General features: G+C 47.0%; 1 protein-coding gene across 1 annotated transcript; it reads right to left on the bottom strand.

Moving 5' to 3' along the window:
- Positions 1-66,274: 66,274 nt before the first annotated feature.
- Positions 66,275-140,562, bottom strand: St8sia2 (ST8 alpha-N-acetyl-neuraminide alpha-2,8-sialyltransferase 2). The gene is made up of 6 exons (XM_087901302.1): positions 140,301-140,562; positions 103,255-103,317; positions 98,543-98,671; positions 93,837-94,094; positions 87,910-88,203; positions 66,275-70,675 (listed from the first exon to the last, which is right to left on the bottom strand). The coding sequence occupies exons 1-6, from the start codon at positions 140,396-140,398 to the stop codon at positions 70,390-70,392; spliced, it is 1,128 nt and encodes a 375-aa protein (XP_087757428.1). The 5' UTR covers positions 140,399-140,562; the 3' UTR covers positions 66,275-70,389.
- Positions 140,563-144,179: the final 3,617 nt, after the last annotated feature.

Here is a 144,179-nt window from a genome sequence, read left to right as displayed (position 1 = left end):
AATTTCTTGCTGCTACTGCTGAGATAGCAACTGCAGATTGAGATATGCGGAGAAACTCAGGGTCGTTAGGAACTCAGGGTCGTTAGGAACACCATCTTGTTTGCATTCTGACACTTGGGGCTACTCCGACATACAGAAGTAGTGGATTTATGGTCCTCAGGTGGGCCCCACATCAACAGATCTCTCTCTGAACCTGGGACTCATATTCTCTCAACTAGACTGTGAGAGAGGAAGCTGTGGTGATCTCCTGTCTCTACCTTCCCCAGCGCTGGGGTTGAAGGTAGTACTGGATGCCCAACTTTGTTACAGGAATGCTGGGATCTGAACTCCACTTCTTATGATGTGTAGCGAGGACTCTAAACTGCAGAGCCATCTTCATTTTACTTATGATTTGCAATTTTGTCTATTCTTTCCTTACACTGAAGGCTACGGTAATGGTCATATGTAGTTCGCTTTTCTTATTTTCTTGTTTTTCAAGGCCAGTATCCGAACTGAGACCATCGAGACTATTCAAGCCCCTTCCTAGACTTTTCTTCTTGTTGCTTTTACTCAGTCCTCCCCTACCCATTCAGGGGCTTACAGTCAAGGGAGTTCATTGCCAAGGACCTGGTAGAACAGGACAGCAAGTAGCAAACATGAACCCTTCATTCACAGGGCATGTTTGTCTCTGTGAACTTTGGAAATCCGTAACTATACTCCTTAGTGCATCTTCTCTCTGAACCCTTGGTCAGCCCTTTAGCTTAGTAGCCCTGAAAGATGTTGTGAAACGGGACTATTCTTGTGAAAGGACAGCCCCTTTAGGAGGAGGAGCTGAAGGAGCCCTGTGTAATTGTGTCTGTCCATATGTGAAGTTAGTCTGGGATAAAGAGGGTAAGTTCCAGAAGGTCAAGCTAATTCTTTTTGTTAGTTTTTGCCAAATAGACTTTGAGAAAAGCTGTATTTTTCTTATCCATTTTATCAGAACATATTAATTGTACAAGACTGCAGGTTTCATTGCGTCACTTTTATACATGCATGTCATGGACTTTGGCCACACTCACCCCTGTTTTCTTCTTGCCTCATCATCCTCCATTCTAACCCTTATTTCCTAATGGTTTCATTCTTATTTTTGTCTTTCCACTAAATTTCACATCTGAGAGAAAACAGGCAAACTGTAGAACACTCTCTATGTCTGGCTCATTTGCTGACCTTGACCTGCAGTTCTGTCCATTTTCCCGCAAACAACCAATTTGTTTCCTCTTTCTGGTTGAGTAACACTTCATTATATATAATATATATTATAAATATAGCCTTTTCTTTAACCATTCATCTATTGATAGTATCTTGGCTAACTTCATGTTGATTGTTGTAACTAGTACTGTAATATACATGTTCAGTTATTCATATAGTGTGATAACTTTGGTTCTTCCAGCTGTATATGTATACAGTGTGCTGCCTAGTTTTTTTCTTAACTCTCTTTTTCTATATTCTTTATGTCTTTCACACCATGCATCTTGATCCCGTTGATTTTCCTGTTCCATTCTATCTGACCTCTGCCCTTCCAACCCCCTCCAATAAAGTAAAATTTAAGAGAAAAAAAGAAAAGGGACAAAAAAGGAAAAATCTTGTCATGGAAGCTGTAGTGTGATACAGTGAATCATGCAGTAAACCCTTTGGTCCAGATAACTTAACTTGCAGGTGGTCATTGCAAAAGTCACTGGTCTGGTTCGAGGCCTCTGGTTTCTGCTACACTATCGATGTTCGATTCTCACTGGCCCTTCTCTTGGATATCCTGTTGTTGCCCTGTGTTGTGGAGATCCTGCAGCTTTGGGTCTCTTCATGTGCTCCTGCAGATCATGCATGGGGTGGATGTTGGGGTGGGCCAACTCATAACCCTGACTCTGGGCCAGGGTAGTTGTAGGGTTGGTCAATCTTCTAGCTCTCCTCCGACCTCACCATTAGGGTAAGCTCTCCAGCATTGTCCCAACCAGTTCACCCTTTGCAGCAAGGAGCAAGAAGCGGGACCAGTTCTCCTGCTTTCATGTCCTCAGGGGCCACTGTCCCATTCTTAAACCGTCAGGGGCAGCTCTGCTGTGTTGCTCAGGTATGGCGCAGGGGCTACTCTCCTGAGTGCTGCAGCTGTGAGGGGCAGGGACAGCTCTCCTGCTCTTATAACCTCAGGGCTGTGCTGTCTTGCTTTATGTTAACTCGACACAAGTCAGAGATACTGGAAACGAGGGAACCTCAGTCAAAAAATGTTTCTATAAGATATGGCTGTAAGGCATTTTCTTTTTTTCTTTTCTTTCTCTCTCTCTCTCTCTCTCTTTCTCTCCTTCCTTCCTTCCTTCCTTCCTTCCTTCCTTCCTTCCTTCCTTCCTTCCATTTTTTGAGACTGGGTTTCTCTGTAGCTTTGGAACCCATCCTAGTGATTGATGGTGAAGGGCTCAGTCCATGGTGGGTGGTGCCATCCTTAAACTGATAGTCCTGGGTTCTATAAGAAAGCAGGCTGAACAAGTGATGGAGAGCAAGGCAGTAAGCAGCACCGCTCCATGGCCTTTGCATCAGCTCCTGCCTCCGGGATCCTGCCCTGCTTGAGTTCCTGTCCTGACGGCCTTTGATGATGAACAGTGATGTGGAAGAATAAGGCAAATCAACCCTTTCCTTCCACATCACTTGTCATGATGCTTCATCACAACAAGAGTAACTAATAGTGACTGAGACATGAGCGGTGTAGCTGGGTGGCATGGTATTTTAGTTCTTTGTGAAGAACTCCATACTGATTTCTATAGTGACTGCACTAATTTACATCCTAATGAATAATGCATAAGGACTTCCTTTCCCCCACACCCTCTCTAGTGTTTGCTTTTTTGTTTCCTTCCTTCCTCAGTTCCTCCCTCCACCTCTCCCTCCCTCCCTCTCTTCCTCCCTCTTCCTTTCCTTCCTTCCTCCCTCCCTCCCTCCCTCCCTTCCTTCTTTCCTGTATGTTGATGTATGTGTGTTTGTGTGTTCAGGTAACACATATGCAGGAGTGATGTAACTGGGTTTTGGGCTTTTGTTTTGAGACAGGGTCTCAGTATTTGGTGTTTCCAGAGAGGATTAACTAAGTGAGAAAAGTCTTCCCCTGAATGATGGTGACTCATTCGATAGGTTGGGCCCTAGCTGGAATAGAAGGGGACACAGAAGAGTCCTGCTATTATAGAATTACTTCTCTTTATTTCCTGGATACTTCAGTGTGAGGTTTCTGTTCCTCTGCACCCTCCATTCCTTGATGTACTGAATTCTCCGAAGGCTCTAAAGCAGTTTTCCTCCCTTATGTTATTTTGTTCATCTGTCGTATTACAGTGATAAGAACCCAATAGACCTACTATTGCTATCTCTTAGACCTACTATTGTTATCTATTAGGGGCCTATCTATTCTTTTATGTCCAGTAAGGTTTGGTTTATGAAATAGCACATAGATGTTTGGCATGACATATTTATAGTTACAATTTCTTGATATATCTATATCTATCTATCTATCTATCTATATAAATATTTAGTGATTTTTTTGTGTTCTAATTTTGGTATGAAGTCTGTTTGTCAGATATGAATATTGTTACTCTCACTTGTTTCTGGATTCCATTTTCAATCCTTGCGTGTTCAGTTTGTATTTATCTTTGCTGGGAAGCTGTGTTTCTTGAAGAAAGCAGACAGTTGGATCTTATTTTTTAAAACCAATCAGATGGACTGTCTTTTTACTAGAGAATTAAAAGCAGATATAGTCAAGGTCAAAATCAAAGGGTAGGGATGAATTCCTCTCAAATGGGTTCTTATTATTCTGCGGTTTTTCTACTGCTTAAGTCTTTCCTGATTTTTTTCCATCATATATTCCTCCTTATACTCTTGTAGATGGACTGATCTTCCTCTTCTCTGTAAGATTCCTTAAAGTGTCTTTTTCAGTGCTGCTTGTCTTAGGGTTTTATTGCTATGAACCATGACCACATGACCACACTATGAACCATAACCACAGCAACTCTTATAAAGGAAAACACTTAATTGGGGCTGGCTTATGGTTGAAAAGTTTAGTCCATTGTCATCACGGTAGGAAGCATGTTGGTGCTCAGGCAGCCCTGAAGGAGTAGAAAGTTCTTCAACTGCATTGGCAGGCAGCATGAAGAGAGAATGCCACTGGGGGCTTGGATTGAGCTTCTGAAACCTCAAAGCCCACCAGTAGTGACACAGTTCCTTCAATAAGGCCACACCTACTCAAGCAAGGTCATACATCAAATAATGTCACTTTCAAGTAATGCCACTCCCTCTTAGTCTATGGGGCCATGACTACTCTCTGCTTGTCTTTCTCCAAAGAAAGCTGTTATTTCTACTTTGATTCTGAAGGATAACTTTGCTCTTTATGGTAACCTGGGTTATTTCTTTTTGTGTTTAAGTTGTTTAATACCACACACTTTGTTCTTCAAATTTCTGTAGAGAAGTTTGTTTTTCTAAAGGCTTTGTCTTTATAAGTGAGTTGGTTCTTTCTTGGAACTTTCAATGTTTTCTGTGTTTAATGGTCTTAACATTTAACCTGTAATGTGATTTTAAGACGTTCTTTCCTGAGCATGCCTGTTTGGGATATTTCATGTTTTCTGTGATTCTTAAGATTTGGGAATTTTTATGCTATTAATTCACTAAATAAATTTTTCTATTCCTTAGTCAATGCTTCAATATCGTCTTTAACCCTTACCTCAAATATGTAACTCTTTCTTATCTTTTGTGTATTCTAGAGGTCTAGGCATATTCTGTCAAAATTTTCTTTTTTTTCTTTTCTTTTTAAAAACATACTTTTCTTTTCCTCCTCCTCTTCTTATTTTTTTGAGACAGGATTTCTCTGTGTAGCCCTGGCTGTCCTGAAACTCACTTTGTAGATCAGACTGGCCTCAAACTCACAGAGATCCACCTGCCTCTGCTTACTGAGTGCTGGGATTAAAGCCACCAATTGGCATGATTTTTTAAAAAAATAAGATTTATGCTTACTTTTAATTATGTTTATATAAATATGTGCATGTGAGTGTGGTTGCTGACAGAGGCCAGAGCCATCAGTTGCCCACAGAGCCAGTGTTATGGGCAGTTTTGAGCCATCTGATATGGATGCTGGGAACTGAATTTTGGTCCTCTCTAAGAGAAGCACACACTCTTAACCACTGAGCCATCTCCCAGCCCACCTATTTATTATCTCTTAATTTTTCTTTATTATTGCTAGATTGTTCTAATTCATCAACATTGTCTTCAAACCCTGAACTTTTGTCTAGTATTTGATCTAATATGTAGGTGGGGCTTTCCTCTGAACTTAGGTGGAGATAGTAGAAGGTAGGTGTGGGGTAGAGGAAGGAATGCAACAGGGAAGAGTCTCACTGTCCTAGGCAGTGTGTTAGTATCTTAGTTAGGGTTTCTATCACTGTGAAGAGACACCATGACCATGACAACTCGTATAAAGGAAAAGCATTCAATTTGGCTGGCTCACATTTCCAGAGGTTTTGTTCATTATCATCATAGTGGTACGTGGAGACATGCAGGTAGACAGGGTGCTGGAGAATTAGCTGGGTATCCTGCATCTTATCCCACAGGCAAGAGGAAGTGGTCTGAGACACTGGGCCGTATCTTGAGCATATATATGAGACCTCAAAGCCTACCTCCTCAGTAACACACATCCTCCAACAAGACCACACCTGCTCAACAGGGCCACACCTCCTAATAGTGCTAATCCCTTTGGGGGCCATTTTGTTTCAAACCACCACAGAGAGTAAGTTGTTGGGCCAGTTCATCAAATAGCTTGAAGACCTACAATAGCCTCAGGAGGAAAGTGCTTAATGTCTGAAGAAATTTCAACAAAAAAATTATATATACAAATTTTATTGTTCTATTGCCATTTGCAGAGGAGACCAATAGATTTTACAGTTTATGGAAATCTTTAGAATTGATGGGAAATCATCAAATATAAACTGTCTATTTGAGTTGTGGAGAAGAGTTCAGCAAGTACCGTTGCCCCCTTTCTCTCCTCTGAGCTTGTCTAAAAGTTCAATTGAAACAATTTTCCAAAAGATAGAAAATGAGGGCTGAGTCGGGGAGCCTGTGAGAGAAATTAGTGCATCCACACTCACTAAAATGGAGACAAAACAAAATTCCACTCTGCCCACTGTCTCTGGTCCTTTAGGAGGTGGGTGGCCATCTTTCCTCTCTCAAGGACTCGTCTCATGGTTAAGAAAGCATTCTTAGGGAGAAAAACGAGCAGGGTGGCAATTGACAAAAAACCTCCCTTATCTGGGAATACTAGGGGGTGTTACAACAGTTACAGCATCTTGAAGGCTGAGGCAGGGTGATCTCAAGTCCAAGGCTGGCTTAGACTAGACTGTAATACCCTGTTGTCAAACAAAACAAAACCTTAAAACCTCAACTACAGCCCCCACCCCACCATGCCCTTTAGAGCATCTGCTCTGTGCAGATGATGTTTCCACAGGACACCACCTACTGATGTTCAGCTCTCTCACTTGCCTGCACGGGCATATAAGCTGCCCATCAGCTGAGGAGATCCACAGGTGCCCATACCCAGTCAGCAGTTGAGAACAATCACCTTGGAGTCTCTGGGGGCAGGGCCTGGACATCAGCTTTCCTTGTCCAAGTTCCATGGAGAACTGTGTACAGATTCCTTCATTTTGGTGCTAGGGACTGAACCCAGGGCTCTGTCTTTGTGAGCACTCTACAGTTCGGCTAAATTCCCAGCTGTCACTGCTCTATTTGGAAGTGTGAACCTGGGAGGGAGGAGCCTAAAAATGAGCCTTTATCCTGCTTCCTGTATACAATTTGCCCCTCCTCCGAGCGCCACATAAACAGAATAATAATACAACAGTTGTTCTTCCTGGCCTGGCTTGTTACAATAAGCATCCTTTTCCTGAGGTCCAGCGCTGAAGTGTGGCAGCATCTCTAAAACCTTTGTTCCCTTTCATGGCTGAATGAGAAGCAAGCCGCGTCTCAAGAGGTACCCCGGGTGATTCTGATGTGTGCTTTGAGTCAGAACTGCTGGCCTAGAGCAATGCCTTTCAGATATTATCCTCCACAGGCACCCTTGAGGAGCTTGTTAAAATGCAGCCCCGATTCATTAACTGACTTATTAGCAGATTCATTAGTGCAGCTGAAGATACTGCGCTTCTGACAAGAGCTACGTGCTGAGTCTGAGAACTGCTGGTTTAGGGCAGCCAGGCTGTACCCAGCTCACCAGGTAACCACTCAAGGGAGGGTCAGTTCCACACAGCGAGGCAGAGACTGGAGTTCATTTCTCACCTTGTTAATTAACTAGACAAGGACAAGGACAAGGCCCTGAGCCTTAGAGCTTCAGCCATGAAGAAGACAGCCATGGGCCAACCCTGGTACTTGGATGAGGGTAAGGCTGGAATCTGGGAGCTTCTTTAGGGAGTGCAATGCTAAGTATCACAAATATGAAAACAATACGGCGAGTGTCCAAACAGTGGCTTGACTCTGTAACTTCTCACATGTGTGGCTGGGAAGGAGGACCAACCGGCAGAGGTAGGATGATTGAGTCCTGGGAAGTGTGATCTCAGAATTGAGGGGGCAGGACTGGATCTGGGCAGGAGGCCTGACTCCTCCATCTTTCTTCCCGGCTGATTATATCTGTCGTGACAGGGTGGCGCAGAGGGAACAAAGACGGTCAAAGCTTCAGGACCACTCTTCCTTGAAATGACGCCAGGCTTAGGTTTCTGAAGATGCAGCTAGTCACCTCTGGGGGGTATCCCCTGTAGATCATCCTCCACCTTGGCTGTCTGCCTGGGGACATCATCAGATAAAACCACCAGGGGCAACCCCAAGCTGCCTCCTCAGCTGTCCTCGATATGTGGTCTCCCTGTTCGGAAGCAGTGTGGGAGGGCAGAATCCTGTAGGAACTTCTCCAGTTTGTAAGGAGAGTGGAGAAAAGGGGAGAGGTGAGCAATGAGAAAATCATGGTTTGTTTCTACAAAACGTTGTTGATCTGGAAGAGGTGCTTTTCAGGAATTTGACGCTGTTGAAAAGTGTTTAGGATAAAAAGAAAAGAAAAAAGAAAAAAAGAAAAGGTGCCCATGCCACATGTTTGCAAAGAAACACACGGCTTTAATTGCACTTACATGTTCTTGGGAAATTTGAAGCATTACACATGAAGGAAAAAGGGAATATACTAAATATAACAGTGGTGTGCCAGATAGTTTTAATGTCAACTTGTCACAAGCTAAAAGAGGACCCCAATTAAGAAAATGCATCTTTGTTTGGGGAATCCTGCAGAAGAGGGGGAAAAGGGATTTTGGGAACCAAAGGGATCAAGGACACTGCAAGAAAACCCACAGAATCAACTAACCTGGGCTCATAGGGGCTCACAGAGACTGAACCTATGACTTTGGAGCCTGGATGGGACTGACCTTTCTTAAAATTCTTTAAGAGATTTATTGATTTCCTCCAATTTTTTTTGTTTTCTCCTTGGTTTCTTTAGGGATTTTTTTTCATTTCCCCTTTAAGGACCTCTATCATCTTCATAAAGTTACTTTTAAGATTATTTTCTTGGGCTTCAGCTGCACTGGAATGTTCAGGTCTTGCTGTTGTGGATAGCTGGGGTCTGGGGTCTGGTGGTGACATATTGCCCTTTCTGTTATTATGTTCTTTTTTTTAAATTTATTTATTTATTATGTATACATAATTCTGTCTGAGTGTATGCCTGCAGGCCAGAAGAGGGCGCCTGACCTCATTACAGATGGTTGTGAGCCACCGTGTGGTTGCTGGGAATTGAACTCAGGACCTTTGGAAGAGCAGGCAATGCTCTTAACCACTGAGCCATCTCTCCAGCCCTGTTATTATGTTCTTATGCTGACATTTAGGCATCTGGATTTGGTGAGTGCTGCACCAGAGCAGTGGAACTCCTCCAGAGTTGGGTCAGTGGTGCTGGTGCTGAGGTGGAAGGTGGTGGGCGACAGGACAGGACGATCACTCACCATTTGTGGTTGATGTGGTCTGTGCCTCAGTGGTGGAAAAGTCCGCTGAGGTTATGGGCAGGGTCCAGAAGCAACAGGGCTAGGGATAAGTTGGGATGGCCATGGGCTGGGTGAAGGGTTCCAGGGGACAGAATCCAGGGATGGGGCAGTTAAGCTGACAGGCAGGTCACTTATCCATTCTGGCTCAAGGCATTATTTCTTAATTGGTAATTGATCGGGGAGGGCCCAGCCCGCGGGTGGGTGGGGCCATCCCTGGATTGGTGGTCCTGGGTTCTATAAGAAAGAAGACTGAACGAGCTACAAGGAGAAAGCCAGTAAACAACACCCCTCCATGGCTTCTGTGTCAGTTCCTGCATCCAGGTTCCTGCCCTGTTTAAGTTCCTGTCCTGCCTTTCTTCAATGATGGGCCAAGATATGGAAGTGTAAGTCAAACAAACCCTTTCCTCTCCAACTCGTTTTTAATCATGGTATTTTATCACAGCAATAGAAACCTTAACTAAGGAAAGTAGTTATCATCAGAGGATGGTAGAAAAGCGTTTGGTTCTACTTCTCCAGTTCGGCAAGCTTGTACTTCCCAGACCTTTATACTGGTCTCATCATGTTTACTAACAATTAAAAGAAGCAGTTGTGTGTGTGTGTGTGTGTGTGTGTGTGTGTGTGTGTGTGTGTACTTTTTATGTATTTTTTTCTTTTTCAAATCTTTTAATTGTCATACACAGCACCAGGTTACCTTATGATATTTCATACATACTTAGTTTTGGTTGATCCCCTTCCCAGGCATCTTCCTGATCTCCCCAAAGATACACACTTTCTTTGTCTCTCTGTCTCTCTTTCCTGCTTGTGATCAAACCCAGGGTCTTTTACATTTTTTCAATCCTAGAAAACATCAGACTGTATCTTTGGAATATTCAGTGGTCATCTAAGCTTTTTGAAGGCTCTTCCTCCCGGAGAGAAAGCTGTTCTTGTTGGCAACCTCAGAGCCCCGCCTGCTCCTCCCTTTCTCCTCATTCATCCAAGCCAGACTGGCTTCCTTGGACTGTACCAACGATTCCTGCTGCTCTTCCGCCCCAGGGCCTTCGCACTAGCTGCACGGTCTTCCATCTTCTCCCAGATGTGGGCTGAGCTGTTACTGTTACTTCCTTCGGGCCTCTTCTGTAACTGCCTTCTCATCAAAGCTGTTCTCAGAAGCCCCAGCACTGTAACATTTTGTATTTCCCCACTCTTATTTCTCTTACCAGCAGGTACTGTTCTCGAACAGTCTCTAGATTTTATCTCTGTATTTCCTTATCACTTCTCCTGCTCACTACAGTATAAGCTCCACCGGTCAGAAATCTTGTCTTTGCTGCCACTCCTATTGCTCTAGAACATTCAAGAATAACGTCTGGTGCTGGCACTAAAATTAGTTGCTGAATGAATGAACAAGAAAACGAAGACTCTACTTTCAGCCTATGAAATCATAAAGGGTAGAGCTCTTGCAAATAACTTCCCCAATTCAACTCCCAAGCTAAACAGGAAACACTCAGAGTCAAGACACTTGCTTTTTTTTTCTGATGGTGTGCATAGTTGCTTCTGCTGCCTTAGTGGCATATGGATTTCATTTTCGAGGACTCAGAATCTATACAGTCATGCCAGGAAAAGAAAGGGCAGCTTAGTTGTGGTGTGACGTCATGGCTTGTCAGTAGGGAGTCAATAATGGCTTCCTGGAAACTTCTTGAGAAAGTTGTAAATACCAGTAAAGCATCGATTCCTTTGGCATGCGTTCATTGAATATCTGTTATGCGATGGGATCTGGTCCATGGAGTGATCAGGAAGCCACGCCTTGCCCGAGGAGGTGCACAGACGGGCAGGGGCTGCAAGTTGCTAAACAAGAGTGGAGCTTCAAGGGTTTGGAGCGGAAGTATCCTGCAAAGGCTTGTTTGTTAAAGGCTTAGTCTCTGGCTTGGTGGTATGTGAAGCTGGTAGGCTCTTTAGGGAACCCTAAATCGCACATCACTGGGGAGCACCCTCAAAGAAGGCACCGGAACCCTAGCTGCTTTCTTGTCCTCTCTCTCTTTACCATCCAGTCATGATTGATCTCCCATGTTTCTATCATGATATAACACTACAGCCCAAAGCCCACCAATTATGGACCGAAGCTTCTAAAACTGAGAGCCCAAGCAAACCCTTCCTTTTCATAAGGTGGTTATCTTGGGTACTTGCTATAGTAATGGAAAGCCAACTAATAGAAGCAATGGGATATTATGGAAGCATAAAAGAAGGTCCACTCACTCAGACTTGGAGCAGGGGGTTTGGGAAGACCATCTGCAAATAAAACTTGGAAGAAGTCAAAGCAATATGTCACATGGTTAGGGCTAAAGCGGTTATGAGTGTGGAGGCCGAGAGAGGTTGTCCCAGAAAAGGCCCAGGAATGAAGCAGAGCACCCTAAAAGTAGCTAGAAGCCTTAGTATGGGTTGAGTATAAAACTATGTGTTATGTTCCAAATTCAATTGCTTCTCATCACCTCCAACCATCATGTGTGCCGGTAACCCTCCTCAGTAGGCTTCTGTCACTTCTGCATAACCAGCTCACTGTTTCTACCTCTATCGCCTTAATACGGTGAGAGGGAAAAACAGCTCCCTGCCCCCGAGAATGAGGAGTTGGCATGTCTCTGTCAGTGGGTCGTTGTGTTTCCGTGCTCTGACCTGGCTCTCAGGACCTTTGGTGTTCTTCTGTGTAACATAAACAAATCACAGAACAGCACCAGGCAAGGCCACTCTTTGACATACCGCTTGTGAAAGTCACGTCTAAACACAGGCAAAAACATATACATCATCCAAATCATAGACATACCAACGAGCCTCTACCTCTGCCACCGAGTTACTGTTAATGTCTTTACCAGTCAGTTTTGGTCTTTATTCCTTTCACTTTGGATAAGATTGATTGATTGTCACTGCTTCCCGGAGACATCTTAGCATGAACCCCAGTTCTTGAACTTCTTTAGAATCCCCTAAGCTAAGGCCAAGTCTTCAGTTTCCTGCTCCTTCCTGTTGTGGCATGCCGCGGCCCATGACCATGCCCTCCAGTGGCCAGGGAGACGGTTTATCTGTACTGTGCTGCCGCACAGGCACGAGACCCTGAGTTACATCCCTTGCATTCACGTAAAAAGCTATGCATAGTGACTCACAGTTGTAATCCCAGAGTTGTGGGATGGAGGAGACATGCAAGTCCTAGGGCTCCCTGGCCAGTCTAGCCTAATTAGTAAGCCCTAGTCCTAGTAAGAGACCCCACTTCAAAACAAAACAAAAGAAAATAAACAATAAAAACCAACAACCAAACAAAACCAAAACAAGATGAATGGCGCCTGAAAGGAAATACCTGATATTGATCTCTAATCTCCATACATAGGTACACACATGTACACAGAAACCCGCACACACAATGAGAACACAGAAACACGCACACACAATGGGAGCAGCATCCATACAATTAAAAAGAATTCTCTCCCTGACAGTCATGAGTTAAATAACTGACTTGGTTAGCCACCAGTGTGCTCATGCTAGGCTTGTGCTAAAGTAGCTTGGCAGTGCTCAAATCAACTGAAGATATTTCTCTATGGGAAATCTTTCACTTTGTGAGTCAAAGCTGAACTCTGTCTCTCCTTCCCTTTTCACTAGACTGGTCTTGAACTTGGTATGTAACCCGTGGATGACCTTGAACTTCTGATCTTCCTGGCTCTAACAGCAAAGTGCCTAGGTCTCTCCGTGCCCGATTTAACAGATGCTGCCTTTCATTCTCCCAAGTCAGTTTGCTCTCTGACTCTAGACTTCCTCACTCTGCACAAACCGTTGCTTTGGGTCTGGGGTATGTCGGGCACCCTTCTCCACACAGGTTCGTGCAGACTGCTGGGTTAAGAACAGGTTGAAGAGAGAAGTGAGGACAGGAGTTGGGCAGGTTAGGTGTGAGGCTCTTTCAGTACACCCAAGTGACAGGAAAGGAAGTGGGTGGGTGCGCGGGCACGTGGGGCGAAAGAGTACTGCATGGCGGACATTTTTCTGGTTGAATGACTGTTCTGATATTGTGTCCTTTGCCGGGAGAGGGAGTGTAGTGAATGTGCTAACAAAGAGCATAAGAAAAGTAGTCCCGCACTGGGCTGTCTTTGGAACCTATCTCCACTCCAGCCCCAGAGACTGGGAAGTAACTAGGTCCTTCCTCTGACCTGTGAACTCGGGCCGGTCGCTGCAGGAAATGAGGGTGAATAATACAGCCATTGCAGGTTCTGGCTTATGTGTTTAAGAGAGACATATTTCAGCGGCGTCAGTAACTTCTTTCTTATGGCCTTCTGGGCTTAAATAAAATGATGATTAGAGTAACTCGGGGTCCATGAAGTACTGCGAGAACAGCTGCCATCTGCCACGGCTCTCATTGGTAGCTCATTTACTTTTTATAATAGGCTTGCACATATATGAATGAGGTTAGAATGTGCCGCTTGAGTTCGGAGGAGCCAATAAATGGCTTAGCTTTTGTGTTACAACTCTCAGAAGTAAATTATTCAGTATTCATTGCTTGTAGGGCTTAAAGAGAAACTAAATTTATTTTGATTCCTCCACCCTTCTCTCTAGGACGTGCTTTAATGTTCCCATCCCAGAGACTTTGCCGAATTGACTAATTGTGTGTTTTGCATATTTATAAACACTTTGTTATTTATTAATGGATCATCTCAGAGATAAAATTAGCACTGTCTTCACATCAGAGTCATTTCTCAAAGGCGCTCTGACTCTCAGCAGCGGGTTTGAGGTTTGAGCGCACATAATGAAAGCCCAGGCGATTGTTTTCTCAAGGAAATCCCAGCAAGGGGCAAGAACTGCCCGGATGTAACATATCAGGCTGGCTCTTCAAAGCTGCGCCGCCCAATATGGCTTTGTCAAATTTAAATTAATTAACGTTAAATAAAATTGAAAAATTCAGCTCCGCCGTCATACCCGTCGCGTGTCAAGTGTTCTGTAGCCATGCGCGCCCAGGGGCTTCCATCTTGGAGAGGGCAGGGCGTGCCTGTCTGTTACAGGGTTTCCAATGCACAGTGCTGCTCTGTGTGTTGTGGGAACTGGTCCTTCTGTGGCTCCCTGGATAGGTGAAACCGGGATGGGGGAGGGTCCTTCTGCACTAGAAGAAGTCCTTCTGGCTAGAAAAGCAGAGGGTTATTGCTTGCCGGATCATGTTTCAAATTCTGACTGTCTAGGGTTTGGTTGCATCCTACTAACTGTTCCCTGGTCCGATTGCTGTTCATTCTCACCTAGGATTAGTGCCACACCCTTCTAACTGGTCTCTATCCTTTGGCCTCTAAGTCCTTCTCCACATGGCCGACCATCCAGCGGCTTTGGGTCTCACTCACAGTAAAGGCTAGAATCCTTCCAGCGACCTCCAAGACATTCTCCAGCTCACAACGATCTCCAGATCTCTCTCTCTACATCCCAGCTTCCATCCTCCAGCCATACTGGCTTTTCCCTTGGCAAGGGCTATACCCTGTGCCCACAGATGCTTCCTTCCCAGACACCTCTGCTTGTCTTATTCTCTGTACACTCCAGATTAGAAGGAAGCTGTCCCTCGGTGCCCTGTCTATAAATTTAGTCCTCCCCTGGCAACTTTGCTCTTCAGCTTTCTTCCAGGCCGTGTGGCATTCTCATTATCACAATGCCATGGTTTACTTACAGTTTTGTTTCTTATTTCTCCACGAGAGTGTAGTCTCCACCGGGCAGGTGTTTTGTCTGTTTTCCTCACTACTCTGCCTCGGTTCTTAATACAGTGTCTGGCACATAGGAGACATTCATCAAATATTTATTAAGCAAATGAAAGAGTCCTGTAATTCAAGAACCCAGAGGGAGAAGAGAGGGAATAGATGAGCGGGGAGGCATGCTACCTCATTCTAGATGTGAAGCTTTAGCTATGCCACTTAAATTCTTGGGGCTCATCTTCTCCCCTGTAAGACAGAGATGGTAAGAGCTGCCTGGAAGGGTTGTCATTGGGATTAATTGGGGCATCCGTGGTAGAGGCTTCACATACAGTGGTAATTCAGGGCCTGTGAGATTGGACCTGGGCTCTTCTTTATCTGTATCCATGTGAAAACAAAACAAAATACATTAGTGTTTCCTCTTACACTGTATTTTCAAACAGCATGCTTTTAAAAAAAATAGAAACAGCATTACATATACAAAAATTGCATCTTCTCAGTGATTACCCTACAGATAAAGTTTGGTTGTGAGATCATGATTCCCATATATGCAATATTTTTTGGATGCAAAGGACTCTTGTTAATGTTTGTATTCAAAAGTTAAAATTACATTTTTTGGTGTGTGTGTGTGTGTATACACCCACAGGTGCCACAGCATGGTTTTGGCAGTCAAGAACTTTAGGAATGAATTCTCTCCTTCCGCCATGTGGTCCTAAGGATCGAACTCTGGTCAGTAGACTTGGTGGAAAGTACCCTCATTCACTAAGCCATCTCTCTTATTCCCATTAAGGTTTTTCTTTTCATGTTGATAGTCTAGAAATGAAAATTCTATTAACGTTCCAACAGGGAAAGGTAGTGGGAGAATGAAGGCATGCCGTATGATGTGGTTCTGTGTGATGCGGTGGCATGAGCCTGTCAAGCCCAGAGATACCTATATCTAGTGGCTTGACCAATACGACGTCTCAAGAGGGAGCTGGGTGCCAGCACAGATGTAGTCTGTTTTCTAGGGTTAATGCCATCTTGAGTAATATCAGTCTTATAGAGTTCTATGCTTGCAGAATTTACACCTAGGGTTGCATTTCTATACATTGGAGAATGTAACAGAATTTCACCAGGGAAACAAAATGAGCCCCTACCCCTTGATACAAAGGCAAAGTGAATGGATGCATGGGAGCTGCATGATAGGAAGGCTATAGGAAGATGAGCTGCAATGGGAAGCCACCCAATAGCAGATTTGAAGGACAAGGGGAGCCAGTACAGGTGTCACTAGGCAGAATCTGAGATGACAAAGGGCCTGTCTGGGAGAACAAGATTCATGCCCGTACTGCTGCTGTTTCCAGAGAAACCACAAAACACCCTGTCTTAGTTAGGGTCTCTATGGCTGCGAAGAGACACCATGACCATGGCAACTCTTATAAAGGAGAAACATTTAATTGGGGTGGCTTGCATTGTCAGAGGTTTAGTCCATTATCATCATGACACAAGATGGTGGCATGCAGACAGAAACAATGCTGGAGAAGCAGCCGAGGGGCCTCCATCTTGACTTGCAGGCTACAGGGCTTGATCTGTCTATCACACTGAGCAAAGCGTGAACAAAGGAGACTCAGATCCAGCCCCCACAGTGACACGCTACCTTCAACAACTCCCATACCCGCTCCAACAAACCACACCTCCTAACAGTGCCACTACCTTTTTTGGGGTCATTTTCTTTCAAACCACCACCTGCCCCAAATCTCACCAAAGCATATCAAGCACAGAGAAGAATTCCCTTCCTCAATAACACTTCCATCGGCTGAATCCTGACATGAGAGATGGGGAACATGGCAGACAGAGAACATGCCTGTAGGGATAAGCCTCTCCCATTGCATATGTTGTATACATGCACGCACACGTATATTCATACACACACACCAGCAATATAGAGTACAACAGGCTGAAGAATGTTTCTAAAGGCAAACTCAGCAAGAAACAGCACAGGCTAAGTCTATAGATGTGGGTTCTGTTTCCTGGCATCCGTTCTCTTCCCATCTATCTCCGTGTAACAGAGTAAGTGGGTTGAACACACCTCTAACTGCATAGGTGGGCTCTGCTTAATGTAGATGTCCAAACCAAATAGGGTGTAGAGCCTCACCCCTTGATAGCAAAAGGCAATGTAAGCAATGGCCTAAGAAAATGACTGCCAGCCTTCCTTCCCCAGACTTGAGTGACAGGTACAGGGATAGTTGGCACAGTGTAGCTCCCCGGACAGGAAAGCAACAATGAAAGGCATCCACACCATACATGCTTCTCCAGGGTTGTTGTGCTAGGGTCTGGACAAGACACAGAAACCAGAGCCAGAGCCTGGCGGTCATTATACCTCAGGGGTTTCAGATGTCCCCTTTCTTGTTGGAGACTGTTAGAGTCTGGCTTTTAGTGTCACTAACACAGTAATAAAAATAATTTAACCAACACCAGAGTAAGGGAAACAACAGGAAGATAGTGGGGCATTTAAGGGGTACTCCTATCATTTGTGTACAGGAAGATGTAGTTGCTCCTTCATCACTGCGCATCTTTGGATCCCCTCAGAAGAGGACCACAGATGCTACATGGAGCAGGGAGGCCAGACAATGAGGGTTGCTGCAGCAGCTGCTCTCAGGTACACCCCATGTTTCTGAACCACAAGGAGAAGCAGAAGCATACTCAGATCTATAACGGCTGACCAGAGAGCTATAGCTGTCTCTTCAAAAGGCACAGATGCGGGGGTGGGGTGGAGTGTGATGTGTGTGTGTGTGTGTGCACGCACATGCACGTGGTGCTCTGCTTTCAGTAATGTGGGCTGAAGATGGGGCCAAGACAAGGGGGAAAGGGGCCACTGCCACCACCATGTGGTCATCCTCCCTGTAGCTGAAAAAAAAATTGCTCTAAACTTTAAACAGCTTAAAGAAGTTGTCTCTCTTAATAGCAGACAAATCATATCGATTGGCTCAAATGTCCGCTCTGAAATCCCCGAAGAGAAAAGCCCCGGTGAATTACTCCCTCCTCCCAAAGAAGGTAACAGGCCCTACAACCCTGGTAAGAGCTTCAAGACTCAGCATGAGGGAGGGGAGACTAGTGGGCTTAAATATCTCTGAAGCCTCTTGTCTCGACCCGGTTTTAGTGGCAGGCTTCTGCCTGCTCTAGAGATTCCAAGTGGAGTCCTTAGGATTTCTGCAAATGATCTTCAAACAGGAGGCAGGGTGACCCTTAGTCCCTGATTCCTCCTGGAGCTAACTGTGGCCAGGGGTCAGCTTGGGGCGGGGTGGGGGGATGTAGAGGCTCCCCTGCTGTTGAGAACAAAAGGTTCTTCTTAGAATTCACTGTAACACACTGGCTGGGCTGGAGCAAGCCGAGTGGCTCTTTCTGTGTTATTTCCAGCAGCTTGCCAGAGAGCATTGGCATTTGGCCTTCAATCCTTCTGAAGGGTGAGCATAGGGGTCTCTCCTCTCTTCCCTGACCTGGGTGCCGCGAATCTCTGTATCAGACCTAATTCTGGAGGGGCAGGAAAGTGGAGACGTGGTTCTGACGTTCTGTGGGGAGCAGCAGGCGTGGCAGGGAGGTTTTTTATGAAGGATCTTTGACCTTATCTTATAGATTTGAGGTCCATTAGGCTGATGGGTGCTGATGGGTGCCTTGGACCAGCTCCCTTATACTGTCCATAGGGAAGGTTCCCAGGTGAAGCACTTCTGAAGTCTCAGTCCCTCCTAATATTTCGTTTCCACTGGGGAGCACTTCTAGGGCAACCAGTGACTAAACCCTGATGTGCCCATTGAATGACACGTGGCATCTGCTAATGCTGGTTTGTTGCTGTCTGGTGGTTGTCAGGGATAGCAGGTGGACAGGCCTTAGCTGTTAGCCCATTCGGTGCTGTGTGAAACTGGGTCACATGGCACAGTGGTACCTGTCCCAGGTGAGTCTGGCCCAGGACTGAGTGTGTGGCTTAGTGTGTAGAATACAGGCGGAACTTCAGTATCTGCAGATGCCCTGGGAGAAGCAGTGTGCAAACCGTGTGGCCATATGCGAGCGCCTTCGTTGTGTGCCTTCTGGTCATTTGTGACTTGCAGAAATGAGGTCACTGCCCACCCCGTGACAATGAGGGACTCAGAAGTGTCTCAGTAACACTCAGAACTAAAGCCACAAGGTTCACTCCTGAAGATTTTATTTGTCCTAGATGTGGTTGGAAGCAGTTTCTGAGCCTTGGATCCTTAGTGTCCCCCATCTGTCAAATGGGAAGAAGGGCACCCAGTCTTCCTTTACATGGATGTAGTTTATGCCAAATGCAGAGAATCTATCGATCTGATTTTGAATGAACTTCATCTACTGAAGTTCTAGGAACCAAAGAAGATGCTAAGAACCTGTTTGAGCAAGGCATGAAGGTCACGGTGTGGGGAGATGGTTAAGGTGTGACAGTGTGTGTAGGGTGGTCGCGAGAAGTGATGTCCGGGCAGTCAGTGACCTCATGGCTGACCTGTGTGGGTCCTTCAGGGCATCCTGGTAGCCCTATGGGCAGGTGAGTGGCTGTTGAGGCAGGCAGTGTCTGCGGTAATAATCACTTGGGTGTTGGCATGAATGGCTCTGAGTGATCTGGCATAAGAGATTGTAGCTTTGGAAATCTGGGTCAGACGCTCAATTGGCGCAGTGTGGGTTCATTCAGGGGATGGGAAATCCCGAATCACTGGATCAAGCAGGAGCTGATGGTTGTGATGAACAGGTAACTGGGGTGAAAGGGAAATCGACCTTGTTCCCAGGGCCGAGGAGACTCAAACGGGAAAGCACTTAGGACCTTGTTGGGCAAGCAGGGTTTTGTCACCGACAGCAGTGGGACTTTTGGTTTGATTCAGATCGATGTAGAGTTGTTTTTTGTGGAGCAACTGGCTGCCCCCTGGAGTCCATGTGGGGAGCATCAATCCATTGCTGAAGAGGGAGGGGAAGTCTAGGTGCTGAGGGGGCAGGAGGACTCCAGAACATGGGACCTGCACATGGGGCTTCCTTACTGTGGTAGTTTGAGTGTAACTGCCCCCCCCCCCATAAGCTCACAGGAAGCGGCACTATTAGGAGGTGTGGCCTTGTTGGAGGAAGTGTGTCATTGGTGGGGGGAGGCTTTGAGATCTCCTATGCTTAAGATACCACCCAGTGTGGGGCCCAGTCTCCTGCTGCTGCCTACAGATCAAGATGTAGAACTCTCAGCTCCTTCTCCAGCACCACGCCTGCCTGTGCACTGCCATGTCCCTTCATGATGATCATGGACCAAACCTATGAAATGGTAAGCCACGGTAACCAAATGCTTTCCTTTAAATGAGTTGCCACGGTCATGGTGTCTCTTCACAGCAATAGAAACCCTAACTGAGACACTTACCCACGTGGAGAGGGCTGTAGAACAGCTGTCGGCAGGCTAAGGCTGCATGGTCACAGACGGCTTTCAGCAAGGTGAGAAGAAGGCCAGGTCACTAAGAACAGACCTGCTTGCCCCTGCCATGCCCCTTTGTGCCTTCTGCTGAGAAAGCTAACCTCAAAGATACTCTGAGAATGGCGTCATGCTTGGCATCCCGCATGGCGAAGGTCCCTGTATCACTCCTCTACTAGCTTCTTGAGATATTTTTTGGGGTGGTGGTAGGTAATTCTAAATGAATTTTTTTTTAAAAAAATGACAACCTATGTCTTTCAGGTGAAATTTATTGAATTCTGTAAGTAATTTTAGAAAAATATCCCAATGTTTCATATGTGCATGTAAACATGTGTGTAGCAAGAACACTTATAGGATTAATGGAGCAAAACAGACCATAGAAAATTATGAATCTGATATCACTAAAATATCCACATATATCCACAAAAATACATAGGAAAATAGGAGAAATGGTGGAGATTTTCTCTGCTAGTATCATGAATAGTTTTCAAGTGAGCTCGTCTCTGGTTTGCAGCTTCCTACTATGGGCTTGGATGACTTATGTGAAGGATGGAGGGAAAGAAGGGATAAATGGAAGAAGGAAGGAGAGGGAGAGAGGGAGTGTGAAGGTCAGCACTGATTGTCACCTTGGCAGCAGCATCTAGATCAGCTGTTCTCAACCTATGTGTCACAGCCTCCTTCACAGGGGTCGCCTAAGGCCATTGGAAACAGATGTTTACATTATGCTTCATAACAGCTGTGAAATTACAGTTACAAAGTGGAAACAAGAATCATTTTTTTTGTTTTTTCGAGACAGGGTTTCTCTGTAGTTTTGGAACCTGTCCTGGAACTAGCTCTTGTAGACCAGGCTGGCCTCGAACTCACAGAGATCCGCCTGCATCTGCCTCCCGGTGTTGGGATTAAAGGCGTGCGACGCCACCGCTGCGGCAACATGAATCATTTTATGTGGGGGCCACCACAACACGAGGAACTGTGTTAAAGGGTCACAGCATTAGGACAGCTGAGAACCGCCGAGCAAGAGTCACTGGAGAAACAAGCCTCTTGGCGTGTCTGTAGGCTTGTCTGGGCTGTTTTAACTGGGGTGTAAAGACCAACTCCGAACACAGGCCGGGCGGTTGCATGAGCTGGGGTCCTGGGCTATGGGATCTCTGGGAAAGAGAAAGAGCTGAGAAAGGAACATTGCTGGGCTCCCTGTTTCACAGTCCTGTCACCACACCCCCCACCGTGACAAACTGCCCCAAAACTGTGAGCTGAAATAGACCCCTTTCATCCTTAAGTTGCCTTTGTCCCAACAGCATATAAAGTAACTAATACAGAAGAAGACAAAAGAAAAGGGGGGGGGAGAGGGAGAAAGAATGGAAGGAGGGCGGAAAGGGAGGGAGGAATGAAATTGGTTGGTAGCGCAAAACTGCAGCTTGATAGGAGGGCGAGTTCTCGCGTCATTTGCGCAATAGGCTGACGATAGTTAGCAGCAAGGAAATGCCTAAGTGCGTACTTTTAAAGCGGGAGAACAGAAGACGTTGAACAGTTACCACAGGAAATGACAAATGTTTGAGGTGACGACTGTGCTACTGACCTTCTGAGATGACTGCGCAGCATGCACAGGAATCAACATGTCCCACCGAATCCCACACGTATGTACGGCGCATGTGCCAATCAAAAATAAAACGGAAAGAAAGGAAGGAAGGGGGAAGGAGGGGGGAAGGAGAGAGGGGGGGACGCCCAGAGCTAGTCCCAAGGGTGGTAAGCCCTGTGAAGGTGCTGGGGTTACTCCGCTAAGCAATGTCTGGTGAGCGTCATTTTATTCTCTTTCCGCTTTAAGGGGCTGAGTGGGAGCTGTCTTGCTCGCCCCATGAGGCCCGATCACTGCACCCTCAGGTGCCTCTGTTTATTTTCAAGCTGATTTTCAGTCTTCCTCAGGCTGCAGGCTACTCTGCCAAGCCTCCCTGGTGGCAGGTTGGCGCGTTGGCAGGGCCTGGCTTGTTTGGCATAGCTAAGCCAGGCTCGACTTTTATTAGCTATCAACCCAGAGAAAAGTCTCCACCTGAAGAAAGGATTCTATTTAGAGCGGAGAAACTGGGCCACGTCTACGATCAGTGACCTACATTCCTCATTCCCTGCGACAGAAGCCGAAGATGAGACGGTAGCGGCTGTCTCAAGTGCAGGCCTTCATCAAAGACTGGCCAGGCAGAGAGAGGGAGGAAGAAAGGGAGGCAGGGAATGATGGCGGGCTAGCATCAAGCTAGGGATGGTTGATAATGAGAGTCCTGACTGTGTATTTATTTTCCTGAAAGACCAGTGTTTGCTCAGTGCTGGCTTCTACAGCAGGTTAAAAAAAAACCACACTCCTGTTCTGAGGCCTGTTGGAAAAATGACAGTTGTCTTTGCCTTCTGTCAGCCACTCACAGAGACAGAGCCCAGGGTCACATGTTGGACACACCAGCTTCTGCTCTTTGCTAGCGACTTCTGAGAAACGGTTTGCTTAATCTCATTGATCTGGCTCTTTAGACCAGCTCCTGCAGAGCAACTGAGGTTAATAGGCTCTCGGGGCCCGAATTCCCATGAATCTTGGTGTGGCGGGAAGGGGTTGTCCAGAGGAACAAAACGATGTTGCTATGTGGTACTTTCTTGCCACCCACAGCTCCTTCACCACAGAGGCTGGAGGGTCAGGCCAACATTTGGTGAATGATAAGGACATAGAAATCTCGCAGGCCTGGGTCGGTTCCTTTATCTTCAGTTCACAGTAGGGCTCTTTGTTATTGTCGAAGTGCGCAGGCCTAGAGGTCAGTGATCCCACAGCTGAGTACCTGTTCCTCGTGCTTCCTGATGTCTGGTTCTCTTCTAATTCAGCTTCGCTGAGCTTTGCAGCGTCCTGTGTCAGCGGGTCAAACATTGATGCTGCAGAAGTCCGTCAATATGCGTATGCATTTAAGTGTTGATGCTGGGTCCTCGTCTCCCTGCCCTGGCGCCGTGGAAGAGGACAGCATCAGAAGAGGGGTGCAGCTGTCATTCTGGGGTCTAGAGTGAAGACCGCATGGAACAGAAACTCCCTACCTCTGAGCAGAGTTGGTGACAAATGGCCCTTACTGTAGCCCGTGAGATGTGGAGGCAACTGATAGGCTTATTGCAGACTGGCATCATGCCCACTCCTTACGATAAGTTATAGTTTTTGTAAATTGGCTAAAAAATAAAGACAAAAGAAGCACATGCCTGCCTAACACAGCACGTGCTTGCTGTTAGACATGACTTGGATATGGTCCATGTTGCCACCCTGGACACATGGGCTATTAGTGACTTTTCAGGCCACTGTAATCAAAATACCGGACAGAAATAACTTACGGGAGAGAAGGCTTATTTTAGTGGGTGGTTTCAGGGAGATACCAGATTATCATGGTAGGGGAAGGCATGGCAGGTGTGTGTGTGTGTGTGTGTGTGTGTGTGTGTGTGTGTGTGATGGGACCTCTTTGGCTCACAGTATCAGGGAGATATCTAATCATCACAGTGGAGGAAGGCATGGCAGGTGTGTGTGTGTGTGTGTGTGTGTGTGTGTGTGTGTGTGTGTGTTGGGACCTCTTTGGCTCACAGTATCAGGGAGATATCTAATCATCACAGTGGAGGAAGGCGTGGCAGGTGTGTGACTGGAGCTCCTCCCTGGTGGCTGCAGTGTAGCTCTGTCCTCTGGATATGACATGGTTGCCACTGTCTTATCATGAGAACAGCAGCGATTACTCACACAAGGCCCTTGCAGATGATGGGAAGGAAAAGGCACCAGCTCCTCACCTGAGGTTTCAGCCCCGCCTCTTCCTCCTGCCCCAGTGGCATGTGGTATAGAGTTTGTAAGGGGCAGGAGGTGGGTGGGGAGGGAACCCTAGCGACACAGTTTTGTGACTTGTCACCCCTGTTGAGGTGGGGCCTTTGCTGTAGTTGCTGAGAGCCACCGTGCTCTCCTAAACAATCCTTCACGAGATTCATTGATTCTCTAAGCTGGACTCCAATGGAATTGTCTCTTTGGCTTGTGGATGTCTGGACGGGAGTCAATAGGCCTTTCTGTGTTTCTCCCCAGGGAAGGTCAGGCAATAACGTTTGACCAGGAAACAGCGAGAGTGGGGGTAGGGGCAGCTATAACCTTCAAAGATCTTCCCCTAGGGCCTTCTTTTGCTAGCCAGGTCCAAACCCTACAAGCTGGGGAGCAAACTCTCAAAACATAAGCTTTGAGTAGGGGTACTTTTCAGATTCAAATTATGGCCTTCTCCTCTGCATCTCAAATATCTTTTGACCTTTCTCTTAACAGAACTTTGTCATTGAATATCAGCCCTCTTTGAAAACCCAGGGTGACCTCAAGACTCTTAACTGTATCTAAAAAGTCCTTTCTCTAAACTATACTAACACCCATAGACCCCATATAGGTGGGCATACCTTTCAGAGGTCACCATTGAACTCAGGCCAGGAATATGCTAAGTCTGTAGGCATATTATTGTGTCCATTTTAACAGCAACAAACTGAGTTTCCATGGGACTTACTGTAGGTCATATAATGGCAGGGGCTAGGAATCATGTCTAGATCTTACTCCTAACTCTGGGATTTAATATAAGCCTGTATGTATGTGTATGATGGTGTTGGTTAATGTTGGTAGCAAACTTGAATCACCTGGGATAGGGCTGTCTGGGCCTGCCTGGTGAGAGAGTACTTGATTGGGTTAATCAATATGAGAGAATCCATCTTAATTGTGGGCAGGAGCGCTCCCTGGGCAAGGTAATCCTGAACTACATATAGTGGGAACAGTAACCAGGATACTAGTATGCCTGCCCTCATCACATTCTGACTGTGGACCTACTGTGAGCAGCTGCTTCAGGCTCCTGCTGCCTTGACCTCTCTACCGTGATGGACTGTGTGTTGAGTTGTGAGCTAAAGTAAGTCCTTCCTTCCTTAACTTGCTTTCGTCAGTGCATTTCATCAAGGCGATGGGAAAAGAACCCAAGACAATGTATATAGTCACAGCTCCACATACATCCATATTCACATAGAGGCTAATAAATGTTCATTCTCTTCACTGTTGCTTAAAAGGCTTCTGGAAACCCCTTGCTTCTAAACTGCATTATAAGCCATGCTGGAAACGTCTGCCTGTTTGCATTATTATCATGATTTGAATACATGTGGTTTTAGGCAGTTTTATTTTCATATCATGTAGCTCCAAGATTAAATTCTGCTTACAATGAAGAGGCCGCGGCATCTGATGGATCGCAGCCTATGGCTCCCTCGAAGGACTAATTACTCAAGATTAAATTAAACTGGTAAAATGGAGCCAACGGCTTTGATATCTAATAGAGAGGTCTAGGTAGAGATGAGAAAACATGAAACACCCATCACAAGGAAGGTGGGCCCTGTGTTAACTCATCAGCCGTGTGCCATGGTGTCAGGAAGGTATGACGATAGGGCCGATTAGTTAAACATGCTGGATCTGTATAGAACACCTCTTTCTTTTTTGCATCAGGTTCACTGTGAGACACCACACAGTGTTGGACCCATCTCCAATGGTGCCCCCAATTCCCTACATACCCCCTGGGATCAGCTCCTGATGAAGAAGTAATGGCTGACCCAAAGGTGCAGAACAGCTGTGCTTGGAACTCCCTGTTGCGAGGAGCTACAGGCAGGTCTGCTTTTCGTCCTGCACGGCTCAGGCACGGCTAGCTTAGCCCCGGAAATAACAACACACAAATTGTATTCATTTAAACACTGCCTGGCCCATTATCTCTAGAGAGTTAGTTACTGGCTAACTCTCACATCTTGATTAACCCATTTCTAATAATCTGTGTAGCACCACGAGGTGGTAGCTTACCGGGAAAAGATTCAGCATGTCTGACCTGGTGGCTGGTTCCATGGCATCTGCCTCATTGCCCTCTTCCCAGCATTCTGTTCTGTTTACTCCACCTACCTAATTTTCTGTCCTATCAAAGGGCCAAGGCAGTCTCTTTATTAACCAATGAAAATAACACGTAGACAGAAGGCCCACCTATATCAACTCCCCACCTCTGGAATCACTGCGAGACAATCCCGGCTTTGTCCGAATCCTATGTTATTTGCTGCACTAGCCTCCTGCCTGATGGATATGGTACCACACGTTGTGTGTGCAAGGAGCCCTTCATAGACGGTTGCATTTAATTCTCACAGTGCGGTAAAGTGGGTGTTCCTATTGTTTCCGTTTTATAGATGAGGGCTCTGAGGTGAGGAGGAGTTAAGTAGTGTTCCAGGAGCGCGCTGTAGGTAAAAGGGTGTCGTTCTAAACAGAATCCTGTCTTTTGTTTGGAGTGCTGTAGAGAGAAGGATGTTTCCGTTCTGATCAGCTAGCCAGGTCTGCAGAGGGCTTGGGCAAGATCAGAGGAAGTGTGTACACTCTCTTAAACCCTGTCTCTCTATTGAGGTCGGATGGCAGTGGAGTGTTCTACTTTGAAGTTGATTTTGCGGTCGTTGCCATTCCACAGGGTGAAAACCAGGATATGTGGTACACAGGACAAGGAGGGGCGCCTGCGTTGGGTGGTTTACGGTATCCCTTCTTGCCATCCTCACATTCAGTTGCTGGAAAAGCCTGGCTGCCGTCACATTAAGGGTGAGCTTTAGCTTCTCCCAAATTAAAGGCTGCAGTGTCATGACTAATTGATTTTGATTAAATGGGATTTTACCACTATCTATCATCTATTTCTATAAACGTTATTTCCCAACGAAGGCATTCTGCGAACTGAGGCTTAGGAGAAAAGGCGATCAATAGCTTACCCAGTCGCTGGATTTCTAGTTTCTCCTGAGCTCCTGGCTGCATTATGCATTACTGTCCCCGTTCTGCGGCATCTTCCCCGAAATGGTCTTTGATTTACTTGTGGTGTCAATCAATGGGAGCTGAGATTCTGGTCATAATGGTTCCTGGAGAAATAATATAGTGAATGGACAGCCCAGGGAAGTACCCAGAATGGGACAGGTTCAGTGGCCTGGAAGTGGGTTTCTTGATAGGGGTATGGCTAGGGTTGTGTGAGGTTTGGTGGTTCCTGAAGTCAGACTCCCATTAACTCAGAACTGTCCCTGTTGTACCCCTCAAGGTCCTGAGTACTTGCCAAAGCACACAGTGCCCTTGCCAAGGCTTGCCCAGGCTTCTCCATCTTCACAGGGCTCCATCTATCTTTACTTCCTTTCTTGGTTTCCTTTCAAGCATCAAAGATCAGGATCTCATTTACTCTCCATGGAAACCATACACTCTTCCTTGGGGAGTTTTCCATTTCTAAGCATCTCCTGTGAATCAGGCTAGCTGGGGGAGTGCATATTCGTGTTTAGACTCATTTTAATTCTCCATGGGTCTCATGCTATTTTAAAAATGGAGGAAACCAAAGCCAGAAGATGGAGTGACGCCGATACTTTCTTCAGTGTGAGAAAGTAGATTCAGTTCAGGTTTGTCTGAAGTCCTACCTGCGAGATGTCCTCATCTGACCCGTGACTCTTGTTTTCTCCTCCTCCCCGCCCGCCACAATAGCTGCCTTTTGCAGGCTATATTTTCCTGGACCATTATCTTTTATTCTTGTTGATTTTTTCAGTCTGTCCTGCTCCTCGATGGCAGTGTTGCCTCTTTAAAATACGAGTTCAGTCAGATTCCTTCCTCAGTACAACCTGTTAGTGTATGCCTATTGCTTTCTGACGGAAGTTCTCGATCTGGTTGGCCTCTGCTCCGTGTGGTCTCTAGCATATTCCTAGAAGCATGCTTGTGCTTGCCTGGATCACTGACCGTCCCAGGACGCCTTTGGTCCTCTTTTACCATCATGCTTTGCCCTTTTTAGCTCTCCTTCCTAAAAACAGACGTTTTCTTCTCATCCTCAACTGTTCTGTCCAAAAGTTACTCTAGGAAGCCATGGGTCATGCTACATAGGACAGCCCTAATGGTAGAACAGTGAGCTATCTCTTCCCTGGGTCCAGTACTGCCCAGACCCCTGTTTACCTATCGCCTGTCTGTGGGGAATCCTTGCAAGCTCTACTGTTGGCCGAGAAACAAACCATTAGAGGCAAGAAGGAAACCTAGTTCAGTACAGCTTAACTGGGCTGCTGGTTCATACTTTGGGAGTCTGACTCATTTATTTAAAGAAAAGCAAACTTTTTTTTGCATATTTCAACACAATGCAACTTTAGAAAAGAGTTCCCTCATGGCAGCTATCACAACAAAGCTGAAGGCATGACTGCATCAGAAGTCCTTTGCAAAGTTCATGTCTTTAGGAAAGCACTTGTGACTTCATCTATAGGAATGGGTTCTTCTGGCTGTTAAGTGGTGCTCAGTATTAAGTCTAGGGAGGAGGGGTTTGTAATAAGCATAAAAGTAAAGACTTTTTGCATTGTTCATGGGACCTCTTTCCTCAGGACGGGCTACATTGACTGAGAAACAATAGCCAGGATAAGGGGGATTTGGAGGAAGGCTGGCTCCACAGAATAGCGAAAGATCGCCAGGCTGTTAGACAACGCCCACGCCCAGCCTTCTGGAAGGAAAACAGAACACACACCCCTTCCATTGATGACAAAAGCCTGCGTGTTCAATAAGTCAGGTTTCTCTATTGCTCTCTGTAAGCCTGGAGGCCTCACGTCCGTTTACACCTGTCCTCTTCAAATAGACCACATCCTGGGTATCAGGACCCAGAATCACCTGTCCAGATGGTCCAGCTTCTTCCTGGGCCTGAAAAATGGGCTGTGCTCTCTAAGGACAGAGGGACAGGCAACTGGAGGCCACATTGAAGAGGACAGGTGTTGTGTGTGAATGGAGCCTGAACTTACAGATACAAGCACGCAGAGGGGGTGTCTCGCCGTGTCTCATCAAGCCCGAGGGAAAAGAAGGAGTTCAGCTGGGGATCAGAGCACCTTGTGTTTAATCTCTAGTTCCAAACTCAGCAGCACCATCCCTGCCTCCTTTTTATGAAGAAAATCTGAATCTTACCGCTCTGGGTCTCTTAGTTCATTTCTGAGCTGAACTTTGATCTTTGGGGAATGGTCAGGGACTTGAAGGGTCCCCTCGACGGCTCTCTTATAAGGATTCACCTGGGTGGTATACTAGTGGGTAGGGGTGACCTGCTGCGGTTGAGTGAAAGGCCCCTGCCTCCTTGTGTGGATAGACTTGGCCATCATGTTCATGCCTAGGCAGAGGTTTCCAGGGGTCATGTCAGCTCTTGTGGGTTGCTGGTTCCTGGGTGCGCATTCCTTTCAGAGGCACAGACTCAGCTCTGTTTAGCCTGAGTGTTGTTTGTAGACATCGTAGGTCCTTTCTGTGCCATTGCTGACAATCAGTGTTCTAAGTCTAATCAAGTAATGCTAGGTCCCTTCCATGGCCCGTGCACTCAGGACGGAGCTGATGGTGGTCCAATAGCCAGCCCTCTGTGCTTACTGGAGAAGAGTGTACTCAAGGAAGACTTCTGCCATCAACATTCAAGGTTAAGCGGAGGCATGGGCACCTGCATTCGGAGACTTGTACAGTCACAGGGAGCAAGGGGAGGAAACATGGGATTCTCAGTCTTCTTTCCAATCAGTGGCTCCCCATCCCCCCACCCCCGCCATCACTGTATATGTATTGTCGTACTGCATGGATTTTTCCTGGTACACTCAGGACAACTAGGTCGTTTGCTTTCTTTATAGATGTTACCTTCAATGCTTCTTGCATGATCTTGTAAATGTGTCCTGGGGCTCGCATGGAAGACTCACTCTAGGGTTGTTGTATAGTAAAGAACTTATTTTCTCAGTTTCTGACACAGAGCTTGGAAAAAAAATAAACAACTCGGAGACTCCCAAGTGTTAGGAATATCTTTGTCATGCTGATACAGTGATTATTGTAGTCCCTGACTTCAGGTGGAGGCTCCCATTCAGCTGGGATGGGAGTGGAACTGCCCGAACTCTGAGGGCAGGAGAGGGTCAAAGAGGCCATTCATGCACACTGCCAAGGGCTTATTGATCACCAGTAAAAATCTCTGGTTGATGAAGCTCACTGGGGCTTCCTGGCTGGGACAATAGGCTCTGGCTCAGAGAGAGGGCTGGAAGGCTCTGATCCCAGGACCCTCCCAGCTCACTTTGTGACCATCCCTCACTGTGAGTGTTAAATCTGCCGCGGACACTATGCTCTGGAAGCCGTTCTAACAAATGGTCAAGCCAGAGAGTGAGTGGGTTTGAAGAATCAGTGCTTCCTAGCCAATTGCTCTTAAGTTCCAGTGGCTTCTGGATTGGGTCCCCTGGTGGATTTTGCCCTTATCCTGTGGGGCTTTGTACTAACTTTGGATGGGTAATGCTGGGGTTGCATTGCAATAGATCCAATTGCAGCACTCAGCTCTGAAGCAATGCAAGCACATATATCTAGGAGTGGAATTGCTGCCAGGAGGGTTCTTAGAACATCCGACCAACTCACAGGCCATCAGTGCAGTGTTCGGCCACTCCCGGCCATTGACAAATGGTGGCTCTTACGATTTATACTGGTCTGGTGGTTTTATTGATTTCCCACTGTGGTTTTTATTTCAATTTCCATATTTCCTATTAGAGGTCGGATGGCTTTTCGCGTTTCTTGACTGTTCAGTTTCTTCTATAAAATGCGTGGTCCTGTTTTATGTTTCTTTATGAAGTTGTCTTTTCGTTGCAAGTGGATGATAGCATTTTCTGTGTTGGCTCTGCACTTTCATTTTGATGCCTTTGGAAGAATTTTAATACACTAGTAATTAGTCATTTCTTTCTGATTTTAGTTCTTGAATTTTTCATATTTAAGTGTTTAATCTACCTGTGATTTATTGTTATGCATGATGTATGGGCCTAACTTTACCACCTTCCACATTAACAATGGCTCTAGTGTGCCCTATTGACCTATCTTTCTTTGCTATGGAAATGCTATTAATCAGCTTTTCATGTATGAGAGTTTGTTTCTGGCTGTGGGCCCTGTCTCACCCTGGGCTCTATTTCATTATGGATTCTATCACTGTGGGCTCTATCTCCCTGTGGGTCTGTCTCCCTGTGGGTTTGTCTCCGGGTGGGTCTGTCTCCCTGTGGGTCTACCTCACTATGGGTCTACCTTCCCATCCTATTTGTCGTTTGGTGCCAGTAATACAGAGAAATTGGAGTCTGCTCTTGGGATTTAGTCTTATTAGTAAAAGGATTTAAGAATGGACTGAGCCCCCCATGGTCCAAATGAGGAGCAGAAGGAGGAAGAACATGAAAAAAAAACTCAGGATCGTGAGGGGTGCGATCACCCACTGATACAAGGGGACTGATCTAATGAGAGTTCACCAAGGCCAGTTGGACTGGGACTGAACGAGCATGTGATCCAACTAGATTTTCTGAATGTGGCCAGATTCTCTGAATGTGGCTGGCCCGGAGCCTTTCTGAAAAGCCATTGACAATGACACTGGGACTTGTTTCCTCTGCATATACTGGATTTTTGGGATCCAGTCTGTTTGGATACTCACCTTCCTGGACCTGGAGGGAGCGGGGAGGAACTTGAACTTCCCACAGGGCTGGAAGCCCTGACTGCTCTTAGGGATGGAGAGGGAGGAGGAGGGGGAGGGGGGAGTGGGAGGGTGTTAGGAGGAGGGGTGGAAATGGAAACTTTCATAATTTAATAAACTTTGAAAAAAAAAAGAATGGACTCAGTTGGAAACTTGAGGACAATTTTATTTAAGTAAAGTACACCCAGGTGGCAGTGCATGCATGTTATAAATCTCCACAGCTGTCTGGAAGAGAGAAGGAAAAAGCCGTGTTGTTTGAGTTATGAGCATGAAGGGCCATCCTATAGTGGAAGGCAGCCACATGAGGGAAGGGGAGCTTTAGAGAAAGAGCAGGGAAGCTCAAGATATCACAAGATATTAGGAAAGGAGTACCTGGGTTCTGGCCAGCATCCACTGTGTGTGTGTGTGTGTGTATGTGTGTGTGTGTGTGTATGTGAGAGAGAGAGAGAGAGAGAGAGAGAGAGAGAGAAGAGAGAGAGAGAGAGAGAGAGAGAGAGAGAGAGAGAGAGAGAAGGGAAAAGTGAATTTTGGGATAATCCTTGATTATTTGATATTAACTGGTACTGTCAATCCATGAATATGGTATGGCTCACCATCTACTCGGGTATTCCTTAGTAACTTTCAAGGTAGCTTTTGCAGTTTTCATTCCTTTTGCTCATTCTTTCACATTGGCCTATGTTGTATAAATTATATCATTTTGCCGATAATAGGCACCCACAATTCCCCTTTCTCTCACAAATAGAACTGTAACAGACATTTCTGAATATACCCAACTACAGAGCTGCCTAAGAATGTATTTGGAATTTATCCCTGGAAGTGGCATTATGGCCTCATGGGAAACGCATATCTAATTCTGTTTCCCCATTGGCCCTCCACAGGGACTCTGCTAGCCTGAGCTGTCTCTTTGTTGTTTTAATTTGTTTTCCTTTGCTTCTTTTGACCACCTATTTAGGAACTTTTTGGTTTCTGGAATTTTTCCCCTCTTTTAAAGTACACGTTCATATCTTTTGTTCATTTTTGCTCTACTTTTTTCTAGTAAAAACGCTCACAAACAATTGTCTATTCTAAATATTTTTGTCTTGATTTTGGTTATTGCATGTATATCCTCCTAAAGTGTCTTCTTCCTATTAAGTTTTTTTTTTTAATGTGCATTGGTGTTTTGCCATGGGTGTCCAGTTGCCTGGAATTGGAATTATAGACAGTTGTGAACTGCCATGTGGGTGCTGGGAATTGAACTCAGGACCTCTGGAAGAGCAGCCTGCGCTCTTAACCACTGAGCCATCTCTCCAGCTCTGAGTTGGTTTTTGATATGCTGTATTTAACACTGTCTATGTTAGGGTTTGTTTCTGTTGCTGTGATGAAACACTATGACCAAAGCAGCTTGGAAGGAAAGGGTTAATTCCATATAACTGTTCATATAAAGAAGTCAGGACAGAGACTCGAACAGGGCAGGAATCTGGAGGCAGGAGTTAATACAGAGGCCATGGAGGAGTGCTGCTTACTGGCTTGCTCTCCATGGCTTGTTCGTCCTGTTTTCTGATAGAACCCAGGACCACCAGCCCAGAGATGGCACCACCCACAGTGGGCTGGGCCTTCCCCCAAAAAATCACTAATTAAGAAAATGCCTTGTAGGTTTTTCTATAGCCATATGTTATGAAGATAGTTTCTTAATTGAGGGTCCCTCCTCTCAGGTGACTCCAGCTTATGTCAAGTTGACATAAAATTAAAACACAAACAATTCACTTTAAGGATATCCGTTTTAGCCTTCGTTTGCCTTTGCCTTATGTTTTTTGCAAATTATCTTACAAAATCCTTCCTTGCTCCATTAAGATCATAAAAGTATCGACCTGCAATTAGGGGATTAATTATATATTTACATTATATTTTACATCTAGGTCTTTGATGTGGAGTCTGTTCTCTGTCTTCAATGGCAAGTTTTTTTTTTTTTTTGTTTTTGTTTTTTGAGACAGGGTTTTTCTGTGGCTTTGGAGCCTGTCCTGGAACTAGCTCTTGTAGACCAGGCCGGCCACGAACTCACAGAGACCCACCTGTCTCTGCCTCCCAAGTGCTGGGATTAAAGGCGTGCGCCACCACTGCCCGGCTTCAATGGCAGGTTTATATGCTAGTTAGTTATGTTGTCGTGTATTAAGAACCCGCATGTGACTTGTATCTGAGTGTATGATGGGTGTGTAGCTGTGTGTATTGCTTGGGCCTACAGCTTTCACTCTGTGCTCCCTGTTTACTTCCAATTAGTTTATTTCCAGTACAGAAAATACTTATTAATATGTTAATATGACAATGTGGGTTGTCTTATTATCTATTGCTAAAAGACACTTTCTTTACTTTTAAAAGATGATTTGCCTGTCCACGAGTCTATATTCTTCCACATACATTTAAAATTTATTTATTACTTTTAAAGCCAAGTGGCAGTGATGCATGCCTTTCATTGCAACACTCGGGAGTCAGAGGCAGGCTGATCTCTGTGAGTTCGAAGTCAGCCTGGTCTACAAGAATGAATTCCAGGACAGGCTCCAAAGCTACAGAGAAACCCTGCCTCGAAAAACCAAAAAAGAAAAAAATATTTATTACTTTTAAAAGTTAAGCTTATTGAGTTTCTATGGAAGTTCAAAAGAATTTTGATATCTCTAGATTTATACATTGGTTTGGGCAGAACATATGTGTGGATAATGTTAAGTAATGCTACTCAGGAAAATGAAATATCACATGTCTGCATTCATTTCAATATTTTAAAGTGTTCTTTATTGGATTAAAAAGTATCTTTGGCACAGCATTTCTTTGGGTTCTTAGATTTTTAAAAACATTTATTATTATTATTTATTAATGCAGGTATGTGTTATAGTGCCTATATGGGGGGTCAGTGGACAGATTGTAGAAGTCAGTTCTCTTCTACCCCATGGGTCCTGGGGATCAAACTCAGGGCATCAGGTTAGTGGTAAGTACCTTGATCCACTCAGCAGTCTTGGCCCTCTAGGTTGGTTTTAGTTGCATTGCTTTGAGGGGCTGTGTCTTATTTCATATGTGTCTAGAAAAGTCATGCCACAAACTGGTGAGTTTTGTAGGTAAAGCCTCTTTTCTGATCTCTACATAGGTATGGTTTTATTTCTTTTGAGAAAATTTCTTTTGAGAAAACCCTTACGATTATTTGATTGGTCGCTGTATTTGCAGAAAATCTATGTTTAATTGAAACCCCACTGCCAGTATGTTTTCTAAAATGACTGACACCACTTTGTAGCAGGAACTCATGAGAGCTCAGGCTGTTCTCTACCTTTGTCAGCCCTTGAGATTGTCCATCTTTTTAAGTTTAGCCATTGAAATGGATGTGTAGTGTTTCTGATATTTGTTTTCAATTTCACTTATCAGAATGGTCATTTGTAGAAGTTCTATTCACACCTTTTCAAATCCACTCCGCCATTTTAAGGTGAGCTTGCTCCTTCCCCATTTCTGCTTTATCTTCTCTGCCTTCCGAGGCCTCTTTGTTTCATTTTTAGAGCAGTTTTTACTCATAGTAGAATTGCCTGCCGTACTCCTGTCCCCGTGCGTGCACAGCCTCGTCAGTTGACATCCTGGACCAGAGATGTACATTTTTTTTTTGGAATCACCTATGGTGATGCATCAGTATCACCCGCTGTCCCAGTCTTGGTCCTGCCCATTACGTAGGCTCTGACAAATACAGAACAGAACCGCCAACCGTTACAGTGCAACACAGAGTATTGCCCACTCATTCCCTTCTCAAAACCTTAGGCCCACCGTTCTTTTTACAGTATCCATAATTATTCTTTCCCTAGTGTTATGAATGTGGAATCAGGCAGTAGATACCCTTTCAGACTGGCTTCGTTCTCTCTGCAGGGTGTATACTAGCCTTAGTTCTCTCCGCAGGGTGTATACTAGCCTTCGTTCTCTCCGCAGGGTGTATACTAGCCTTCTCTCCTTTAAAAACAAAACAGCAAGTGCAGCTGGACCGAGTTGGCTCCATTAGTAAGTGCTTGCCACGTAGACATGAAGACCTGAGTTCAAACCCAGACATCCATTAAAAAGTTTGGCGTAGTGGTGTGTGCTGTGACCCCAGTGCTCAGCTCAGCAGAGACAGGAGGATCCCTGGATCTTGTCGCTCAGCCTGCTGATAGTGAGGGCTGCAGTGAGGACTAGGTTCAGTGAGAGACCTCGCCTCAAAAAGTAAAGTGTGGAGTGAGAGGGGAAGACACCCGAAGTTGACCTCTGGCCTCCAAATAATTTAGCCCAAGCACAAGAATGCATGCATTATATGTACATATGCACACAGGAATCCACACAGACACATACACAGAAGACAAGAAAAAGCAGAAATCATGACCTGTACTTTATATGTGGTATGTGCTAACCCACTAGCGAAGGTGATTTCAACTCTCACTTCCTGTCTATTTTTTTCAACTGCTCTGACTCCCGATTCCTTGTTGACTGTGAGATTATTATTTGGACATTTATCTGAAGGAATGCTTTGAAGGTCGGCTTGAAGATGACTTCCTTCAGATAAAGAAGGTGTTATTTGCTGTCACCGTCCTGAAGAATTACCACCCCAGGACTATTTGAACTGAATTCTCACCTTGAGGTTTTTAAAGTCAACCACACAGTTTGAATTCAGCCTGGGAACTGGAATGCATCTAACCTGAGACTACAAACTCCCGGGGGATGGTTTTCTCTCTTTGGCTCGTCACAGAGTCTTTAAGTTCAACAGAAAGCTTTCCTTGCTCTCCTTGGAGAAGTGGGTTTGCAGACTTGCAGCAGATGAAGTGTGTAAGATCCTAGCTTTTACTTGGGGCAGGGTGAGGGTGAGGGGGCTCTCTTCACACCTGAAGGAGCCCCCGGGGTTTGCTGTCTCTGCTAAGGAAAAGCAGGAAGGATGTGGAATTGGACAAGGGATCAGCATTCCGCGCTGCTAATACTATCATAATAAATCTCCCGCTAGTGTCACAAATGTAATGACATTGGAAAGTGAGGGAAAACATGGGCTTTGGAGCTGCGACCAGTCCCTGAGGACTCAACCTGAAGATGAAGTTGAGTCAACTCTTAGGTCTCACAAACTTCCTTCTCCATTAAGATTCACTGATCATTTCCCCATTCTAGAACAGTCGCTGTGTTTATGTAGCTCATGGAGGTCACGAGTGACACATTTAATTTATATAGCTGTAAATATTCCAGCTGAAGATACAACTTAGTACTCACCCAGCATGCACAAGGCTCTGGATTCACACTCCAGCACCACACACACCAAAAATAAACCAACCCAGACATAGATATTGCTAACATGTGTAAAAAAAACACAGCAGAAATGCATACACCGCAAATCAGATGCGAGCAAGCACCCGGAGTGTCAGTCATTCCCAGTGCTGACAGAGATGGAGTGTGCTCTCAGGGGAACAATGCTCTGTAAGCACTCTCACTCCCTCACTTGCTCGCTCGCTTGCTGCTGTCTGCTCTGGTCCATTTTGCATTGCTGTAACGATATACCCAAGGCTGTACTTCATAAAGAAAACAAGTTTATTCATCTCACTGTTCTGGAGGCGAGGAAATGATCAGGTGCCTGCAACTCAAAAGGGCTTTGTGCCTTATAACCTTGCGTGGATGGAGTTATTACAAGATGAGAGTACGGATGATAGAAGACAGAGAGAGAAAGAGAGAGAGAGAAGACTAATTAGCGTGATAACAACCTGCTCTTGTGGTAACCAGTTCAGTCCTTTGAGACCTAACCCACCCCTATGAGATGGGCATTAATCTTTCCAAGACTGATGCTCCTCAAAAACACATCTCTTAATAACCTCACCTAGTAAAGGCTCCACCCCCTTCTCAGCATAGTTACTTTGAGGACTAAGTCTCCAGCCAGGAGCCTTTAGGGAACAAACCATATCCACGCCCCAGCCCTGTCTTAGGAACTCATTAAAATAAGTTACTAGGTGCGGAATCATGGGGGAAATGTAGGCTGATTTTCAATTTGGAGAGGCATTACTGAGTTTCTCTTCAGTTACTCTCTCATCAGCAGAGTGTGGGAGTTCCCTTTCCTGAATACCCAGCCAATACTGGTTATAATTAATTTTTAAAAAAATCTTTGCTCATCTGCTAGCTGAAATATTGTTTTAATTTCTACCCGTGTTATTACTAGTAAAGTTGAACATTCTTTCCAATTTGTTTTTTCTTTTTTAACTTCCTTGTGCATGCTCTTTGCGAGTTCTTCCATTAGGGTAGGTCTGCCCCGCCCCCCTGCTCCCATTCCATGGGTGATGGCAGATCAGTGTCCTGCTTGAGAGACTCCGTGTTATTCTGGATGAAGTTACTGAAACTTGGCCATTGTGCCCTTGTCATTCAGTCCCCTCTTTTTACCTCACTTCAACTACACCCTCCAGGGATGGGCAGGAGAGGCACAGGACTAGATGACTTGGCATAATGAAGTAGCCAGGGAGCCCAGGTGTACCAGGCTTTCTTTTGGGTGACAAACCAGCTCCCAAATCAAGACATGTAGATTTCTTATTAGTTATGAATGCTTAACTAGCTTTCTCTTAGCTCTTATTTATTATGTTTCTCTTTATATACATTTTGCCTTGGGGCTTTTTCCCTCCCTCCCTCCCTCCCTCCCTCCCTCCCTCCCTCCCTCCCTCCCTTCCTCTCTCCCTCACATTCTTTCTTGTTCCTCTTTCTCTGCTTCTTATATTGGGCTGGCTAGAGACTTCCTGGCTTCTGGCCCCGGGCATGTCCCTCTCTTTCTCCCTCCTTCACCTCCTTCCTTTTCTCTCCCTTTCCTACATTCTTCTTCCTACTTATTCTGTTTGCCCACCAGCCCTGCCTATCCCTCTCCAGCTATTGGATGTTCAACTTCTTATTAGACCAATCAGGTGCCTTAGGCAAGGCAAGGTGAAACAAATGCAACACATCTTTACATGATCAAGCAAACACAGCATAAACAAATGTAACCCATCTTTGCATGCTAACAAAGGCAGCGGAAACAAATGTAACACACCTTTACACAGTTAAAGTAATATTCCACAGCACCCAGGAATCCTGTGAGGAGAGTTAGCCAGTGTTATGGAGGAGCAATGGGGAAGGTGCTTAGGGGCTACTGTTTGACTTTGCAGGGGAGATAGACGTACTGATTATTGTCTTTGTTTGTTTGTTTGTTTTGTTTGTTTTTGGAATGTCCCTGTGAGTCTCATTAACCTTCTTTATCCTTTTTGAGAACTTTTATCTTTGCATTTCACTGGATTAAAAAAAAAAAAAGCACAAAAAGCTCACGTGACCTGATGGTTCACCGAGACAGGTCCACGAAGGACAGGCTGCAAATGTTTTCCCTAATTTATTTTTTGTTTTAGTAAGTACATGACCTCTGGCCACCTAGGATTTTTGTTTTTGTTTTCAGAGACAGGGTTTCTTTTGTGTAGCCCTGGCTGTTCTGGAAATCTCTCTGTTTACCAGGCTGGCCTTGAACTCAGAAATCTGCCTGCCTCTGCCTCCCAAGTGCTGGGGTTAAAGGTTAAAGAGCCACCACTGCCTGGTGGAAAAATGTTTTTGAGCTTTAGCTATTTTAAAATCGTTCTTATTATGCTTTTACAGGTTAGCTTTCACTTGTCTGCCAACAGCGGACCTCATAAATGCCACAGAGGCACTTCGGCCCTCACCAAATGTGTCAGTTCACATAAAAAAGATGTTAAGTGGCCAATGGGCCAAAGTCTCGGATGCCTCCATGTTTCGAATTAGTGACATCTGAAAGCTGATTCTGCTTGTGGTTAGAGGCTGCCTGCCAGTAGTGGTCATCCTTCATTCTCCCTTGCTCATGCTCAGAGGCAAAGGGAGGGAGAGAGAGAGATGTCTTATTTGACTTGTGACTGTTAAGTTTTCTGCTCAGTTCCCATCGTGCATTTCACATGTCTTAGACGGTGCAAGCATCTTCTCTATGTAGCCATTTTAGCAAATAGGAGAGGGTTTCTGTACTCAGATTTTGTCAGGGATCCTCAGAGACTGGTCCAAGGCTGTCAACACCAGTCCTTTGAGATGAAAAGAATTTAGAGCCACGTCTCCAACATACTCAGTAAGAAACACTGTATGAGTTACTTTGTGTGTCACTGTGATAGAACACCTGACGGAAACCATTTAGGGAAGGAAAGATTGATTCCGGTTGTTGGGTCAGAGGATACAGTCCTTCGCAAGTAGGAAATGCATGGCCATGGGTAGCTCTCAGCTGGTGCAGCAGTAGCATGAGGTGGCTGGTTACCTTGCTGTTGACTGTAAGGGTCCAGGATCATCTATAACCCATACGGTCTACTTATTCCAGTTAAGCCCCGCTGCCTACACTTTCCCAAAACAGTGCTACCAGCTGGGGACCACATGTTTGAACACATACGTCTGGGGGGGATACTTTATGTCGAAATCATAACAGGGGCTTCACCGATGCTTCTGATGAGTTGGCTCATTGAGATACATCGACCTCCCATAAGACATAAGTCCCATAAGACTGTGTGTCCCTTGAGTCACATGGTGTACTGGAAGGAGGGCTAGGCTCCAGAACAAAGCGGAAGTTCTGTTGGAAGAGAGAGGGGTGGCAATAATGTCTACTGCATGGATCAAATTGTACTTAATTTCCAGCCCGATCCACCTTGAAGTCTAACCCTTTAAACTGTAAAATGACCATATAACTATTGTACACTTTTCTAATCGTAGAAAAGCATAGGTGGTGGAGGGTGGGGGTTCGGGGGAAGGGGAAGCCAGGGATGGGGTGGGAGCTTGGTCAGTAAATCACTGTCTTACAGGCACAAGGACCAGATTCTAGTTTTCAGAACTCATGTGAGAAGTTGTGTGTGGTGGTGGACGTTTGTCAGTAATATTCCAAAAATCCTGGTGTGCCCTGAGATCCCCGGGCGGTTCCAAATGCTAGCGTGACCCCCACAGGTTCGCAGAGCAGCCCTGAGACGGCTGCCAAAGCAGTGCAGATTCTCAGCGGCGAGCGGCAGACCCATGGCAGTTTATAAGCGGTGGCTCATCCCAGGTAGGCTGGTTCTGCCATGCGACCAGGAAAGCCACCCAAGCAGGCGGATGAGCAGGCGGTGGGTAAAAGGCTTACAAGACACAGTAAATAGACATAAAGCTGAACATTTGTTACTTAAAGAGACAGAGACAGAGAAACGTGTGCACACGCCAAGAGAGGGGACAGTAAGAGATTTAAGATGGCGACGAGAGGTCAGAGGTCGCTGGGAATGGGCGTGGCTTGTCCCTTAAAGGGACCAGAGATCAAAAGAATAACAGCCCAGTACTGGGTAGGCTGAGTTCGGTGGATTCCTGGGGCTCGTCATCCAACCAGCCTACCTTACATGTTGAATTTTAGGCCAGGAAGAGGCTCTCACCTCACAAAAGGGATGCAAGGACCTGAGTAGTGACATCAGGTTGTTCTTTGGCCTTCACACTTCTATGTGTACACACACACACACACACACACACACACACACACACACACCCAGGGGCAGAGGGGGGCTTAAGTGGACACACAGTGCTCATGATTTCACATTTGCTCTCTGTGTTTAATGTGCCAGTGTAGTGAGGGGCTGCGGGCAGGCCTGCTTTTCGCCTCACCCGGCTCCCGCACGGCTAGCTTAGTCCCAGAAATAACAACACATAAATTGTATTCATTTAAGCACTGCCTGGCCCATTATCTCTAGAGAGTTAGTTACTGACTAACTCTCATATCTTGATATTAACCCATTTTTAATAATCTGTATAGCACCACGAGCTGGTGGCTTACCGGAAAAGATTCAGCATGTCTGACCTGGTGGCTGGCTCCATGGCTTTTGCCTCATTGCCCTCTTTCCAGCATTCTGTTCTGTTTACTCCGCCTACCTAATTTTTTGTCCTATCAAAGGGCCAAGGCAGTCTCTTTATTGACCAATGAAAATAACACAATAGACAGATAACCCTCCTCCATCATTTCCCCTTTTTTGTTTAAACAAAAAAGAAAGGCTTTCATTTTAACATAGTAAAATTACATATAACAAAACAGTTATCAAGCAAGAATTACAGTCACAATATTTATAACTATATCTTTATCATAATAATGGAGAACTATAACTATGACTATCCATTCTTCAACTCCATCAAAGACTCCAGAAGGATATATTACCTAAGTAAACAAGAAGTAAGCAACTTCCAAAACTCTAGGAATGACAGAGACATCTCGCTGCCTGGACAGTCACCCAAAGTTTCTCTGTATCGTTGGGGCATCCATTTTTGGCCTTTAGGCCCATAATATCCAGCAGACATTTCCATGAAGCAGGAAATTTTAAAGGCAGTTTAGTCACTATCTGCTGTGTCCTGCAGAATGTCTCGCAGACTCTTTCATGAATCAGGAACCCCGAAAGATCATCTCACCTTTAGGCAAGTTCAGCAGTCCTCTCTCTGCAGGTTCTCTGTGTCCAGTTTATACAACAGTCCAGGCAAGAGCAGTTTCTTGCCCAAAATGGCTATCAAACTCCATAAGGAGCCTCTTCAATGCCTATCTTCCTCTTGAAGTAGATTGGTGCTGCCAGGAGCAGACGTGTCTCATTGTCATGAAAAGTCCTAAGTTATTAAAACATTAAATGCCATGTTCTGTAGTCTTTGAAAGATATGAAGAATGCCTATCTGAAATATATCTATGCACATCTAGAAAATCAAACTAACATTACTACAAGCTTGACTATTATCAATGATTATCCATTAACAACCTATATTTTTAATTATACATTACATTTTTAAATAAACTACACAATCACAATACCTCAATCAAGAACAGAAATATATATACATATAACAAAATTGACCTTAAAAGCCATACCAATGAAATTATTCATATCTATATCATATCCCCCTTTAAATGTAAAAGAACATTTTTAAACAATATTTGGGAATATGGACGTAGTTATTTCTCTCCAAACTTCTTCCTGCTGTATAGGGGCGCTGTTAATCAGGTCTTTCATGGTAAAACCTGTCTGCCAGGTTCATCTCAGTTGGCAGTTGAGTGAAGTAATTTCTTGAGGGTGTTCACAGCAACCTTTCAGGAGGACGTGGTCTATCATACCATATTGGGATAGAAGCAATCCACAGGGTCTCATCCTCTGTGAAAATAAAGAAGAACCTCCTTTCCAAAGCATCATATTCTTAGACCCAAATTCTGAAGTCAAGGTATTTTCAAAATATCTATCTTGGATTAATTCTGCAGCATTTATAAGCAAATGTCTTTTGGCGACTGTTGCTCCTTCCTCAGCATTCAAACAATTAAAAGAGAGCATAATAGCATACAGTATCAAGATTCTCTGCGTATTTTCCATCTTTAGCTTTATTTTTAACCTCTATTTCTTTTATTTTCACTTTTACTTTTTGAGACAGGTTCTCTGTATATCTTTGTCCTGGAATAACTCTGTAGACCAGGCTGTCCTTGAACTCACAGAGATCTGTCTGTCTCTGCTCCCCAGTACTGGGATTAAAGGCGTGTGCTACCAAACCTTGAATTAGAGATGGCGTTGGGCGCCATCTGTAGTGAGGGGCTGTGGGCAGGCCTACTTTCCGCCTCATGCCAGGGAGATTGTTTATGTCAGCGCCCATAAATCTTGCTCTTTGTAACAGCTAATCCTTCTCGCGGGCGTTAGTTACACTGTGTATTCAATTGCTCTTCTGTCGGTGGACCTTTACACCATTCTACTCTTTTACTAACAATGCTGCAGTGACCATCTGTTTCCATAGATTCCACTGTGTGTGTGTGTGGGGTAGATATGTAGAAGTGGAATTTCAGTCTAAAGAGCGATCATTTAAAGATGATCGCTTAGTGTGGTGGCATATGTCTGTAGTTCCAGCACTTAGGAGGCAGAGACAGGCATATCACTGTGAGTTTGAGGCCAGCCTGATCTACATAGTAGTTGCAGGAAGGCAGGATTACACAGCGAGACTCTGTCTAAACAACAACAACCACAAATTGATAGATATTTGCAAATTGTTCCCAAATATAATGGCACCAGTTTACTGTCCTGCCATGAATACATGAATGCTTCTGTTTCTTCATAGGCCCACTCCACTGACTTTGAGTGCTATCCTGTTTCTAGACCTTTGCTTATATGATAAACAAAAGTATGATTATTTTAAGGTACACCTGTTTATTTGTTAATTAAATATACATTTCCTTGTTTATGGAGGAAGTTGACCATTTTTCATAGCTTAAAACTTATTTACTTCCGTTTTTGTCTTTTTCTAGGGACTGGTCACACATAGTTATCTTATGGGTTTTCCTTGAAGGTTTCTGGCTTTCACATCATGCAAAGAAACATTTTCTCAGCACCAAGCTGTAAAGGTAACTTTCTACCAGGATGGAGGCTCCATTGCATCTCGGAAGTAACAGTGGCCAAGGTGACTCTGTCTGCAACTGTGTAGCTTGTTCACAACTTTTCAGGGTTGCATTTCTCCCATTCATGTGTATGATGTTCCCACCCACAGACCTGCTTAGAAAACTTGTCTATCCTTCCATGGGGCAATTAAAGACGGCTTCATTTCTGATTGTTCGGTGGAGGGCAAGGTTCTTGGCAGCTCTAGGCTGCCCAGGGTCTGGTGGAATCCCCTGCAGGACCCCACTCTCTCCTTGATGTTGTTTGTCTCCTACCCGGGCACCTAGTTGATCCTCTGAAGGCGGCTTTCAAATGCCAGCTCCACTGGGTCTTGTTAAAACACCTTATCAATGGCCATCTTTCTCAGCAGGGGTGACCTTTGCCTCAGCTCTGCTGTCACTACCTGACTTGGATAGCCTCCAAAGGCAGGTTGCCATGGCGATTCGCATTCAGTTCAACCAAATCTGGCTTCTGTATCTTATTAAGTGTTCCCTAAAAAGGAAATCACACTGTGTGCCGAAAGAGGGGCGCCATTCACAAGGAGCAATAATGTTCAGCGGCACTGTCCTCCCCCTGTGTCCCACTCTGGGGCAGGTCTGTCCTTTGCCAGAGTTGACTGATTCCCCCCCCCCCGCCCCGTTTTGGTTCTTCCTAATTGCCGTTGTCATGGTAAGTCCTTAGATTTTAGGGGTGAGAGGATGGGAGGGGGTGGCCATGGCAAATGTCAATCAGCCGTTCAAAAGACACTTTTACAGTTCCGATCCAACGGCACTAACAAGCGTCAGGATCAGGTGCATAATGAGGCCGCGCTAGAGACACTAATTGGAAGGGTCTTCTTTTCTTCCCCGTCTTCATTTTGTTGTGATGTTTCCCCCGTTTTCTCAGAATGCAATTTTCATAGTGACTCTCATTAAATCCGAGCGGATAATCTCCTTCAAACTACTGCTCCTGGCCCTGGAAGAGGAGTGGGTGGGACCCAGTGGTTGCTGGGAACTTCCATAAGGTTGCTTTGTGTTCACCCCTGGTTAGAATAGAGGGGAAGGTGAGAAATATTCCACACCCTCACAGCCTGCAGACGGGGCTACACTCTCAGTCCCCCAACAACAGGCAGTCTGGGGAAAGGAAACACTGGATGTCAGAGATAAAGTCACCTGTAGAGTGGGCAGGTGCGGCCACAAATCTCTGGGCATGTCAGTGGCCCTGACCTCTGTAGGCAGAAACCCCAAGTCTGCTTTGAATGGAGGAGAGGTCTGACCGCCATTCATTCACAACGGATTGTCCCTTTTTTGATTAAACCTCTCTGGAAATGCATCCTCTAGGTGATTCTAAATTGGTCAAGCTGACAGTGAAGATTGGCTGTCACAAGGCCGCTCTTCATGTGCCCAGACCAGTGAGGCCTTCTGAGCAGTGTGGACCATACTGCTTGATCCTGAGTCATAGCTGCCATGTGAGCCTCGACTGCCCCCACAAACCCCCTCTCTGGACTATTCTGGCCATCTTCTCTCTTCTCTCCAGATGGCCAGGGGCCTGGGAGATGGTTCTTCTGTATGAATTTTTAACACCCACACCTTGGAGGTCAAGATTGATACAGAAAAATAACTTACCAGTTGGCCATACTCTAACTCCCCAAGTTGATAGAGGAACCCCAAAAGCCTTGGAGGGCCTGTCCTGCTGGTGGAGGAAGGTACCAGTGGTAACGATTGGGGGTTTCTCAAAAGGCACAAGTGACTACACACTCAGACACTAAGGGAAGGGCAGCACTGCTGTGAAGTGTGTGTGTATACACGTGTGTGTATGTGGGTGTATGTGTGTTTGTGTGTATTTGTGTGTGCTTGTGTCAGGGTGTATGTGTGTGTGGTTGTATATCTGTGTGCTTGTGTGTGTGTGTGTGTGTGTGTGCTTGTGTTGGGGTGTGTATGTGTGTGTGTATGTGTATGGGTATATGTATGTGTGCTTGTGTGTGTGTGTGCTTGTGTCGGGGTGTGTATGTGTGGGTGTGCGTATGGGTGTGTGCTTATATGTGGGTGTGTATGTCCAGGCAGGTACATATGTACATTCCTGCTGCCCATTTCAACTCTCATTTTGCATATGAGGATGAGACCTTGGTTATCCCCACCGTGACCACAGCTTCCTTGTCTCCAGCTGGTCTAAGCTTGGCCCACCTTCCTGAAACTGAGTGGAAGCCAGTTTGTCACCAGGCCTCCTAGAGCCTCTAGTAGTGTGGCACCAAGCTTTTAGAGGCTGGGAACAGTTTAAATCCGTGCTAACTCCTGCTATGGCTCCTGCGTGCCTGAGGCCATCCCAATCCTGTGGCAGCTATGAACGGCTTCCACCCACAGCACCTAACAAAGCCTGCCCAGATCCGACTGCATTTTCAGGAGGGGCAGGAATCCCAAGCAGGCATTTTAGAAATGACTTGGTTTTATTTTAGCTTGTGTGTGTGCATGCATGACAGTCGGCTTCAAGGACAAGATGGAGTCCCCACTACTATGCATCATGTGGTCTTCAGGACTGGAGCACATCCCTGAGGACGTGAAAGAATTCTGCACTGACTCAGTTGAACTTTCTTTTACATCCTTACAGTGAAATGATGGCTTCGCACCGAAATTAACTTGACTTCTGATGCAGTGAGGAAATCACCATCAAAGACTATGCTTCGGGCTGCACGCTTTACGATCAAGTCCTTTCCTTCAGGAGGCGGAGCCCCGGGCTTGGTTGTCAATTGGACATTGGAAAAGTGGGGAGCAGCTTGTCTTGGGATTTGGGGGATACAGACATGTAGGGGCAGGGGCGGAGTGTGACCAGAAGAAACAGGCGTCAGAGGCTACTGCTTGGCCTCTCATCCCTGGAAGGGAGTAAGCAAACTGCGGTCAGCGTCTCAGCATAGAGAAAGTTGCCAAGGATATAGGCTTTCTGAAGCCAGTTTTCTTTTAAAAGAAAGAGATGGCTCTGAGTGTGGGCAGCCAGGCCCTCTTGCTGGGATCAGCCTGGCACTGTGTCTCCGACTTCACATTGCTTCTTTACTTTCACATCCGTGCCTAAGCCACCCGCCTACATTGGCACTTGTTGGACCAGTCGCTGGCGAATTACTCCTCAGTGGAGAACTGTGATACATGTGGGCTGATACAGGGGAACCAGAAGTGAATTGTGCTAAGCTTCATACTGAGTGACAAAATGAAGGACACCACCACCAACACCACCACCACACCCACCCACCCACCCACACACACACACACACACACACACCCACACACACCCACACAGAGTTTTCTAGCCAAGAAAGCCCCTGGTTCACTTTCTCATAGAATCCACAGTTTATTCATTGTTTTTCCTTTTGGAATTTCTGAGTCAGGGTCTCACTCTGGAGCGCAGGCTAGCTTCAAGCTTGCAATCCTCCTGCCTCAGCCTCCTGTGTACTGGGTAATGGGCCCACACCATCACGCTCAGCTTTCGTGGCTTGTTCATTGTTTCCTGAGTGTGCACAAGCCTATGTTCACATCCCACACAGCACAGAGGTTGAGGTCGGTGTCTCTCCGCCTTCATTGCTTTCCACCTCACGTTTTTGAGATACGGTTTCTCATTCAGTGTGGGACTTGTTGATTCATCTAGACCAGTGGTTCTCAACCTTTCTGTTGCTGCGACCCTTTAATACAGTTCCTCATGTTGTGATGACCCCTCCCAACCATAATATTATCTCATTGCTACTTCATAACTGTCATCTACTGTTACGAGACTGTCTGACTGGTGGGTACCAGGAATGACCTTGCCTCCACACCCCTAGTGTTAGAATTACAGGCTTGTATCACCATGCCCAGCTTTAGATAATTTTAAAATCATGTATCTGGAGATCTGAACTGAGGTCCACATGCTTATGTGATGAGCATTTTGCTGACTGAGCCATTTCTCTAGCCCCTCTGGTTTGCTATCTTACTCACCCTTTAATATCCTTCTCCTTTCCTGCCCCATCTAGAAAGCAGCACGTAAAAAGCTTTTCACAACTTCCCGCAAATTCAGTGGTAGTGAGGTACAACCGCCTTTTGTATACCATGTGGTCTGCCGTGGAAGAAAGTCCATGCATGACTAGAGGTTCCTCTCCCTTCCACTCCTGGATGCTACATTTCATTTAATGCAGGCCCTTAGGAAGATAATGTTTAACAGCAGGCATGGCAGCTCTCCAAAACAGCTCTGCTGTCTTAGAAGCCGAGCACTAGGTGGCTGTGATGGAGTCTACCAGAATCTTTCCACATGTAAGGTGAAGATGGGTCTAAAATAGTGGATTTCCGGTGATGATGGTAGGAGCTCTTAACTTCCTCAGAGTCTTAAGTGTTTGCTTTCAGTTCTGTTTGCCAGTTTCATTTGTGTAAGAAGGTTGTTGAGATAGGTCTAAACACCATGTAAAAACAAACAAACAACAACAAAACCAGAAAAAGCAGGGTGGTGATAGCACATGCCTTTAATCCTAGCACTCGGGAGGCAAAGGCAGGCAGATCTCTGTGAGTTTGAGGCCAGCCTGGTCTACAAGAGCTAGTTTCAGGACAGGCTGCAAAGCTATACAGAGAAATCCTGTCTTGAAAACAACAATAAATAAAAACATCATGTGATTAAACAACCCATGATGACCCCTAAGAAGCAACAGGTTTCACCCCTTAGGGAAGATTGGCAGGTTGGTGTGTTGTGCAATCTGGCCTGGTGTCAGATTTTAGGACACTAGTATATTGCTCTGAGTCCTACCACAAGCCATTAAGGCCACAGTGCAGAGACTGTCTTCTCAGTCCTGATCCTGTTGGGACTAACGACACTGGGCTTGGGGTCGAGCCCTACCCGTTGTTTTCTGCCAGCCCATCTGGGCTCGCTAGTAAGCTCACACCAGCCCAGCCTGTCCTGAGGAGAGTTGAGGCAGTTCTGGTTGGTGGCATGCATCCGGGAAACCAAGTCATCCTTTCCTGTCATCTCAGCATGGGCTTTGCGGCAGGCTCATCAGAGTTTACGTCCCGCCTAGCGCTGCACTTTGGACAACTCCGAATTTCAGCATCTTCTTCCGTAAAGTGGAGTGCACGGGTGCTTAGCTCCTAAGGGCGTCGCAAGAATGGGAATCAGACACTTCACGTCTAGAGTGGGGTCTCTCTGCTTTAAATTACCACAGCCATCCTGATCATCCCCACTCATGACTGAGCCTAGTGGTCACGTTCCGAGCGGAGTCCAGCAGCCTGTTAAGTTGGAGCTGCACGTGACATTTTAGTGAAATGCGCTACATGGAAGCACAGTGTTGTCTCTCAAAGATGAACTCTCAGCTCACTTCCTCGCCGCATTCAGGAAGGGTCTGTGGGTGACAAGGGGTCCTTGGAGGTTTATGGCTTTCGATAGGGTGTGAACTGATTTCCCACCCACAAGGTGACTCCATTCGGTAAGTTGAAGAAAAGAACGTTTTCTTGGGTTTCCTCTCCCACCATGGATGCTGTGGGCCGTGAAGGAGGAACCAGCTCTGCCCGGTGTTGTGAACCTCTTGATGCCTGGCCCATTAGAGAAGCCAGAATGCTTAGTGGATTTCCTGGGAGAATGGCTCCAAATAACTTAACAGAGAGTGACTTGAGAGAAGGGGAGAAAAGGCGTTTTGTTCTCTCAAGGAGCCTACCGAATGCTCAGTCCAAACACCCCCATAACTAATTCATGACTTTGTACCACACAGACATCTTTTAAATTAGGCAGAATACAGATGAGTCTTGTTTTGTGCCATTAATTTCAATGGTTTTACACAATATTTGAATCGCTGGCTTTTCTTCTTCTTTGGAGGCAGACCAAATCGGGCTGAATCTCCTTGCATTAAAAGCCATTCATGAGACCCAGCCAGCTCCGTCTTGCAGATGGAGCACCATATGTTTTGACTCAGCCGCCATATGGAACGGCAATATGCAATCCAGGGATAGAGAGCCCCGTTTCTTCCCGTTCACGCTCACGGTCACCTCTAACCCACAAGCTCTCTCCATTCTGCACAGAAGTAGACACATTCATCCCCGAAGGAGCCAGACGTATGCTGAACGCTGCAAGGGCTGGGTTTTGTTTTCTCTTGCCCTTTTACACTCAAAGACATCCGTACATCTGGTGCTTCCACGAGGTGGCACTTGGAACAATTCCATTTCCACGTTTCCAGGAATAGGTTAGGCCTTTTTGCTTGAACACACAACACACAACTTTTTGTAAACATCAGGGGACTCTAGAAATAGTGAATTAGGGGTCTGGATCATGCGAAAGCATTTGGATATAATCTAAGGCTTCCTGGAAGGGGTTTAGGGTGGGATAAAGGGTCTGTGGTCTGGGAGAGAGGAGTTAAATAGAATCTGGGCTTCATTGACAACAAGAATAAAGGCTCCAGGTTTTGGAGCATCTTCTAGGGGAAGGTGGGTCAAAGGTTATTAAGAAGTAAGGCTCCTTTTCCCATGTATCCAGGGTGAGGAGGCCAAAAGCACTGAACTGAGAGTCTGGCCTTTTTTCCATTATTAAAGAGCCTTGTGACCTTGAACAAATGTCAGTGTGACATTCTTTTACATGTAAAGGGTTTCGGATGATCTGGTAGGACACAGCTGTGGGGAGGCTCAGTGCTCAGGGTGGTGATGTGAATTTGAGGCTGATCGGATAGTAGATGCACTCACCACGTATTCAAATTGAGATGTCCCTCCCGGCAACAGCATTTGGGAACCATAATTCAGTTTGTTCGCGTGAACCTGTGTGCGGTTACTGGCTCAGGAACCTGAGCATGTGGGCACACCACAAAAGCCTCTGTCCGCACTTGGTATCTGCCTGCCTTTGGCAGTTTTACTTCCTCGCTAGGGAACAGTTGGCAGTAGCGCAGACCCCTGGATGTCACAGTAACACAGGTGCTTCAACCCTGGAGTTTTGATTTTGATGCGATTGTAAACCAGAGGTAAGGGGACAGATAGCAGAATTTCACCTTGCTTTGGCCTGCGAAGATGAGGCCCACATCTTCTAGGTATTTATGTCTCAATATGCTCCAGTTGTGACTGGAGTTACTAAATGTCTTATGCTCTGGGACCCTGGAGACTGAGTTCCAAGAAATCTAGACCTCCGAGATTGCCTGAGCCTTGTTAAATGAGTTTCCAAGCAGCTACCCGTGTAGTTTTCTGTGACTGGAGGTTGCAAGGGGATGCTCTGAATCTCTTCTAGCTGAGCTGTCAAAATACAAGGACAAAAGAAGAACGGCTATGAGCCCTCACATTCCAAGCTCTGAAACCAAGCTTCTATGCAGGACTTCCTCAGATTGACCTGGCACCAGGGTCCTGACCCTTAGCCCTCTATCTCTTGTGTGTGTGTGTGTGTGTGTGTGTGTGTGTGTGTATAATCGAATTTAGAAATTCAAGAAACAAAGGGTATGTTGGTGGGCAGGTTTGTGTGTGGCATGACCCACCCTCAGCCCCATGCACACAGCAGGGAACAGGAAGCAGAAGGAAAAACACCCAGAGTTGGAGGCACAGCAAGCTCTCTGAGGTCTGAGCTGTATCTGAGTTAGGCACGGGTTCTCAGAGAACTGGCGGTGCTGGAAGGCAATGCTGTGAGTTTCCCATGATTCAAATGGACCCAAGGAAGAGAACTGACCTGGAGATGTCTTAGAGGAAGTTTGGGCAAGATGTACGGTTGGAAAAGTACGAGCCCCTTGTTGAGGGTGTCCGGAGGGTAAGCGCTGGGTCCTCAGGAGCTAACACTGGAGACATCAGCCAGAACAGCCGCCTGCCTCAGCTGGGCTTGGGGGAGGCTGTGGAGAGCCAAGAGAGAGGGACGTGGGAGAGAGGGATGCTGAGTGTCCCTTCTCTCTTCGCTTTCTCCCAGTAGGCTGGTTTGTTTGTGGTTTTAGGGTTGGAACCCAGAGCCTCTCCCATGTCTGCCAATGTTTTCCCACTAAGCGACAATCCTAGCTCACACAAAGACTTGAAAGCAGTCAGGATAGGAAAGGACACCTCTAGATAGATTCACCTTTGGGGACAGTTTCTTTTTTAATTGCAGAATAGCCTTCTACAGCAGTACTAGTTAATAATTTGCCTGCCCACTCCGCTATTGATTAAGACACGGATTGTTTTCCGCTTGGGGCTATTAGGATCAGAGCTGCTAAAATCCGAACATTCTTGTGCTAGTTCACTGTGGGGACACCGGTCTCCCTTCCTCTTGATGAGGTACCCTGGAGGGCTCTGCGTGTAACTGTGTTTCTTTGCTCAGTGCAAAGGCCAAGATGTTTCACCCCGCCTTGTCCCACCTCAGTGCACACACTGACAGAGTGAGCTCTGCTTGGTTATTCTTGACTGTTCATTTTCTGGAAAACTTATTTGTGGAGAATCCTTTCTTTAATCTTTTCCAGACGAGAATGAAAGAGCTTTGCTTTGGAGAATATTTACTTAGGCTGTTGCTAGGGGCAGGGGCGTGGGGGACACTGCCAGCCTGGGATCGCTTTCAACTTCCTTGTGGCTGGATGTTTATTTTGGACACTGTCCAGGTGGCGCACATCTGGGCTCACCATCTTGTAAAGGCCAGCTGTGGTCACTCCACTCAACTCAACGAGGGCTTTTAGATTTTTGTCTGTTTTGCTTCACTGAGCATCAGGGTCTCTCTCTCTGCAGCCCTTAGGCAAGAAGGAATAGGTTTCCTTCTACCTCTTCCCTAGCCTGTTGGCCTGACCTTAGTCTTTTTGTGGAAACCGAAGCTCAATTTCACTTACCATGACAAATAGCTTCAGGAAGAAGACAACTTGAATTCACCTCCCTCTGTCTTTACTTCGCCTTTGACTTTACCTCCTCAGAGTGCTTTCGGTTAGGCTTTGGGATGGGACGTTTGCTACTCTCTCACCGCTGCTTGCACGAAGGTGTTTCTAGTGTTTTCTTTAGGTTCTCAGGGATTTTTGTGGAGAGTTGGTTCGCATCACAGCTGGAACACTCAGACACAGTAGATAGGTGAAATGCTGTCCCCTGGGAGCAACAGCCACGGCCATCTTCACCTCAGCCGTCAGTCCTGCCTCTCTGTGAACACCCTCAAGAGCGGCCTATCACCCATAGAAGGAGGGGGTGGAGGTCCTTCGACCCTCACCTGAGATGTCAACCTCTTCACCGCCAATCCTGGTTCCACCTGGTTCCCACCCAAGCAGTGTGTGATCTAGTGTTAGAGTAGATAGAATGCGGAAGGCCAGCTGAAGGGGATACCCTATCCATGCATCTATGTATGCTGGGGTGAAGCCTTTCCATACTGCTGCTGCTCTGGGGACATCCATACTCTTGTAAGTGACCCCTCACTCATGCTGTGTATGGGAGCCTCCTGTAAGTGACCCCTCACCCATGCTGTGGGAGTGAGCCTCATTTTGGTGTGTGGAGCTAGACTTGGTGACTCTCTTTGTCCGGTCTGTCATAGGTGACTTGTTGGAGTGAATAAACATTTGTCTGACCATCCCAGAAAAAGTTTGCACAAGAGAAGTGTGTGTTAGCTCCTTTGGTGAGCTTTTTTAAAGTATAAAACTTTCTTCTATTCGAAAAATTATATTGAGTTATGCATTTCATAACTTTTATGTTTTCATTTGCCCCAGTTTTCTCCAAAGACAACGGAGATAATTATTTGGTCATTTGTATCAATGCTCTAATTTTCTTGTTTCGTGTCCTTTCCTCCCCCATTTTGATCTTTTTGCCTCATTTTCCAGGAGAAATTCTCAGTGCCTGTTTAATGATTTTTATTGAATTTTTACATTTTGCAATAGCGTTTTTAATTCTAAGAGCATTTGTTTTCATGGTTCTCTGAACAGTTCTCTCTCATCTAGCCCCTGTGGTCTGCTTTCCAGAGTGAAACATCTACTACTTCAGAGGTTTGGCTTCTCTGGCTGAGTCACTGCATCCACAAAGTGCCGTCTTCTACTGGTCTCCTCTGTGCGTAGGAAAGGATCCTTGTGATGCCAGGATCTTCAAGTGCTTATATTTTACACTAGGCAACAAAATGGTTATTGGATTCTGTGTGTGTATTTGTGTGTGTGTGCTTGCACACACATGTGCATGCGTTTCATGTATGTGTCTATGTGTCTGTATATATGTGTGCATGTGTATAGATGCAGACATGTGTGTATGCATATGTGTGTCTGTGTTCCTAATTTGCTTTTCCATGGTAAAGACCACGAGTAAAAGGTACTTGTGGAAGAAACAGTTTATTTGGCTGACACTTCACAATCACAGTCCCTCGGTGAGAGAAGCCAAGGTAAGGACTTCAGGCAGGGCAGGGACCTGGAAGCAGGAACTGATGATGGAGGAGTGTTGCTTACTGTCTTGCTTTCCACGACTTGCTCAGCCTGCTTTGTGTGGTCATATAGAAACCAGGACCACCTTCCCAAGAGTGACACCACAGTGGGTGTCACTGTGGGTGTCACCTTCCACATCAATCATTAATCAAGAAAATGCCCACAGACATGCCCAGAAGCCAGTCTTATGGAGGCAGCTACTCAGTCATGTTGACTCTGGTTTGTGTTGACGAAAGCTAACCAGCGCACAGTGTATATTTTTGACCTAATTGAGAGAGAGCAGGCTTGAGTTTTGACCTTGTCTTTCATGCTGCGTTTCCCATATACCACACCCAGCTCCTAAACTCTGCCCCACACCCAGGAGCTTGAGTCCATGGAGTTTCCATCTTTATGGTTGTTTTATTTGGGTCATACAGTCTCTCTGGACCCCTCAGTTGTGGAACAGGGTTCCAGACAATCGGTGGTTCTTACATGCTTTAGTCTGGTGTGACATTTCTTCCGCCTCCAACTGGTTATGGCGCATGTGTTGGGAGGGGTGGGAGAGGAGAAGGAAGGCTTGTCAACACAGGATGTCTTTGCCACAAGTTTTGAACCATAGGCTTTGTGTCTTTGGTGGTTTGAATAAGAATACCCCACCATAGGCTCGTAGATTTGAACGCTTAGGGAGTGGCACTATTTGAAAGGATGAGGAGGTGTGGCCTTGTTGGAGTGGGTGTGGCTTTGATGGAGGAAGTGTGTCACTGGGGGTGGGTTTTGAGGTTTCCAGAGCCCATGCCAGGCCCTGCAACTCTCTCTTCCTTCTGCTTGGATGTAGAACCCGCTGCCTGTGTACAGCTATGCTCCCCACCATGAGGATAACAAACTAAACTTCTGAAAGTGTAAGCAAGCCCCAGTTAAATTCTCTTCCTTCCTTCCTTCCTTCCTTCCTTCCTTCCTTCCTTCCTTCCTTTCTTTTTCTTTCTCCCCCCCTCTCTTTTTCTTTCTAAGAGCCCCCATGGTCATGGTGTCTCTTCACAGCCACAGAACACTAAGACTGTCTGGTTCTAATTCTAATGCTGGTACCTTCCTGTGGTTTTTCTCTTGAGCTGGGCAGGATCTCAAAAGGAGTCTCTTCTAATCTCTTCACTAGAGACAGAGTTCCGGCAGTCAGAGCTCTGGAAGCTGAGATGAGAAAGGAGGCCAAAGCCATGGGTGATGGGAACGATTTCATGTGCAGTAAATATGTAGGCCCTGGGTACCTTGTTATTGGGGTTGTTCCTGCCCCCGGGGTCTAGAGATCTTTGTTTCTACGCTCCCCAGAGTTCTGTTTAGGAGAAGATGTCCTCTAGTTTCCCAGAGGGGAGGCGGTCTGACGATCGAGTTGTTCCTTTAAAGTTCTTAAACCCACGATCTCATTCTCAGCCTCCTCTTTGCTCCCACATTCATGAGCACCTGGTAGCATCATCCCTGCTGCCAACTTCAGTGTTGAAAAATCAGTGCTCACTCCTCTACCTGCTTCTTAGCTTCCAAATGCCTCTTCCTGTTTCTTCTCCCGTTCCTTATGTGCCATTGGATTTGTGTCATTGAAAAATCATTTTAATGTGGTTCCTGGAAGAGGGTGGAGCAGAGGTGAATGGATGCTTGCTCCTCTTTTCTTTTTTTGTCTTTAGACAGGAGGCTTATTCCCACAGCGTTGAAAGTCTCCTATTGGATCACCATACTTGGACTTGTATAAGCAAATATCATCACTTTGAGCTATTTTTACTACTAAAACCTGGGATACTTTTACCCAACTATCACTTGGGAGAAGAAAAAGGACATTGTAATTCACCCTATATGTTTTTTTCTTTGGCAAATGTGGTCAATACATCTGTTAGCTTGGGTTGTTTTTGTATGTGTATTGTTGTATTGATTATGAATAGTTCAAGGAAGCTTGGTAGAGCAGAACCATTGAGTGTCCAGAACAAAACTTGATCCATCAAGCATACCCTCAATACTGGAGACTGTTCCGCTATGGACCCTCAGACCATGACTTCTAGAAGAGGCACAGCATCTCTTAATGTTTTGTGAGTTTACACAATATCTAGTTACAACACATGGGAGTTATAAAAGACCCAGCATCTGTAGCTTAGGTATTATTTTGCTAGGAGAATAGGGCAGAGTGAAAGAAGACTTGGGGGTCATATGTGGGACTCTTAGGCAGTTTGTTGAGGATGTAGTCTGAAGTAGGCTTCTATAGCCTTTCTTTGGGCTCTGATATAAATGGACCATCATTTTTGTGTCTTCCAAAGGGGGAAAAACAGAATGCTATGTGCTTGGGTTTAGCTTTGAGTCTTTGACACAGTGTTTAGAAGGGTAGTCAGACTTAGTTACCTAATACCCCCTTTTACTTACCTACCTTCCTTCCCTCCCTCCCTTCCTCCCTCCCTCCCTCCCTCCCTCCCTCCCTCCCTCCCCCTTTCTTTCTTTCTTTCTTTCTTTCTTTCTTTCTTTCTTTCTTTCTTTCTTTCTCTCTTTCTCTCTTTCTCTCTTTCTCTCTTTCTCTCTTTCTCTCTTCTCTCTTCATTTCTTCCTACAGGGCTGGAGATTGAATCCAGAATTTCATGCATGCAAAGCAAGTACTCTGTTGACTAGACCATATCTCCAGCCCTTCTACTATTGCTTTTATGTCTATGATAGATAGTTATTAGGCACATACCCAATTTCCACATTGTCTCTCCCTTGTCTGCAGAGGAGCATGGAGTCCCTCTTCCTGTGCAGACTTCCAGGTACTTCTTGGAGAGGGTCTTGGACTCTATCCTGGCATAACAGAAAGCCTATAATTTTTCTATATTTATCAGTATGATTGTCTGTGTACTTCTGCTTGTGGGTACTACTGCTATTATGTTCTCTTATGCAGGTTTAGGAAAAACACAAAATTTTATTTTAAACACAGAGTCTGTTCTCTTATTTTTAATAGGATCATCTCAACAAGGGAAAAACTATGGAGAGACTTTATGCAGTGACAAGGAAGTGTCTCTTCCATTGTCTGTTGATGGCCACTTGAATAGGGTTAGAGAGACTCAATGTCTGTGTTAAGTGCTCTGTGGTCGTTTCTCACGTCCGAGCTGTTGCTTTTCTTAGAGGTTTGACACACTTTCCCCTGCACTAAAGCTGATTGAAGATAAAGTGACTAGGAGGTGGGAGCCAGGGCATTCCTATCCCTGGGTTGCCCAAGAAGAAAATGCTTCGGCGAGACCTGCGATGAGCCCAAGACCTGCCATTCTCTGGCTCACTGTACTGTTTCATATGGAAGAGAAGTTTCTAGAGAAGACATAAGACAAGACACGTCAAGTGAAGTGGAGGAGGAGCAGGCAAATGGAGACCTTACGTCTGAAGACAGGCTCTAGTGAGGCAGTGGCTAAGGAACTGGGAAAGAGTGGGCTCAGAGCTCAGAGAGACTGGAAGACTACCAGAGACAGAGGGACTTGGTGCCGGGCTGGGCTGCGCTTTTTGTGTGGCTTTTATTCATGGCCTTGGGTTCCCATGCTAGACTGTAGGCTTCCATCTTTAACTCCACTGCTCGGTAGAGTTGATGATGATCTGGTGTTTTGGAGGACTCATACACAGTAGGATAAGTAACAAACATGCCTCTGCTTAGTAACTATTTAAGGGATTTGCAAAGGTATAGTATTGTCTTTATTTATGTGTGGTCGTCATTTTGTCTGTTATGTGCTTAGGATAAAAAAAAATCTTACATAAACCCAGAAAGCAAGTCCTGATCTAGAAGGACTAGCAAAAAGGGAGGAGACTGGACAAGGGAGTCACAGAGTACAGCCACGGGTGAGGGGGTCCAAGAGCCAGGGTGTGCACTGATGGTGAAGAATGCAGACAAAGTCCCCCTGAGCGGGCCCCACCCAACCTTCACCCGTTACTATTGTTAGAGAAAGTGCAGGGTCCTTCTTAGAAATTTATGGAATACCTGCTCCTTTCCCCACCAGATTTCCCCTTCTGGACTGTTGACTCCCGTGAAGAGACCAAATAACTTGTATCTTCCAGGAGAAAGACCAAGAACAACCGATGTGTGCATACATCAACAGACTAGGCAGTTGCCTGCAGTCCTGGGAAACAGCAGCATGTCCTAAAGACAGGCCTGAAGACTAATGCTACAAGGAGAGGGCTGGGAGGAAACCAAGGGAAGCTGATATACAGCATTAAAATTCCTCTGGTGGTACCTTGAGGAAAGGGCCATTAGAAGGAGGACAAGTGTCATGGGAATGTAATCCGGCCAGCCAATGCCACTTGGGGGTGACTTGCCATGGGTGTGGCTTTCTCTGAGCACATGACCTGATAAACTGGGGAAGGAGCATGCGGTCACTCTCTTGGTGTGGTCCTAGCTAGAGGAAGCGGTGGTTGGTGCTCTTCACCCCTGGGCACAACGGCGGGACGAAGGCAGCTGGATCAGCTCATTGTCTGCTTTGTTCTGTATCTGTGAGTTTGTCTTTTCATTGCACCTTTTAATAAATTTGTTGATGGACTTCTGTGGGTTCCTGCATCAGACAAGGGCAGGAGAGACAGTCTCAGAAGAAAATGTGTGGAAAGTGACTATCTCATGAATGCCACATAGGCACCGGTCTGTCTTTCCGTTTTGGAATGGCTGAGATCACTCTCTAAAGATCCAGGGTCATATGGATCCAGTGGTGTAACCTCAGCTGGGGCATCATCAGGATCCATAGAAGAAAATATATAGGTGATAGCGGGGCTAACTCCCTTGGTGGCTTTTGAAAATTGGTAGGAATTAGCTTCCGTGTGATAGCTGGCTGCTTGATTGATTTTCTTGTCCATTGCTGCTGCTGAGGAGGAGAAAGCCTTCCCAAAGGGAGCCGGCTAGAGAGTCGAGGTCCAACAAGCAAAGTCCCACTCCGTCTTCCAGGCCTAGCCCATCTGTCATCTCTCCCATGAATCCTCCTCTGAATATTCCCAGTTGCTTGTACCAACATTTCCTTTTTATTTTATTCTGCCATCCTTTGTGTACCACTGTTCCTCCCGTTATATTTAAGCCTTTCTGAGGCTGGAGCTATGTGTGTATGCTCCTCAGAGACAGCCTTAGTGCCCATGCCTTTCAATGAGGTCTGTAAAGTTGGATGAACAAACGTAGATATTCTAGAACACATAGAGACTCTCCTTTCTTTGCATGGCTCACTGATGTTCGTGGTTAGTCTGGAGCCCAATAGCTGGAAAGGTGCCTGATCGAAGGGGTGGCCACGAAGCCTGGGCTGCAACCAGCCTTCTCTCCGCTTGTGGCCCTTGTGTCTGCAGAGGAGAGGAGAGGACAGCTGCTGATTCCTTCTTTGCATGTTTTCCCTCTCTGGCTCGCTCCCCTCTGCAATGTCGCTATCATTGCCACACCATGTATCCACTTTCCTGGTCAGAGGAACCTCACCCACTCCCGCTACTGGACTATGGACCCAGTGTTATGTGGCATGCCATCCATTGGCCATCCATTTCCTTGAATGAATGCTGAAAGAGATTTCTAGACTGAACAGTTCTGTCCTTTTAAAACTTATGCGCGGAACTATTCCAGTACAGTTGTATGGAGGTCAGGCCTTTAGGGGGCAATTCTATCATCAGAGGACAACTTTCCTGATGATGTTAGTGTCCTTATAGGATGGCACATGAAATCCAATTTCTCTCCATTTTCTCTCTGCTATGTAAGGGCTTAATTGAGTGGTATGCCAGTCAGCTCTCCACTGCTGTGATAAAATACTGGAGGTAAATCAATTTTGAGGAGAAAAGCTTTATTTTTGGCTTATGAGCGCAAGGTTTTGGTCCATAGCCGGCTTAGTTGCTCTGCGGCCTACTGTGAGGTAGAACCTTGTGACGCTGGGAGAATATGTTAGAGGAGGGACCATTTCATAGGGGCTAGGAAGCTAAATGGGAAAGAGAAGAAGGGGCTGAGGTAAAGATCCATTCTCCAAGGGCAATTCTGATGCCCTGCTTCCTCTAAGTAGGTCCCATCTCCTAAAGTCTCCACTGTTTCTCATTAGCCCACATCTCAGTTACTTTTCTGCTGTTGTGACAAAACACCAGGACCAAGACAATTTATTAACAAATAGAAAAAAGCATTTAGAGGGCTCACAGTTTCAGAGGGTTTAGTGGCCATGGTTATCATGGTGCATAGTATGGCTGAAGGCAAGCATGCCTAGTGCTGGAATGGGAGCTGAGAGCTTATACCTGTCTGATCCACAAGCAAAAGGCAGAGAGAGGGAGGGAGGGAGGGAGGGAGGGAGGGAGAGAGAGAGAGAGAGAGAGAGAGAGAGAGAGAAGCACTAACTGGGAATGGTGTGTGCTTTTTTTTTTTTACTCACTTCCTCTAACAAGGACACACCTCCTAATCCTTCTCAAATAGTTCCACCAACTGGGGGGCCAAGTATTCAGGTATAAATATATGAACCTATATGGGGACCATTTATATTCGAGCCACCACAGACCATTAAGCTCCAAATCTACAAACAATGAGCCCATTCCTGAGGCCTGCCTCATCTTATTCCCAGACCCTGAGTCAAATGGCCATTGTTCATGGAGGAAGATGGGAAGATGATGTTCGGCTTCTGGCCAGGTCCAAAAGGCAGCAGCTGCAGTCATGGTGTCTGTCACCTACACTGCACTAATGAGCACCGCTTCTTGGTGCTTCTGGCTCAGCAGCCAGGAGTAGGAGGGGCTGGAAACTGAGCCTGGGGCGGGAACAGGACTTTGGGAACCGGCTGCATCAAGTCATGGCCAAAGCTGATGCAGCCCTGGGGACCTGGTGAAGTTTACGGACTCCCTGCGCCACTCTGGGATCATGAGAACTTGGGTTTAAACTAGAGCTCAACCTCTTCCTAGGGTTTTGGCCTTGGGAAAGTTAACCAACCGCTCTGCCTCAGTTTCCTTGTCGATGGAACTGGAAAAGCAACAAGCTACATAAAAGAGGTAGTTCTGAGAAACCGGAGTGAGTTTATGGGACCCATCATCTAGTCAGTCCACAATAATGGTCACCTACTCCGGATCCTGGCCACTCCATCAGTTTCCGGTCCCCCTCCAGCACTACCCTGCGTGCCTCAGATCGTATTTGAGGCAGCCCTTCCCCATATCAGTCCTGACACACTGTCAGAAGACGCTTCTCTTTCTCGTGCCTCTCGGCGCTCTCCTAATTGAATTTGTACTCTGTACACACGTGAGCTACGTAGAACATCTGCTATGGGTCAAGGATGTGTCCATTCAAAACAAGAGAGAGGAAAGCCACTTCCTTCTCCAGGCATTTCTATCACAGAAACACCATGGAGGGATTCTCTGGAGTCCTCTTCCACAGTTCAAACAGTGCCAAAATTCCTTCTGTCTCCTAACTTGCTTATAGGGCCTGAGGGATAAATAAAATGTTTGACATCCCAGTAGGGCCCTGGATATGAAACTAGACCATGACTGCAGTGCTGGAGCAAGGATCCTGCCTAGAAAACATTTTAATGCACACTGCTGTGCCTGTGGGTTCTGAATCTATACCCATCACACTAGCGGGAAGAACCAAATCAGAACAGAATCTTGGGGACGGGGTCTGAGTGGTAGACTCCCATCTTCCTCCCCTTCTGGTATGGGTTCGTGTCATGATCAAATGTTTGAGAGGTGATGCAATTAGGTGGCCTTTAGCGGGGTTTGGGTAGGCTGGTGTGAACAGTGTTGGCAGATGGTGTGAACGGTGTTGACGCGGTTCTCAGGCTATGCGCTCACCTTCATGAACTTTGGCATCTTGGACACATTTTTCATCTCAGAGGACCTTGGTAATCCCATCCAATTACAGCACACAGAGCTGTTGATAAAGTTGAACATTGCAGGAGGTGTTATGATTTGAGTCTTAAATGTCTCCAAAGCCCCAGGCATTAAAGACTTGGTTATCAGCCTATGGCACTTTTGGGATGTTCAGGAGATGGGGCTTAGTGGGAGGAAGTTAGGTCACTGGGGGTATGCTTTTAATGGATGTGGAATGCTAGCCCTGCCCCCTCTACCATCCGCCATAAATAAGCGGTTTTCCTCTGCCATGTGCCACAGTGTTCTTTAGTGTTAGGCCCAACAAGATTTGGTCAGGTTTCTATAAATTAAAACTGGAAATTGTGAGCCCAAATAAACTTTTGGGTTTCTTTCTTTTTGGTTTGGTGTGCATGTGTATAAGCTCATGTTTGTGTGTGTGCACATGTGTGTGAAGGTGAAATGCATATGTGTTCTAATATCAGGGGCCAGAAGACAACCTTAGGTGTCATTCTTTAGACACTGTGTACTGTTTTTTTGTTTTGTTTTCTTGTTTTTGTTTGTTGTTTGTTTTGAGATAGGCTGGCTGCATAGGCTAGGATGATTGGCTAGAAAGCTTCCGGGGATCACCTAAAGTTAAATTTCCAGTATAGGCATTACAAACACATACCACATACCTTTTTTTCCCTTAGTCATTGGTTCTCGCAGGCTCTTCGTCCTTGTGCTTGCAATGAAAGCAACTTATCCATTGAACTACTGTCCCAGCCCAACTTTTGCCTTTTATAAGTTATCTCAAATATTTTGTGAGAAAGTGGGATTAATTTCCTTCCTCTTGAGGAAGTTCTGGCATTTTTTTTCTAAAGGTAGGTGTGGTGGTTTGAAAGGAAATGGCTTCTACAGGGAGTGGCGCTTTTAGGAGGTGTGGCCTTGTTGGAGGAAGTATGTCACTGTGGCGGTGGGCTTTCAGGTTTTCTTCCTCAACCTATGCACATAGACTGTTTCTTTTGCCTTCAGATCAAGATGTAGAATTCTCAGCTCCTTTTCCAGCCCCATGTCTGCCTGCATACCACCATTAATGGACGAAACCTCTGAACTGTAAGCCGGTTCCCGTAAAATGTTTTCCTTTGTAAGAGGAAAGAGGTGGTTGTGGTGTCTCTTTACAGCCATAGACACCCTAAGACAGTAGGCTTCCTTTCTCCCATTCCAGGGGGTCCATATCAGTTGGGTCCATATCTTTTCTCAAAGTACTCACACATCCATACTCCACATTCTGCTTTCATGTAATTTTGTCCATGCAATGGGAGTCTGTGAAACTCTCACTATGGGCCAAGCATAGTTCTAGTGGCTAGAGATACCTCAGTGGACATGCCAATCAAAACCTCTATCTTCAAAGAAAGTCAGGCAATGTACCAGTCTTTTATTCCCTCTGTAAGCACACACTAATTCAAGTAGCAAGGGCTGGAGGGATGGCTCAGTGGTTCAGAGAACTGGCTGCTCTTCCAGAGGACCTAGGCTTAATTGTAATACCCAAATTGTAACTCATAACTGATTGGATCTCTACCCTCTTCTGGCCTCCACAGGCACCACACACATATAATATTGTACAGACATACATGAAGACAAAATACCCATACGTATTTTAAAAAATCCAAGCACCAGCAGCAGCAAAAAATGGCCACATAAACCAAGGAAGAAAAACCCCAGTAGCCAGAAAGAATGGAAAGACCTCAAGCCAGGATCCAAGGGGAGGCCATAGAAGAATTCACAAGAGTTCAGGAGGTGGCTTTGGGTAGTGGTTTCTGGTGAGAGTGAGGGTGTACTCGAGTGCTCCATGGAAACTTAGAGTTATCAAACCACAGCTTAGGGCCTGAGGGGGAAAACATCACCCGTGAGAAAGTCAGTGTTTGCCTGTGGCTCTTGAGAGTAGTCAGGGAATGGTTACATCGGAGACAGAGACATGAGCTACACCTCATTCCACATTCAGGAAACAGACCTCTGTGACCCCTCTCCACACACATCCCCAGAACATTTGAGAAGACTAGCAGACAGTAAACAAGGGAACAATTGACATATACTTGTCCTATTTTATGTTTAGCTATTGTTTATTTCTTATTATGCATAATTTATAAGTTAATGTTTGTCATAAGTTGGCATGTATGGAGAAACCAGTACATATAGGATCTGATTCTATCTGTGTCCAGTGGATTTCAGGTGTCCACTGGAGTTACTGGCATGGGTCTCACAGGGATATGAATGCAATTGCTGTAGTTTTTGAAGCCACCTACTAGGACAATTGAATTTATAATAGAAAGTGATTAGCTGAGAAAGACCAGGACTCCCCAGCATGTGACATCCAATTTCAGTCCTGAAAGGTGACGGTGACAAGGAGGCCAAAGGTGGAGAGGAATCAGCTCTCTAAACAGAGGGAAGAGCAGACACCAAATCCCTGAGACCAGAATAACTCAGAAAAGCTACAGGAAACTAAAAAAGGCTGGGTGTCCGGAATGATGAGTCAGAGGTAGGAGAGGTCAAGAGTGGTACAGGGCTTGAGATTTTCTTCCCAGGGCGGAGGAGAGCCTAGTAGGTCTGACCAGGTCAGGGGCGTGATTGGGTGTTGGTAGAAGCCTGAACATCAGTCAGAGCTTTGCTCCACAGCACTGCACTTTCTGACTCTTCCTCACGCCATTTCCCTATCTAGTGCATCCTTAATTTGTATTTTCACAACAACGCCACAAAGGAATCTTTCATTGGGTGTCGAGAAGTGAACCCTGCACCGGCTGTTTAGCGGCTTCACTGTTGCAACCTCACCTAAGCAAAGGGAGCCACATTGAAGGGTGTTTTCTTGCACCGGCCTTGATTTGACTCATCATTGCTGTCTGTTGTTTGAGAACCTGCGTGCCTCTGTGTGGTTTGCACACCAAGAATAATCTTCCTGCTCATTGAGTCTTCGTTTCCTAACAATTCTCTGAGGATTGACTGCTCCTACCTGGTTCTGCACCAGCTCCGTGGAAGCCTCTTTATTATTTGAAGCCTTTGGATCTTTCTTGACAGTTCTTGGAGGCCCATTTCCCTGCTAGGTTTCTTGCATGGGAAGGTGTAATGGCTCAGGAAGACAGGATGACACAGGCCACAAAGGTCCTTAAGTATCTGGTTGGGTGACTCTCCTGGGCTTTGGCTGACGGTAACAAGAATAACTAGACAAGCCCTGCCTAGAGGCTGTATATGCACCAAGCATGAAGATCCCCCTTCACCCGGACTGCTGAGAATGAAAACCCAGCTGTCCTTATAATGCCCAAAGGCGACTAACACTGATTCTAGACGGTAACCATGGAAACCTCCCATTGTTGTGAACAGCCCACCACCACAACAGGAGCCATTTTTTTTCCTCCCTGAGGGATGGTATTAAGTGCTTGGTCTCCTCTTTTCCTCCCTGCCGTCTCTCAACACCTGGGTTAGGGTTCAGGTATCCAATAATAAAAGCCGACACTCAGAGTCAGGGAATGGTTACCACAAAGGCGTTAGCTATTACCTCGGGGGGTGGCTACTTCCTCATTCAGGAAACAGACCTGTATGACCCCTCTCCCCCTGACCCCCTCCCCCCAACATTGGAGGAGAATAGCAGAAGGGAGGTGAAAGTCTAGAGATGGAGATGGGCAAGATGGCGTCCAGAGGGCTGGTGTAAGACGGTGGGTGAGGGTGGGCTGTTGGTTAAGGGCGTTTATGAGGCAGCATTCATGTCTGGAGTCCCATCAGACTGGCATCAATAAACGTCTCTGTTCCATTCTGGAAGGGAAGCCTTAATTAGGCATGAAGAGATTTATCAAACAGCGGCCTCTTGGAGCCGTTGGTTTCTCTGCCATCTGGATGGATGGTTTCCCACCCTGCAACCACGGCAGTGGGAATGATGAATGAGGTCCCACATCTCAACGCCCCCGGGCTCTGAGAAAACCCAAATGGTGTTTGTCCTCCCCAGGAAGAGTGAAAATCTGCCCGTGTTGATGGGCACGTGTGCTGGCATTCATACTAAGCCTTGCCCAGGGAAGACCAAGGCCACATCCAGCTAAAGTCAATTTTTAGTTTTAGAATGAGTGCTCCAACCATATGGACTTCTAGAAAAAGCCCTACAGTGAGGGCAGAATTGTGGTGAAAATTCCATGTAGGCCTCTGCCTCAGTTTAATGACCTATTTATTCTGCTTATGTCCAACCCATGTGACTTTTTGGAAGGTTCTTGTGATATGACACATGCAAAAATGGCTTCGCTCACGACAAAGGCCTCTCTAGACATCCAGGACTTAATCCAACAAACATTTATTGAGCAACCATTGTGTGCTATGCACCACGCCTAGCGCTGTGATGGATACAGATGAACAAAACAGAGCCCGCCCCTGGCAAGCTTCCAGTCTAAGAACAGGGCTCGGACAAGTGCACGAGGAGCTATAATACAAGGCAGAGCATGGGAAGTGCCGTGAGAAAGGGACGAATAAAGTGCTGTGGTGGTTCCCTGGAGGGAGAGAGCCCAGCCACGATGGATCAGGAAGGGCTTCATGGAGGATGCAGTCTCTGCATGGGCCTTGGGAGGAACTCAGGAGCAATCCAGAAGACAGGGACTGTAAGGCCAAAGACACAGAGCCAGGAAACATGGCCCCTTTTCTGATAATGACAACTCTTCTGGATTGGCCAGTGCAGGGCATGAACGGAGCTGATTGGGTGCTCTGTAATGTCGGGATAAAGATGGGCACGTTTTTGTGGGCCAGGGGATCTTATCAAGGTTTTCGAAGGACTGCAGGGACTGACCGTTGCTCATGCTCGGGGAGGTCTGGGAGAGGAATGCACTACTAAGGGGTCCAAGGGACAAGTAGAGGTGAAGTCGGGACTAGCTGGAAAGCGTAATGACGGAATGCACGGAAGAGTTAGTGGTCACCTTAAGGTCCCAGATTATGTCGAAAGAGTCACTGGTGTTCTGGTGGGAAGAGAAGGGGTCGTGCAGGGAAGATGGTCTACTGAGCTTCAGATGTGATGAGTTCAAGATGGCAGAGCAGACAGTATGTTTACCAAGCAGCGTGTCATCTGGGGGCTGGAACATCCAGTGGAGCTAAGCGGCTAAGGGGCGTGGGAGGTGTTCTTTGGGTAGTGTAGGTCTGAAGGGAGGTGTGGAACTGCCGATGCAGTGGGCATGGGCCTGCGGAGAGGATCGTATCAGAAGGAATGGCTACTTTGTGGTACAGGGAGAAGGGAGGGGGAAAATGGGCAGATCTTCCTTGGGTGCCTTCTCAGCTCAAGGTAGGGGTGCCAATAAATAAATAACTCATAAATACATAAATAAATATATAAATAAATGGTCATGGAGGTTGGGATCGGGGAAGGGGTAAAAATCTTAAGAACATAGTATCTTTCCCAGGAGAATCCACGGGAGAACTTTGCAGTGAGGGTGGCCTTTCGAGTTAGCACTGAGATGTTGGTCCCAGGAATGGGCTAGGAGGGGACACTAAGGTGGCACCTATGGGTGGCAATAGGGCCTAGAAACCCTGCCAGGGTCTGATAGTGGAGGTATTAAGTGAAGAGGCTATAGAAATCAGACCGAATGCAGGAGGGCCGGTGGAGAGACTGAGGTGTGAGCAGGGAAACTCCCTGGCCAGAGGAGGGACCTCACTCATTCAGAAAAGGGAGAATGAAGTTTATAAATGGGAAGGAAGAGGCCAAGAGAGTCTGAGGAAAGGTCTCATGTCAAATGCCTAGCTTTTTTTTTTTTTTTTTTAATTTGGTGACGGCAGAGGCTAAGGGTGGAGTCGCTGGGGGCTCAAAGTAAATGGAGGTCTGGCAAGCTTAGGTGGGTGGGCTGAGGAGGTGACGGAGGCTGATGGGATGCTAGAATTGATCTCAGTGGCAGCAATCGAGTTAAGAGTGCAGTCTGTGCCTCTTGGGGGCCAGCCAAGGTCAGCCAGCCTGTGCTAAAGACTTCAGTGAAACCCAGCCCCAAGTGAGTTCTCAGCAGGCAGTCAAGGGCAGTTGGCTGCTGACTGTGAGTTTGGCAGGAGGAGAACGAGGAGAGGGGAAGCTAAGGCTCATAGAGTCCCTGCTGCTCTATGCCCAGATCATTTCGATAGCCAAGGACCTGCTGAGTCAGGGAAATGGCATATCTGGGTAGTCCTGGGATTGCTGACTTTTCCTGGTTAGGTTACAGCCTGTTTAAATCCAGTTAGACAACCGGCCCTCTACCTCCTCTGCAGAGAGAGGATTCTGGGTGAAGCTTGGTGTCACCTCCAGAACCTGACCTCTGGGCCGCCACATGGACTAGTCTGACATCCAGGGGCTTTACTAATGCAAGGCCCTTCTGGTGATTTTTACCGGTTCCTCCAGGGCACCGCAAACTTTAGAAATTAAATGTCTTCTAGAGCCTTTGAGATCTTTAAGATGAAAGGCTCCGGAGACATGTAAAATATGATGCTAATTATTTCCACTGCTCATGGGGAGGCTGAACCACTCAGTTCCCCGGGTGGCTGTTAGGGCTGCTGCTTTTTTTAAATATTCATTTTATGATGCAAATCCCAAACCAAATCACACGCTTCGTACTGCAACAGGAATGAAGAGAGGAACATGGAGATGTACAATCCTCATCCTGGTTTGGGGCTGGGGGATGATGCCCGGGGTTAATGGTTCTGGGGTGTCTCCATTGTCTCTGCTCATTTCCCATCAGCCACTAATTTAGAGCAAATGCTGTGTTCTGAATGGCTGTTGATTAATTACGTCAGGCCTCATGCGCTTGGGAACAGCTCCTGATTACTTTCTGTAACTCTGTTCACCTTCAAGATAATAGTTTTCTTTCTTATCTTTCAAACATGTTTTAAAAAACCATTATTTATCAGGAGAGGGACTGCATCTAACAAATCAAGCTGGATAAGGCTTTGCTGCGTGTGACCTGTAAGTCCAACCCCTAAGTTACTGGCAGTGAGCCCAGATTTCCCCTGGAGATTATGTCCCGTGTTTCTGTGTTTGGCTTTGGGCTTTTACTAGGAAAACAAGCCTTCAGTGTGAATCTTAATGGGGGCGGGGAAGGATTTTTGCCAAAACTGCAGCCATTGCTTGTGTAGTGGGGTGAGGGTGGGCAGGTGTGTAGAGTGGACATGAGAACCTCTCCCAGAAGAGTTGAAAGTCTCCATGGTGGAGCTTAATGTGGCAGGTGCGACTGTCAAGATGGACAGGGATGAGAAGGTGACACCAACATGGCCGTCTGACTGCCGGGGACCCTCAGAGTGCAGGATGTCAACAGCAAACAGAGTGACATAGAGACCTAGAGCCAGGCGCGCCACAGTCTTCCAGGGGTCCCGGTCCGGGTCTCCGTGGGGCGCCTAGAAAGGCCACCGTGTACCATCGTGTATGTTTTGAACAGGATGAGACCTATTGTGATTGTGCCCTTTCAAGCATTTGCTGTGTCTTTCTGGTGGCAGACAGGACAGTAGAGTTCTCTCGTGTGACAGTCTTGGAAGATGGGATGAAGGCTAACCGGGAAGTTGAAGTCCCAGGATCATTTCTTCCTCAGTGGGCCTCAGTTGCTTTAAAGCACACCCAACAAAACGACCATATTTTGGACACTCTTTTGTTCTTTTCTGAGGCGGAGCAAACCCCTGGAAGGTCTCAAGCTTCTAAAACCATAATTCATAACACTCTACCTCTTTAGGGCCATCTGCCGATCCACCCTACTAAGTCCTGGGTGGCCCCTGTCTAACCAGGATATGGGGCTGTCGATCGAGTTTCTTCCAGCCTGTCTCCACAGCTGGGAAGGCCTCTCGGGGACACAGGTGCTACCCATGTGTACTCTGGGCACTTACACTCTCAAGTTCATGAACAAGGTCCTCCGCTCTGTCGTGACCTCCGATGTTTGGTCTCCTTGTGCCTCTTTGCCCAGCGGAACTCTCCAAGTCTCTCCTCCATGAACTGCACCTCTTTAGACTGGTTCAAACTGTCCTCTCTGGGTCTGGGCTACCCAGAATCCACATCACTCAGAGGTTCGGGGAAGCTGACAACAGGTGGCTCTCCATTCATCCATGAGCCCAGAGATCCGTCCAACCCAGGAGGCGGGTTGTCATTCAAAGTCATGGGACTGGCTTCTTGGCCTGTCAAGTCCTTCTGTCCCCAAAGGTGGACTGAGTCTCCATCTGGTCCAGGTGGGTTCTCCACACCTTCTTCCTGTGGCTTATCTGCCTAACGCTAGATGAACACCACACAGTTATAAATACTCAGGTCAATATATATATGCAGGTATAGATATATATATTCTGGTCACTGTTTTACACTGTAACAAAGGAAACCACTAGCCTGCTTGTTCTATTGTTTGTGCCACCCCGACTCCCATCTGCCTGTGGTGTAGCTGGCAGGAAAGTGAGCCACTGAGTCCCGCGGGCTGCCATCCTTACGTGGCCCCATCACACTGGCCGACCGTCAGTTTCAATGCGCCCTGCTCATGCAGGCTCTTGAGGGCCTTGAATTCCAAGGGCATGGTGTGGGGGCTGGCCTGGGAAGTATAGCCGTACTTGAGGCTGTCATAATAGTGGTACTTGACGGGGTTCTGATTCTGATCCAGTGGAAAGGGCCAGAAGCCATAGAGGTAGATCTGATTGCAGAAGCGTGTGGCCAGAGTGTACATCAAGAGGCCAGTGGTTGGTCTTTTTATGTGAACTTTGTTGGTCAGCCAGTATCTGGATAAGAAAAAAAAAGTTAAGAAAGATAAGAAGATCTGGGAAGATGGCTCAGTTGGTGAAATGCCCTGCCTTGCGAGTATGAGAACCTATTTGGATTCCTCAGCACCTATGTTAAAGAAAGGCATGGTAGAATATACCAGCAGCCCAATTGTGCAAGGGTACAATACACACACAAGCACTCATTTGCACATGCACACATGTGTGTGCACACGTGCACCCACTAACGATATACATTATAAACAAACACATACAGAAACAATAAAGAAATGTGTTTGTAAACACTTCCCAAGAAGAAAGAAATTCAATTCTGCCCAGCAGCCCACCCCCTGCTTCCTGTAACCGCAAGTCACAGGCCCTAGGCTTCCTTCTTGGGAGATTGACATCTACTGCTGATTAAACATGGACTACACCTTGAGTTGGAGCTTTCCTGTGCCTGAGTCTATGGGGTCTGGGGCACCAAGACAAAAACTGGCACCCCAAGGTCACCCATGTGGGAAGGGGCAGTACCTTGTCTTGAACACAGACCCATTGACAACTGAAGCAGGGTTGGCAGTTTTCTGTAATGGGCAGGACGATAAATGCTTTTGGGTTTGCAAGTCTATGGCTTCAGTTATGACTATGCAACCATGCTGTAGTTAGAGCATGAAAGAGCCACCACCAACATACACAAATGTGTCCAGGCTTGGCCCTGCCCCCTCTTAAAGGATGCTTGTTTGTATAGTGCCCACTGCCTCACAGACAGTTATTAGTCTTCTCCACATCATATAGGTAGACTTCTTTCCCATCAGCGTTTCCACAAGCCCCACCCTCTGGGGCAGCTGACTTTCCCTGACCATGTGTGTAACTCCTCTGCAGAGCCAAGGAGCTCTGGGCTGCGGGGCTGGACTCTGTCTACACATTAGTTCCAAAGATCTGTCACTGGATCTTGAGTAGGGAGCCAGTGTTTCCTGCCTTTGGGGCTCTGTCAAAGAGAGATGGGAGGAAACATGGAGAAGGGCAGAGAGCAGGTTGTTAGATGAGACAGCACAGGTCAGTGGCGTGTTGTGTGTCTTTCTGTACCTTAGCCAGACCCAGAGCAGGGAATGGGCCATCTGCGCTCTAGATGAGGAGCCATGCCCGGAGGGTGGAGGTCTGTAACTCAGATGGCTCTCTGTTGCTAGCTCTCTGTGTCTTTGAGAAAGTCACTTCTCTCTGATGGACCTTATCTTTCCTCACACATAGTCCAGATACCTCCGGGTTCAAACATTCCACGAGAACCTAGAAAAATCTCTGCAAGTGAGAACCCTTCTGCTTGCTGTTATTCTTGCTTCTTGCTGTATGGCTCTAGAGCTCACTCTGAGTGGTCCTCACCTGTTTATCTGTAGCTAAAGCTCTGTTTGACCCTGGCTGAGTGGCTCTAATAACCAGGCTCCTCTTCAAGTGCAAAGGCAGAGTTGCTGACCACTGAGCTGGGTCAGTGTGTCTCTAAACCAGACCCAGATCACGATTTTCTGTCTTAAAACAAAACACCTCCATGGGACTGCGTCCCATGGGCTCAAACTTGCCACTCTCCTGCTGAAGGGAAGGCTAGTACCTCGAATGAGCCAATTCAGTTCACACTGAAAGTGGAAGGACACTAGAACCAAACATGTACTTATTGTTGAAGGGTAAGATGTGTGTGTGTGTGTGTGTGTGTGTGTGTGTGTGTGTTCTTTGCAGTGACTTTAGCTGGCGAGGAGGGGTGGGGATGTAAAGGCTTCCGAGAAGTCCAAGAAAACTCTGTACACATCATGGCTCCTTCTGCAGCTCAAAAAAAGGAACCCAAAAGATTCCAGCGTTAACCCTAGAGGAGTTCCTTGTGTCTCTGATTGGATGAAGCACTGGTTTCTGGATCAGATGAAGTCACAGATGCCTAGAAACCCAGGCAATTACAGTAAAGTATGCAATATTTCCAAGGTTTACTCAAATAAAAGGTGTCTTGAGGACTGCGAGGACTGCCACAATCTTCCCCTCCAACAGAACTATCTGTCTGCTGTGATCTGAACATCACTTCGGACCTAGAGATAGGAGGCAGTGGTCCAGATGGTCACAGCCAGGCCTGTGATTCTTCTGGGCACAGCAGGAGCTGGGCGGTCCTTTGGACAACCATGGTTGTTCTGTAGGTCTGTCACTTGGAGATCCTTGTCCTTGTGCCTCCTCCTATTTTATGCTGGATGAACCTAGAAACTTCTTAGCAACTGATTTTCCAACAGGGAATCAGATGGAGTGACAAAATGAGCCGTGCAGTGGCTCTGGTAACTGCGGGCCCAGCACAATTGGAAAACAGCATGGAGCAAGTCTGTGGACACAATACAGACCTGCCCTTTCTTCTCCATACTGCTCACGTTTCTATGGTGATGGTCGGCCACTGTCCTCCAGCTCCCTCTCACAGCTTCCTGGGCATCTCTCAGAAACCTCTCCCTGTTCCTCATGCATCCAAATTCTACAGTGGGTTCTCTGCAGGACCCTCCCTGGCCACACCCTTAGCTTTGCCTTTCCCTTGCTGTACCAGCCTTCCCAAGGCCCTGTGCCGTTGTCATAGTGTCCCCTCCCCCCATCAAGATGCCGTTGCTCTTTTGTTCTGGCCTCTGGGCTGTAGCTGAGGTCACCTGCGTAATGGTTTCTTTCCCAGGCTGCTGAATTCTCACGGGACTATAGGGCACCTGCTTGCTCTTCTGTTATATTCTGGGTTCTCGGGGAGTCATCTGTCTCGCTTGCTGCCTCTGTACTGAGGCGCCAGGATTGCCGAAGAGTATATTATCATTCAGGAGGAGGGAGGACTGATTTGAGAATGGCGGGGGTGATGATTGTTTAGTCTTTCCTCCCCTCACTCTGAGATTCCACAGGGCTATGGCCTACTTTCTGTAGGGGCAAGGGTTGGGGTGCCACTTGTCTGAAAGAAAATATACTGAGAATGTGACGGGCAGCCTGTGTGTAGTGAGTCCCGCTGGAGTCCAGGATGGGTTAATTGATGTGCCTCAGTGGCTGGGAACTTCTTCCCGCTGGTCACAGGGAGGCCTGGGTAGATTGAACACAGAAGCAGTATTCCAGCCTTTTGTGTCTGCTCTGTTCCCCATAATGCAAATGGGCTTGCAACTCTAAGGGGGGAGGGTCTCCTCCCTAGTCCTCTTGAGCATAGGAGGGATCAGCCAGGCTGAATTCACATTAAAATCCACACCTTGTGGCCCTGGACATATCTGGTTCGGAATTGATGGGGTAGGTAACATCAGCCAGCCTTACTGTAGATGAGAGAACTCCACGGGGGACCGTGAAGCTGGAGATTCTAAGCCAAGTGGGGGGATTATTATCATTATCCCAAGAATCCACAGGATACCTGAACCACTATTGCGTTTACTTGGGTGTTTCTAAAAGGCTGTGTTTTGTGATGAGGTTTTCTTCCAGCTGCCTCACATTGCCATACTATTCTGTGTTCTTGAGAAGAATTACATGCTTCGAAATGTCCATCTTGTGACCCTTATCCTTCCTCAACTATGATGACTGTTCTCAACTGTCAACTTGACTACATCTGCAATTAACTAACTCCCCCCACTCCCAAATGGGGCACATCTTTGAGGGATTTTTGTTTAATTTGAAGCATAAAGATCCGCTTCTAATCTGAGTCTTTGAGGTGGGAAGACACATCTTTAACATGGATCTTTGAGTTGGAAGATACACCTTGAATACAGATTTTTTGAAGGGGAAAGACCCACCTCCAATCTGGACCATGCCTTCTTCTGGAAGCCTATATAAGGACATGGAAGAAGGTTATTTTTACTTTTTATCTGCTTGTTTTCCCTTTGCTAATAAATCCATTCCTTCTACTTTCTCAGGATTCTGGCATATGTTGAAGGCCAGCTGAGACATTCAGCCTTCTGAACTGAACAACTACTAGATTTTTGGACCTGCTATTCATAGACAGTCATTGTTGGATTGGCTGAACCACAGCCTGTAAATCATTCTAATAATAAACCTCTCTCTCTCTCTCTCTCTCTCTCTCTCTCTCTCTCTCTCTCTCTCTCTTCTCTCTCTCTCTTCTCTCTCTTCCTCCTCCTCCTCTCTCTCTCTCTCTTTCTCCTCTCTCTTCTCCTCCTCCTTTCCCCCTCCCCCCCCATCTCTCTCACTCGATTAATACATCAACCACCCTACCCACATTCCGCCTCCACTCCACTCCCACTGTTTCTCCACTGAGGTCTGGTCCCTCAGTGGCTCCCTCTCTCAGTGCCCTACCCCTCTCCCAGGGTTCCACATAGTGAGGCATTAGACAGGTCTCAAGGAGTAGGCAAGGTTTTACTTGGTGAGGACTTGAACTGGGGCTCCCCTTGTCAGGTCCTCTGATTCCATATCCATGGCCTGGCCCTAACAGTACATGGGTGGCCAGGGAGGTGACTGGTGCTAGGGTGTGGGTGTGCTCATGGGACTACCTATTTACTCACCAGCTAACAGGAAGGAAGCATGGTAATGGCCTGGGGACGCTCGATACTGAGGCTGGGGCTCCTTGGCCACTGTGGTACTCTCTTGTTCAACAGGGCTATGAGATGGGCTTGGGAGGGTCCTGGGGGAAAAGGCAGGGAGGCTGTAAAGAGCCAACTCCCAGTGGGACTGCGAATAGGTATGAAGGGACTTTTAGTCGTGATAAACGTCTTTAAAGGGGTTGTGTAGGCAGTAATTATACTGCCTACTATAAAGGTTTTTTTGTTGTTGCGTTTTTATTTTAATTTATTATTATTATTATTATTATTAAAGATGATACCCGAAAGGACAGCCAGGTCCTCCCACACATCCTGGGGAAAGTTCATCTGCCTTAACTGACACACATTCATACTGGAGAGCTTGCCCTTTGCGAAGCTAGCCTATTACATCTCAACCCTAACGCCAAGCTTCTTAATTAGTTGCCCACTGTAACACCAGGAGCTTCAGCGGATGCCTAGGGTTCACTCCCAGTAGCCTGTCCACTGAGATCCCTACGGTGCCCTCCATTAAATCCTGCTCTGACTAGGAGGTGGATCTGGAGAAAGAGCCAAATAGGGGTTACATTTGGAAGGGAAGGGGGAACAGAGTCAATGTAAGGACAGATGAGAACTCAGCCAGCTCAGCAGCCTGGCAGAAGTAAGATGGAGTAAACTGAGAGGTGGGCTATAGGTAAGAAAAACGGGTGTGCAGTCTCAGTGTTGTCATCAAAGGAGGCAGTCGTGGCAGTGGAATCTCTAGGAATGACCAGTCTATTGTTGCACCGAGGCTGACACTAAGATTTTTCTGATTTAAGAAAAAAAATAACACTGATATTTGGATTCTTTTTCAGATACATTCTCCAAATTTTAAAATGTTGGTAACTAACTAAAATGCTCTTAGAACATTGAGGGTATTCAGCGGTAGAGCACTTACCCAGCATGCATGAGGCTCTGGGTTTAATTCCCAACACCATCAAAAATTTATTTCTTTAAAAATATGTGTGACCTTATTGGGTGGGCCAGATAGAATAGGTCTGAGGTTAGGGTACCAGCCTCCTGAATTAACCTGGTCTTCCTCTTTTGATGAACAGAGGCAAGTGTGGTGAACCAGGGAGGTTTTCTAGAACAGAAGCGAGATTTGTATGCACACAATTAGACAGGGTTTGGCTATAAAAATGTGTGTTTCTGAGTCTTGGCCTCTGGGGTATTTTTTGCCCTGTGGTGATTTCGTATGAGTCAGGGTTAGGGCTGCATGGCTGTAGCTACAATTAGCGTTAGCCAGAGGCCGTCGGGCTGTCCCTGACATTTTCCAGGGACACGTGACCCACTGTGGTGCCCTGCGCGAGGGTTTATTGATGCTTACTCCCTGAGCTAACGCCAGGATGCCATCCTAGGGATTTGTACTTTGTTTACTTTCTGATAGTAGGGCCTTAGCAGGGGAAGGCTTTCAGTAATGGATTTCTTTTTAGGTCAGTAGTGCTATGTCCAGAAAGGGGGTGGGGGAAGAGGTGAGTTTAATCAATGGGACAGTCACCCAGCGAGCAGGGGAGGGTGACATATTCACGCTGGGATCTCCCCCACCCCATATCTGTCTCCACCTCCACCTAAACTTAGTTTCCCTAAATTAAGCACGCACATTTCACCTTCCTGGAAACGGTCTCTGTTCCCTTTGTTCCTCTAGCTCCTTCCTGGCTCTCAACCTGTTAATCACCCTACCTGATCACCATGAGCTTTCCCCTTACTCCTTTTGGGTGCTTAGCAACTGGGGCCAAGGCTTACATACCTTCCTTTGTAGGATTCAATCATCCAGCTCGCTGCCTCCTGTACCTGAGGACGTAGACAGAGACGATAGCACGTCTCCCTACACGTCCCAGCTGGGTCACACCAGTGATCCTGGAGCCCAGTCGACAAGAGAGGCTTCTACTTTCTCTTTCCTGACCTAGAGATGGGTTGCCTAAAACAAGATGCGTCCATCATGGATCTCCAGACCGCTGATTGGACGAGAGCCTCGAACAACTCTTAACACATTCGATAAGAGTGAGACACAAAGGCCGCTGGAACTGGAGGCTTTGTCGTTGTGACGGGTCTGGAAATGGTGGTCCTGAGGTCTCTGCGTGTCAAATATCTTCTATACAAATAAAACTGAAAAGGGGGAAGGTGCGGGGAAGCAGAAAGGGGACGCTAGCCGTACATACAACAACTTTGGAAGTGTGTAAACAACGGGGGAGGGCAGGAAGAGGACACCCAGCTCCGCAGATCCAGTGCCAGATTTTCCACCCAGAATTGCTAACCGGGAAGGTGTTAATGGCCCACAAGTTTCCAGCATAAATCGGAAGTATGATGGCTCTTGGCAGAGGGACCCACTTACTTCCGGCACTGCCTCCAGGGTAAACAAAAACTCCTGAGCCACGTGTGACAGGGACACAGGGACTCTGTTTAGTGAGCAGCTTGTAATAGAAGCTGACTGCTTTATGTAGGAACAGATCATTCTAGATTTCCTTCCAGTCTCCTCAGTCGCTCTGGCCAATTTAGAGACTGTGCATGGCTGACTTGTAGAGGATTCCGTTCCTTGGGATAACAACTGGGTGTTAAAACACAAGCTAATTAATTTTGCCTTCCCAAATGAGGTTAGCTGGGTGCATCCAGAGAGTTGTATTGACAATGCACCTTTAATATCTGAGTCTTGAGATTTTAATTAGAAGGCAAAATAATCTCAAAGAAGGCAGTAATTATTTTTCAAATTGGCCACCCCAATGACTGTAACGGTTAAGCACCGTATTTTATGAGCATGGACAGCAATCAATGAGGATTGCCAAAATCTTTTAATCTTTAAAGTGCCTCCTTCCGTCCCTGGATTTTTGGGTATGGTATGTGGTGAGAATGGTGACTGCCACTGGTTAGCGGTTGTCCCCCCCCCCCCATATGGGGCAAAGAGGGCTTTCTCCAACAAGCTAGTAACACTGTGGGACAGGGCCCATAATGTCCTTGCGGGGGGGTAGGAGTGTCTCACAGGGAGATGTGAAGGGCACTTGGTGATGCTTTGTGTAAGCCTGGCAGCAGAACATGGAAGGGAATTCACCAGCTAGGCTACCGCATCCCCATCTTCTGCCTCAGCGCCTTCAGCCCCGATCCAGAGGTTCCACAGCTCATTTCTGTCCTTTCCTTGGGTATACACTGAGGTTTCTTTTGCACCCTGGTTTATTTTAGGATGAACCTGCCCATTCCGCATAACAGATAAATTCTGGCTTTTATCTTAGAACCTGGGGCTGTTGTCAAGAGTTGGTAAAAGCTCAGTTGGTAAAGTGCCTGCCTTGCAAACATGAGAACCTGTGCTTAAACCTCCCCCCCCCCCAAACCTAAGGGTTAGCCTAATCTTTGAGTCTCGAGTCCTGTGCTGAGACACTCTCTCAAAAAGCAAAGCAAAACAAAACAAACCAAAAAAACAAAACAAGTAGGTGGTTGATACTCAAGGAAAGGCACCCAAAATTGACTTACATACACACATATGGAAGCATATTTACATACATACATACACACACACACACACACACACACACTACTGTACTGAAGCCATGAAAATGAGGGAGGCTTCTGGTCTCTAGGTGTCTAGGTATCCAGACTTACTTACACCACTGTTCTACCTAAGCTCACGTATACCTGAAACATGACTGGACTACCAAAAGTTCCAGTGACCCTATGAGTACAGGACAAAAGCAGTGGCTAGTCAGGTTGGCTACACCAGTGATCTGGGCCTGCAAACCGTCCTCATCACGATTCTACCCAACTGCAATTGCGGCGTCTTGGTTTCCGACAAAGCCCTTTCCTAAGTTTTTTTTTTTTTTTTGGTCAACTGTGCTTGAATGCTCTCAGCTGCCGTGCGTCTTCCTGCTGAAGCCTCCGAACCTCCCTGAGTGGCTCTGGTTCTGTGTGCTGCTTCCCCTACCACAACGCTTTATTGTTTGCCTCTCATGTCCTCCCTTCTCAATTCTGTAAGGAAGCTGATTGACTCCCTATGTCTCTGTCACCCTAGATCCTGGCGTGAGGCACACCTGAAGTGCACACTTCACAAATCTCCGGTGATGACTGGCCAGCTGAGCTCATGGGTCACTGTGGGGGCACTGCCGGGAGATGTGCGTGGGCTCACTCAGCTTTATCCAACGTATCCAGGTGGACCAGGACTGTGCATGCGGCAGGCTAGCATCAGTGTAGACAGCACATTGTCCCAACCAAGGAGTAGAAACCATGATGCTGGTTATTTGAGGGGTCCCTCCTGTTCTAGCGCCTTGCGTGTCGTGAGACTGTGTTTCAGACTTGACTCTCACCTGTGACTCTAGAGGGCTCCGGAAAGACATGCTGTTGAGTTTAAATTTGTGGTCAGATTCTAGAGTTTACACCGAGGCCACCTACAAACAGATTTTATTGAATCTTGTTCGTCATCAAAGGACTCCAGTTCCAAACAATAATCAGCTGCCAGTTTTCAGTGGCCTGGTAAAGACGACAAATGTTGATAGGACATTAGTTTGGAGAGGACCTGGGAAAGCAGGTACCTTCAATAATTGTACGTGAAAGTAAATTGGTACCTGCTGCTAGGGAGGAGACTTTGGTGAGATCCATAAAGATCAACAAGGCCTGTATCCATCTCCCCGTTTAGAAGACATGTCTAAAGAGCAAGCCCACAGATGTACAGGTGCTACCAGAACTCATTGTAAGTGATGGATGGATCCCTGATTACTGCAGCAAAGACTGGGAACAATGCCTTTGCCTGCACAGGTGTTGCGCCAGATGTACGACGTCTGGCCAGGCAGCTTTGCGGGACCATGAGGTGGTGTGTATCTATATGGAATAATTTGGGGAGTTTAGCAAGGTGTGAGGGAACACACGTTCCCCATGTGTGAAAAGAGACATAGATACCAAGAGCCAGTTTCACTGCTTGGCTCCTAGCGGAAGACAAGAGATAAGGAGTCTAACTTCCTATCAACCAAACTTCTCTCATATAATTTGGATTTTTCTTTTTAGAATGTGCACTGTTATTTCACACACACACACACACACACATACACACACACACATACACACACACATACACACATACACATACACACATACACACACACATACACATACACACACATACACACACACACATACACACACACATATACACACACACACATACACACACACACATACACATACACACACACATACACACACATACACACACATACACACACACATACACACACATACACACACATACACATACACACACATACACATACACACACACATACACACACACATACACACACATACACATACACACACACATACACATACACACACACATACACACACACACATACACACACACACACACACACACACACACCATTAAAAATGAATGAGGCCGGGAGACAGCTCAGTTCTTTGCATGGAGATGTGAGCCTGATCTCCAGAACCTGTGTTTGAAAAGTCAGGTGTGGTGGTACATGTTTGTAATCCCAGTGCTGGGCAGACAGAGACAGGGGGACCCCTGGGGTTTGCGGGTCAACCAGTCTAGTTTAATTGGTGAGCTTCATTTTCCAGTAAGAGTCTGGGCATGGGGAAAAATGTGGATGATTCTTGAGGAATGACATCTCTGGTACACACTTACACACACACACACACACACACACACACACACATACACACATGTACCCACATACATACACCATCACTATCCACCACCACACAAGCACATACATGTACACAAATAAATAAATGCCCAATACGACAGACTGTCTTTCTCTTCTATAGACGGTACTTCCGGAAAGATAACTCTAGTTCCTTGATTACCTGCCCACTGGAGCAGACTGGGACCAGCCGAGAGAAGGATGTGGACTAGGAATGCACACTCTAGCCTGGGGTGGCATCCCCGGAGAGATCCCTGTGCTGGGGTGACCCTTTGTTCTCTGCACCTTCCACCCTCTCACCCAGCCCGCTCTCTGGCCTTTAGGCTGCTGTCCACAGTGACAGGTGGCAGGGCCCCCTCCCTTGACTGTGCCTTCTAAGCCCTGGCAGGAGGGGACCTGACTCAGAGCCATCCCAAGACCAGGCTCAGCCTTGCTGGTGCTTAATTTGGCACCAATTCACAGGGTGTCTGATGTGGGATTTCCCTCTGTATGCTGTAATTACCATTGATTAATAATGAATATTGCTTTGGACCTATAGCAGGGCAGAACTTAGTTAGGTAGGGAAAGCTAGGCTGAATGCTGGGAGAAAGGGGGCGGAGTTAGGGAGAAGCCATGGAGCCTGGCCAGAGACAGACGCCGGAAATTTGCCAGTAAGCCACTGCCTCCTGGCGATACACAGATTAATAGAAATGGGTTAAATTAGTATGTAAGAGTTAGCCAATAAGAAGCTAGAGCTAATGGACCAAGCAGTGATTTAAATAATATGGTTTCTATGTGATTATTTTCGGGTCTAAGCTGCTGGGCGGCCAGGAAACAAGTGGTCTCTCTTTGCAACAAGTTACTAGTGGTCTCCTTACTACAGGTGTCTGCTCAGGATTAGGAGACTGATGTCCCGCCCAAGGGGTGGCCCTCTCTGTAGGTCACAGCCTCCCTTGTTGTTGTAATTGAATTAGAACCATTCATGACCAACTGCTGAGGAGTTTCCCGCTTACTGTCCCACGCTCAACTGCCCGGCTGGCTGTCCGCTCTGCTGCTCTCCTCCCTGGCCAAAACCAGCTAGCCAGGGCCCTGGGCCACTCTGCTGGCTCTCAAAGCCGTTGGGACTTTGGAAGAGCTGCTCATCCTTAATCTTTCTTGGTATTCAAGGGCGAGCTCTGTCAGCTCCGGGTTTCCCACAATGCCCTCTGCTCCTTGCAATGCCCTGGTCACTATCTCAGCTGGGCTGGCGGCTGCCAAGTGCACCGATTCATTGAATCAAAGAATCTGGAGTGGGGTAGAACCGTTAGGGGCTGAATTGTATTCCTCAGATTCATTGGTTGGAAATCTGACCTAACTCTCAATACCTTGTCATGTGACCTTATTTGATAATAAGATCTCATAGAAGCATCCAAATTAAAATTAGTCATTAGAATGGGCTTTAATCCAAGATATCATATACCCTTGTAGATGGAAATGTTTGTATGTTTGTGCCACTGAGCGTGAAGACAGCCTTCCTCTGACAAAGAAGAGAGACCAAGATTCATGTTTCATAGCCCTCACAGGGGACTGACCCTGCCTACATTTTAATTTTTGGGTGTCCAGCCTCTAGAGCTATGAGACAACCCATTTCTACAGTTTAGCCACTTCAGGCTGGTACTTCAATCAGGCAACCCTCACTGAACAATGTATCAATTCTGCACGAATGACATGGATTCCCCTCTTCACAGCCCCAGAAAGGGAACTCACTTTGTCCAGACATTTCAAAAGATACTGAATTCATCATTTCTTAAAGGAGCTATCTTGTTGCCGAGGCTCTCAGGTGTTGGGATGTTTTTACCGTGGACCAGATGGTTTCCTCCCCCCAACCCCTTTCCCTCACCTGCTCTGTAGCTTCACAGGCTCAATCCAGTGGTCCCTCAAGAGCTCTATTTCACCAGCCTAAAGCACCCTGGGAGTCTTTAAGTGTCTGATGAGAGCCGCTGACTGAGAAGATATTCTTGTGCTCCCTAGCACCTTCTCTTCCCCAAACGTTTCAAGTCCTTGATTTTTCTGCTATTGTGATCCTTTTTCAGTCGGGCACCCCCCAAGTGCATGTGACTCTTCAAGTGGGATCTGGCCAAGCAGAGTAACAAAGCGATCCCTGACCCCCCTTACCACGTAAAAGATGTCAAAAACAAAACATCCTCCGCTGTGCCCAGAGAGCATGGGAACCTTTGGGGGTATCCATCCATCCACTCAGTTTCAAGGCACCATTGTTTTCAGCCTAGCTGGAGAGTTTGGGATTTGTCAGAATTCTCAGTTTCTTCCCTATGATTGGCTTAGGTTTCGCTCTGAGACTCTGAATAGTGAGACTTCCGCTAAAATCCTCTCACTTGTGAATTTGCTTAGTGAGCCATTGGCAAAAATGGAGACGGGTCTGAACCTGGCTGCCAGGGTCGCAGAGGTCTCGGTAAGGTCAACACAGACATATGTAACGAATGAGCATCCTCGAAGAGTCGGTGGTCATTAGAGAATGGTTGGTCGGTCTGGCATGGCTATGGGGAGGTGGTGGTAGGATGTGTAGACATCTCAATCTTATATAGGCAGAGTCTGACTCTGGCTCCTCTCTTCTCATCTGTAGGAGAGACACTTTACCTCACATCTGAGTCTTGATTTCCTTCTGGGTCAGAGGGAGTCTATCCACAAGGCTGTTCCAGCAGGAAGCTAACGTTTGCCCCTCTTTATTCTCCTGGTTGTTAATCAGGCCGCAGCTCTTTAAGTTGCCATGAAGGACCTCATCACCACAGCTGACTGACACTCTGTGTAAATAAAGGGACTACGCAGATCAAGCATACCGGCCTGCTCTCCCTACGATCAGGGACCCTGGGGCAGCACACCGTGATATTTTCTGGTGAGCACTCCTACTTGCAGTATTTCTTTCCACCTCTGTTACGAATCCCTGCATGGATGATCTTCCTAAACTGGGCTCACTGGTGTCTGTAGTTTTCCCATATCTCAAAACAAACAAACAAACAAACAAAAACAAAACAAAACAAAACAAAATGGAGCCAAGATGACTGCCCCCATTGTCCTTCCAGTGCGGCTCAGTTTAGAAGAGGCCACGGTCAGCGGCCCAGAGGACCTAATTGTGGTGTCAGCAGGTCTTCATTTATTGATGGCAACGGTTCTGAAGTTTAAGCCGTGCACCAGAATCAGGTGGACCTGTTAAAACATAGATTGGTGTGCATTTTGCGTCTGAGGTGATGTGAGCATTCTGCATCTCTAACGAACACCCAGGTGATGCTGACGTTGTTCATCCAGGGTTTACATTGAGAGCCGCTGGGGCAGCCAATGGAACTGCAGGTCAGGGATCAAAGATCATCTCACTTTGTCCAGGTCACAGATCCACCACCACCCTCTTAGCAGAGAAAACAGGAGTTGAGGGTTTTGTTTACCTCGGCATTTTGTTTTTATTGTGTTTTGGTGGTGCTGGGGATCAAATCCAGAGTTTCACATAGGCAAAGCAAGAGTACTACACTCCCAACCTATCTATGTCTTTCGTGGCCTTAGTGCCATCTGCCTCTATTGTTTGTTTGTTTTCTTGTTTGCCTGAAAGATAACGCATTATTTTTTTGGTGCTGTTATTGCTTTTCTTACTACTTCTATAAGCTGAAGCCTGTTTTGGCTGTGGTAGTCTTGACTTTATTCTTCTAGAGTTCCTTTGCCATTTCCTGGCCATGTGCACTAGAAGTAGCAGAAGCTGATGAAGAGCAATGGAAGAGTCCAGAATCTGTCCCTTACGAGGCAGCCTTGGGCAAATGGGTTACTCTATGGGGCTCAGTTTTTCCATCTTTAAAATGGGGATAATGGGGATAATGGGGCAAAACTCAGCATGGCGTCTGGCCCCTAAGCATAGTAGCTGTGATAGCACGTGCTCCACATCTGTTTTCCCGTTTTTCATTTTGGTTCCGCCACAGCACGTTCAGAATGTCTGATTGAACAGTTGACGTCTAAGCATGTCTGCTTCTCTTCAGAGGGCTATCTCACATGCAAAGAAACAGTCAAGTGAATCAGGGAAGACAAACCCATCTGGTCCAGGGACAAGAAGGTTTTAAGAAGATAGAGTCCCCCTAGGTGCTGATGCATGTTGTGACTCTTTGAACAGTTTGCCTTATCCTGCTTGTTGGGAAAGCTGCCCCCGGCCCTGGATAACTGCTGTGTGAACTCAGAATCTCTACGCCAGGGTGATGCTCCCAGGCCCACTGAACTTCTCCGGCCCCTGCAGATCTGGACATAAAGAGGCAGAGGTCCCCACTGCACCTGATACACTGGGAGGCAGATGGCACGGTTCTATTCTTGGTTGGGTGGCTTACTGGCTGGGTCACCTTGTATGGACCACCAGACGTTCCTGAGAGTTAATAAGGGAAGATACTGGCATGCCTCAAAAGTCGCCTCTCCTTGGCGATCCTCACCAGCGGCCCGAGAGTGCCAGATTCTCCAGGTCCTCTCAGACGTGTGTTGTCTTCTGGCCGCTTTATTAATTTGTTGGATGGCAGCTATGCTTCTAGGTGAGAAGTGGTACCCCGCTGTGGTTTTATGCTCTCTGCCGTCATCCGTGATGCTGAATGGCTTGTCATATGCTAATTATCCATGTGCCTAGCTTCTGTGGAGAAATGTCTATTCAAATCCTTCTCCCATTTTCTGAATTGGGTTGTTGGTGCTTCTGCTGTTAACGCTGTAGGAGTTCTTTACAGGTCCTGGATGTTCATCCCTCACTGAACTTACTACCTCTAAATACTTCTGCCTATTCGATAGGTTTTCTTTTTCACTTCCCCAATTGATCATCATGTATACACAGTTGGTCCCCTGCCTTCTTTCTCCACCATCCCTGGGACATTTCTCCCACGATTTCACTCTGCACCCCTTGCAAATATGTTCCTTCATTTTCAGGGAGCCCCAGGTAAGGCCAGAGATGGAGGCAAGCCCTTTCCCAGGGACACAGGCTGCCCACCTTCTCACTGGGCTCAGGACCCCGGAAGATGGAGGGGTCTGTGTAAGAAAACCCACCCCAAGGCATCTCTTCCTTTCCTTCCTCTCCTGGCTCCAAGCTGGAGGTGGGGCAGCCCACCTGTTGCTCCTGCAGTATTCCCTCCTGGACTGCTGGCAGAGAGAGCTGCCTTCTTCCCGGGATCAACAGCCTGTTTGTTTAAAGGGCTCATTACTGCTACTTAATGCTATTTTGACAGATGAAAGTGAGTCAATTATAGCTAAAAATAGCTCTGGCTGCAGAGGCTTCTTCCAGGTGGCTGCCTGGTCCATCCAAAAGACTTTTGCTCTTGTTGCCAAAGGGCAGTTGTCTGCCCTAGGTTTTCTCCCTGAATCTCCAAATCAACTCAGGAGGGGCCTCCTTCTAGCAATAAAAGGCCTTCAAGGCTTGGGACCTAAGCCCGGGAGAGCAAGGTTACTCTGACAGGCCCACTCTGACAGAACTCAGTGAAAAGATGCTGAAGAGGTTCCCTGGAGCCTCTGTGTCCTTCTGGAACAGGGGTCACTCTGTCCCTCCAGCCTCGAATGTGGTTACCCTTGTGGTTTGTTTCTTGAGATCTGTCTTGGGACCAGTGTGTTCCCTGTGATCACACATACCAAAATACGTCCAATGAATGTCTTAGGCTCACCTTTTTTTTTTTTTTTTCACGAGCATGGGTTCTATGAAGGGGGTTCAGATGGCTTTCCAGTTATTATGTTGAGGTGCCACCGAGTAGGGCTGTGATTGGCTCATTGGTTGGGTGGACAGTTGGATAGGTCAGTATCCTGACCTATATATGTATATGTATAATATATATATATACGTATATATATATATATATATATATATATGACACATATACCTGATAGACACGTCAAATCTATATCTAGGAAAGTACTCAATTCCTCAAAACCTACTCCCTCCCGCCCCACCATGTAGGCTTCCGTAGGTTCTCTCATATGCCAGAATATAGCACCACCATCCACTCATGTGCTTAAGCTCTGACCCCAAAATGATGTGACAAGAGATGCACTCAATACCATCTGTCCCCAGTGCTCTGTCCCCAGCTACCATCTATCTGACTGCATCTTTGCCCAGAACCGCCCAGACAAGCTATTCCTGAGTTTCCGACTAATAGCAATTAGGAAAAACACAGGTACTGGTTTTTTTTTTTTTCAGGATTCTAAGTTTTGGGGGTGATTTCTGACCCTGTAATAGATAACTGGAACCAAGGGCGTGAGGGATTAGCATCCAGCTCTGCTGCCTGGTGTGACCCAAGGTGTGACCTCAGGAAGACTCCTGGCCCAGAGCCCTTGGGGGTGGGCCTGTGCCTGGTCTCGCAGTTGGGAAGAAATAAGCAGGAAGTAAGGAAATACCAGTCTGGCTGGGCTGTTGAAAAGCCCAAGTGATTCAATGTGGATTTAATCAATTTTTAATTTTTTTTAAAATTTTTTTTGAGACAGGGTCTCATGCAGCCCAAGCAGGCCTTGAACTCCCTATGTTGCAGAGAATGACCTTGAACTTCCAATCCTCCTCCTCCAGCACAGAGCTTTTAGTCACCATGCCCTGGTTTGTGCAGTGCTGGGGACTGAACCCAGGGCTTCGTATGAGAATCAAGGATGGCGGTGACAACGGTGTTAACAATGACAGCGTGTCTGTATTAATTGCTGTCCAGACCTCATTTCATTTAGTCTTTACACTCCGGCAATGTTAACCTTCCCACTCCTGCTTACTGATGAGGAAATGAAAGTCTCCAGAGCTTGGGGTGACATGTTGAAGTCAAAGCCATTCGCTCCTGGTGGAAACCACCTACCTGAGATGGCGGGCATGTGACATACCTGTCACCATCTTCCTTCCCAAGTCCGCTGCATCGGTTCCCATTGAGCCTCAAAACAACCTCCAATTGCTTTCTTAAGAGCACAGGGAGTAGGGAGCTCACCCAGATGAAACCCATCTGCCAGCCGCCCTCATTGCTGATAGAGCCTCCAGAAAGTCCAGGAAGCTTGCTAAGAGCACTCAGCTAACGGGTGTGGAGATGGAAGCGCATCTGAGAGGCAGCCCTGTTTACCACGCACACCCAACCCTCAGCAACGATGCCACACTCACCCTCGGACTGCGTGCAGCAGGCGCAGGGAAGGGTAGGCCGTGCGGACGTTGACGTGGTGCTTCAGGATGAGAGCGTTGACCCACTCCACACGTTCTTTGCCACCCCGGGCCATAAAGGCAGGTATCCACAGGATGCTGCCATTGAGGCCATGCAGCCGCTGCAGCAGCTTCTCCCGCCACGTAGCATTCACCAGGTCCTCAAAGGCCCGCTGGATGACTGAGGGGTTCATAGTCACTAGGTCTGTCTTGAGGCCCACGTCCCGGGCATACTCCTGAACTGGAGCCAGGTTGCACCTAAGGGATGAATGGCAACCTGGTTATTTGGGATGGTCCTTCTGACATGAACTTTACCCTGCCCTCTTCCGCTTCGTGCTTCTTTCTCTTTCTCCTCAGAAATGCATCAAGGGTACTTCACTGGTGTTTCCCATCTCTTCTTTCCTGCCTCAAATGTTTAAGTGAACCCCAATCATATCCTTAAACACAAAATGCCATTGGAGGTCAGTATCTAAAAGAGGAAGCACAGTGCTGGCCCTCAGCCCCACAATGAGGTCACTCTTAGTAGGTATGCCCTGGCCCATTTGGTGACACCTTAGAGTGGAGACTCAGAAGACAGATTTCCAGGTTCAACACTCAGATCTGACACTCTGTACCTGGGCGGCGGCTTTCTCAGCCTCTCTGTGCTTCCAACGAGCTTTCGTGACTTTGGTTCGTGGCAGAGACCACAAGAACAGTGGGTACTCAGGATGCTCCTGGACCACAACGAGGGCATAGCCCATGGTAACTGCTGTCATCTTTCTATCGGGGGTGGGGGACTATCAGGTGCCAGAGCGGGGAGGGAAATCTAAAGGATGGATGAGCAAAAGAGCAGTGGTGGATAGGAGGGAAGGAGAGCTCGTCTCCAGTTTGTAATGTCAGAGGACTCCCACAGAGACTTGTTAAAAATAGGATTCCCCAGGTCCTGATTCAGCAAGCCGCAGAGCTTAGGAATTTATATGTATATCATGTGCATACATATTCTTTCTAAAAATCTCTTCCTCTTTGGGTTCTAAGCAACTTAAACACACACACACACACACACACACACACACACACACCATGCTATGGAAATTGAGGCACAGAAAATTTGCCTGAGGGCATCGAATGCAAAGAAGCATGGTTCTTAGAGGAGGGACGTGAATTGGTCTGACTAGCATGGATTACATCGATGAGACAGGGAAGCCAGATGAGACATCAGAGGTTGGATATGTAAGGACTTGGCTCCGAAGGCGGTAGGAAGCCATCTGAAGGGTGCTGGGGGAAAGAGCAAATGGGCCGATCTGTATCCTGCAATCTCTTGCTGAACCAGTCAGCCTGCCTATTCCCTGAAGGTAGGCCTTGGGTCCCTTCCTCCAGAGTTCTGGCCCAGCTGTTGAAGGGCCCCTGGGACTGAGTCTGCAGGCAGGAAGCGCTTACTCTCCTCCCTGGAGATATGGATGGGAAGAACAGTCTTTGGATCAGCGGGAATTAATGGAGAACCCAGAGCAAGTATGGGCAGTGTGGAGGCTGACGGTGTGTAAGCGAGGGGCCAGGCGCCATTGCTTCCAGTGTAGCTCAGACACCATTTGCCTTTAAGCAACAACTTTTCTTCTTTGCCTGGGAAAGAAAGCCAGTTAAGTGGATAGCATACTGGCATCCCTGAGTCCTGGGCTACACTGGCCACTTGGCTAGTATTTTTTCCCTCTCACAAGTCAGTTCATTTTTACTGTGAACCTGTAATAATAACCCTGTTTTAGAGACAGAGAAAGGAAGTTCTCAGCCACCAACTGACTTGCCCAAATTCCCTGAGCCAGGAAGGGAACTATTAGGATTTGGAAGCTTGTGATCTCTTGGGAGCCTCACCCCGTCCAATACCTTGTCCCCATCCCTTTTATTGGGACCGGAAATGCTGGGAACCTCTTCAGATGCCCCTGCTCCATGCCACAGAGAGTGAGAGGTACTTGCAGCACAGTGCCCTGCCTGGGCCACCCATGTCTCCCAATTACTCCAAGGCCAGCTGAGCCAGGCTTCCGAAACTTGGCTGATTAAATCCCCAGGGGGATTGAATCCTGTCAGGCTCACTGGAGATTACCACTGCTAACCGTAGCGGGGCAAAGGAGGCAGCAGAGGTTGAGTGGGCATCTAGCAAATTTGAGGACTGCTCAGATGGTGGGGAACACACTGACTGATTACTATCATGAGGACCAAAAAGGCCTCCGCTGGAAGAGACAGGGTATTTGTGCCCTCTGAGGGCAGGGCCGTTCACAGCAGTGGCTTCACAACCTACATGGGGTTGGGATGGGGAGTTGGGGGTGGGGTCTGTGGGAGTCAAGCTTGCCCAATGATATATCCTACTGAGGACATTGCCGCTAGGCATGTGTGGGGGCAGATATCGCGGGGGTGGGTGGGTGAACAGTTGAGACAACATGTGGCCTCTGGAAATGTTCCTTCCCACTGACATAGAATACATGATTTATTTATTTATTTATTTATTTTTCTATTAAAGTGTGGTCAAGTCCTTTCTGACTTTGGCTCTGGCGGAGGCGCTCTTGTTCAAAGAGAATTCTAGGCGAAGAAGCTGCACTGTAGATGGGCCTGGCTTCTGGCAGGAAGGGAGCTGGCCCCTTTCAAAATAACTGTATCCACAGGTACATGTAGAGTAAGCCTCAAGATGAAGGGGCAGTTATGGCTTCGAAGCCAGGCTGCCAGCTCTACAGCCTAACCCTACTGTGTAGCTAGTCACCTGGATCTGGGCCATCCGTGCCTCAGTTTCCTCACTGGGAAGGACAGTGCTGAGAGTTAAATAAACTCATAGGTGTGCACAGGCCAACACCAAATGCCATGAACATGCTATTACTAATGTGCTGAGGGGACAGCCGATCTAAAGGGTCTATGCTGATGGTGATTTCCCCGTGTGTGTGTGTGTGTGTGTGTGTGTGTGTGTGTGTGCACGTGTGTGTGGGGGTGTGTGTGGGTGTGTGGGTGTGGGTGTGTTACTAAGAAGAAGGAAGCTGAGAATGGCATCTCTCCTCATCCTGGTATTGTAGTCTTGTGTCATCCTCTCATGCCTAGCTGTCCCGGCCATCTCTGTTCCCAGAAGCTGGCATGCAACCAGCATCTGCTCAATACAGTCTCCCGGACTTGCTTCCCCATCCTTCCCCTTGTGGTCTGCTCTTCCTTGTGGGAGGTGGTGCACACTGCAAGTTCACTCTGTTCCACGTGTCTTGAGACCTACTAGGGCTTCTGGGGTCCTGTTCCCCAATAGTTTTCTGAGAAGGTGGCCATGTCCCGTGTGTCCCTCACATGGAGTGTGGCCGAAACATAAATGAGGAAAACTAATTTTGGAGACTTTGATAGATGGAGACAGGCATTCGTTAGGAGGGACTGTTTCAGTATTTGGCATTGGTGTGCAGGCCTGTGGAGCCCTGCTGTGTGCTAGGCACACCAGGATCAAGGCACAGCCACAAAAAAACTCCTATCATTTCAGGAGCTCGCTGTCTGGGGGTGAGGTAGTGCAGTGGAGACACAGGGTTTATAGAGAATGAATACTCAATGTCCCATCATGTGGGAGACACAGGGCATGCCCATGTATACCATTCATGACATCATGTTCTTCTGTGTGTGTGAGTGGAAGTGTGCTTGTGGATGTGGGGGTCAGCAGAGCATGCTGAAGCCTGGGCTCTTTATGTGCATCTTGCATACATTCATTGCTGCATCTTGCATACCTCCCTTACTGCATCTTGCATACATTTGTTGCTGCATCTTGCATATATTCATTGCTGCATCTTGCATACATTCATTGCTGCATCTTGCATAAACCCCCGTTATGGTCTTGTGGGAAACCCAGAGATTCAGGCTTACTTCATATCTCATGCCTCTGTATTTCAATAAGCCAAAAGATATGCGTCCACATTAAAGTGTGGAGAAAGCTGGCTTAGCATCTGGAGAGGCTTCATCATGGGAGGACCTTAGAATCCGAGCCAACACAACCCAGACATTTTACAGATGAAACCAAGGAAGTGGGAGTGAGTGATCTACTCCAGGTCACTTGACAAATGATCATTGGAGCCAAGACTGAGCTTCAGAACCCACACTGGGAACTATGGGTTGACCATGGCCATGACTTCTAGAAATTCTTTTTCATTCAGTTAGGGATCCCAGCTCATAGAAGGCCAAGCATCTTCAGGGTGAATCTTTTCTCTGCAGTCAGGAGTGGGGCTTAGTGTGGCTTGGGAAGCTGACTGTCGAAACGCATTACTCTGCCTGTCCTGCGAGAGTTATATGAGGTTGGAAAGACTTCCTCACTGCTGGCTGCACCCTGGAGGAGAGTTGACCCCAGGAGGAGGCTTTGCCCTGTGTCCTCCATTTTAACAGCCATTCTCCTACCCCTCACCTCTCTGGCTTCCAATCAGACAAGTTCCACACAGTTTCCTCTCTTTTCTTTCCCAGACCCTCTCTTTAGACTGGAGGGCTTGGAAAGGTAGGACAGAGCTATTGGCTCTGCTAGTCACAGAAAGACCTGGTCAGGGGAACAAAAAGGAAGTAACTGGTACCCAGGCTACTGTAGCACCTCCAGTCTCAGGGGATGCGGGAGTGATTCTACTCATTTCTTCCCATGTCCTCAGGTTCAGGGAACTCGCTGGTCGTGATGCTCCCAAAACCCCAGAATGAGAGATCCTCTTTGCACAAGGGCAGTCCTAGCAGAAATGTGAGATGTGGCGCACATTTCTGCCAGGGCTGGCAGCACTTTGGGATGAAACTTGAGGCACCCTGTGTCCTACTTTTGTCTAGAAGACAGCAATACCTTGTTTCTGAGTTTGTATGGCTCGAGGGTTAGGTGTCAGGTCTCTGGGTAGCTGTCACAATGTCCCAAGTGATGGCAAAACAAGAGCCGATGTCACAGAGAAAATGACTGTTGAGTTTCTTTATCACTCTTCATTTCCTAAGTTTTGACTACAGAATACTAAGGTTACAGGTGGAATACGCCTTCCAGAATACTGGATGACTTTTATGGCCCCAGCACAGGAACTACCCATCCAGATTTTCTTACTCCCCTGTGTGCCAGGCTCTGTCTAGTGTTCAGAGAACAAGTTCTTTCTGTAAGGGCCAGACAATAAATATATTCAGCCTTTCAGGCTATATGTGCTCTGTATTGCTTTAGCAAAAACATCCCAGCTTTGCCCAGAAAGCTAAAAGGATGAGGGTGGGCCTGAGTGGCTGTGTTATAATAAAGTTTTATTTACAAAGCATACGGAGGGCCATGGTCTGCCCACCTCTGAACTCTTCTTTCTGATTCCCAACCTTATAATCCAGAATCACCTGGACTCTCTGGGTCACACAATGCTCCTGTCCTGTCCCCAAGGTGACTTAATTGATTAGATGTACATTCTGATTGGAAATAAGGATCCCTGTGATGAATCTTTATTGCCAATTTGATTGAATTTAGAATCCCCTGGGAGACACACCTTTGGATATGACTTTGAAGAACTTTTCAGAGAGGTTTGACTGAAGAAGTAAGCCCCGCCCCAAATGTTGTTGTTTCATCCTAAGGGCTGGGTCTTCAGGCTGAATAAGAAGGGGAGAAAAGAGCTGAGCACAGACATTTACCCCTGTTTCTTAACTGCAGATGTGATCTTACCAGATGCTTTATGCTCTTGTTGCCACGCCTTCTCCATCATGATGGACCCTCAGACCACATGTGCAAACAAGCCCTTGCTCCTTTAAGGTGCTTTTGTCAGGTGTTTGGGTGCAGTGATGAGACAGATAACTACCCAATGCTCCCCCAAAGCAAGTATGACAAGCAGTGGAAGTTGAGAACAGGATGCACCTGACAAATATGTCCTGTTTCAGTCACCTGACTTAAATATACCTGCCACTTAGGGTCCAAACCCTTGCCGCAGATGGTTGGTTACCTTATGACGAAGCTGTGTGTGTCAATCTCCTGCCCACAGCCGCTGTTCAGCAAGACCCCCGAGTTGCCCACGATGGCACAAGTCTGGAAATGCTTATTCTTCAGGGGTGAGGTTCTGGGAAGGAGTTCATAGAGGTTCTGGGAAACGTTCATTGTGCTGTCTCGATCAAAGATGTAATGAATAATATCTCCGGGCTTCAGGGTCCCCTTAAGGACGGAAATATCCTTCTCCGCATCCAAGAACTTTAAAATCTGCTTCCTGTGGAAACCAAATGAAGAAAGTCTCTGTGCTGCTAGATGCTCTTAACAGGCTCAGATGTTCTACTCCATGTCACCCTGCGAGGATGCTACCACCCAGGAACCAGGTGAGCACACTTGGAGGCTCAAATGCTTTCAAGGATGCTCTCTGGCTTTGCAGAAGGCCCTAGATAAAAGGATGCTACACTGACACCAGGAAATCTTCAGTAGTGGGCAAACCCAGCCCTTTGGCCCAGCCTACATCAAACTGCCTGTCTTAGAGGAACTTTCATCTAACAGGGAGTCAGAGTGATGTGTGCCCTGATCCCCTATTGGCCTCTGCTTTTCCTAGAAGGCTTCTACAGGTGACCATGATGGTGGTGGTCGGGGCAGGGAGGGGTAGCAGAGGTGGCATCCTCTGTAGATGGGTTTGTGGAACTGTGATGGGGAATTGCTACTTCCACTTGGAAGATTCTGTAAGTGTAGCCTCCTGGCCTGTACACTGGCCCATTATGTGTAATGCCTCTTATTTCTCTAGTGTTGTCTGGTGGGGGGTTGTGAATCATGACATCTCCTTGATCCTACAGAGACAGGATCCTCTGGGCCTGTTCAGAACAGCGTGGTCAAAATACATCACACCATTCTCTAGGTTCTGGGGTAAGTTAGATCTAGAGGGAAAGTTCTAGAACAGAACAAGGAAAGGCTGGAAGACACTGGAACAGGAATAGGTGTCTTCATGAACTCAGGAGAATTTAGCCAAACACAGCCTATCTCTAGGGGCCTGAGCACCAGTGTGAGCTCCACTTATAGGAACCTAAGGACTGGGTCAAGGATGACACCCATATACTGGCTAACATGGAGGGAGGGGAGAACTCTCGCAGGGCCCACAGCAGTAGACAAAGAACTACAAACAACCAAGGAATACCAAAAGCAGGATAGTCTCCCCAGAGAATAGCCCCTAGCTGGTGATCCAATACCAAGTGGTCAGCCCTGAAGTCATACACACGTAGAAGCAACATACAGACCGAGCAGGTTGTGTTTATGTATTTAGGACTATAAACATTCATATATAGATACATGTGTGCATGTCCACACACGTATGTAACAATGCTATGAGTTTGAAATGGCGGCAGACACATGAGGGAGGCTGGAGGGAGAAAAGGGAAGGGGAAAATGATGCAATTATATTTTAATTCAACTTTAAAAAGAACTGCTTAAGGAGCTAGAGAGACAGCTGAGTCGACAAAGGGCTTGTCATGCAAGCTTGAGGGCTTAAGTCTCATCTCAGGAACCCACATCTTAAAAAGGCAGGCACAGTGTCATGTGCCTGTCATCCCAGGCTGGGGAGGTGAAGATGCACAGATCCCTGGGGCTCCATTGCGAGCCAGTCTAGCCTACTCAGCAGGTTCTGGGCTAATGGGAGACTGTCTCCAAGACCAATGTGGACAGCTTGTGAGGAACAATGCCAGAGGGTGACCCCTGCCTTCTGCATGTTCATGCCTATATACACACATGCACCCACGGATGACAGACAGACAGACACATAAAACGCCTAAGCCACCATTTTTAAGACATGGTGATGATTGTAGTCATACAGAGAAAGGAGCTGGGTGCTCGGGTCAGCTGGTCTAGTTGTATCTCCTGCAGCAAGTCCCTACTTCCCCTTTGAGAACCGAGCCAAGGAAGCTTGTCTTCCTTCCACAAATGCATGTGTGGCTTGCAAATGTGTGACTCTTCTTGGATGTGTACATGGTCACACTGAGCCTTGAGCTTGCAGAGTACCCTGAGGCAAGTCCTAGGAGGTCGCAAGTCTGTGTACTTGGAAAGGAGGAAGAATCTGGAAGCTGTGACTGACACCTGAGGAAACCTGATTCTGTGGGGGTCTGAGTCGAATGATTAATATATATCTAGATTTAGGGTGTTCTGAGACAGTCAAGGGGGCAGCCAGCACCCCTTGGGCATGGCACATTCCGTCCACTAGCCACTGTCCATTAGTGACTGGAGTCTCCAGTTACTGCGCAGGGAGAAGCCACCTTGGCTGAGGACTTCTTACTTGTTAACAGGAAAGAAAAGCGACTGACTTACTCCACTTCACGAAAGACTATACAACTTGACACGCTAATATACTTTGTAAATTGCTAATATCCCTTGCAATTACTTACCCCAAAGTATTTAAAAGCAAAGAGAGCCCCCAGAAAGCTCATAAATAAATACCTCTGTGAGGGAATTAATTTCTAACTAATTATGAGAAATTACAATCAATTATTAAATATCATTCCAAATCACTCACAGAATCTTTTATTGTGAATAATTTTGGGAACTAATTGAGTGGAGGGAGATTCCTTTTCCCTCTGGGTGGAGGCATATTGTTCTTTCTACAGTGGCTGCTGACTACAGGCTCCTTACAGAGGCAATGGCCTCCTTTTCTACACAGACAGGATGTGTGTGTGTGTGTGTGTGTGTGTGTGTGTGTGTGTATCATGTGTGCGTGTACGTGCATGTGTGTACCCACAACTATGCATGTGAGTGTATGTGTATGAATGTATATATATATATATGTGCATCCATGTGTGTGAGTGTGCAAATGTGCACACATGTGTGTGCATGTGTGCGTCTCTCTATTCCTTACTGCCTTTTCAGAGTTCCTACAGGGAAGGTCCAGAAGGAGCTGACGTGGGTGGGTGCTGGCAGTAGGATTTTACCCTCAGGTGCTATAATGGGGAACATGAAATATGGTGGCCACCCAAAATATATGGCCAACTCTGAATCCCTGGAACCTGTGAATGTGATTTTATGCAGAAACAGCATCCTGGCAGATATGATTTAGGATCTTGAGATGAGATCATCTTGGATTCCCCGTGGGCTCTAAATCCAGTGACAGTGTCCGCTGAGAGATGGAGGATAAAGTTACACCGACTCAGATGATGAGACAGAATAGATAGATATGAAGGTGATACAGCCACGGGGACATCCAGGACCCCCAGAAGTCTGCAAAAGCAGCAAGGAGGGCTCTCCTGGAGCTGCTGGGACAGCACTCAGAACTGAGGCTTCTAGAACCATCTAGGGGAGAAAGGCTTGACTTTAGCCTTAGATTGGTGGGGGTTGCTGCTCTGTTAGCTCCATGGTACCCAGAGGAAAGGACGTGACTGTCAAGTCAGTGCAACAAGGGTGGGTCTCACTTAGGTGACCCAAAAAGAGGTACTGAGAAAGATCGCCTGGTGGCAGCTCTTCCAAGTGGCCTCTCAGTTGTCAGGCTCCCAGATGGCAACACTTTTTAGTCCCACACCCTTTTTCTCTCCCCATGAAGCACCTAGAGCTAGGGGGTAGAGTCACTGGAGGGGGCAACTCCCTGCTTAGTGCACTAGTGTATGTGGTCCTTCACCTCTCCTGCTTCACCATACTGATGGCCTGGGGAATCAAACCTTTCCTTACATGGTCCTGACTGCCTCATTCCCACGCCCCATTCCCTATCTTCTGTTTAGTGCTCTTTCAGCCCTGGTCACAAATACCATGTTCAGAATGTGTGCATGCAGGATGCACATGGCACACCTGATAAACTCCTAATTACCCTTCAAAACATTGTTATAGGCCAGCCTTACCCAGTAGCCCTCTTGGACCCCTTAGAAAATGAATGGCTCCCTTCAGTACAATCTCTTTAGCTTTACCAATCTGCAAGATATAGTACCACCTGGTGTGAAATCCTACCTTGTTGTCCTGTCTTTGCTTATTTTTGTGTTTTTCTGCCTAACTTTGCCTATTTATGGGCCACAGGTCAATGCTCGGAAATGAGCACCAGATGGGTCAGTTCTGACTGCATCTGAGCCAAAGTCCCAAGCACCAAAGTTATCATTTCTCCCCATGTCCACCACCCGAGGATGACTTTTGTCTGAGGGTGCCAAGGCCAGGACAAAAACTTTTCTCTGATTTAGACAGATCAGTCTCTTGGAGGTCGACCAGATGTCAGGTCAGTTCTGTGTGTGTCTTTCAGCTATAGTTCTGCGTTTTCATGTGGGTGGAGGTAGGGAGACTACCTTAAAGTCTTTCATTCTTTAAGGGCCGTGGGAGGTGGCAGACAAGGTGAAGGACTGTCACAGAATGGGGACATAAGTACCAGGGAAAGACAAACAAGAAACAACTGTTTATGCCAGAGAAAGATACCCGTGACCTGCACTGCGCAGAAGCGGAGTTCCCAACTTAAACTGATGTCCCTAGGGGGCTGGTCACACATGCCACCTCCCCTTGCCCACATGGCTGCATATCCACATGGGCCAGGTGGCTGGGCTTGTCCCAGATTTTGATTTTTAATTATCATTTAATAGATGGAACCTGCTTCCTCAGGAGGAAAACATTCATTTCTATCCTGGCTTCTTTAGATAACAGAGTTGCAGTTTGGTGACTCATGGTACAGACAGCCAGGCCTGCCTGCCCCCCCCCACCTCTCTCTCTTGTCCTGTAGGTAATGACCCATACCTGATCCTCAGAGAGAGTGTCTGGTTGTGTCTCCATTTGGATGAAGCCGGCTGGATGCCGTGTTTAATGCTCTCATTACTTCTGTCAACAACAGCTGGCAGTGAAGAGCCATTTATTACAACCTCAGCTCTGGAAAGGGGGGAAAAACACGAAGGTAGACAAGATCTGTGAGCCTGCCCATGACAAGTCTAATAGTTTTGTTTTTGCACGGGCTTGAATGTAAACTTCACAAGAGCGAAATTGCAGTTATTACCTGAGAAGGGAAGTCTATTTATCTTCTAGAACGCACGAACTCGCTCCCTCAGGAATAGCCGGCAGACATTGGTTCTTAGAAGCAGGAAGTGGGGGCCCTACAACTGCTCTTCCCTCCTCCCATCTCTGAGCTTCCAGGGGAACCGACAGTCTCTGCCAGGACAGTGCAGTTTCCCTTCTCAGTACAGAGAGGAGCGTCCACAAGAGCAAGGAGCCAGCTGTTAAATGGCAGCCCGCAAAAGTTAAGAGATAACTAAACCCCACGCAGACAATGTCCTTAGAGCCTGTGGCTCTGCCCTCCTTCCCTCCTTCCTATCATTTCTTCTTTGTAAAACCTTTTCAAATACATTTGTGTTTGTATGTATGTTGTGTGTGTGCACATGTGCGCGCACGTGCGTGTGTGTGTGTGTGTACATGTGCACGTGTGTGCATGCGTGTGTGTGTGTGTGGAGGGGTCAGAGAACAACTGACAAGAGTCCATTCTCCTTTTCTGTTATGTGAGTTCTGGGAGTTAAACTCAGATTATCAGCCTTTGTGGAGTGTCCCTTTGATTACTGTGCCATCTCATCGGGCCCCCCTTTTGTTGCTCATAGAAAAAATACCCATCTATGATTTGATTATTAGTCTTGTATCTGCCTGTCTTACCAGGCTTCAAGTGTGGGGTTTTTCTCCTACGTCTCCTTTTCATAACAGTTTAACATAGCAGGTGTCCTATAAGTAACCACTTGTTGAATTTGACGTTGAACTTGGTCCTGAGAAGCCTGGTGTGGAGGAAGGAGCTGGCTGGTTTTGTATTCCTGAGGCAGATCCGCAGGCTGGATAGAAACCATCTTCCTGTCCAACTTAGGGACAGCAGGCATGGGAGGGCTTTTGAACGCAGATACTTGAAATCTATGCTAGTAGGTTTCTAAGAAACCAGGCTCCACTGATAGCTTTGAAGGCAGTCTAGGAGCCAGCCTGCCTCCTGCCAGCGCACACAGATATATGTGGGTCACGTCCCAAGTTCCTTTTGTCTAGCCGGCAGCACATTCTCTTGGCTAGAATGATAAGTGGGTTTGTAAGGCTGGATTCTAGAGCTTTTGAGAGTTCAAACCAAACACCTCTGTCCTCTACATTTGTCTTGGAACAGCCAAGTTCAGAAAGACCAAATCCTGTTAGTGAAGCCTGAACTCAGTACTCTGTTTTGCTTTTACGGAGGTAGAAAAGAAATTCTTTTCAGGGGGCTATCCTGTATGGCACCCTCGCCACGTCTGCCCACCTTTATCCCTCCGTATCCCTTACTCCTCTGGCTCTTGGCACTTGTCTTGTAGCTTTGCAGAGGATAGACCAGGTAACTATGCAGAGGGGCTTAAGGGATCTTATGGAAGAGGACAGAAAGCCCAAACTTCGGAATTGTTATGGTTTCATGGAAGGAAGCGGAATGTATCGTGGAGGTATTTCACAAACTGAGCACCTGTGGACAAATCGCCTTACCACTCCAAGCCACAGTCTAGGTATTTACAGAAAGAAGGGAGCTAAGAGGAATGCACCAGGCTCTGAGGTTCTAGAGTTCTTAAAGGATGGCTATGTTTCCTACCACCTCTCAGGGGTCCAGGGAGGCTGGTATGGCTGCATCCTCTCTGGTATTGTTCCCTCTCTGTCCCTGTCTCTGTCTCTTTCTCTCTCTCTCTGTGTGTGTATAGGATGTTAGGCTTCTTCCTCAATTATTCTATTATTATTATTATTGTTATTATTATTTTGGGTTTTCAAGACAAGGTATCTGTAGCTTTGGGACTTGTCCTGGAACTTGCTCTGTAAACCAGGCTGGCCTCGAACTCACAGAGTGCCTCTGCCTCCTGAGTGCTTGGGATTAAAGGCATGTGCCACCACCTTCTGGCATATCTTATTTTTTGAGACGGTGTCTCTCACTGAACCTGGAGTTCCCAGTTCGTCTGGACTGTCTAGCCAGCTGCTCCATAGATCTACCTGTCTCTGCCTTCCAAGTGCTAGGATTACAGGTGCACACCTCTGCACCTGGCTTTAATTTTGGTTTTGTTTAATATGGGTTCTTCAGATTGAACACATCACCTCAGACTTGCTCAGCAAACACTCGCCCCACTGAGCTATCTTCCCAGCCCTGGTACTTACTGCCTCTTTATGTGTGTTTGAGGCAAGAACGGTAAACTCAGGACCATGAGTATAGTGGTCACATTCCAAGTCCTCCAATATTCACGGCAACTTCCATTATTAGTAGGGGTGAGTGACAGAAGTAGTTTACTGTTTGAGATGGGACATGGTCTTCTTAGGCGCATCATGGCTGGCATCTTGTAGTTTTAGGTGAATTTGGTCCCTGGTGATACTCCCTAAAAACTGGACATTTTGCTTGGCATCAGGCATGCTCAGGAGAAAGCATCTGCAGAGCTCCGGACTCATGGAAGCTTGTAATGGGGACCTGCTCGGAAATCTCTAGGTGGGGTCTCCCAGATTCTCTTGGGCACAAGGTGGTAAAAGAAGGATCCAGGCACTGATAATGGTAACATGTCATTCTGATCCTGGTTCCTAGCTGTCAGGGAAATCTTGCATAGACATCCTTGGTGCGGAACTTCAACCCTGGCTCTGTGACTATCTGGCTAGAGGGCATGAAAAGGTCTCTTCAGGCTCCTGGTCTTCGCCTTCATGTCTATACACTAAAGGGGGCAGCTTAGCTATCCTGAGGGACGGCCTCTGTTTACATGCTTCAGATATTCTGCGCTATCCAAACCCAGCTGGACTACTGAGGGAGATTTGTTCTCTTCTGTGAATGTGCCCTTCAGGTCCCAGAATCCTTCTCTCATCTCCCAAATGCTACAGGTACATTTTTGGATTGAGTTGCTTCACTTTCAACTCTTTTTTTTTAATTTATTTATTTATTTATTTATTATGTATACAATATTCTGCCTGTGTGTCTGCCTGCAGGACAGAAGAGGGCATCAGATCTCATTTCAGATGGTTGTGAACCATCATATGGTTGCTGGGAATTGAACTCAGGACGTTTGGAAGAGCGGACAATGCTCTTAACCACTGAGCCATCTCTCCAGCCCCACTTTCAACTCTTGAACTTTGCCCTCAGTCACCAATCTTTGAAGCTATCATCCAGTGACAGTGGCAAACGTCTACTGAATATCTTGGTCATCTCAGGAGATAGGCTATGTAGAGCCTTAGAGTCAGTAGTTCAAAGCTGCCGCTTTATCAATGTTTGAAAGGTGAATGTGCTTGCCCGAAACCCTACCTAGAGAACCCAGGGTTTGAATCCAGGGCTGCCTGGTTTCTGCCTAGTTCTCAGACTCAATCTGGCAGTGTCTCTTCACGTTACCATGGAGACCTGGGTCTTGGGGACAGGGTCACCTTTCTCCAAAAGTGGGCATCTTTTCATGGTAGAACAGAGAGAAGTATAGGACATATGACTTTCTTTATTTCTGCTGTATTTACATGTTAGCCAAAAGATTCATTTCGTTTGAAGTGCCATATGGTTGAGGCCACTAGCACCGTAGAGGCGATGAGGTCAAGGGTAGAGGGAATAGTTTCTCAAGCCATTTATGCAAGGTCAAAATCAGACATACTTTACAGATCGGGTACGGTCAAAAGACCTAAAAAAACACGGAAGAGTAAATAATGAAACTGAGTGTGGTGGCCTCTGGCTGTTATGAACCTCTCATTCCCAACAGCAGCAAAACAGGACGTGGAGGAAGTAACAGAAGAACTTCAGTTTGAACAGTAGCCTCTGTTCATGTCAAACATCTTGGCGCTTGCCTCCCTGCTCCTTCTACGTGGGTTTTGAGACAGAGGTTCGAGCTACGGTGCACTCATCATTTTGTGGAGAATGGAGAAGGGGAAGCAAGGGGTATCTGCAGCACGCCTTGCAGAGTGCTTGCACGGTTCCCTGCACCAGTCTCCCCACCAGCTGGGGACTGTCCCAAAGACTTCCAGTCCCACAGTGTTAAGAGTGTGCTTCTAGAATTGAGACTGCAATCCCACAATTAGAGTTAACATTACTTAGCTGACTTCCTACATATTTTAAGATGCCTCAGCAAAGTTCTTGAATGCTTTATCCCCATCTCAACCTCCCAGACAAGCCATCAACTACAGTGAAATTGGATTAAAGTCCTGGCTTGCTTCCGGGGCTCCACTGCTCAGCAAAAATGAGGGTTCTAAGAAAGTGGGTGGGAGTTCAAGCTCGACGAAGTGGGTGGGCTCTTTGCCAGAAGGTAACTTGTGCCCACCTGTGTTTCCCATCTCTGTAGCCTCGCTAGCCCCATGGACCATTTCATGTGATCTCCCGCTGACAGCTCCCCCCTCGAAAGTGATTAAGGAAATGCAAAACCAAAGTGAAATGAAACAGATCTATTTGCTAAGTAAGAAGAGCACCAGCCAGCAAAGAGGAGAGGCAGATTAATAGCTGCCTTACAGCAAAAACAAATGAACACAAAATCTAATTTACAAACCTATTAGATTTGCTATGTAAGCTGTTCACAGCTGATCTGATTGTACCTCTGCCTCCAGAATTCCTGCAAGACAAAGGAAATGCATTATTTATCAGCGCAGCTCTTCCTTGCAAAGCCCTCTTCAATCACCAGGAGACCCCAGAGCTCACCTGGGGGACCCCAGAAAGATGACAACATCTGACTCGGGACTTTTCATAATGGGCCATGTCTTGTTCTCTGCCATAGCCCAGGAATCTGCTGGGATATTTGGGTCTCTTAGATCCTCCCATCTCCCAGATGAATGCTTCCAACTGAGACACCCATTTGAGATTGGCAAGAGACCGCTTTGGAGACGTCTCCCTCGGCTAATCCACGTGGATGACATGATTCAGCATAACGTGTCATTGGCACCAGCTAACTCAGCAGCGCTCACTCCCATCATCCCTTGCTTTCACTCATGGGTAGTGGGATGTTTTTCCTCACATTCACCGGAAACAGAAGCCACCAGAAATTCAACAGAGGCAGCAGCACTAACTCGGCAGTGCCTCTAACCAAATGCGGCAGTGGTCTATTTTGTCGTGATTAGTGTTACTGTGTAGTATGGATGGGACAAGAGGCAGGTGGGCAATGGAGGGGGTCCTTTGTCCTGGGGAACAGGCTCTTGAAAAGCTCAAGACTTTAGGTTAAGCTTGAGTGAGTGTTCTTGGCGCCCCACTCTGTGCCCGTGCTGTAGAAAAGTTCTACACAAGGCTAACTATTTTTCTTTATTAAAAATTTCCCCCCGATTTGTAACATGAGGGGGCTGGCTTGTTGGGGTATCTGTCCCTCCCAGTACCCTACAACCGGCAAGCCCCAAAGGAAAATCACACACAGGACTCCATAAGCTTATAAACTGATTGGCCCATTAGGTCAGGCTTCTTGTTAACTCTTATAACTTATGTTACCCCATTATCCTTATCTACATTAGCCACATGGCTCTGTACCTTTCTCAGCCGGGCAAGTTACATGCTGCCTCTTCGGTGGTCTGCGCAGGAATGGCGAGGGAGCTTCCTGCTTCCCAGAATTCTCCTGTTCTCATTGCATCACCTCTACTTCCTGTCTGGTTTTCCCGCCTATACTTCCTGCCTGGCCAATCAGAGTTTTATTAAAATACATGATTGACAGACTACAGATAATTCTCCCACACCACCGATTTATAGGCGATGCGAGTAAGAAGGTATTTTGAATTTTACTTGTATGCTGAAGTTCTACTGAACCCTTCAAAGAAGGGGTTAGTATACAGCAAAGAAAAAAATTAACATCCCAGGGGAAGCTTTGTATTGGGGGAAACTGTCATTAAATGAGAAGTCTTTGGGAAGAAGTTATAGCAAAGCAGCACACTGGATTTATACAGATATCATCATATGTATATACATGTGTATACATACGTACATATATATGCATAAATATATGTATATATATAGTATTTTTTTGATCTGTTGAAATGCAGTTTCAACATTACTGACTAATAGTCATTAGTTTACTGTTTCGTAGTCAGATAATTGGAGGTGGCATGAGGGTCTCTAGGATGTCCCCACCCTCAAGTTCTACCCCTCCAAGCCTAGTTCTTTATGACACAGAGTAACATCACACTTAACTCTCATTTATTGTCTAGTATTTAATTGATTTGGTTTTACAGTCTTTCCATTCTCTTCAGAAGGCAGAGCTCTTGCCCTTCCGACTGGGATTCTGAACCCCTCACAGGTCCCAGTTCTGAACCACAGCCTGGTTGACCCTAAGGGCTTCCTTCGGCGTGGTGTCCCCAGCGACCACTGTCCACTTGCACCCCCTCTCAGACCCGAGCCATCAAAGCAGCTCTCCTTGTAGAATGGAAGAGCTGCGGGGCTGGGTAGTAAGTCAAACATGATATTTAAAAGTGCAGTAATAGTTCAAGACTAGAAAAAGGTTAATGAAACTGAAGAGATTGTCTAGCAATACTGCGTGCATAAGAACTGATACATGATTTTTAAAGCATTTTCAAAGGGAAATTAAGTAAATGGTTTGGAATAATTGACTAACAATCTTGGAAGAAATAAAGAGCACCTTCCTGTGGATAGCAAAGCAAACTTTAAATGGGTTTAGCTGGTTTTCCTAGTTCACATCCGGTTGCTGAGACAAAACATTGGCCCAAACCAATGAAGGTGGAAAAAAAGATTTATTTCTTCTCACAGCCCCCAGGTAAGTCAAGGCAGGAACTGAAGCAGAGGCCATGGAGGAACTCTGCCCACTGGCTTGCTCAGCCTGCTTTCTTATGTAACTCAGGACCACCTACCAGTCCAGGGCAGCACTGTGCACAATGAGTTGGGCCCTCCGTTCCATCATTAATCAAGAAATGTACCACAAGCTTGCCCACATATCAGTCTGATGGAGGCTCTTCTCAATTGATGTCCCTTCTTCCTGGGGACTCTGGTTCATATTAAGTTGACAAAACACTAGCCAGCATGCAAATGTTCCCCAAACCAGTAACTCTTATATCTCTATAACCAATTTCCTTTGTCATCTAGGGTACCATTTATTTAAATTTTAAAATGGATTCCTCTTTAAAAATGCACCTTTGTCCTAAACAAGACCACCCAAAAACCAGAGGTATGAAGTTGGAGCCATGTGCTTATTCACAAAACCCACAGAACCATGGCTAGGAAAGTATTTATCCGAAGAACTCCTCAAATCATCTCACATCACCATGGGGAATAGTGGGGATACTTGCATCTCCCTCTGGGAATGACCAGACAAAAGAGGAAAATGCTTTGAAGGAAAAGCAATCATGAATTTGGAAGGACACGTGGCAGGCAGGGTCCACCAGGAGTTGAGCAGGGAGCAGAGAACATATTGTACCCACGTATGAAAGTACCAACAAAAGAAAGGTGAGAAATGGGTTAAAAAAATGGCGGTGTATTTATGAAGTGTTTGATGAGGGCCCAGGAGTATACGTGAAGGGTAAGATGAGATAATAGATTCTGGAGAATGTTCTGCCTTCATCAGAATCTAAAACGCTGATTATTTAAAAGGCAAACCCAGTTCACGGGGGCTTCCATAAAACTTACAAGGGCTCCAGGTGAGGTGAAGGCTGCAACTGATTTAACTTTTAAAAATTATTCATTCAACAAAAATATTTGAATAGCATCATAGCTGGGTTGCTGGCAAAGCTGAACACATACAGTTCCCGCCCTCACGAAGTACAGGGATACCACAAGGGCTCTTCATTTTCCACCCCTCTTCTTCTTAAGTTCCCAGTTTACCACTGACTTCAAACACACACACACACACACACACACACACACACACACACACACACACACACACAGAGAGAGAGAGAGAGAGAGAGAGAGAGAGAGAGAGAGAGAGAGGATGCTTTATGTTCATGGATCCTACATCTGTGGATTCAAGCAATTTAGGATAAAAAAATGCCTGAAAAATTTTGTGTCAGACAGGTGGTGGTGGTGCCTTTAATCCCAGCACTCAGGAGGCAGAGGCAAGTAGATCTCTGAGTCTGAGAGCGACTTGGTTTACAGAGTGAGTTCCAGGACAGCCAGGACTGTTACACAGAGAAACCCTGTTGAGAGAGAGAGAGAGAGAGAGAGAGAGAGAGAGAGAGAGAGAGAGAGAAAGATTGTGCTTACTGAAGCTGAACAAACATTTTTCTTTTCTTGTTGGTACCCAAACACTACACCATAGCACTTATAGTGTATTAGAAATTAACAGTAACAAATCCAAAGTATAAAAAAGGATGTTCATAGGTCACAGGCAAATACAGCACCACTTTATATAAAGGATTCGAACACTTGTGGAATTTAGTAGCCGTGGGAGAGTCCTCCAGTCAATTACTGAAGACTGAGTGTGTCCATCATGCCCATTGTGATGCCTTGATATATGTGTATATACACATGTATATATGTATATGTATATATGCATACATTGTGAAATTAATAAGATAATTCCCATACCTATTACCTCATATAGTTGTCGTTTTTGTTGTTATAAGAACACAGAAGACCAACATGACAGCAGTTTTTAAGAATACATTATTGTTGTTATTATAATTATTCGAGCAAAGTTCCGCCATGTTGCCCAGGTGGATTTGGATTTGCCATCCTTCTGCATCGGCCTCCTGAATAGCTGGGATTATAGGTGTGAGACATTGCGTTTGGCTACTTGTGGTATTATCTGTGGGTCACTGTGCTACAAAACAGAGCTTCAGATCGCCTCACTGATCTTTGTGCCTTAGACCAACATCTCCCTCCTCTCTTCCCAGCCCCTGATTGACAGGTTTCGAGGGACCAAACACTTTACCAACACCAGCTCTCAGCCTTTCTCCTTTTCTACCTCAGGCTAGGTCCCAGAGAACATGGAATCCTGCAGACTTTGGCTATTAAATCCCTGTACTTTCCCTTATCAATCCTTCCTCTAGCTCAGGGCTTCCTATCCCCAACACTCCCGACATTCAGGCAGGACAGCTTTTTGTCGGTGAGGCTAGGAATGAGAAGCTATCTCTATATTATATCCCTGACTTTTTTTTTTTGACAAAGTCTCACTATGTATCCTTGGCTGTCATGAGACTCATTACATAGACCAGGCTGACCTTGAACTCACAGAGACCCATTTGCCTCTGTTTCAGTCTCTGTTGGGATTACAGGCATGCATCACCATGCCCAGCTCCACCCTTGACTTCTGCCTACTGCCTTCAAACAGTAGACTTCTTCCTCATCTCCAAGGTGTGACAATCAAAAATGTCTCCAACTATCACCAGCATCCCCGGGATGTGGGGCAGAGACTTGCTGTTGGTCCAGAACCCGTGTCATGACTATCATTTTCAGTCTAGTGTCTCCCAGGCAACCAGATCATTCATCGTGCTTCTATGCTCACCCCCAAGCCCAATATCTGCGCCTCCCTCAGAGCTACCCGGGCTTTGCTTTCTCAGCCACTCTTTTCTTCTCCCTAGAAAGCAGCTGCTTCTTTCTCAGCACCTTTTCCCATTCTGACCCCTCCTCTTGCAGCTGAGCGGCCGAGGTCGGAGTCTTTGTCCCGGTTTCCGCTTCCTTGCCTTCTGCACCCACTGTAGTGTGTGTTCCGTAAGGATGAACAGTCACCTTGTATTTTATTGTCCATGTTCTGATGTTTTGACATTTGGGTCTTGCTGTCTCTGCAGATAGCACCCCTCCTAAGGCTAACTGACCCTGCAGATAACCAAGGCTTGTATGGTCATGTGCCCTTCAGGTACCAGCCAGCCATGGCATGACCCACTTGCCTTCACCTCATTTACGGAGGTCCCACTAGAAGTCATTATTCCTTTGTGCAATGACCCTAAGAGCAGATACGAGAATGCCAGGACCGAATACTATACCCTACAACCTGCAGACATTATTCACCCTGGCCTGCTCACCAGCCTTGCCCATCTCCTCCTTACAGAAACCTCACTAAAGGCTCTTGCCAATCTATTCCTCTTACTGTGGCTCCCGGCTTACCAAGTCTTTTCTGTGTGCCCAGTGGTGTGGCATGTGTGCCCTCTCCCCGTGGGAAATATTACCATGAAAAGCTAAACAGTGTGAGAGCCTGTCCTGTTCAGTCCCGCAGCTCATAGAGTGCCTTGCCCCAGAACTTGGTGAATAAGTTAGACTTCAACGGTGAGATGCTTATCCCAGAATTCTGCACGTCTGATCATACACCTTCATTATACCCTTTTAAGACACTGTGTTGCCATAATCCCTAGGGCAGGGCATCACTCCCAGGGAGTCTGAAGGTATCCAGCTTTAGAAGGAAGCACACAAACTGATGAGGGGTTTGTTTTCATTTTATGATATTTTGCCTCAGATGTTATTAAAAATAAACTAATACTTGCTTAGTTAAGGGAAAAAAACCATGATGATCGAGCGAAAAATTTGCTAAAAGTAATTCACAAAGTGAATTACAAGACCACAGATGCTTAGTTTACCTAAAATCAACAACAACCACCACCCTCGAGAAAGTACTTTGCGTATCACAAAGCCTCAAAACCAAGCCCGAATATCAACAATAGCAAGTGTCCGTTTGATCCTTCTACAGTAGTCTCAGAATGTTGACACAGTTTGACCACTTGGAAGTTTTCCAGTTTAGGAAGTGTTTCCTGCCACAGCTGTGATGTCCTCTGGTAGAGTACAGGTGACTAAGACAAGACAGAGAGATGGCAGGCTAGCAGGGCACAACAAAACCACCTGCCGTTGGATCCGTTCTGCTGAAAGCAACTAGGAAGCACACCAAGAGGAATTTCTGCTCAGCTTCTGCATCAGAACCCAATTATTTAACACTATTTATTGATTTGTGAGACAGGGTCTCACACAGTCTAGGCTAGCCTTGAACTCCTAACCGAGGTTATCTTGAATTCCTCATCCTCCCGCTTCTACCTCTTGAGTTTGGGATTACAGGGGTGCCCTACACACCCAGTTTCTGTAGTACTAGTGACAGAACCCAGGGCTTCATGCTTGTTAGCAAATACTCTGCCCTCTAAATGACAATCCCAGACTGCAAGTTCTTAAATTGTGTGTTAACTGTTGTTTTCCCCTATAGACAAGTCACAGACGTATCCGTTAGTGGGGCACAATGTGCTGTTCTGGTATGCGAACATCAGGCGCCGTTGTTTATACTCAAGGTCATGCCCAGTGTCTATCTATGTTAGAATTTCCCGCATTTGCAGTTCCTCACCAGAGAATTGGGCTCGGAAAGTGAACTTTCAGGCGCTGACAGCTTTAATTAAGAGTCTGGACCCAACTTAAACAGTTGATTAATCTTGAGAGTAGAAGATTAAACTGAAGAGCCATTCCTGAATTTGTAGATGCTTCACATTGTTGGGAGGGTACTGAGTTCCTTTTTCCAATTCCTACATGAAACCCACTGAGCTCCTACCTGCTAGCTCCCAGGGGTACACCAACATATGGTCGGAAAGCGGTGAGGGAAGGGACAATTTGGAATTAGTCAGGTGAGCAGTCCTGGGGTACCTACTGAGGGTCAAGCAAGGGTTTTGATTTAAGGACGCCCTTTCCTCTATATACCTGACACTCACCATTTTCGTCATTTGCAGCAGCAGCGCAGGGATATTAAAGCACTAATTAGGTTATTGCCCATCAGTATCCATCCCCGGAACATCTTATCCCAAAGAGAAACTACAGTCAATAAGCAATCCTCACCGTTCCCATAGCTTTGATTCCATGGTCTGTCTTTAACAGTCTTATGGATCTGTCTATCCTAGATATTTCAGGTGGGTAGAATCACACAACATCTGGCTTCTTGGACTTCATGTCATGCCTTCAAAGTTTATTCACTTACCAGCGTGCCATGGAGACCTGGCATTTGATGATGGAGGTCTGGCAGGCAGGACAACACAAAGATGTGCTGTATGGGGACAGTCCCACCTTCCATGTTTGTGGCTTGATCAGGAGCAGAGGTCCTACATGCTGACCCATCTGTGATGGTTCAGGGACACCATTGCCCAGAACTTTTTGAATTAGTTGCCAAAAATTAGCTGCCTGTCTGTCTTCTGAAAGGTTGGATATCCTTGCTCACATGAGCAAGGGACCCCCGACTGATTGATTCAGTACAGGTCCTGAACAAAAAGTTAGCAGACATAATGACTTTGCTTACTCTGAGTGGGAAGAGGTTCGTGTGTGCTTGCCTGGAGCTTTTGTAGTTTGGTTTGGGGTGGTATGTTAGGGTTTCTATTGCTGTGAGGAGACACCATGACACGGCAACTCTTATAAAGGAAAACATTTTTATTGAAGTGCTGGTTTACAGTTTCAGAGGTTTAGTTCATCAACATGGTGGGGAACATGGCGGGGAGCAAGGCATTTGTTGCAGAAGAAGTTGATACATGTTGATATACAGAAAACGGGAAGCAGACTGTCTCACTGGGCATGGCTTAAGCATATACAAGACCTAAAACCTGCCTCCACAGTGACCACATCCTCCAATGAGACCACATTTACTCTAACAAGGTCACAACTCCTAATAGTGCCACTCCCTTTGGGGGCCATTTTCTTTCAAACCATCACCAACGATCACATCAAGAAGAACACCTCCATTGGGATATGGCTTGGACCAGGGAAGACTTTGCTCTAAGTATCCCATCCCAGTAATCTTGGCCCAAGGCATCTTCAGTGATCACCATTGGAGAATCCTTGATGAAGGGTGTGTGCCTGTCAACAAGCTAGACTACAGTGACATATCTGTTGGCATCATCAGGAGACCAGAAGTTCAAGGTCATCCTTCCCAAACTCTAAGACGTGGAAGCAAGCTCTCACGTCCTTCCCTTCACTGCCTTAAAAGTGGAACTGGGGAGATGGCTCAGTGGGTAAAACTCTTGGTACACAGCCATAAGGATCCCCAGAACACACATAGAGCCAAATGCAGTACTGCATATCTGTAATCTCAGGGCTTCTACTGAGAGACAGGAGGTAGAGATTGGAGGAGCACGTAAGCCGGCTAGCCCAGCATAAGGAATGGTGAACAAGGAACTCAATCTCAAACAAGCTGGAAGGCGAGGACCAACACCTGGGATGGCCCTTTGATCTTCACAGGTGCTCTAGGGTACAGGAGTGGCCAGACCCACCCTATAGTTGGCTTTTCCAATCACATTCCAAGTCACTTCCAAGGTTTTGTATCCTCTAGGGTATGAGTCAGTTAAGATTTCCTTTAAAGAGTCAGACAGTAAGTATTTTAGGCTTTATGAGCCAAGAGGAAAAATTAAAGATATGCACACCCTTCAGCAATAAGAGAGAAAAAAATTTCCACAAATGTTTTATTGATGACATTAAAAAATATAATAATTCAGCGGAATTTTTTTACTCAAACGTTCCATCAGTCTGCTGTTGAGAAGAACGTAATTCTTCTGGGGGGTGGGGCAGGATGGATAAGGTTTTGCTTAATTAAAAGTTACTGTTCCTGCCTTTGTAGGCCTCATTCTCCTACACTCTTTCCATGATCCTCGGAGATCCTTTGTCTTTCCTCTGTGAACTCATGTCATTTTAATCTTTCTTTTGGAACTTAGGATCTGCCCTTCCAGTAATTTTCTGATGGGGGAAGCCATAGATGGGAGATTCTTCTCCATCCCGCTGGTCCATCTGGATGGTTTCTCTCCATCCACCCGGTCCCTGCAGTCACTTATGAAATAACCACTCTGAGGCTTAATATCAGTTACAATTGTTTGGCCAATGCCTTAGTCTTCTTACTGGCTAGCTCTCTCGTATACATTAACCCATTTCTATTATTCTGTGTATCACCACGTGGCTGTGGCTTACTAGTAATGCCCTGGCAAGTTACTCCTTTGGGGGCTTGATGGAATCTCTCTGACTCTGCCTTCTCTCTTTCCCTATCTTTGTTTCGATTTCCCACCTAGGTATATTCTGCCTGGCCATTGACTGAATCATCTTTACTCATTAACTAGTAATAGAATCACATAGTCACAGAATACAGAAGGACAAGGACATCCCACATCAGGAAACAAGCTAGAGGAGCAAGCTCTGAGGTGAAATTCCAAGTGTCTGATTTCTCCATGAACTAGTCATTAGCTGTTTGATCTTAGATCATCCCTTGACTATCTAGAAGCTTCTATGTGCTTGTATGTCTATAGATTGAGTAACAGTATCTGGTTGGTATGACTGTTGAAAAGGTTATGTGATCTACTGCAAAGATCCTCCAAACGCAGAACACACTGCAAACCATTGAACATGAATGTTGTTATTTGACTCTTTTCCATTCTTGACCTAAGGACCATGTGGTGGTTTGGATAAGAAGGGCCCCATAGCCTTGTATATTTGAATACTTAGCCATCAGGGAGTGGCACTACTTTAGAAGGATCAGGAAATGTGGCCTTGTTGGAAGAAGTGTGTCACTGGGGGTGGGCTTTGAGGTTTCAAGAGACCAAGACAGGCCCAGTGGCTTTCTCTTTTCCTACTGCCTGAGGATACAGATGCAGAACTCTCATCCATGGCTCCAGCACCATGTCTGCCTATGTGCCACCACGACAGTAATAGACTAAACCTCTGAAACTGTAATCAAGCCCCAGTTAAATCCTTTCTCTTGTAAGAGTCGCCTTATTTATGGTGTCTCTTCACAGCAATAGAACAGTGACTACGGCAGAAATTGGTACCAGGGAGCTGGCCAGATTTGACCTGCTGGCTATAGAATGTTGGTGATCCCTATTGAAGGATGCAAGATGCTCCTGATAGTCTCGGAGACATCATCGCCACATTTCCCCCTGAGGATTTCCTTATGTTTATATGTGGCATTCACAGGTCTAACATAGGTTGTGAACTCCTGCAAGGCCAGCTCCTCACCAGTGCAGAACCATCACAATCATGCTGGAATTGCTTGGTGGTCATTTCAGGAGGTAGATCAACAGTGTGAGACGTTCCTCCCAACTGCTTCAGCTTCACAGGAGGCGACACATCTCGTCCTTGGTGTTGCCCATGCAGACTGGCAGCTTCTCTCACGGCTGGTTCTCAGGTCGGGAATAACAGTTTTACAATGTGCTTGCCAGTATTTGAGACTCCTTTTCTATATATCGAGCCTTATTTTTGTAGTGGACTATTTAAACTACATAGACAGGGAGGCTCCACAGGACACAGAAAAGCTGGAATGTGTGTAGGTGTCACACTGACAGTGTTACTTCTGTGCCAGTTGATGTCTCTGGCACTGGGCTTCCAAGAGCGTGGTTGAAGCCGAAGTTAACTCAGCTAACGAGGCTGGCTGTCTTCTGTGCCCTTCAGCTCTCCTTCCCTGCGTCTCCACATTCCCCTTGCCATCCTGTCTTCTATTTTAAATACTAGCTTGATTTGATTTATACATTTGCTTTGATTTCAGCCAACTTTTTTTCCCTTGTCAATCAGTTTCCCTTGCTGTACAAAAAGGTACCAGCTCACTTCTTGCTCTCCCCTCCGCTTCAGTTCAGAAAACATCCCTGGGAACCCAGAGCTTTGATTATGCTCCAGCCAATTTCCCCAGACTTTATATAAAAAGTACTTCTAGGCATCTGCACATCAAAATGCAAGTAAACAAGCCTCTTGGATGCCAGCATGCCACACCAGGCTTATTCCGGGTCTTTCCTCTTTCTTCCCTCTAGCCAGGGGGAGACAGTGTGATTTATCACCCCAGCCAGAGTGATTCCAGAGCAAATGGAGGCGCGGACCTGAGAAGATGCATAAACTGGGGTTACCGATTCATGTTGGACTCAACCTCCAAATTCTTAAAGGAGACAGACTTTATACGCCACTAACTAAAATAGTGCTGTACTCTACAGTCCCTGCGGTTCCAAGACCCAGATAACAGCACTTAAAACTCAAAGGTGGAGGCATCTATATTAACAAATGAGCTGACACTGGTGAAGAGTGGGAAAGGCTTATAAAAACATTCTATTTTTACCTACATGTGTGCATGTACTAGTGATGGAGGAGGGTTATCTGTCTATTGTTACTTTCATTGGTTAATAAAGAGACTGCCTTGGCCTTTTTGATAGGCCAGCCCTTAGGTGGGTGGAGTAGACAGAACAGAATTGTGGGAGAAAGAAAGCAGAGGCAGGCAGTCGCCATGACTCTCCTCTCCGAGACAGTCACAGGTTAGAGTCCTCCCGGTAAGCCACCATCTCGTGGTGCTACACAGATTATTAAAAATGGGTTAATCAAGATGTGAGAGTTAGCCAATAAGAGGCTGAAACTAATGGACCAAGCAGTGTTTAAAAGAATACAGTTTCCATGTAATTATTTCGGGGTAAAGCTAGCTGGGTGGCTGGACGCAGCCCGCCGCTCCTTTTACATACTAGTATGCACATCCACATGCCCGTGGGTGTCCACTCAGGCCAGAAGAGGGCACTGAATCCCCAGGAACTGCAGTGACAGGCTGTGGGTGACCTACTGTGAGTGAGGGGAACCAAACTCTGGTCCTCTCTGAGAATCAGAAATGCTCTTTAAGTATCAGGCCATCCCTGTAGCCCCTTTGCTTTTAAATGGAAGGCGTTGTTGTGGTTGGACTACAAAGTGTCTTCCATGTGTTCTGTCCTGTGGTCCCCAAATGGGGACACTGTTATGGCAGGTGTGGAACCTTTGGGAGGTGGAGCCTGATGAGAGGAAGTGGGTCACTGGGAGGAGGGTCTTGAGGTTTATAGTCTGCTTGCTGTTTGATGATAGGGAAGGCAATGGGACCAGCTGCCTCCTGCTCCCAAGCCTTCCCCACCCTGAGAGGTTGTATCTCTTTTACTGTGGGCCAAAATAAACCCTGCCCCACTCAAGTTGCTCTGGCTGTATATTGAGTCACAGCAGCAAGAGCAACCAACATGGTATTCATAGCTACAAAGCTTTTTCTGAGTTCATACATCCCGATTCCCTACAAGTCAGGTAGCCCCCTGCCTTCCTGTTCTAGCCTATTTGCAGCAAGGTACTCTCTACACTCAGTTCTCAGCGCCCCCACCATCGACCATGGCCAAACAAAGGTCTGGGGTCCTGCCCATGCCAGTATTTTCATAGGAAGCCCACTTCCTGCATATCCAGTGTGTTCTAGGAAGGGCTGGGCAATGGAGAGATGAGTTGAAACAGTTGCAGGTGCCCCTCTTCTCCAGACAAGGCTCAGCTTCCTAGAGCAGGGATTGGGGGGGGGGAAGGATGGAGACCTCAGAGTCCTCCCATGTTCTTCTACCTGCATCCACCGGGCATGCTCTGGTCTAGGGCTTCGTGTTAGCTGTGCCTTCACCCTGGGCTGTTTGCTCCGGGGTGAGCCCCATGGACCACTTCCCCACCTTGAAGTCTGTGTGCAGATGTCCTCTGTGTAGCAAAGCCTTTCCTGACCACTGTTTAAAATGGCACGGACTTTCTCTGTGCCCCCACTGTGCTTCTCCTTACTCCCCATCACCACACCCGCTTATTAAAGGCACTGTCTCCCTCTACAGTGGTAGCCCCATGACGGGAGCATGTCTGCCTTAATATTGCCACCCCCCAGTGGTGTTGGGTACATTGCCTCCAGGGTTCAATTAATATTCATTAATGGAAGAACTCCACCTCCCACCTTTCTCGTGTTACAACAGAGGAACCAGCTGTCTCCTTATCCAAAGCCAGTGATCTATCTATGCTCTGAATCGCATCCCTTCTGCCTTGAGGCTCTCTAGTCACTGTCCCTTCCGTCCTCCATGAACTCAACAATTCCCACTAGCTGCATAATTTGATATGTACCCCAGAGCTGTTGTAAGTCAGGCTACGTTCCACAAATCTTACCTTACCTCACCGCTGCCTGCCTATAGCCCTTGAGGGAGGAACGGACATCCATTTGTACAGAAGAGGACTCCATGCCCAGGCACAGGGAACATGAGACTAGCATCAGAGCCACACAGTAAGTGAGGACTCAGGATTTGAACCTCGTTGAAGAGCTCAGCACTGAATTACCATCCATGCTTCAGGCTTGCCCACACCCTTCCGCTCTCATTTCGATATAGATTCACTTAATCTTGCCTTAAACTTAAACGGCGCTTACTTCCATATTCCCTTCAGCCAATTCTATATTTCTTCCTATCACTTTGTGAAGATTCTCAAAGTCTCCTCTATATTAGCCGTCTCTTCCTTTCCACCCCATTCTCTCGCTCTAATCTCTCATACTTCTATTCAAAGAATTCTTGTAGGACCACCTAGCAACAGCATTTCTCAGTCCATATCTGTCTTGGTGTGCATGTTATTGCTATGATAAACACCATGATCAAAGGCAACTTGGGGAGGAAAGGGATGACTTTGATCACAGTTTATAGTCCACCATGAAGGAAGCTGGGGCAGGAACCTGGAGGCAGGGACTGAAGCAGAAACCATGGAGGGGTGCTGCTTACTGGCTTGCTCGTCATGGCTTACTCTGCCTGCTTTCCTATACAACCCAGGACCACCTGCCCAGGTGTGGCACCACCCACGGTGGGCAGGGCTCTTCCACATCAATCATTAATCAAGAAAAGGCCCCTGCAGACTTACCCACAGACACTGCTTGGGACATTTCAGTTGAGGCTTCCCTTCACAGGTGACTCTGGCTTATGACAAGTTGACAAAAACTGACTAGTGTGCCATTTTACTCGGCCTCCAGCAGTGCTTGCTAGCAGTAGCTGCTGCTGTCTTCCAGGATAGAATATTGGGGGTTTCCTGGGTGCAATTCTTACCCTCTGCCTGGCTCAGTGGGTAGCCCTGAACAGACGCTCCCTCCCCTAGAAGACACATGAAAAACATCCTCCATGGGCACACCCTGGAGGAAGCTTGCTATTAGGAAGAGACATGAAGCATTATTGCAAGGAACGGGGTCCTTTAGAGTTCACAGGACATCTTTATCACTCCTTCTGGTTCAGAGATGTAGTATTTTAAATTGTTTCCTTTTAACGCCTTAAGGTTCTATCTGCAATGGCATAAAATCCCTCCTTGACACTTTTTGGTGCCCAGGCAGATGGTGTCCACATTCTTGAATTTCAGTTTTTCTTTATATTCACACCCAAGCAGATTTTGCTTAGAATTACCCATCATTTCTTTTTTCACAAAATTTGAATTTATATTTCCAAACACAAACATTGTTTAAAAAAAAGTATGTAGGTATGCATAGTCTTCCCTTCAGAGCAAGTGGTCTCCTTCCCACTACCAAAGTTCCCTCCCCAAGAGTCATTTCTTCACTATCCCAGGTGACAGTTCTTGTCCCATTTGACCATGTGGACAAAATGCTGCCTAGAAGGACATGAAGCTCCCTGGAGCCATTAAAAATGATCAGGCTTCATGTGTGGAGTCTTACCCCATGCCAGACATGGTACCAGAAATATGGTATGCTCAATTCCCTATTTCTCACTATTTTAGAAATAGGATACCCAAAGTTCCAAAAAGCTTCAGGATTTGCCCACGATCACCCAGTGAATAACCCCAGATCAAGGGGTTTCAGGACGTCACCCACGTGCAGCCAGATTCCATGCATCTGTGAAAAGGTGCCTTGTACCTACCTTTTGTTGACTGTGGGTAAGGATTGAGTGTGCAGTCCCAGGGATGCTAGCGAATTTAGAAGAAGCAAAGGTTATTCCACAAACCTCAGTGGGAGAACTAAGCAGACGGTTCAGGAAAATATTCCTACTTGCATTACACTGATCGGTAAGTGTGGTCCAGTCATTGCAGGCTACGCTTGGAAATGGTTTGCTATGAAAGCACACTCCCATCTATGACCCAGTTGTTTTGCATCCATTATTGACAGCCCTTCGACTGCTTTAACCTTGGCTGTCATTCCCCTCTCTTTTATTGTAGAGGAAACGTACTACTGCAGAACCCTAACCAGAAAGTCGACAGCCCTGAAAACTCATTTCATTCATGTCATAGGGTGTGGACAAATCCATGCTCTTTAAAGAGGAGCAGACCGCCTGTCTGACGTGCCACACTTTGCTCTTGAACCTGCCGGGCGGCTACTTGAAAGGCCTCCATGTTCAACCAGGCTTTCTTCTTCTTCTTTTGTTCCTTTCTTGATGGCCTTGCATTCAGACGCAGCAGCGTCCCTATTAACGTCAGCTGCTGCCTTTTCATGACAGAATTTCTAGACGACACCCGGACAGGGAAGACTTTGAAGGTGCTTTTCTTCTGGGGGCTTTGATGTGTCTCCTTGTGACCCTGCCTGGTCCTAGGACAATGGCCATTCCCTCTTCCCAAGCAGCAATGCTGGTCAACACTCAGGAAATCTTACTGTTAGCTGGAAAGAGGTGCAGTGGGACCACTGGGTAGGGGCCGGGAGCTCTAGCTCCCCATGGCTTCTGCTCTTACAGCCCTGAATCTTTCTTGGTCTTGATATCCTTTTATGTAAGTCAGGTCTTACAGGGTTTAAATAGCAACCCCTGTGAATGTGTGTTGCAGTGTTATTGAAGGTGGTAGCCACTGTCCTTCAGAACAGAATAAACCAGATATTATTGCTTGCTGAGCTTAAGAAGTCTCTTGGGACTGCTGTGCTGTTTTTCTGTAGTGCAATCCATGAGGGTGCCATTAGAAGCCATGAAGGAAGGAAAAGAGAGTTAGCCATAGTAAGATCAAGCTTTCTAATGTTCTATGGCCTCCTCAGATGTGAAGCTGGGCTCCATCCAGACGGAAGGGCTGCTGGAGATGATTTTTGTGCATTTTCTTTCCTTCACGTAGGACACACATTTGAATGTCACATGCCCATAGTTCATGGGACTGTGCAAGACAAAACCCTTGTGTAGAGAGACCTGATCCCACCTTGAGTAGACACAGACTGGGCACAAGCCAAGTGTAATGGCTGGTGTTGTCAACTCAGCCAAAACGAGAAAGACCTGGGTGAAGGGTGTTTGCTTGTGCAGGGTTATCTTTGATTAATCCAAGTGAGAAGACCTACCTGCCGTGAGTGGTGTCATTCCCTGACTGGCATTCTGGATTGTTTAAATGGAGAAAGGGGACTGAGTGGAAGCTTGCATTCATTAGTCTCCTTTGATTACCAGGGCACTGTGATCAGCTGTCTGAATCTCCTGTGGCCTTGAATTCCTAGTTGTGGGAGACGGTAGACGGTAACTTTAACTGTGAGCCGAAGCAACCTCCTCCATAAAGTTGCCTTTGTCAAGAGAATTTAACAATGGCAATAGGGGAAGGAAAGGAAGACACCAAGTGTCTGCATTGCCCACGAACCAAGTGAGACTCTGAAACATCCCAGACACCAGTCTCAGCTGTGGCAATACTTTCTCTGGTTTTTCCAGAAACTTCTTTTTCCCCATTTGCTCCCAGTCTTGTCTGGATATTAGGGATATTAGAATGGCCCACGCACTAACCCCCAACTTCCTCTGTCTTCCTCTAAGTTGCCCGATTCACCCTACAATTTCAATCCTACGTTCAGACTCGTTGATTGTCGTGGCTGCTTCCTATACAGGCCTGACATCTGATAGACTTCTCCCCTAGATCTCTCCCTCAGGGAAGGACAACCCTGCCTGGTTCATTCAAAGTCAGGGCAGCATCTCCAACTCCCCCATCTCTCCCCATGATGCTTCCCCTTCCAAGTTCCATCACCTTTGGATTTCAGCTCACCCCTCAAAGTGAGAGGAGCTGCTGGTGCCCCCATCATTGTGATAGACATCTCTCCCAGGCACACAGTCTGCCAGGTCTTCCCCGGGAGGGCATGGTTTCTATGACGCAGAGCTCAGCTGCTTCTCTGCCCCCTGTAAACTTTTCAGGATTCCTTCATGGGCACCACCAGCTTTCAACATCAGGTTCAGATTACTGAGTACAAGATCCTTTCTGAGCTGCCCTCTGCCCCAGTCTTCTGTTTTCCATTCCTTCTAACTCTGCCAGGCAACACAAGGGTGTCCTGGAGTGTGGGAGCTGGATCATATGGCTGTACCTTTGAATATCAAGTTCTCTCCCAGAAATGCCTTATTCTGTTTGTGTGTGTGTGTGTGTGTGTGTGTGTGTGTGTGTACTGAATTTAACATTTATAAATGACCAGTGTCAGATGGTCTAAATATGCATTTGGAGACTTGTATTATGTTGAACCTTTTTCTTTTCTTTTCTTTTCTTTCTTTCTTTCTTTCTTTCTTTCTTTCTTTCTTTCTTTCTTTCTTTTCTTCTTCTTCTTCTTCTTTTTCTTCTTCTTCTTCTTCTTCTTCTTCTTCTTCTTCTTCTTCTTCTTCTTCTTCTTCTCCTCCTCCTTCTCCTCCTCCTCCTCCTCCTCCTCCTCCTCCTCCTCCTCCTCCTCCTCCTCCTCTCTCTCTCTCTCTCTCTCTCTCTCTCTGATAGGGTCTCTTATAGCCCAGGTTGGTTATAAACTCTATGTAGCAGGGGATGACTTTGAATTCCTAGCCCTCCTGCCTCTACTTCTTGAGGGAGGGCTTCACTATAGGCGTGTGACATTACACCTCACACCTGGTTTTCTGAGGCGATAGGGATGGACTAAGTATTTTGAGTAAGTTACAAATGCCCTCTACCCCATCTTACATTTAAGCTTTGAAAACTCAGAGACCCATCTTTTAAATGAAACAGAGTCTAGTCAGAGGCTCATCTGGCTTCTTTTGAACCTTCTGGGGATCTGGCCGCACTGATTACCACTGCAGTAATTGCAGCAGTGGTAACCTCTGGTTGGTAGGTCTCTGTGGTGTTTGCTAATAAAGTCAAGCTTTAGGAGGGAGCTCAGCCTTGAGGGCTTCTGGGGTATGACCACTCGTCTGCTGCTCCCATCAGCGTCCTTCAGGGTCCCCAAGGCTCTGGGAGGTACTGGGCTTGAAGAAAACTTCTCTGTCCTAGCGTCCTCCTGACTGAGTCCTTACTGCCTTGCGAGACGTCATGGGCATGCTCAGTGTGGAAAGCAGGAACTCCAGCCATGTTGGTTTAGAGATCAGAAAGTGGCTTTCTGCGAGATTGGTCACTGTTGCTCACAGCAGGTAGAGGTCATGTGGGAACAGCTCTGAGAGAACAGGAGCCTCCAGGGCTATGACCACATGGATGTTAATACCACATGGATGTTAATACCATGTATCTGAGCGAGGACTGGAGGAAGACTTCACTTTGACAGTTAAGGAGAGTCAAAACAAAACAAAGAAATAAAACACTACCAAAAAAAAAAAAAAACCAAAAACCAAAAAACAAGCCACACAGCCCAAGCCATTGTCATGGGTGGGCTTCCGTTATAAGTTCTCCTCTCTCGCCCCATCACAATCCTCCAAGGTGAGTGTTCCCATTGCTTCCATTACACAGAGAGAAGTTGAGTATCGTATTCATCCTGACTAGGTTTCACTGTTAATTTGACACAGCCCAGAGTCATCTGAAGGCATCTCAGTTGAGGGATTGCCCAGAGCAGCCTGGCCTGTGATCATGGCTCTGAGAGACTATCTCCAATGAGGACTGACACGGGAGGGCCCAGTTCAGCTAACTTCTTCATATAACCCAGACCCACCTGCTAGGGTTGGCGTTGCCCACAGTGAACTGTGGTTCCCTGGTAGAGTACCTGCCCTGACTTCCTTCAGTGACGGGCTGCCCCCCAGCAAATGTAAGCTAAGTATACCCTCATCTTCCAGAGTTACTTTCAGTAGGAGTGTTTTATCATGGCAAAAGAAAAGCAAACTCGGACACTATCCAGTGATTGACAGCCAAGGAAGGAGCAAGAGGCAGGATTTGAACTGGGCTCTCTAAAAGACTCTCTAAATGATCAGAGCCTGAACTAAGTTAAAGCTGAGTCAGTATGAGCACACTGAAGAGGTATCAGAGGGCGAGACGAGGCAGTCACTGTTCCTGGTCACTGTACTCCAGACACATGGCAAAGCTCATTACGTAGAGTAAGAGGAGTGAAAAGCCATGTGGGGAAGGAGACGGTGTGCACTGGAGTGGGTTGCCCCTCTGACCCGACTCCTGTGTCTCTTCGTGGACTTTTGGCCCTTCGCTTTGGATGCCTCCAGCAGCTTCCAGAAGGAAGTTCAGGCTGGAAGGTTGTTTTCTGTTTTACACACCCACACTGAGAGTGACCAAGATGTAGTGAACAGTTACACACACACACACACACACACACACACACACACACACACACACAGAGAGAGAGAGAGAGAGAGAGAGAGAGAGAGAGAGAGAGAGACTCAAGCAAACATCCTTCTGGCCTTAGGCATGGAGCTGTAATTACCTACCCATGCCTTGGGTGCTACTGAGAACACACATAAGAAGCAGGGATGGAGGACACCTCAGTGAAGTGTGTGTTTGGAGTGGACTGGGAAGGGCTGTTTTCTAGAGGACTAGGAAAACCAGACTCCAAATGCACCCTGGGAAAGACTCACAGAAAAGGAATCTCTCAGTTTATTGACTAATAGCCCAGTCCAGCCTTGTGGCTCAGTGCATTCCAGTCTTCCCTTCTGTACGGAGTGTTTCTGTGCCCCCCCCCACCCCAGTACAAGCTCACTGCATTGACCCTCCCTGTCCTCTCTCCCTCCCTGCTGTTTAGCTCTACTTCATTTCAAGGTTGTGGCTCTGTCACGGGGCCTCTTGTGCTTTCTTTCTCTGCCCTCACGACTTTATTTTTAAACTTTGAAAATGATGTATCTGTGTGTATATGTGTGCGTGCATGCACACATGTGTGTGCATGTGTATATGTGTATGCATATGTATATGTGTATGCGTGCACGTATGTGTGTGCATGCCTGTGTGTATGTGTATATGCATGGTGTATATGTGTGCATGCATGTGTGTGTGTGTGTGTGTGTGTGCGCGTGTGTGTATGCTGTCTTCCAAGGTCCCAGGGTTCTCCCTCTTCCCTCCTGCCTCCCATTGCACGGTAGGAGTGTTGGGCCTGCAGTTGCCAAGCTTCCTGTGCTGCTCTTGTTTCATTCTGTTGCTATGACAAGCACCATGACCAAGGACAACATAGAGAAGGAAAGGATTTATTTGGCTTACACTTCTGGGACACAGTCCGTCACTGAGGGAAGTCGGGGCAGGAACTCAAGCAGGAACTTGAAGCAGAAACATGGAGGGATGCTACTTGCTGGTTAACTCTGTGGCTCACTCACAGGCTCATGCTTAGTTAGCTAGTCTTGTTTTTTTTTCTCACATAGCCTGGGATCACCTCCTCAAGGAATGATGTGAGTGACAGGGGCCTGGTCCTTCTGTATTAATAAACAATTAACATTCCCCCAACTCCCGACATGCTCACAAGTCAACTTGATCTAAAAACTATTCTTTGGTCAAGGCTTTCCTCTCAGATCAAGACTTTCCAGTCAGATAACCCTAGGCTGTGTCAAACTGACAACTGAAATCTAAGTAGACATATGAGTTCTGAGGATTTGATCTCAGGTCCTTACACTTGCCTGGCAAGGCTTCTTCCACTGAGCCATCTCCTCAGCCTGGCTTCTTTGGAAATTCACTTGTTTATTTGTAGACTGTATCCCTTCTTCTATCTCCTGCTTTCTCCTTCCTTTTCAAACCCCTGGCAAGGTCAGTCTGCTGTCTGAAGAATCTCATTCCACCTGACCACGCGAAGCAAAGCAGTCTCTCAAAGTCACCACGCTTGATGATGACCCAACCCGAGGGCCCTGGGCACCCTCATCTTTAAAGGGTGCATATACTGGCAGCAAGCTTCCCTTGGTCTCTTGTCCTGTCCTCCCTCCTTGGCTACTCTGCCCTTTGACCTCTGCCACCTGGCTTCTGCTCCGACTCTCCAAGTGAGGACAAAGACCAAGGCTTATTTCTGGAGCTTTTGCTACGATAGAGGTTCATCAACACTATGGCTTTCATGAAAAATTGCTTTAGTCTCAGTCCCAATTGCTCTTCAAAATGCAAACCAATCAACTCCTGGTTCTTACCACTTAGGAGACTCTGGACAAGTCATTCAAATCTTATAATTGCTGCAATAACAATAATAGCAATAATAAGGTGGTCTCCTATGTCCCTCTTTGCCCTAATAGCTTGTGAACTGATTTTTTTCTGGCTATTTCGCAGGTGTCATTGCCCTTTGTTCTGGTTCACCCAGTTTCATGACCACAGAGATGGATAACTCTGTCTAAAACGATCAGGTGCGAAACCAAAGACCAAACCCACCCAAGAGTCATACAGAACAGCTTCCTTTCTCCATGCCTAAGCCACCCCATTTGTTTGGATTATCCTCTAACTCTTCCTGTCTTTGCATGGACATCAACCCCAGGTAGACCCTTCATGCTGTGGCTCCCTTTGGTAGTGTGTGTGGTCCTCTCAGCCCCTTTACTCTCTGTGCCCCCTAGTAAACTGCTTCTAGTTGGCATAGTCTTTTTTCAAAGCACTCAGGGGTCCATGGTGGTTCTTTTTTCTTTAAGACTCTTTTGAAGCATATGGACCCTGTGTCTGTCATCTGAAGGGGTTCACAGAGCACCTCAGACCCACTAGAGATTCTCTAGGGCTTCTGACACCTCAACTTATATCAGAGACCTCTAACTTCCTCCAAATCAAATAATCCTTTAAAATTATTTATTTATTTTAGCACAGGAACATTTGCCACCCAGGTCAGGGGTTGCAACTAGACTGATTACAGACCACAAGCACAGGCCTTACGCAATGATGACTTTTCCTGATTACCAAATGAGGAAGGCTTCCCAAATCACCAAATTTAGCTATGTGTAGTGGGAGCTTTCCTGTGTCTAATTACACACACTCATGCACTTCTCTGAAATGTGGTATGTTGACCCTTATTTATCAAGAATGCCAATCCTACTGTAATACAGTGTTTTCCCTGGTGACCCTGAGTGGTGGTGGGAATACGAGACGATGGACCCCCAGTTTGCAAATCTCTGAAGATGTTTCTCTGAGATGAGAAAGTGTCCCGTGCCATAGTTGGCATGGTGCAGACACTGTAGCCAGTTTGGCTTTCTTTTTCCTTGGGTGACCCCCCACCCTTCTACCTTCCACCTTTCTATGTGTAGCAGGTAGGAAGTGAAGATAGATCAGAATCTATCTACGGCACCATTCCAGCCTACGGGGTAAAACATTTAGACACATAACAAAGGACTTAGCTACCTCCAGGGAGTCTAAACCCTGTTTCAGGGAAGGTGTCTATGACGGTCACCCAATCCTGAGGATACAGAACTAGGGAAAACCCATGACTTTATCTAGACAGAATTGTACGGATAGGGAAACCAGCCCTGAGAAGCAAGGACCTGCCACTGAGGCAGCCTGTGAGTCTACAGCCAGAATTCAGAACTCTAAAGGCTCCTCTTCGCTTTGTCACACAAGACGTCTGCTCAGCTAGATCACAGTTTACTTGAGCCCCTCATCTGGGCTGTGTCCAATTCTGCATGCCACTAGCATCTAGCACAGAACTTAGAAGTCCCTGGGTGCAGTGGGCCATGTGTACAGTGCACACAAAACTGTGTGATGACATCACAAAGCTTGTGGAACTGTCACAGAAAGCAGGTAGCTGGGGGGAAGGGGGTGACCCCAGGAAATCCCCTTATTTCTTCCAGGAGTAAGGAGAGTGCCCATGGGAGGCTGCTGTGTGCACACTTGGTCAGAAATAGACGGCTTTTTGTTTCTTCTTCTTCCTTTTCCCCCCAAAAGACAGGCTTGGGGTACATTGTCCTCACTGGTTTCTCTGAGATGCTGCCTTTGAAAAATAGTCACTGAACCTATACAGAGCCATGCGCTGGGTCCATAGAGACGAGCTAACACAGACATGGACTCCTTCCCTCATGGAAAATGATCTAGTGGGAGATGAAAGAATAAAAAAGAACAAGAATAAAAATAGACCACCCCTCATGCAGATGAAGCGAGGCTAATCCCTACCTGCTTCTAAGAAAATAAAAACAACACTGCACAATGAGACTTGGATGAAGTCTAAAAAATATCTAAACCCCAACACGCTTCACTCTGTTTTATCTCAATAGATCTCAGTTCCCAAATATCTGAGCTTCAAAAGGCAAGATTAGATACCATTAAGCCAGCCTGGCCAGCATTGATTTAAAAACCCTCTTCTATGCCTCAGGATTGAGGAGGTTGTGGACCTCTGTTAATCTTCTTGTTATCAGCTGGATCTCAGCCTGCCAGGAGCCAGCATGCTTGATTCCCAATTCTGGCCACATCCCTCCAATCTTCTGGTTTCTCTATATGACAGTCGTGTGGAACCATGAAGCAGCCAGTTAGGAATACTAACTTCAACCGTGGGCTGATCTTTCTTTGCAAAACTGGGAGTGAGTAGGTTTAATATGTTAATAAGACAGAAGTCAACGTATGTATGAGTTAGCTTTGTTGTGTTGTGAACAAAATATCTAACAAACAAAGAAGGAAAGATTTATTTTGCTCACTCTCTCAGAGGGTTCTGTCAACAGCTTGGCACAGGTGCTTATGCAGAATCTCATGGCAGTGCTAACATAGTGAAGAGCCTCTTCTCTTCAGGGTGGACAGGAAGCAGATAGTGAGGAAGGGACTGGACGCCGGGTAGACCCGTCAAAGGCATGTCCCCGGTGACCTGCTTTTTCCAGGTAGACTGTACCTCCTAAGGTTTCTGGTACCTCCCCAAATAGTGCCACCAGCTGAGACAGAGCGTGTTGGGGGCATCTCACGTTCAAAAAGTAATGGTGACTTTCATATCAGATGGCAGAAGAGCACCATGTAATACCTCGCAGGTTTCCTCTTCACTGGTAGCACAAAGAGGTATTTAAAGGATCCCAGAATGTATTAGACAGGGTCTTTCTGGGCCTTCCTCGGGGAATTAGCTCCCTTCCCTTTCTTTCTCTGCCTTCCCTCTTCGTTTCTGGGCATTCTCTAGTAGGCACTGGATGGATCAGGACCTGGAAGGTCACCACAGCACAGATCTGAAATGGTCCTGTCTCTTGGTGAGCTCCTGAGTAGCAGCCATGAAAACTACCACACAATAGATATGAAGTGGAACCCAAGAGAGGCAGGGCATTCCTAAAGAATGGCAGCCGGCGTTGGCCTGGTAGTGATGCAGAGAGAGGAAGGTCTTCTCGAACCTAACTCATCCTGACCTTCCGCTTATCCAGATGGTACTGCCTGGAAGGTGATGGTGCTTGGAGGTTGCATGAGTGTGCCAATAAGCACACCCCCCCCCCCACACACCACTATTTAAATCACCTGCATGATTGTTTCCTGGGTACTTCCTCAAGTACAGTGAGTGGATCATTTCTGTAGCCAGGGATCTTTCTGGGGAATTAACTCACTCTGTATAGAAGTGCCTCAAAGAGTTGTTTTGGCTTTGCTGCCTTTGGGGTGCTTAATGGAACAGGGAAGAAATCAGACTAGTGCATCCTACATCAACCATAACATTTTCTGGGTCTATTCTCCTGTATTTTGCTAACTCAACTTTATTGACTCAACACTTGCCTTTAAATTGACTCACTTAAAAACTTAAATGAATTTATCACAAAAGACATCTTTATATCACTACCATAAATAGAATACCAATATCCCTCGCCCTAAATAGAAGGTAATAGCAAGAATAAATACAATTAAATTCTTGGCTGCCATCCTGCTCAGGGGCTCTCTTTATCAGGAAGAGCAGATGGGTTTTAAAAGTCTCCCCTATGCTTAGCCTCCATCACCCCTAGAGGCCTCCCCTCTCTGTTCATGACAGTGGTGTTTGGAATTAGACCACAGGCTGGGCAGGCCACCAGATCTGCCGAGGAAGCCCCAGACCGCTGGAGGAACCACTATGGCGTGTGCCAACTGTGAAGCCAGGCCATTTGCCATCTGAGTGATCACAGCCAACCAACTCACTAGAGGGCTCAGGGAAGCTGAGGACGACTTTGCTGTCCAGCTTCTCCAGAAATTACCATCTGGTACCACGGGCCTAGGTCAAGGCTGTGCCTAGACACACCGGAGCCTCTTTAGACTCCTGAGTCAGGTCAACCTTTGGTGACGATTCCTCCCGGCTTTACCTCATGGCTGAGGAATGTAGCCAGCTAGACTGAAAAATTTAAGGTCCCTCTTCTGGCTTTATAAAGCAATTACTGTACTCGGTTTCAGTTACCAGTCAGATTGCTCTTACAGGGTGTGTGTGTGTGTGTGTGTGCACTATAGCACAGCCATGGAGGTCGGAGGACAACCTTGGGCATTGGTCTTCACTTTCGGTCTTATTTGAGCTGGTCTTTCTGCTGTTTGCCAATGCACACCCCTGGCCTTCCAGATTCTGAAGATTCTCTTATCTCTGCCTCCCAAGTTGCTGTAGCAGAATTGGGATTAGAGATGTGTGCTACTGCACCTAGCTTTACATGGGTCCTGGGGATTCAAACTCAGGTCCTTGGGCTTGGCTGATAAGCAGTTTGCCCGCTGAGCCATCTCCCCAGTACCTCCTGCAGTGTTTTTATAATAAATGTGTAGTCTACATAAAGAGCTCTTCATATACACATGGGGATCTCACTTGTGCCTGGGATGAGTTACTTCTTTCATTTTTACATCCATTGGAGAGTCACTCTAGGGGAACTCTGTTTTGGGCAGAGAGACATAGGCAAATTCTCCCTGGTGAGTAGGCACCGGGTCACTACAGAAGGCAGGGAGGGCAGTTACACTGATGTATCCTTTAGTGACCGGGACATGGCTGCAGAAATGCATCATTAAGCGATGTGTGTGTGTGAACGCTACAAGTGTTCTTGCAAACACGGGCGGTGCAGCCTTCTGTCTGATGACTGTATGCTATGGCCTATTGCTCCTAGGATCAAACACCATGTTTCTATATTGGGTCCTACAGACAACTGCATACAGTGCTATCTAAACTCAGGAAAGGCGTGTTATTTCTCAGCTCCATTCCAGCCTTAGGGAGATGTTTTGGCATGTGCAGCTTGGGGTTGAGCAAAACATCATTTTTATGGTTTGTAATTATATTGCCACTAGTGTGTGTGTGTGTGTGTGTGTGTGTGTGTGCACATTGCCTGGGGCCTTAGTACATGGCAGATACAGACTAAGCAGGCCTGAGGTTCGGCATGTCTTCCAGACCTCTAGGTGATGTCCAGAGTTGATGGTCTAAGGACCCCACTTTGAGTGAAAAGACCCTAGCCTAGTGTCTCTCAATTCCTCAGAGGGCCTAGCAGTGGCAGGATCTCCTGGAACTTGTCCAAGATGCAAGTTCTCTGGTTTGGACAAGCCTTTGAGGATGTTCTTTCTGGTTCGAGGGCCATTTTACGGACCTCATACCTCCCAGAAGCCATATCAACTACATAGTCCCATTTTCTTGCAGGTACTGTATGGTGTGAGCCTGACAAGAAAGGGACCACAGGACCCCAATTTTCCTAGTCTTGTGGTTGCCAAATCAGAAAATCCAAAGTTTTAGGCTCTTGTCGAGTTCAATCTTGAGTCAAGTCGGGGACAGTTTCAAGACATCTCCCCCTGCAGAAGACTGAGCAAGGGAGAGAAGGAAGCTGTACAAGGCATTGGGAGGGGTCTGAGTAGCTTTGGCCTCACTCATTTCCACCACTGCACTGTGCCTTCCATGAACTTGAGTGTTTATGGGACCCCAGGGACCCCCTCCACTGAATTTAGACAGGCAGGCAAGCCAGCAAGTATTTACACAGTGGCCACACAGAGAAGCATGAGCCTGTACTTGCCATAGTCCTAAATCCCAAGGGTTAGGGATTTGGGCCACGTTCAGCAAGTCTAGCCAAACACACTCATGCTATAGCGATGGTGTGAGCTTTCTAATTCCCTGTTTCTGCCACTCCCTCGCTCTCTGGCATGATTGCCTCCCTCCCATGCTTCTTGGCATCGTATTACCTTCTAAATGAAATAGTACCCTAATTGATGTTGCTTTGTTAAAACCATACCATGCTCTTAAAATAAACCAACATGCCTGAGCACCTGCCAGGCATTCTCTCACGTGTGTGTGTGTGTTTTCAAAAATTGTAGTAAAACACGTGCAACATATACTATTCTGAACTTGTTTGAGTGTTCTGTGCAGTGGCGTTTAGTACATTTCTGATTGCTGTGCAGTCTTCGCCACCATCCCTCTATAGAACTCTTTTCATCTTGCAAAATAGAAACTTGACTCCCCCCACCCCCGCCAACGGTGACAACCCCCATCCTATGGAGAATCTGGCTGTTCTAGGAGGCTCCTGTATGAGGAATCAGGCACCGTCTGTCTTTTAGTGACGGCAGTAATTTCGCTTAGTTTAATGGCATCAAGGGTCATCTGCGCAGAATGGAGCATTGTTAGAAGTTCCTTCATTTTTAAGACTGAATAGTATTTCATTGTATGTGAAACACATTCTGAGCGTCCATTCATCTGCCAATGGATACGAGCTGCTCTCACCTTTTGCCTATTGTGACCGACACCTCTGTGAACAGTGGTATTTTGCATACCTATCTGTTTGAGTCTTGGCTTTCAATTTTTATAAAGTTTTGGGTGATTTCATTTATTTTCCTTTTATGTGCATGAGTGTTTTGTTTGCATAGATGTCTGTGTAGGGAATCGAATTCTCTAGAATTGGAGTTAGAGATGGTTGTAAGCTGCCAGGTGGGTGCTGGTACTTGAACCTGGGTCCTCTGGAAGAGCAGCCAGTGCTCTCAACCCCTGAGCCATCTCTCCAGCCCCGCTGTTTTGTTTTATGCATACCCTTTAGTGAGATTGCTAGACTGGATGGCATGGAGTCTGTATTAGGGTTTGGGGGAAGAGACTGTTCTATTTGCTTTCCTTAGTGGCTGCAGCATTTTGTACCCTACTGTTTGTAGTCTGCATAATCACAAGGAGACCGTGGTTGAGGAAACTGAGGTTCAGAAAAGGGGGTCATTTCCTTGAGGGCCCATGGGTAGTAAGTGTTTCTCCAGAAGCCAGCACATTTCCACCACCCAGTAATAGCTCCTTGTTGGTACTAAGGTGGAGCCTGGTGTCCTGCCTCAGGGGCAGCAAGCACAGCTCCAGCAAGAAGGTAGTGCAGAAGTAAGGCTCTGGGTAGCATCAGGAAGAGATTCATAGGAAGACCCAAGTCCTCGCTCTATGGGGTCAGAGCCACGGTTGGCAGCCTGGGTAGGTGGTGGGAAGGCCTGTGAGCCATGACTGTTTCCATTCTGCCCAGAATCTTTTTGTGGCCTTCTGCAAGCATGCCCAGACACAGCGAATAGCACCACGGTTCCTTTCACCTGTCTCTTCGCTTCTCAGAAATGAACATTTTTTTTTTAGGACATTAGCTTGGGCACCTTCCATAGTTCACTGGAAGTCAAGCCCTAGGATGCCGCTCTGGGAGCCTTCGTGACCTACAAAACAGCAAGCCAAAGCCACCGGCCCAGGCAAGCTCCCTCTCTCCAGACACCCTATGCCTTCACTTCACCTCTATTATTTAAACTGTCCTGGCAATAATGTGAACGAAGGCGTGAGTTGCCCGAGGTATCGCTCTCCTGAGTGAGCCCAACACGCTTAGCCTAGAAACTAGAGATTAGGAAACCCAACAGCAAACACTCAGGTCTTAGTGGGCAGAGAGTCCAGGAGCGTCTGCCCTTTCCTCAGCCTTGGCTGAACTGCCAGACCCCATGTCTGGCAGTGATGTCACCATGCTGCTAGACTACAGACCATCTGTGAGTCTCTCCTACAGACTCAGAAGTTTCCAGTATCTTTTTACAAACCTGCAGTGTGGCACAGACAATGGAACAGAGTAGAGGAGGTCCAGGGCAAGACTAGAAGGGCAATCTAAACATCTTCAGTACCAAAAAGTAGCTAGGAGCAGTGGACGGAGGCCAGGGCCGGGTGAATGCAGCGCCTCTTGAACTTGCTGTGTGGTCACAAAGTCCCAGGACCTCTCTGAGCCTTCAGTACTTATCTCCAGATGGTCAAACAGCACAACTGGAGTACTTAGTGAGGTTATTAAAGTGAGCTCTGGGGGCGGGGGGGGGGTCAGGCCCTGGAAATGGGGCACCCTAGAATGAGCCACCTCCTTGCTGAAGCCCTGTGTCTTTCCTTCTTTCCTTACCAGGCTTTCCTGGCCTGGGGCAATTGGCAATGTGAGCCCATCCTTTCTTCTCTGGAAGAAAATTCCTCCAGGCCTTGCTTCTCCTTCCCTCAGTGAGTCAGCCCCCCCCCCCCAGCCTCCTCCCGCTGCTTCCCTAACAAACATCTTCCACAGTCATTCTGATGGGAGCAGCTTGGGGGCAGAAGGCTGCTGGAGGGGAGGCAAAGGCAATGGTGTTTTCGAAGCTGCCCGCCCCCAATTCCGTATAGATCTTTCCAGCTGTCATGGCCCATTATGTCCTGGGCTCCAGCAACCCAACCCTGAAACCTTCCCTAGCCTTGGTGTGTCTGCATAGTCCTCTCTCACACAAGTCTTGCTGTTTTGGTGACTACTCCTTTGGAGAGAAGTGCATGCCCATTTCATTAATGGATGCCACTCAATGCATCACTTTCGCGTGGGGTTGGGGATGGGGTTCAGATCTCACTTCTGCACTTTACTAGCTGTGTGACTCTGGATGAATTATTTGATGGCTCTGTGCCTTGGTTTTCTCACCTGTGCAATGGGGATGAGAATGACATCGACCTTATCAGATGGCCGTGAGGCTTAGATATCCAGCACCCACAAAATGACTTAGTCGTTGCTGTCTATTGGCACCTTCCCTCTGGAGAAAACAAAACCAAACTGTGTGTAGAGGTGGGTTGTGTCTTCCGGTGTGGTTCCCACCATGAACCGTTAGGAACCAGACCCCAGAAAGTAAGATTTTAAAAGCTCATAGCATTAAAAACAAAACAAAACAAAACAAAACAAAACAAAACAAAACAAAAAAACAAACTGGGGTTTGCAGACACTGGTTCCCAACTCGTTTGGTCAAAGAAGAGGATTATTGGGTCATTTCCCAGGACTTTCTTCTAAGTGTGGTCATCTTAGTAGCCACAAGAAAAGGAGAGCAGCATCTCAGGGCATAGAGGCTCTGAAGCAATGGCAGCTGGGAACTGAACACTGCCTAACTGTTCTGGAAACATTGCACCTTTTCTTTCTTTTTTATTTTTTCCTTTTGCATCCTTTATCCTTTCTGCACATCAGCATCTGGGGGACCACTGGTCAGGGGTATCATCTGGACCGCTAAGCTATGGATTAAGAAGCTACAGGAGCAGAAACTGCATCCCTGAAGTTTGGGGTGGGGGTTGGGGTGGCGGCGCTGGCGGCAGGGAAATCCCCTTGACAGAGTGGAGAGTCTCCCTCTTGCAATGCAGATTTACAACTCACACAGCAAGCGAGGCGTGATGCAGGATTTTCCAGGGAAACAAATCAGCTCCCCCAAGTGCTTGCCAGTGTATCAGGAGGAACAGAGCTGCCTGTGTGCAGTGCAGCCGCGCTCTCTGCTCTCCTCCACCGAAGCTATCTCCTCCTTGCTACTGTGCAGTAGGTGACAGCTGAAGACAAGCAAATTCAGGGACAAACAGGTCCCGTCAGGACACCGGACAGCCTCCTGGCTGGGTGATGAATTGTGGACAACTGGGGAGAATTTAAAACCAGCCCAGCTGCCACCTAAGAGAGTGACTAATCTCAACCCTTAAGGATGAGACTAACACAGCAGAGATAGCAGGCGAGACCCAGACTGGCAAGAAGGCAGCCACCGGGGATGTCACCCTGGCAGACCTCTAGGGAGGGACTTGTCTCCATCACCCCCCTCCCCCCAGAAGGAGAGAGCCACAGCCATGGGCTCAGTGGGCCGTGGAGTTCTTGCTATCTGCCATCTGCCTGTCTAACTCAGTTTTGCTCTGGGCAGATGTGAGATCTGATCCTCCTGAGCTTATCTAGATCTGTGCAGCATCCCCAGCCTTGACGGGTCATCATGATCCCCTAGTTGGACAGCGTTTTAAAAATAAATGCACTACTTTTAAGTATCCATAAAGAACATTGGGAGATGGTACACATAAGGGTGAGGGGACTTTGCATTTCTATGTGGGCCGTGTCTCAGAGATGTCACTTTCAGTGTCCTTCCCGGGCTGTACCCTTCATGCTGCACATGGTAGACATGCCACGACTTTCTCATGAAGTGGGGGTGTTCAACTGTTAGTTGAACAGTGGGGATCTTTAGAGCCAGAGAGACTAGGACCTGACTTTGCTAAACCTTAAACCTAGGTTTGTTTGTTCATTAAAAGGTACTGCATGGGTTTCATTATTTCCAGCTTGGAGTCCTGGGCCACAAGCACCCCAGGATACCTATGAATGCAGCTCGTTACAAACTAACACACTAACTTAAACCATTATGACTTTAAAAAAAAAGTGATTTGTTTTAGTAACTCGGTCAAGTGGGCTCTTGAGGGTGAACTTGTAGATGGCAATGTCATGTGGCAATGTCAAAAGGTCAGGTATTCCTGGACCATATACTTCTCAGGAGGAGCTCGGACATAGGCTCAATAAAACATAATCGTGAACTCTGTCTTCATAGGGCACTTGAATGATGGGATGGACGGTCAAGGTGCACACAGGATGAGCAACCGAGGAAGGTGGGGCTGGGAACGTGATGCCAGAGCAGTGAGGAAAAGGGGCATGGGAAGGGGGCAGGGAGAGCAGGAAGGCTAGCGCGAATCAGAAGTCCCTGAAAGGAGGATGGGCGTGTGCAAAGGGATCGAAACGGGCAATCATGGAACAGTGCAGAAGCTTGTAAGCAATCCAGAACGGAACAGGTAAAACCCTGGAAGGATGAACGAGAGGCCGTGACCAGGTGGCATCCACTTCTGTGCATTCTCTCCTTAAAAAAGTGAGACGCTCTCTAGAATCCCACTCTTTGTGTCGAGTAGTTATAATTTTTCGCTTTTCACCATCCCCAGATTGTGAAACCTAAACAGTTTTTAAAACCTAGCAACTCTGCACTACAAGGGGAAAGAGGCCTTGTGCACTGAGTTGGTTTCCAAGACGGATCTCTATTTACAATTCAGATTCGATGCTGGAACAGTTGGCATCAAGGACTCAGAGCAAGGGAGTTAAAACCAGAACGTCTTTCTCTTCTATTTTATCTTTTAATTGTGTTTATGCTTGGGTGAACTATACTAGGGTGGAGGAGGGAAAAAAAAATGAATGCCTCCCCCAATGAAAAGGGCCACCTTGAATAAACACAGACTCTTCTCACAGAGTGGAGGATGCAGCTGCCCAAGGCCATGTTCTTCTGCATCCACCCAGACCCCTCCTCTGAGAAGTGTATTTCACCTTGTGGTTCCTGGATGGCAGGAGTCACTGCCTGCTCACAGACCGGGTCTCATTGATGAGCAGAGCTATCTCCTCCTCCTCTGTTACTTTTCTAGACATGATTTGACATTTAATATGGTCCTAGGACCCTGGCATGATGCACTAGATGGCATCCATTCTGACCACTCAGATAGCCATTCTAACACATCCATTCTCGAGACAGATTGTTTGCTAAATATCTTCACTATCACCCCTGCTCTGGGTGCCTGGATACAATCAGGAAAGTCTGATTCAGGTGCCACTGGAGTCTAGCTCGCAAGAGAATGAGAGCGCTACCTCCGGCAGAAGATTTAGCCCACAGTCTGCCTGACCTCTGGCCTATGACCTAGGGTCAAGTACTAAGTGTTTCATTACTAGCAAATTAACTCACAGCTTCAGTTTCCTTCTGGATAAACTAGGGGTAGCAACAGTCCCCGCTGGAGATGGGTGGAGTGACGGGTCAGTGAACCGATGCTCCCAGGTAGTCAGCGTTGGCCTGGTACACGGACCTCAATGAACAGAAGTTCTTGGTGCCACTGGCTGCTTGCCATTGGAGTACCACAGGGATAGAATATGTTAATGTCTTGGACAGCCAAGAATAGCTCTCAGCTCGTAAGCACTCAGTTCATGCTAACCATCATTACCATCCCCCTCGGTGCCACAACTGGGATTGTTAGGGTCACCAGCTACTCATTTATCTTTTCAACAGAGTTCTGTAGTGTTCCTAGGATTATAATGGCTCATCTGGTGACTAGCGCATTGGACAGCAAAGGTGGAGACCTGTATGAGGCTGCCTTCCATGGAAACCACCACCGTATGGCTTAGATATTTGATAGTACATCAAACTAAGCCTACCTCATAACCCCGGGAGCTGTTTCGATGGGAGAAGCCCTTTGTGGCCTGAGGATCTCCGAGAGCCACCTTGCCCAAGGATGTTGTGTGCCTACCTGTGCCAGACTGGGAAAATCCATACTTCTTGAATGACTTCTGTGGGCCAGTTGTGAAGGCAATGTGCTTGACACAGCAACCATGAGCCACACTCCTTCGGAGGCGTCACACTCAAGACCAGGATGACTCAGTTTACCTGAGTATCAGTGGTGCAGCCCAAAGGAGCTATGAACGTAGTCCAGCGCAAACTGTAAACTTATTTAAAATGTTGTAAGGTTTTTTTTTTTTTGTCATTTCTTTTGGTAACAAGATAGCATACTGTGGACTTTGCAAATAATGATGTCATGTCACAATATCTAAATGCTGAACATGCCTGATCCAACATGGGCCAGCTCAGGAGGTGCTCCTGGGGTAGGTATGTGGCTGCTTCACCAAAGTCCCATTCAATTGCTGACTCAGAACTTAAACGTGATCTTTGCTCTCAGGCAGGCCTCCTTGGGTGCTTAGCAGAGAATTTGCCTTTGTACATGGTTTCCTGCCTGGTGCAGTCCCAGCTGAATGAGAACAAGAGTGTCAAGAATGGAACTTGGAAGAAAATCACTCAGAAAGAAGAGATGTCTCTCAGATGAAACCTCTGAAAGAGAGCTTTACCCCTGGTCAGAGCATCTGTAATACAGGGGGCGGGTCAGAACCACAGACGCCACAAACCTACAATCTCATTTTCTAAGAAAGCATCGAGAGACTTCGGAAAAATGGGTCTCCAGGTCATGCGTGAATGCGTGTGTGTGTGTGTGTGTGTGTGTGTGTGTGTGTGTAAAAGAGAGAGAGAGAGAGACAGACAGACACACACACACACACACACACACACAGAGAGAGAGAGAGAGAGAGAGAGAGAGAGAGAGAGAGAGAGAGAGATTTGCTTACTTCTTTCACTGTCCATTCCTTAATTCTTGGGAAACCCATCCCTAAAGTGATTCTCTGTCTTGCTTGCCTGATCACTGGATCTCAGGCTCCCATTGTCTGCTGCCTTCCAGAATCAGCATCCCCAGCACTCCAGGACCATGGTTCTCTCTGGCGGGTAATTGGTTATTCTTTCTAGCAGAGGTAACAAGGGCTGATACAAGAACACTGTGGTCCTGAGTAGAATCCCAGGCTATCCTGAAAAGCACAGGACATGGGAGAGTCCTCTTGACAACCCTCCCTAGTTTCTGTGATGGGTCATTTACCTACACCTTCCTATTCACATCCAAGATGGTTCTAGGAGTCAGTGATTGTTCTAGGAGTCAGCTAAGGAGTGAGGTTTTAACAAGTGGGATTCCCATCCTCCCTGCCCACATTATTCTTTCCTTCACCATGCATGGCCAATGCAATAAGCCTCCTCCCCCCAGGTTAAACATGGATGGGACTGTCTGCAAGTGGAACTGGTCTATTGATGCCAATCACGTGGCCCAAGGTGACTACATCAAACTAGGAGAAAGTCGGTGATGACTGACCAAGCTAAATGTCAGTCAGCCCAAACACCAGAGTCAGCACGGAAGGTGCTACAGCAGACGTCAGTGTGGGCTAGGTGGCAGTTTTCTTTAGGTAAGGGGCAAAAGAAAAAGAAGTCGGATCCCCAGGTGGAGCATATCACAGAGGATGTGCTCACAGCACCGAGCTCTAAGTTTTCAGTATACACTGTTTAATGTAAATGCCGCTCTGGAAACTCCTAATGGTATGCTGGAAAAACCTGACCCTGGACAGTGGAACTTTCAAAATGCCTTTGACAGGCAAGAGAGACACTATGTGTAACTGATCTTCTCATTACATTTTAAAAATTAAAAGTCCCTGGCGAAATAGAAGATACTCAGTAAGAAGTTTAGCAAATTGATGAGCAAGGGTGTTTGCTTATGGGAGAGGCAGCACGTGTTCTTATAACAGAACTAGTGGGCATCTGGGCCCTTCCTTTTCTCTTCGACAAAGGTCACCCAGTGGTCTGGGCCAGGCAGAAACCCGGAAGTGCAGAAGGTCCATCTTAGCATCACGGTATCTTCCAGTATCCCAGAATGTGACTTCACCAACTTTTGTTGCGACCGGTGGTTCTCTGGCAACACACCAGAACAGCTATGGGAAAGTAGCCTGTTTCTGCCTGTGCTTAGGCGCTGGCGGCACATAGTGGGTTAACTGAACACTGGTGAAAGTTTTCAGAGTTCTAGGGGAAACCGAGGATGAGAAGAATGGCGCCGAAAGGGGGTCGTGAAGCATAATGGAGTCCACAGGATGTATTGTGCGTTACAGAGAGGGATAGTGTCAGAGCGAAAGCAAAGAGCGGAAAGAGACACCTGCCTGCAGGATAGGGTCCCCAGGGCTTCAGCATCTTGGATTCTGGTCGCTCTCTGTTTTGGAGGGGCCTGACAGCACGGCGCATCCTCTGTTCGTGTGGATAATGAAGTTGGACAAAGGAGGGGCGCACGCAGCATGGGACGCCCGTACGTTTGGTTCCTCGCAAATACCACAGAGGATCGGATTCGCCCACTGTCTGCCATCCTATCTGAGACCTCACCCTTTTCCTGAAGGCCACCTCAGAGCCCTACTTCTTACACGTCCACCACGCTTTGGAGGCTCCGGACAGGGGTCGGGCTCCGCGTGCAGAAGTCTGAACGGCCAGGCGCCAGCCTCAACCTAGGGGGCACCCTGATGGTGTGACGGGCTCCTTCAGAGAGCTCATTCCAACAAGTCCTGGACCAGGAGCAGCTCGAGGTTGTGGTCCCGCCCACCCATGAAGAGATGGGGACAAGCTGAGATCGTGCGCTCCTGGGGATCCTGGAGCCCACCGGCCGGCAATGGAGACTTTCCGGCAAGGTCTCCATCTCTCGGCGCCCACTGTGAGCGCACAGCAACCCAGGGTCGCATGGGGCGTCGCAGGGTTGGCTGAACATTCAAAGCCAGCAGAGAGCCCAGGTCTCCAGCCCCGCGCGCCACACCTTAAGCAGTGCCAACCCCCCCATGCCAGGTTCCTGAGCTGGCTGGCGGGAGGCGTGGGAGCGTGCCTGTGTGTGTAGAGCATATTCCCCTACTCCGGAGTCGGTGCAGAGTCTACCTCACTCAGCTCCCGCCAGGGGATTCCCCTCCCCCAGCTCAGAAATCCCCGCGCGCCCCCTGCCCACTTTGCCAAGGCGAGAAAGCGGCCGAGCCGGAGACAAAGAAACTCCTGCCTCCCTCCACTCTCCGTCCTTCTACCCGCCCGAGACACTCCCCGGCGCCCTCCCTCGACCCCGGCGACACCGCGAGCGCACACGCCAGAGGAAGGGACCAGGGGACAGGGAACAGGGTGGGCGAGTCCGCTTTCTCCACGCCGCGCGGCTACAGCTGCCCGTGTACCCCGCCCGGGGACACCCATCGGCAGCCGCGCCCCCATCATCCACTCCCCAAAGCGTCCCGGGCCCCTAACACTGCCAACCCCAGCCCAAACCGCCAGCACCGTCCCTCCAGCGGAGCGACTGGGGGGCGCGGCGCACACAAAGCGGATGGGGAGAGTGGAGCCTGGGGAGGGGAGGGGAGGAAGAGATCCCGCCGGAGCTCGCGGCACGGGCCCGGGGTGGCTATTTACCCGATTTCTTCTTCGATCTCCGAGATGTCTGCGAAGATGAGGAAGACCACAAGCAGCGTGAGCGCGGCCAGCATCCAGCTCCGGAACTGCAGCTGCATGGTGGGGTCGGCGCCCTCCGGGACCCGCGCGCGCGGGCCGGGGCGAGGAGCTGGGGCTGGAGGAGCCTCCGCGCTCCACGCGCAGCGGGGCACACACCCTGCGCTCTGGGCGAGTCTGGGCCGGTGGCGGCCGAGGCGACAGCGACAGACAGGGGTTGCTCAGGCGCGGCGAGCCTCTCTCTCTCTCTCTCTCTCTCTCTCTCTCTCTCTCTCTCTCTCGATCGCTCTCCCTGCTCCTGCCCGCCCCTCCCCTCTCCCCTCCCTCCTCCTTTTCTCCCCTCCCCTCCCCACGCCCCGCACCGGGTTCCCGGCGCAGTTTGACAGCTTTGCTCCGCGCCTTGCCTGGCCTCCTCCCACTAACTCCAGCGGCCAGCCAGCTGCCTTTGCAACTCCCACCCGAGAAGGGCTCAGAGAATCTGCCACTCCCGGCCTAGGCAGGCTGGGCTTGGGCTACCGAAAGCGATCCGGAGACTGGCCTGAGCCCCGGGTTAACTCGGGGCACTGGGACTGGCTGGCAAACGGCCTCCGCCTTCCTCTCTTTGTCCAGCACCCTCGCTTCCTCTCAAAGTTTTCCCGACACAAAGACTAACACCTGGGGACGGTCTCCAGCGCGCAGCGAGGAGGCGGTTTCCTCTGGGCTATGTTTCAGCAGTTGACGAATTGGGAGGGGAAGTGGAAGAGAGGAGGGAAGAAGAAATGCCTAAGACAGGTTAACTTCAGCAGAGATGCTCATGGTAATTTGTGGGCGAGGTACTCAGCCTGAAAACATCACCTCCTCTATGGGCGGTCATCTCCGTCCATTTATAGACCCAAACCTGGGATCCTGGAGGTCCCCGAGTTGTTTGAGGTCATGGCTAGAACCCTTGGATCCCCGTGTAGTACCTGTTCTACCTCCAATAGCAGGCATAGTACCCTCATTGTGGCTGATGCTATACGGGCTACATCTCCCCAGCTCTTGCTCTTTTCTGGTCTAATCAATAACCCCCTGGAGTCCTATCATGATCAAAGGCCTTCTAGAAAAATATGGTTCCCACAAAGAAAGATGCACTTTCCCACATCCCATACTGGACTGTTTCCCTGCTTCACACACTTTAGCTCACGTTGCATTTTGCACTGCCACATTAAGTGAAAGGACCCATTCATTAAGTTTTACTAAAACTAGATTACAACACACACACACACACACACACACACACACACACACGGTCCTACATGTAACTTTCCAGGAGCAGATGTCTTTTCCCAGAGGAGGGCTGTGCCCCTTCCACAGTACTCTCTTGCTTTCCCTCCCCCTTGCCGTGATCATACATATCTGTTCCCTTCACAATGAGTCCTTGAGAGTAGCACCCCCTTTGGTCCCCAGACATCAGAAGAGGGTATCTCAGAGCTGAGGAGGTGGCTCAGCCAGCAAAGGGTTTGGTGTTCATGAAGCATGAACACCTGACATTGGATACCCAGCATCGAAGTCCACAGCTGCGAGAGTAACTGCGTCTCCACCTCTGGTGCCAAGGGGTAAGGGCAGAAAGAGGCAGGTCCAGGGGCTTGCTGGTCAGCCAACATAGCTGAATCAACAAGCTCCAGGTTCAGTGAGCGACTCAAAAATTACCTCTCAAAAATTAAGGTAGAACATTACTGAGGAAGACAGCCAGCATCAACCTCTGGACGCTGTACAATCATACAAGCATATGTGTATGCTTATTTATTGTAAATACAATAAATAGTACACGCCACAAGAACATGAGTAATACAACACACACACACACACACACACACACACACACACACACACACCTACCTTTCCTGTCCATATGACAGGATTTTCTAAGCGCCTTTCTCTTTTTCTGATTTGATGGGCCATTCAGGAGGCGTGTGTTATTCTTGACAATATTTTGTCCTGTTTTCTTCATTGGCCTTATTCGCCTAGCAGTAGTTATTGAACAGCTATCTTGTGCCAGGTTCTGTGCTAGAGACTAGAGATAACAAGAGTCAAGTTGTTTCCTGCCCTCCAGTAGCCCTCTGGGCTCAGAAGGAAGGCAAACATGCAAGTGTCTGATTGTGGCATAGGATATGAGCCACAGCGGAGCTGTGGTCTCCTACTTGTAACTAACTGATTAATAAGATCACTCCAAAGAGCAAGAAGAGATCAGCTTGGCTCGGAATCTTCCTCTAGCTATATGTTTTCCCTTTATTCTGCTTTGTGTGTGTGTGTGTGGGGGTGTTTATATGTGTGTGTGTGTATGCATATACATGCATGCATGCATTATGTGGAGGTCTGAGGTTCATGCTGGGGATCACCTTTGATCAATCCTCTGTTTTGTGCAATGAGGCAGGGTCTCTCCATCAAACCCCAAGCTCACCAATGTAGCGAGCCTTGCTAGCCAGGTTGCCCTGGGAACCCCTGACTCTGCCTTCTGAGGCTGGAGCTACAGATGGGCTCCTATACCCACCTGTAATTATGTGGGTTCTGAGACTCTCCACTCCAGTCCACATGCTTGCCCAGCAAATGCCTTACCCGCTGTGCCATCTCCCTAGTTCCCAATGATTCTCCTTAGTCATGAAGTAGTGCCATAATGCTCAATTCATCAGGTCGGGAAACCTCACTGCTGCGAAGGCCATTACGATGAAGTCTTTCCATTTTCTGTTTGGTGACTCATGTTCCCATTCCAGGCTCAGCAGTATTCCTCCTTTGCATCCACTAGAAAGGAACCATTCCGAGTGGCCAGCAAGCAATGGAAACTTGCACCAAATACCATTCCTTATAGAGAAATTCATGTGCCCAGGCCCTTGCAGAAGGCATCCAGGGCATATATACTGAGGGGAAAAAAAGAACTTAACATTGTAGAGGCTCTCCTTCCATGAGTCATTGAGGTGGAATTTGGCTTGTAGTGTGGTGTGGGACCTTGTGACCACTCACCATAGAATATTATTTAAGGCATTTAGGCACTCTTCTTGGGACAGTGTCGTTATCAGTGACCTGTGTGTTTTCTCTGCAACCTGAGTTCATTGCTGAAATTTGGAATGAGAATAAACGATCAGATTGGTAGCCAGTGTCGATAGCTACTGCCTTAGTTAGGGTTTCTGTTGATGCAATGAGACACCATGACCGAAAGCAAGTTGGGGAGAAAAGGGTTTCTTTGGCTTAGACTTCCTTATTTTAGTCTATATTGAAGAACGTCAGGACAGAAACTCAAACAAATCAGGATCCCGGAGGCAGGAGCTGATGCAGAGGTCATAGAGGAGTGCTGCTTACTGACTTGCTCATCATGACTTGCTCAGCCTGCTTTCTACCAGAACCCAGGACCACCAGCCCAGGGATGGTACCACCCACAATGGGCTGGGCCCTCCTCCATTGGTCATTAAATAAGAAAATGCCCTATATCTGGATCTTATGGAGGCATTTTCTTAATTGAGGTTCCTGCCTTTCAGCTGACTCCAGCTTGTGTTGAGCTGTCACCAAACTAGCCAACATAGCTACACAGCACATGCTTGGTTGCTTGGTTTGACATGCTGGTCCCTTCTCTTTTTTCTAGAAGGCCTTTGATCATGATAGGACTCCAGGGGGTTATTGATTAGACCAGAAAAGAGCAAGAGTTAGGAAGATGAGCGTACAGCATCAGCCACAATGAAGGTACTATGCCTGCTATTGGAGGTAGAACAGGTACTACACGGGGATCCGAGGGTTCTAGCCATGACCTCAACTCAGGGTATGGGGTGTGGGAAAGTGCATCTTCTTTTGTATGTTGAAGCAGGTCCCCATTCCTACACTGGTTTTCTCAGGAAA

The sequence above is a fragment of the Myodes glareolus genome, chromosome 24 (assembly GCF_982192425.1).
Source record: "Myodes glareolus chromosome 24, mMyoGla1.1, whole genome shotgun sequence".
Lineage (NCBI taxonomy): Eukaryota > Metazoa > Chordata > Mammalia > Rodentia > Cricetidae > Myodes > Myodes glareolus.
This window is presented reverse-complemented; position numbering and strand designations above follow the sequence as displayed.

Coding starts and splice junctions, on each gene's coding strand:
- St8sia2 (XM_087901302.1), bottom strand. CDS start 140,398: ATGCAGCTGCAGTTCCGGAGCTGGATGCTGGCCGCGCTCACGCTGCTT. Junction 98,672..103,254: donor TTACATAGCAAATCTAATAG/GTTTGTAAATTA, acceptor CCCCCTTTCCAG/AGCTGAGGTTGTAATAAATG. Junction 88,204..93,836: donor ACACACAGCTTCGTCATAAG/GTAACCAACCAT, acceptor TTCATCCCTTAG/GTGCAACCTGGCTCCAGTTC.